This window comes from Arachis stenosperma, chromosome 6 (genome assembly GCF_014773155.1).
Source record: "Arachis stenosperma cultivar V10309 chromosome 6, arast.V10309.gnm1.PFL2, whole genome shotgun sequence".
In the NCBI taxonomy this organism is placed as follows: Eukaryota; Viridiplantae; Streptophyta; class Magnoliopsida; order Fabales; family Fabaceae; genus Arachis; species Arachis stenosperma.
This window is the reverse complement of record NC_080382.1, coordinates 12743003-12887042: the sequence shown is the minus strand read 5'-3', so window position 1 is coordinate 12887042 and position 144040 is coordinate 12743003. Positions and strand designations below refer to the sequence as shown.

The 144040-nt window shown below is 31.5% G+C and overlaps 14 protein-coding genes and 5 non-coding genes across 23 annotated transcripts; 5 read left to right on the top strand and 14 right to left on the bottom strand.

Moving 5' to 3' along the window:
• Positions 1-19274: 19274 nt before the first annotated feature.
• Positions 19275-24693, bottom strand: LOC130932565 (probable carboxylesterase 15). The gene is made up of 2 exons (XM_057861911.1): positions 23963-24693; positions 19275-19810 (listed from the first exon to the last, which is right to left on the bottom strand). Exons 1-2 carry the CDS (start codon positions 24631-24633, stop codon positions 19507-19509), a joined length of 975 nt encoding a protein of 324 aa, XP_057717894.1. The 5' UTR covers positions 24634-24693; the 3' UTR covers positions 19275-19506.
• A 10247-nt stretch (positions 24694-34940) lies between these two features.
• Positions 34941-41198, bottom strand: LOC130936833 (D-lactate dehydrogenase [cytochrome], mitochondrial). The gene is made up of 18 exons (XM_057866994.1): positions 40876-41198; positions 40392-40485; positions 39963-40063; positions 39568-39616; positions 39326-39418; positions 38706-38820; positions 38556-38616; positions 38221-38257; positions 38082-38143; positions 37456-37552; positions 37067-37141; positions 36886-36994; positions 36609-36718; positions 36328-36390; positions 35985-36064; positions 35752-35882; positions 35546-35589; positions 34941-35293 (listed from the first exon to the last, which is right to left on the bottom strand). Exons 1-18 carry the CDS (start codon positions 41121-41123, stop codon positions 35174-35176), a joined length of 1689 nt encoding a protein of 562 aa, XP_057722977.1. The 5' UTR covers positions 41124-41198; the 3' UTR covers positions 34941-35173.
• Positions 41199-41585: 387 nt separating this feature from the next.
• Positions 41586-45062, bottom strand: LOC130935457 (probable E3 ubiquitin-protein ligase BAH1-like). The gene is made up of 7 exons (XM_057865212.1): positions 44445-45062; positions 44137-44349; positions 43198-43442; positions 42819-43067; positions 42577-42714; positions 42081-42139; positions 41586-41998 (listed from the first exon to the last, which is right to left on the bottom strand). The coding sequence occupies exons 2-7, from the start codon at positions 44342-44344 to the stop codon at positions 41890-41892; spliced, it is 1008 nt and encodes a 335-aa protein (XP_057721195.1). The 5' UTR covers positions 44345-44349; positions 44445-45062; the 3' UTR covers positions 41586-41889.
• On the top strand, positions 45002-47486 carry LOC130935458 (uncharacterized). Its single transcript, XM_057865213.1, has 2 exons — positions 45002-45354; positions 46081-47486. Exon 2 carries the CDS (start codon positions 46092-46094, stop codon positions 46866-46868), a length of 777 nt encoding a protein of 258 aa, XP_057721196.1. The 5' UTR covers positions 45002-45354; positions 46081-46091; the 3' UTR covers positions 46869-47486.
• Positions 47487-57259: 9773 nt separating this feature from the next.
• Positions 57260-59959, top strand: LOC130936625 (amino acid transporter ANT1). The gene is made up of 3 exons (XM_057866720.1): positions 57260-57768; positions 58294-58941; positions 59481-59959. The coding sequence occupies exons 1-3, from the start codon at positions 57550-57552 to the stop codon at positions 59862-59864; spliced, it is 1251 nt and encodes a 416-aa protein (XP_057722703.1). The 5' UTR covers positions 57260-57549; the 3' UTR covers positions 59865-59959.
• Positions 59960-79229: 19270 nt separating this feature from the next.
• Positions 79230-82990, top strand: LOC130932894 (probable glutamate carboxypeptidase AMP1). The gene is made up of 10 exons (XM_057862349.1): positions 79230-80264; positions 80537-80779; positions 80971-81123; positions 81223-81291; positions 81431-81518; positions 81754-81837; positions 81949-82037; positions 82163-82276; positions 82388-82522; positions 82610-82990. The coding sequence occupies exons 1-10, from the start codon at positions 79329-79331 to the stop codon at positions 82796-82798; spliced, it is 2100 nt and encodes a 699-aa protein (XP_057718332.1). The 5' UTR covers positions 79230-79328; the 3' UTR covers positions 82799-82990.
• A 21483-nt stretch (positions 82991-104473) lies between these two features.
• On the bottom strand, positions 104474-104546 carry TRNAR-CCU (transfer RNA arginine (anticodon CCU)). The gene has a single exon. It is a non-coding gene; the product is annotated as a tRNA-Arg (tRNA).
• A 140-nt stretch (positions 104547-104686) lies between these two features.
• LOC130933692 (uncharacterized) lies at positions 104687-106974 on the top strand. Its single transcript, XM_057863312.1, has 9 exons — positions 104687-104809; positions 104906-105109; positions 105212-105302; positions 105600-105670; positions 105880-105931; positions 106017-106096; positions 106196-106308; positions 106477-106576; positions 106754-106974. Exons 1-9 carry the CDS (start codon positions 104695-104697, stop codon positions 106846-106848), a joined length of 921 nt encoding a protein of 306 aa, XP_057719295.1. The 5' UTR covers positions 104687-104694; the 3' UTR covers positions 106849-106974.
• Positions 106975-107074: 100 nt separating this feature from the next.
• Positions 107075-109543, bottom strand: LOC130933074 (MATH domain and coiled-coil domain-containing protein At3g58270-like). Of its 2 annotated transcripts, none has more exons than XM_057862583.1 (3): positions 109224-109543; positions 108946-109106; positions 107075-108189 (listed from the first exon to the last, which is right to left on the bottom strand). In XM_057862583.1, the coding sequence occupies exons 1-3, from the start codon at positions 109340-109342 to the stop codon at positions 107270-107272; spliced, it is 1200 nt and encodes a 399-aa protein (XP_057718566.1). In that variant the 5' UTR covers positions 109343-109543; the 3' UTR covers positions 107075-107269. The 2 variants fall into 2 exon arrangements, with proteins under 2 accessions (XP_057718566.1, XP_057718567.1); XM_057862584.1 differs by having other exon boundaries at positions 108946-109102; positions 109224-109368.
• Positions 109544-109870: 327 nt separating this feature from the next.
• On the bottom strand, positions 109871-112245 carry LOC130933075 (MATH domain and coiled-coil domain-containing protein At3g58410-like). The gene is made up of 3 exons (XM_057862585.1): positions 111982-112245; positions 111740-111894; positions 109871-110974 (listed from the first exon to the last, which is right to left on the bottom strand). Exons 1-3 carry the CDS (start codon positions 112083-112085, stop codon positions 110154-110156), a joined length of 1080 nt encoding a protein of 359 aa, XP_057718568.1. The 5' UTR covers positions 112086-112245; the 3' UTR covers positions 109871-110153.
• A 521-nt stretch (positions 112246-112766) lies between these two features.
• Positions 112767-117639, bottom strand: LOC130933073 (rhomboid-like protein 15). 4 transcript variants are annotated; one of them, XM_057862582.1, is made up of 13 exons: positions 117398-117639; positions 117115-117280; positions 116580-116883; positions 116139-116171; positions 115966-116057; positions 115813-115886; positions 115053-115147; positions 114891-114960; positions 114031-114209; positions 113686-113737; positions 113545-113601; positions 113088-113162; positions 112767-113003 (listed from the first exon to the last, which is right to left on the bottom strand). In XM_057862582.1, the coding sequence occupies exons 1-13, from the start codon at positions 117437-117439 to the stop codon at positions 112998-113000; spliced, it is 1245 nt and encodes a 414-aa protein (XP_057718565.1). In that variant the 5' UTR covers positions 117440-117639; the 3' UTR covers positions 112767-112997. The 4 variants fall into 4 exon arrangements, with proteins under 4 accessions (XP_057718565.1, XP_057718563.1, XP_057718564.1 ...); XM_057862580.1 differs by having other exon boundaries at positions 113545-113737; XM_057862581.1 differs by lacking the exon at positions 112767-113003 and having other exon boundaries at positions 113076-113162.
• A 1004-nt stretch (positions 117640-118643) lies between these two features.
• On the bottom strand, positions 118644-121331 carry LOC130932732 (40S ribosomal protein S5-like). Its single transcript, XM_057862140.1, has 5 exons — positions 121179-121331; positions 120989-121086; positions 120544-120815; positions 119073-119276; positions 118644-118954 (listed from the first exon to the last, which is right to left on the bottom strand). The coding sequence occupies exons 2-5, from the start codon at positions 121082-121084 to the stop codon at positions 118900-118902; spliced, it is 627 nt and encodes a 208-aa protein (XP_057718123.1). The 5' UTR covers positions 121085-121086; positions 121179-121331; the 3' UTR covers positions 118644-118899.
• Positions 119528-119609, bottom strand: LOC130938679 (small nucleolar RNA Z102/R77). Its single transcript, XR_009069836.1, has one exon. It is a non-coding gene; the product is annotated as a small nucleolar RNA Z102/R77 (small nucleolar RNA).
• On the bottom strand, positions 119751-119832 carry LOC130938681 (small nucleolar RNA Z102/R77). The gene has a single exon (XR_009069838.1). It is a non-coding gene; the product is annotated as a small nucleolar RNA Z102/R77 (small nucleolar RNA).
• LOC130938680 (small nucleolar RNA Z102/R77) lies at positions 120002-120085 on the bottom strand. Its single transcript, XR_009069837.1, has one exon. It is a non-coding gene; the product is annotated as a small nucleolar RNA Z102/R77 (small nucleolar RNA).
• LOC130938682 (small nucleolar RNA Z102/R77) lies at positions 120271-120353 on the bottom strand. Its single transcript, XR_009069839.1, has one exon. It is a non-coding gene; the product is annotated as a small nucleolar RNA Z102/R77 (small nucleolar RNA).
• Positions 121332-122774: 1443 nt separating the features above from the next.
• Positions 122775-123290, bottom strand: LOC130935597 (40S ribosomal protein S28-like). Its single transcript, XM_057865412.1, has one exon. The coding sequence runs from the start codon at positions 123187-123189 to the stop codon at positions 122992-122994; it is 198 nt and encodes a 65-aa protein (XP_057721395.1). The 5' UTR covers positions 123190-123290; the 3' UTR covers positions 122775-122991.
• A 1851-nt stretch (positions 123291-125141) lies between these two features.
• On the bottom strand, positions 125142-127411 carry LOC130933691 (IQ domain-containing protein IQM6). Its single transcript, XM_057863311.1, has 8 exons — positions 127212-127411; positions 127003-127111; positions 126843-126908; positions 126676-126764; positions 126489-126576; positions 126150-126380; positions 125953-126054; positions 125142-125834 (listed from the first exon to the last, which is right to left on the bottom strand). The coding sequence occupies exons 1-8, from the start codon at positions 127409-127411 to the stop codon at positions 125142-125144; spliced, it is 1578 nt and encodes a 525-aa protein (XP_057719294.1).
• A 1781-nt stretch (positions 127412-129192) lies between these two features.
• LOC130933381 (eukaryotic translation initiation factor 3 subunit C-like) lies at positions 129193-133065 on the top strand. Its single transcript, XM_057862980.1, has 4 exons — positions 129193-129290; positions 129491-129529; positions 129624-131420; positions 131936-133065. The coding sequence occupies exons 2-4, from the start codon at positions 129506-129508 to the stop codon at positions 132908-132910; spliced, it is 2796 nt and encodes a 931-aa protein (XP_057718963.1). The 5' UTR covers positions 129193-129290; positions 129491-129505; the 3' UTR covers positions 132911-133065.
• The last annotated feature ends 10975 nt before the right edge of the window (positions 133066-144040 follow it).

The window sequence follows — 144040 nt, the reverse complement described above, 5'->3', positions numbered from 1 at the left end:
ACTAAATTCTCCTTCGCTTCTTATTATTATTTCTTGGAATAATGTTGTACATTCAAATTTTTTAGTTAATTAAATTTAATTAAATTGGTCTAACATAATAAAAATAATTTATAACTAGTATTATTTTAAATTTTATTATTTAATTTAATTAGATTTAGTTTATAAAAAGACTTAAATATATAATATTATTTTTTTGGCATTACCACTTTTATAATTTATGTTTACGAATTTTATTTTGAAAAAAGTGTGAAAACATTAAATTTTATTTGTGAATTTTATTTTGTAAATAATAGAATTTTAATTAAGGACGTTTACTTTTAATTTTTTATATAATACAAACATACATATAAAATACAATTCTAAACTACTAGAGTTAACGAGATATAATAACGTAACTAAATTTTATAGATGAGAAATAGATAAAACTGAAAAACTAATAATAAAAATAATATGACTAAATAGTAAGCATTATAATTTTTCAAAATACAACGAAAAGTCTATAATAATTTTTTACATATTTTAAAAATTTATATAAAAGTATTACACATATAAAAAAATTTACTAATTTTCTCTTACATTTTTACTCACTAATTTTATGCAAAATTTGACCTATATTAAAAATTTTCTTAATCAATAATTACAATTTACTAGAAATAACTACTAGAAAAATAAATAAATCATCACTTGTTCAAACTGTCATGATATCAAATTAATAAATATCAACTTAATTTTATTTATTTTGTATAATTTTATAAGTTGTATAATAAATTAATAAATATCAATTTAATCTTATAATTATGTATAATTTGTTTGTTAAAATATGATTAGCTAGCAACTTTTTTTGTTTGACTAAATAAAAAATGTCAACTAATAAGCTAGTTTATCAATTTTTAACCAAGTCAAAACTTTATCCAAACTACTACCTTATTAGCTTGTTTCTTCTAAGCTTGTCAAGTTACATTGGTAATGTTATTTTCTTACATTTTTTTTGGGTAAAGTAATGGGCCTAAGTCCAACAAAAGAAAACTAACTAATTTGACTAGTGGGTCTGAAGATTTTTCAATCTTGCTCCATGAGAATTTATAAGTTTGGCTCAGGTTCATCTATAAAATTATATTCAAATAATTTGTTCAAACTATGCTTAGCCATCTAGTCGACACAGCTGCACAGGTGTTGCCTTCCCTGTGAATATATAGAACTCTAACTTCCTAAGTGTTACACTTATTACTTGTAATCACACTTTTGATTTCAAAATCAAAAGAAGAATTTTACATCTTTTTACAATAAACAAGTGGAAATCGATTAAAGACAGGAAAGGAAAAAAAAATGAAGATAAGATTCATTTTCTTCAGCATAGCTGTACTTTTAGTTTACTAAATAATTAAAATTTGGAGGTGTGCATATATATTAAAACAGCTTCGCTCAACTATATTAATCGCAGGTTGTTTCGTTTTTATCTCATGTTTGCAAAATTTGACTGCTCCAATTTTAGTATTTGGACCACTTTAGGAACTAATTTGAATTTTGAAGGCACTATAAAAATTTATTATCTATTTTTGTATCGGACTATAAATATTATAGACATAACTATAAATTTATTAGTCATTTTAATGTCTATCAAAAGACTCGTAGTAGTGCATTACGAAGAGAAAGTTACGAAAGTTGAATGATTTGATTAATAGTGTGGAGACAATTGATGAAAAGAATAGTGAATTATTGTACTGTTTTCCGAAAGAATTAAAATCATGATGAATCACAGCACCGCTAACGGCGTTAAGAAACGAGTGTTTATCAGGGGAGTGGATCCTCTCCTGTGAATAAAAAACTGTATGGTGTACAGTGCTTAATCTAACTATTCACTACACTCTCTCTTTTTTATTTTTGGTCCCACTATTAAAATTAAAGGTGAAAGATTATACTGTATTTTGTCAAGTGTTGAAAAAATTGGAAAGGATCCATTTCCGTTTACCAGTAAGGATACGCCATAAATATGCTTTGGATGGAGGAGGTTAATGCTTCTTTGTTGTTTGGATTAAAAACAAGAATTTGCCTAACGCCATAGTGAGAGAGAAAATGAAGACTCCAAAGTGGGTTCGGTGAGCTTTTCATCGTGATACTCGAGGAAAATACCTCAAGGTATCTATTCAAAATTGAATTTTTTATTAAAACCAATTAAGTACAAATATTTTATAATATAAATGAATAAAATTAATTAAGATAATTATAAATTAATTAAGTTGTTTACTTTTTAACTGCTTATTTTTTGGCTTCATATACTTTTTTTAAAATGACACTCTCCTACTCTTTATTTATAAAATGTACGATTTAATCTATTTGGTTAAAAATGTTAATAGAATATTTCATTTAAAAAAAATTAAATATTTTATTCAATAAAATTAATATTCTAATTTACTATACTATCCCTTTATATTTATTTACTAACTAAACTCAATTTCTGAATTAGGACTCCAATTCCCTCACAGTCGCTCAAATATCTATTAATCTATATTATCGTTCCTATGCTATTTCTCTTTCAATCTCTCAAATTTTCTTTGTTTGTCTTTGCCATTGCTATCTAGGTATTGTCATTGCTACATAGCTTTGTGTAATCATCACGTTATTATCAATTCAAGTAATAAGATTTGACATCTTTTTCTCAAACTCAATTAATTTACAAAAAAAATCATATCATTAGCAATTCTGGATATATCTCTAAACCCTTCATTTTTTTTTCATTTTAGCAAAATGTCTACCAATATTGAAGCTATATCTAGTGTCAATGAGTATGATAGAACTGAATCCCTTATTAAACAATTATTTACCGATAGTGATAAAGAATATGATGTTAATAAGGATCAATGCGTAGGGAGTTATTTAGATGATGAGGAGTGGAATGAGGATGACTACACTTCAGAGGAAGAAAGTGAAGTAGAAGTTAATATGGAGAATGAAGGTGAGATAATGAAAAGATTTGATGTTGAAGATAATAAAAAGATTAGTCTAGAAAAATTTATGATATTTGTTGACGCACATGATTTTAGGAGTGTATTGAGAGATTACATAATTTAAGAAAATTTTGATATAATAAGAGTGGAAAATGAGAAAGTAAGAGTGACTGTCATTTGTGCTTCTGAAGATTGTCCTTGGAGGATCCATGCTTTTCCTTCTCCAGATGGTGTTGCTTTTATGATCAAGAGTTATGAGCCAAGACATACTTGTATTAGAAAATCTAAAAAGAGAAATGCTAATTCTACATGAATAGCAAAAAAGTTAAAACAATCTTTAAATGTTGATCCAAATATAAGCTATGAATTCATTAGACATGAATTGATTACTAAGTTTGGAGTTGAAGTACATCCTAGACAATTATATAGGACCAGAAGAAAAGAAAAGAAAAAAATTGAAGGTTCTCATACTTTAAGTTATAAGAAAATAGTTAAGTTTGCTAATCTGTTACTAAAAAAAACAGGGGAAGCATAATAAGATTAGAGTACTATGATCAAATGACATTAGAAGAGGAAAATCGTATTTTCAAAAAGATTTTTGTGTGTCTAGCTCCTTGTATATCAGGATTTTTAAATGGTTGTAGACCATTTTTTGGTTTAGATAGTTGCCATTTGAAAGGTCCACATGGAGGGGTATTGTTATGTGTAGTTTCTTTTGATGCAAATAATGAATTATTTCCCATAGCATTTGTTATAGTGGAGGCAGAATGTAGAGACTCATGAAACAACTTTTTTTTTAAATTGCTTACATGATGCACTAGGAGATGATCGTTACACAATAATGAGTGACAGACAAAAGGTAATATATTTTAATTTTATATTATTTTAACATAATATTATTCATTATTAATAATTTATTTTAATTTGTTTCTATTTAATGTCAGAGACATGTGCAGATTCTGATTACTTTTCAAATTCATGGCATAGATATTGTAATAAGCAGTTGTTGAATAATTTCAAAGCAAAATATTCATTATTAATTTTTACAAGATCTTTTTTGGATGGCTGTCAAAACTCCAAATGAATTTCTTTTTAAAAAGACAATGAAAAAGATGAAAACATTTGATAATGATGCCTACCAATATTTGATGGATATTCCATTACACACTTGGTCTACACATGCATTTTACATAAATTATAAAAGTCCACATATTACTAATAATGTGTGTGAGTCGTTTAAAGCTTGGATAAACAACTTGAGAAGCATGACAGTGTTGAAATTAGTGGATGGACTAAGAGTCAAAATTATGATAAGATTCTACAAAATTTTCTTCTACTGCATCTTGGTCATATAATGTTGGACCAAGAATTGCAACTGAAATAAATAAAACTATTGAGGATGCAAGATATTGCAAAGTAAAACCTGATGGTGGACATCGATATGAAGTATATAATTTACAAGATTCCCTGTGAATTTAGTGTTGCATACATGTGAATGTAAAGCATGGCAAATAAGTGGGTTGCTATGCAAACATGGTGCGGTAGCCATTATTTACATACGGAAAAAAGTGGAGAATTATTGTGATGCATATTACAACAAAGATAAGTACATCATAATTTATTCTAGATTACACAGTCCCTTACCAGATCTGGATACTTTGGATGATACAGATGTGCTTCCACCACCACTATTGCGTAGACTTTCAGGGATAAGGAAAAAAGATGAAGATGTACTATCAAATGCAAGGAGAATTTCAACAGTTAAATGCTCTAATTATAAAAATTTAAGACACAATAGAAAAGGCTGTCAAAGAACTCCAGTAAAAGCCAAGAAAGTAAGACATGTATTCTACTATTCTATTCTTAAATAAATACAATTTGACATACTATATATATATATATATATAACCTTTTCAAATTATAGAAAATTTCAGTAAATGCATCACAAACTTCAGTGATAAAACAAACTCAACAACATACTTTAGCACAGGCCAAAGCAAAGTCACAACATATTCTATTATGCACAATATTCTTTATTTAGATTAAGAAACTTACTTTGTAGGGATGTGAAGGAATGAGATATTAATTTTTTAAATTTGAAATTTATTCATCTCAACTTATTTTTAAATTTTGATAAAGTTGTTAATAAATTTTAATAGTTTATGAAACAAATTATTTATCAATATCAATTGTTATACATATTAACAGTGATAAAAAAATTTTTATTTAATGTTAAAATAATATATATTGATATCGAAAATTAATAGTAAAATATAAAAATAACTGTTAACGAAAATTTTAGTAAAATCATAATTTATTAATTAAAAATTATTGAAGAGTATCTTAGAAAAAAATAATTTAATTATTAATTTTTTAAAAATATTTTAGTAAAAATATAATTTAATCAATAAAAAATTAATTTATTAAAGGGTATTTTAGTAAGCAAAATTTAATGATAAAAAAATAAAATTTTTGTTAAAAAGATATTTTTGTAAAAATAATTTTTTTTTTAAAAATGAATAAAGTTAACATTAGTTAACACAAAATTTAAAATGGATTAAAAGGAAGTTTTTTAAAAGTTATAAAGGAGGGGAATGTATATTTTATAAATAGAAAGGGGAGTGTCATTTTAGCATTTCTCAAGAGAGAGGAATGACATTTTCTCTTATATATTACTATGACGAATAATTTTTGCTTATATTTTTTAGATGATTGATGAATTCTTTATTCGTATAAATAAAAAAATCTCTATTTTCAAAAACAAATAATAATGACATCATATGTCTTTTTTTAAATCTTGATATTTTTTTTTTAATTATTAGTTAGGAGAAAATTGGACTGTCCAATCCATCCTATAAAAAAAAAGTTTGTGGATTTAAAATTTCAAATATAGTGTTTTTTTTTTGCATATGTAAATATAATGTCTAAAATATCAACAACTAATATTTATTGGGCTTGAAAATTGGACTATATATGTGGAAGGCTTTTAGAAGACATATTACGAATTACCAAAAAAAAAGAAGACATATTACTAAAAATGTTTGGGTCAAATATTGCCTCTTCCTCCCTTAATTATTTTTGTTGCATTTCCTTTACAGCCGAAAGTTTCTGAAAATTAAAACTAATTTAGTTAGTCGAGTGATCAGCTCAAAAAATAAAAAAAAATTGTAGATTTGAAATTCCAACTCTATGACAAATATAGTGTTCTTTTTTTTTTTTTTGCATATGTAAATATAGTGTCCAAAATACCAACAATTAATACTTATTGGGCTTGAAAATTGGACTATATATGTGAAAGGTTTTTAGAAAACATATTACGAATTAGCAAAAAAAAAAAAAAAGATATATTATTAAAAATATTTGGGTTAAAATATTGCCTCTTCCTCCCTTAATTATTTTTGTTGCATTTCCTTTACTGCTAAAAGGTTCTGAATATTAAAACTAATTTAGTTGGTCGAGTGGTCGAGTGATCAGCTCAAAAAAAAAAAAGTTTGTGGATTTGAAATTTCAACTATACTGTATGATCCGACAAATATAGTATTTTTTTTGGCATATGCAAATATAATGTCCAAAATACCAACAACTAATACTTATTGGGCTTGAAAATTGGACTATATATGTGGAAGGCTTTTAGAAGACATATTACGAATTACCAAAAAAGAAAAAGAAGACATATTACTAAAAATGTTTGGGTCAAAATATTGCCTCTTCCTCCCTTAATTATTTTTGTTGCATTTTCTTTACCACTGAAAGGTTTTGAAGATTAAAACCAATTTAGTTGGTCGAGTAATCAGCTCAAAAAAAAATTGTGGATTTGAAATTTCAACTATACTGTATGATCTGACAAATATAGTGTTCTTTTTTTTTTTGCATATGTAAATATAGTGTCCAAAATACCAACAACTAATACTTATTGGGCTTGAAAATTGGACTATATATGTAGAAGGTTTTTAGAAGACATATTACGAATTATCAAAAAAGAAAAAAAATACATATTAATAAGAATGTTTGGGTCAAAATATTACCTCTTCCTTCCTTAATTATTTTTGTTGCATTTTCTTTACCGCTGAAAAGTTCCGAAGATTAAAACCAATTTAGTTGGTCGAGTGATCAGCTCATTTGTCCGTTTAAACAAATGTTGAGGGTTTGGATTTCACTTTGTGCATACAGCAACTCATTGGCAAGCGATAGACCTTTAAACGAAGTTTAAATCCGTAACAAATTAATTTTTGACATATCAAATTAGGAGATACCGTGGATAACAAAAAAATATTCAAAAGAATATAATTGAATTAGGTATATGAGCAAGATTAGATGAGAGATGAAGTAATGTGAATCTTGTGTATTGATCTGATGTGGTTGCAATGCATAAAAGCAGGAAGGGAAACATTGCTTATATAGCAAACAAGCACTTGCTTCTCACACTAATAATGCTAGTTAGTTACAGCACTAGCAGAACAACAGCCAAGTAAGGAACCTTTCTATTTTTGTCAACCAACACATAACTACAACTAATAACTTCTCCACAACTGCCTTTTGCTAATTTTGTTACCAAGAAGTATAAGGAAATAATTGTTAATTAATTAACATTAGTCAATTTTTTTAATAGTAAAATTAGTGTTTTTAATTTTTACTTTTTAAAAAATTTAGGATTTCAAATTAGAATTTAGAATTAAAATAATTGATGGTTAATTATTGAAAAAAATTGATTTCCTAGTTAGAAGAGATCCTTTAATTAATTAGTGGCATGGGATATTTTATCTTTTGGTTCCTCCAATTTGTTTTACAGTAAAAAAAAATTATTTTACTATAAATTGGATTCTCTAATTTGGTGCATTGTGAAATTTGATCCTTAGATCTGAGTGTTTGATTTGTTATTTAAAATAAAAAAATAAAATATATATTAAAAAAACACACTAATTAATTATGATATTGAATTACACAAAAAAAATTATTTTTAAAAAAATAAGCCACGTATAAATAATCATCACTTTAGCTTTGTGATGACCTTTTCCTTGAAACAAGGGGGTATTATGGTAATTTTGATGCTGAACTATGTGAGGCATGATTGCTCTCAAGGATATTTTTTTGTTCATGTGGATCATTCTTGTTGACGTTGGAGAACACAAAATTGTACACTGATTTGATACATTGTGACTAGCCAGCAGAGTGATGAATGAGTTGACCAAAGTGCTCATTCCCTCCCACTATATTATGTATTTGTGTGTACTTGGATTTCCAATTGGAGAATAGGGATGCAATAACTACATATATTATTTGACTTACTATTGCACTGCATTGACTAGGAACAGGGTTTCTCGTGCGCCAACTACTCTGTACTCTCCTTACAAACTCTTATATGTTTCTTAACATGTCGTCTTTTTATTGCCGGAAAAAGGACACACAACCCATGTGATGCCTTTGCCTCCTCCACAATAACCTATGTCATCCAAACTATTCATCTGCAAATTAATCATTATAGTTTAATTTTAAAAAAGTCTAGAGAATCAAGTCCAGTGAAAAAAAGTAAATTACTATAATAAATCAAGTTTAATCTAAAATTATCTAGATCTCTCATAATATAATAGACTATTTGAATATTCCAAGTTGTATTTTTATATAAATCGTACTGATTAAATTTGATTTATGCAAACACGTACTAAATCGAATCCATTAGATTCGAATAGTATGCAAATAGAATTTGTTTATAAATCAAAGCAAATGATTTCAAATTAAATACACACACTAAATCGATTTTTATTTGCATGTAAATTGAACCAATTTATTTTGATTTAGACACGTGATCAGCAGCCCATGGTAAATCGAAGTCAATGGTTTTTATTTAATGATTTTTGTAAATCAAAACCCATAGATTTGATTTACAAGCAATATCTCCCTCAAGTAGTTCGAATCCAATGGTTTCGATTTATGCTTAATGTTGCTATATATACAAATCGAATTTCATTTATTCGAACTACAGAACATACAAATCCCACCCCAGATATGAAATTATCGGAAAGCCGCATAGGAAAAATCGAAGCTGGACGCATGGAGGACGACCTGAATCGTCTATATCGACTAGATGGAGTCGCACATATTGCTGGCACCATCTACCTCGAGGTTAATGAAGAAATTTTCCTTTTTAAAACATAGATTAATCATTCTAGTAATGTTAACATCAATCGTGTGGTAGTTAGTTAGTTAGAGTCTTTGATTAGAGATTAACGAATTTTTTTTTTAATATAAGTGTATGTTAGAAGTAGTAAGCTATTAAGTGGTTAGATTTTGATAAGTTGAAATGGTACTTAAGAAGGTTGTTTTGGATTGTAGGATATGTTAGATTTTTGAAGTTATTAGTCTTATATGCAACAAGACTTGTTTTATGAGTAGCGATAGCTATAAATTTCTTAAGTTCTTTAAAAAAAGTAATATAAATATTTTTTGTAATTGTGATTTTTTGAGTTAGATAGTTATGATTAGAAATGTTAGGATATGTTAGATTTTTACAGTTTTTTAATCATTTTTGTATTGTTTATGTAAACATCTGGGATTAAATGCTTTGGTATTTTTTTTTTTGGAATTTGGTCAAGAATTATTTAGGGTTTTGTATTTGGTTCGATTACTAAAGCTTGGGCGATATTGTAAACAAGTTTTTTAAGTTAGAGCATGCCATGTTTATCATTTTCATAATTTCATGCATTGAAAATTGTATTGTGTCGGCTGTGATAAGAAATTTTCTATCGTTGTGCAACCCTATTGCTGCATCACCAGCATGAGACGCCAACACGGTATGCCATTGGACGATAGGATCGTTTCGTACTTGCAGATGCTCGGTCTATACCATCTTACAAGACTGAACGAATTTGGAGACTATTTCATCGGGGTTCCTACGTGTGATGACAGTCTGGATGAGCATCAGATGTACATTAGCTCAGATTACGATATGATACAATAAATGACAATATGATACAATAAATGACCTCAACCCTACACATTACTGGCAGATGCAGAATCGATGGTCACTCCTCCCTAAGGACACCTCCTACGTGTGTGGCCGAACTGTCTGCAAAGCCCACATCTCTTGGGCCTGTTTAGGTCAATCTCGTCCATGGTAGTCCAGATCCTTGTGGTCCTAAGGCGCCCCTTAGACGCACGTCTCTTGGCCGGGTCAGGTATGACCATCATATCATACGGTGGCCAAAACCCCTCAAGAATTGGAGGTGTGAACCCCAGGCGATAAACATCAAACACAGAGTTAAGGCGATACACCTTGTGTACGTAGGTGGACCAGGTCAGGTGTGCATATGCATAGCAAGTCAAGGCTTGACGACATGGATAATAAAGTGCCTGGAAATAGCCGTAATCACATGTCTGGTCGGTGAAGGATACTCTGTATGTGCCCAGTGAAAAACTCCATGTCAGAGTGGTTTCTGCCATAGTAATCTCTGAGTTGTCTCTGTCATACACCTTGAGGCCTTCAGATTTTCCTCAATTGCCTTAATCAGATGCTGACTAAATTGTTGTCCTGTTCCTAACTGTGTCTTGGCCTCTCTGTCTTTCCAGGCGAATAGCTCCGTCAATCTCCCGTAAGTGGCCTTCACCAACGCACAGACTGGAAGGTTCCTCACATCCTTTAGTATCGAGTTTACACACTCAGATATATTCGTATTTATGTGCCCAAATCTCTGACCTTCATCTCGATGCTGAGTCAATGTGCATAGTCAATCCAATTAGCCCAGTCGCACATAGCAGGATCTTTGGCACGGAAAATGTCAAACCAGTAGTAGAACTCGACCTCGGTCTTGGCGTAAGCAGAATTTACTAACCACCTCCGTGCATCCTTGCCCTTGAAACTCAGCGCAAAATTCGCAGCCACATGTCGGATGCAAAAATCCCTATATGCAGTAGGTGGCAGCCAGTGTCAGGAGCTTCCAATGTAGCCTTCCTTTTTAACTTACCATCAAGTATTTTATTCCTCTGTCTCACATGCTTTATGTTTTCTGTACAACTTTGTATATGTCTATTTTTCTTTAGGATTTAGCTTCTTAATTGTTATTTAAATGAGAACTATATTACTTGTATTCGCACTAACAATGCATGCCTCCTTTAGTGTAACTGAAAGAGGTTAAAATAACCTTTAATAAGAAAGGGTTAAAGGACGAGTTAGTTACGTTAGAATGATACTAAGATGGGTAAATATCCGGTTGTGCCTATCTGATATGACAAGTATACCCGACTGAGGGGTCACATGCTATTGCAGGTGAGATAGAAAGAATGATCACGACTCTGCATTCTCCTCCTCCACAAGTGCAAATGCAATAGGAATGATGTTGGAGTTGTCGTTTTGTGCAATCGTGACCAATAGTGTACTACCGTATTTTCTAGAAAAGCTTATGGAAATAAGCTGCAGAGTCATCCACCTGCCTACCAAGCCGCACAAGACTCATCTTCAACACCGCAACACTACCTGGCATCGTGATCTGAACACCCAATACCCATCATGGCAAGTCATTGTATGACTCCTCCCAATCTCCATAAATCTGGGCCATGACTTTTTATTTAGTGTAACACACTCACTACCGGAATTTCACACTTCCGGCTACGCCACTCTGATAGCAAGAAGTATTACGACTACTTTATATACTTAATATTAGAATAGAAGCCTGTGACTCGACACCGTATCACTGATTTCTTAGAAAACAAAAAATAAATACTTTATCTTAAGAAAAAAAACAAGCAGCCATAGATTCATGTACAAGATTTCTTACATAATATCTTATAATATAATATACATATAAAACATACAACTCCTATCCCTCTTACAAAATTGTAATAACAAAGACGAGGGAAGAAAATAATCTAATTAATACAACAACATATAAACCAAACACAGTATAACTCTTCATAATGCTTCTTCATCCGGTTCCTAAAAAGATAAAGCTGTAAGGGGTGAGAACCTAACCACACGGTCTGACCACGGAGTTTCAGAATTTTCATAAGAAGATATTTGATAAGAAAACTATTTTCAAGCTCAGTGATTATCATTGCCTTATGAATCCTTTAAAAACCAATAGCTAATCGTTCAAAACCTTTTTAATGAAACAATGTTTAACCTTTCAGAAATCCAAAACCTTTCTATTCTTATAAGAAAAACTCAATCAAAAACCAACCACGCAATCAATCAACACAATCCTCAATTCAACACCAAAGTTCATTCTCAAATGTAGCACACCAGGACAAACACAGGCAAGACAGATAAAGAAAGCATAGGTTTAGGTAGCAGTTATAGCAAATAGTTCAGGTAGCAGTTAAGAAAAGTTTTTACAATTAGGCAAACCAAAACAGAATTCAAACCCAATCAAAGCATACAAATGCATATGATGCATGCCTGTCCTATGGCTGATGAGCTCATCTGTCGGTTATCCAGCCAACCCGACAAGTCCGAAAACCTTAGACTGTCCCCCGTCGCGCATCCCCATGAGTCTATGCATAGCTTTTTCTCATATTCAAATATCAATTGCTCAATGGGGGTACCATTCCCGGGAATTTATACGTGTCCGGTCACCCTTACAACGTTGGGTCAACAGAGTATCGAATCTCAACTTGGAGCAAGTGGTGGCAAGCCATTGCGTCTATCCAGGAAAATTCGTGTCTCAGATAATTCAAATTCATAAGCCATATAAATAATTCAAAGATCATATCTCAACATTCTCAATCCATATCTCAACATTCTCAACATCATCATAATTCATCAATCCATATCTCGTTTCCAAATTCATTCAAAAACCATAATTCAAAGAAAATCCTCATCATCCTTCTTTCCATTCCATTCATTAACAATTCCAATTCAAAACATAATTCTTTCTTTGATAAAGAAATCAATCTTAAAATATATAATGTTTAAAAACAAATCTCTTTAGATAATACTTTAAGCAAAACTTCCAATTTTATAAAATTTCGGCAGCATCTCCTCTAAACCCTTTTCGGGTCCCATTTAAACATTTCTCAAACCTTTTCTAAACCATTTCTAAATCTCAATTATTTTCCAAAATTCAACTATTTCCAATATCAAATTATTTTCAAATCAAACTAATTTCAATAATAAAACTCTTTTTAAAATCACACCAGCTCAAATATTATATCATTTATAAAATCAGACTAACTCAAAAATCAAACTGCTTCGAAAATCAATTTATCTTCATATCTCAAATTATTTCCAAAAAATCTACTCATTTACTTTACCAAATAAATTCCAAAACCAAGACAATTCACTTTTCATAATAATCAAGTAAATAACATTTCAAACCGATTTCTTATCAACAACCATACTCCACTCACGTAATCAAGCAACCAATAATTCAGTCTAACAAACCATCACATCCATAAGACAGATATAATCACAGAAACATATCTTTTTACATCAATATCTATTTATAACAACTTTGTAATATAAAATAGATTTTAAGAAAAAACCCTACCTCGAAAAGTTGAACCCATAAGCTAAATGCGTCACAAGAACCCTTTCTCTCGGCCCGAAATCAATTGCAGCTTCAACCACAGGTTTGCTCACTTCCGCAATAGCAGAAACGACTTTAATCACGATAGACAATCCAATAACTCAATCATAAAACATAAATATCGCGAAAACCTTAATAATATGTAACGGAAAACTAACAACGAGAGTTCAAAATAAAATATACTTACGGTAACAGCAGAACAAAGCAGCCGCAATCCTGAACTGACTCGGCAGCAGCTCCAATAGTGGCCAGAAGCCCCGGCGGATTAACAGCAACCTTAATTTTGACGTGCAAACACCGGAACTCAGCCCTACGGTACCAACATCTGAATATCTTTAATAAACTCCAATAGAGTACTATTTTTCTAAATTTAATTTTCGAGAGTTTCGGACAAGGAACACTTACCGCACTCAGGAAGAACGCTAGGACAGAGCAGCGGTATCTCCGACGGTAACTCCCAGCGGCAAGGAACTCAGTAACGGTCTCCGACAGTCTGAACGACAGCGGCGGCTCTGCGGACGACGATTGGGCACAGCAACGCGAGCAGCGTCGCCTTCTTCTCCCTCCGTCTTTCCCCTTCTGCGTGTCTGCTCCTCGAGTTGAAACAGTGAGAAAAAGTCATAAGATGTCTCAGAGTTTTTTTGTACATCTTTATGTTTTGTGTCATGATCCTGTAGGAATTTTTTTACAAGTTGGGTTAGCATTTTGCAGTTGAAAGTTAGGTTTTGAGTCCTAGTCAAATTCAGATTAGGTTTAGAATCTAGATTTGTCCCAGATAGGATTGGGTAGATCCTAGGGAAGCATTTATGTTTGTAATTTTGAAAAAGAGATAGTGAAATTCCATCATTGTTGTGATAGAGATTGGATGTAGGTTGTATTGCACATTGTAGCTGAATCAGGATATATTTGGGTGTTATTTCTTCTTCCCTTCTACTTTTCTGTTTCTATTACTCAGGAGACAAAAATGAAAATGTCTCTTAGTTGACCACAAGACAAAAGTGAAAATATCTCCTAAATTCCCTTGAAAAAGAAAAAAGTAATATTCAGCAGAAAGAGTAGCTAAGATTCAAACCCTCATTCTTTTAGCCACTGATAACCATCAGATTCCCTAGTAAAATCCTTAATTTAAACACTATACACATGTATGTACATATTTATCTCCTCCTATTTCTTGTGTTTTAGCTTTCAAATTATACATTTTTTTGGGCTACAACAATATATGTGTATATGGAAAGTTGTACAGACTGAGATGATTATCTATCAATCTAAAATCAAGTTTTAGACGTAAATTATCCTAGATTATGGTGTTTAATTTTATGTTTAAATCTAAAATTGGACATCCTGAAACGAGTTATATAAATAATAAAGAGTCAAACATTATTTTGGTCTCTAATATTTGAGTCGAATTTTAATTTGGTCTCTAACATTTTAAATGTTTTATTTTAGTTTTAAAAACTTTTAAACGTTCTATTTCAAATTTTCAATTCCAAAAAAATTTTAAGCGGGTTCAATATTATCTCATAATTAACTTTGATATAAACTAGGAGTGTGCACGACCTGACCCGACCCAAAAACTAGGCCCGGATCCGAAGAATTTTAGACCATGAAGACCCGGGTTGAAGTGACCCGGAGAGAAGAAATGAAATCTAAGAAGTGAGTGAAACTGGGACCGGGGCATAGCTCGGGTCACTCGGACCCGGCCCAGTCATCATACACAATTAATGAGTAATTTCACATGTTTTGTAGGTTTCACTAATACATCCACATTACAAGGAACAAGTTGACAACATTAATGGCTATTGATGGATGATGGCTATTTTTATGTGAAATTTAAGTATCGTAAATCTTAATATTTTGTGTTATTAGTCATTATAAGACTATAAGTTAATATTTTATGTTTAGAATGCATAAGATTTTAGACTAATGCATAATATTATGTTATTTGTATTGACTTAAATATTTGGTGCTATTAGACAATATTAGTATTAATTGTGGTTATGCTTTAATTTTGGAGAAGGGTTGGTTCTTTTATATTTTTCTAAGTGAATTTTACCATGTCAAATAATGGTTGGAGTCTTGAAAATTTGGATATTTTCACATGTTAGCTTACAAGAAGGTATCAAGGTAATATAATGTTAACGGTCCGATTTTCAGCCGGTATAAATGTGGCCCGAAAGTGTGTAGGTTTCATCAGATTTAGAGCCGGATTCGGGTCTAACAAATAGGCTCGGTATATATTTCGGGCCGGATTTGGGTCACATCAAATCCGATTTCATCCGACCCACGCACACTCTTAATACAAACAGTTTGCATATTGAAAAGTCAATAGCATTCGATTTCAGTATGCAAGTAAAATTGATTCACCAACAATTATTAATATAATTTTTTTATTTTGAAACATTGATAATTAATTGTTCGAATTTAGAGTTTTGTACAAAAAAAATTAAAGAGAAGTGTTATAAGAAGGTTTTGGTCATGCTTTTAACATATAAAAAAAGATATGATTTAACAAGTCAAGCAACATTATTAACATCAACGTCACTTATTTGGCTAACTATATATTAGTGTCAAATTTAACGATAGAATTATATTAAATCTGTTTAAAAAAATTTTATGACAGAAATATAACATTTAAAACGTTAAGAATTAGATTAAGATTTAGTCCAAACATAAAAGACTAAAATAATACTTTACTTAATAATAAAAGATGAGATTTGTGTCTCTAAATTTAATTTAGAAAAAACATGTAATTTTAAGATCTCTTTAATTTATTTATGTAAAAAAGATTATAACATATGTTTTAGATATGTTATATTGTTATTTATCTCAAATTTTTTTATCTTTTAGACCATTACATTTGAGCATTGGAGTCCTGTAAGTACGTCCTTACATATATAATATATTCTTGTAATTAAGATGTGAATCAGAAACAAAAAATCTATTGTAATCTCATATTTCAATGTTATAATTCAGTGTTCTAAGACTACGAGGTATTCCTAATTAATTTCTCTTTTGAAATAATATTAAATCCAATATAATGCGTATTGCCTAGAGATAAGTTTGATGCAAAAATGGCTTTGCCTTGTTCCCCTTTTATTTGGTCCGTTGACTGGCGTGGCCATGAAATGATTTCAGCATTGACCGTTTATTGTTATCTATTAATAATCAAATTTTGGATAACTATGTATAAGATGTGGTGAAAATTTGATAATCAAATTTGAGTCTTCTAACCAAAAACTTGTGCAGCCAAATCTGGTCTTTATAGTGGACATTAGGGGTTATCCCACTTAGATTAATTGTTGTGATGATTATTTTTGAAAAGTGTCCAAATAATATCATCAGTTAGTGCAATAATTAAAAACGTTCCAAACAATGAAATTAAACTATTAAGATAATTAAATATATCCTACCTCATCTCTTTTTGGATAAAGGCTAAAAGTTCTTGGAATAGCATTGAGGATAAAGTGATAAACTATATAATATATATTTATTTTTATATTATATGAGTTTGAAAGAATAATAACTATTACTATACTTTGATGATCTGATCAAATAACGTGTCCAAAAAAGATTCATTGAACTAACATATATTGATTTAAAGTTTGAACCCGGAAGCTTCGGGTGTTTCCACTTACCACCAAAATTTGATGTATCTTTTGGAGTTAGCATTATCTTTTTTATAGAGAGAGAATTAACAGTTAATGTTTACCAGAAGAACATGGACATTAAATTAACTCTAACTTAGTAAACATGCATGCATGGGACACAAAGTGCCACCAAATAAATAGTATGAGAATGGAAGGTAGCTAGATTCAAGTCATTTAGAGACTCATTGGACCCACCAAATCCTCGCAAATATTATTATTATTATTATTATTATTATTATTATTATTATTATTATTATTAAAAGTTAGATAACATTATGCAAATGGAAACGTCTGTAGACGCACGTGTAATACATGATGGTATATTGTTCAATTTAATTTATCACGAATATTTAGTATATGTAATTGTATTCATCTAAAGTTATTAAATCCGTGAGAATTATTATTAAATAATTTGATATATTTAATTAAATTATTATTTAATAATTTTTAACAACAACTTTACATGAAGAACATGAATTTTCACCTAATTTATTTGTATTATCAAAGAGTATACTCAAAAATAAACTGTTGTATAATTTGGTTGTTGATAAAAAGACAATAATAAAAACTTTGAGAGTTTTTAATGCATTATTAAAAATACTAATAAAACTTAGCTTGTCCTTTTAATAATTTATTTTTAATAAATATTTTTAGAGTACATACATCTATAATTATGATTTGTTATTCTTTTATTAACAGTTAAACTAATCACATAATTATATTCCAATGCAACCAAAGTGAGAAGGATAAACAAAAATAATATATAGACATATAGCAGTGTCCAGTAGTGGAACTTATTTAGATACAACATATTTTTTTTCCCCATCAATAAGTTTTGAATAGAATAAAGAAAATGATGTTATTGCTGTTATTCGTCAGCTTTGTGCACTATGTGATGCTGCATTGCTTCTAATTTTGTACAGACATGAATGACCTTAAGCTTCAAGATTCCCACTTACTTCCACAATCTGATCCCTATCTATATATGCTACTCATTCATCTCTTATTCTATCTTTAGAAATATCTTTATCAATGATGTTTGGTAAGTAGGAATGATGTACTCATCAAGAAGAGGATTTTTTTAATTAAAAATTTTATTTTTATTTTTTAGTATATTTGATAAATTTATTTATATAAAAGTAGAAGTATACAAAATAAAAAAATTATTTTTTAAGCTATAATTTTTATCTTATTAATTTTCTAAAATTTAGAAAAAAGATGTTTAAATATAACAAAGTAAATAAAAAATATTTTGTATTGTTGTATTTAAATATAATTAGTAAATTAAAAGGTACCTTTGCATAAATATTTAAATATTAAATTATTATTATTTTTAATTATTTTCAAATAATATTACTTAAAAATATTTTTAATATTAAGATTTAAAATTAAAAAATTTAACTAATATTAAAAAAACTGACTTTCTATTTCAATTATAATTATTATTATTAGTTGGAACAACGTTGTTACTCTTTTTGTTTATAAAAATTTAACTAATTTGTATCCTAACGACACATTTTAAAAATACAATAATAATTTTTTTTAAATATTTTTGATATATTTAATGCATCAAAAACGTAAAAAAATTAATTTTTATAATATTTTTTTATATAATATGATTAACTTATGTTATTAGGGCACAACTTAACAAAATCTTATATATAATAGGAGAACCAATTTAAACCACCGCCAGCTTTTGTTAAAGTATTTTTCTGTCCATCTATAAAAAATTGTCAATATAATAATATAACAATATTGTTATAGCAAATATTAAATATATAATTATTTATATATTTTTATTTATTTTAAAGTTTTAGAATAATTAGTTTTATAATATAATATCAAATGTTTTATAACTAAAATGATCTAAAATTCAAAAAGTTAAGTATAAGATAAATTAAAAATAAAAAACAAGAATAATAAATTATCACTGCATGTACAATATTTCATAGAGTAGTGCTAAATTAGCCTAATAAATTATAAGAACAATATAACATCACTAATAAACTTTGACTAATTTTAAATTTTAAATGTTAAATTTTAAATTATAAATTTTTATTTTAAATAGTATAAAAATAAAATTTTAATAAAAAGCATTAGCTTAACAAAAAATAATATTAATACTATAATATTTCTCTCATTATTATAATAACCATGCACCAATATTTAAGAAATTAAAGGTCAATATGGATACCAATAAAATTGACATAATTCATTCTCACAGACTACTTTAATAAGCTTGATCAACAACATATAAACTACGTACTTTATGTACTAAAAAACTAAAAATATTATGGCTTATCTATTAGGACGCCTTTATTTGATTATTAATTATTTATTTTGTTTCTTCTTTTGAGGCGTGTCTTCGATAAATTAATTTCTTGTTCTGACTAGAAATTAATTAAGTTGAAGCATGAATCTTGTGAGGATTTGGATGACTTGATTTGCCACTTGAGAGTATGAATGATGAGTGAAAAAACCATGTTGGCAGCCATCAAACTCAACATATTCAATGTTCTTCCCTAATTCTTTTAACTTGTTTGCGTAATCTTTTGCCCTATCCTTAAGCAATTCGTTGCCACCAACCATAACAAGCATAGGATCAAGCTTCAATTCTCTAAGATTATTTCCACAAACTCCAAATGGATTTGCAAATGGATGGTCTCTGCTCTCTCCAACAGGCAGCGAAAGCCTCCAAAATCTGTTTTTAATTATTGAGTAAAAAATTATCAACACGTTATCACTTTAATACATTTGATGACTCATCATAACACAATAATAAATAATAATAATAATAAGGTTTAATTATTCTATTGGTCTAATTTTACTAAATTTTAATTAGTTTTTTTAATTAAATTCTTATATTATTTTTAGTTTTGTAATTAGATATTTTTTAGTGTAAAAAATATGAATTTACAAATTAAAATTATCTATAATTAAGAATCTAATTAGATTTTTTATCACATATTTTTTTAAAAAAATATTCTATTAATTTTAATATTTTTTATATAAAAAATACCTAATTATAAAATTAAAAATTATATAAGAATCTAATTAAAAAAATATATAAAAATTTAATTAAAATTTTGATAAAATTATAGTGACTACATAATAATAATAATAATAATAATAATAATAATAATAATAATAATAATAATAATAATAATAAATGATTACTTTAAACACTCATTTAACTGAATTTTATATTTTAACCTCAAAAGTTATATGTTGAAGGAGACATTCTTCTAGTAAATATTCACATTTTATTTAATATTTAATAATATAGCTAAAATATGAGTAAGTATAATATCTAATAAAAATTAAAATTTTTATGTAGTACAAATAGATTTATATTATTATCTAATTCTTATATTTATTTTAAATAATTATTATTTAAGTAAAGGATTACGAAGATTTGTTTTTTTTGTATAAAGTTATTTTGTATAAAGTTACATAATTGAATAGAAGAAAAGTTAACCTGAAAGATATATATGTACCCTGCACTAGACATTTTATTTTCCTCTGATTTTTAATTATTTTACAGTTTTACTATTTTCAGTGTCAAATAATATAATTTGTTTGTTTTTTCTTCTAAGATTACCGGCTGCTAACTTTAGATTTCATTGTCACTTTCTATCTGGAATATATGTAACTTTATAATATTTGAATTTATTTGAAGCATATTGGATAAGGCTCGGAATAAAAAATTAAACTACATACAATTATATGCTATATATTGGATTAGGTATATCCTCTCTACAAAGTGGGAAAGCTTCTAATGGATTTTGTTATTTAAGAATGGAATCTAAAGTTTTTGCTGATGATGGCTTGTTGGATTATTTCGTTTGTAAGCAAATAATGATGTGCATTCCTTTAAAGTTTAATAAAGTATATAGAAAATATATAATCTCATTTTTTATACGTTTTAATTAAATAATCATTCTAACTAAAAAAACAAAATCAGTTCGAACAAATATAATTAAAGCCTCTATTGTATGAATAATAATAATAATGACTCATCACATATGGTAATAATATCCATATATATATTAATATATATAGTACTTTGTAAATAAGAATATTTCAAGCTATACCAGTTTTGCCAACACTAAAATTTGATTAGCAGTTTTTTAATAAATTAAAATAGTGTTAATAACATAACTTTTCTTTTAGTATTATATGATATAAATTAATAATGAAACATAAATGCTTCCAAAACATTTTAATTGAAGTCCTTTTTGTTGCTCACTTTAGTATTTCTAATAGATTTTTTCATACCTATTTTTTGTTTCTCATTTGGTGGATAATAAGAAGGGTTCAATTAAAAACTATTTTTTTTAAATTAATATTAATTAATTTTAAAAATATAAAAATTAAATTATAAATTTTAAACATTTATTAATTCTAAATAAATTTTATATTATAAATTTTAAATTCTCAAAAAAAATAAAAAATTTTATAATTAAAAAATTAATTAATATTAATTAATTAAAAGTTAATATTCTGTGCTTCATTTTCTGTCCTTCTTTTTACCACCTTTTCTTTGTATGACATTGTAATACCTAATTGGACTGTAACCACTAAAGTAATGGAAACCTCACTAATTAAAAATGAATAAAAAATAAAAGCCTAGAAATAAAAGAAAAAGGTTTCGAAAATGACGTTTCTCTTCTTCTCCACAATGTGATAGACAAGTTTCTTTTGATTTAGAATTATTCATGTGGCACAATGGCACCACTAGGCACTAGCCGTATAACATTTAAAAGGGTGCAATAGGCACTGCCCAAATGTTATCACTAATTACTTTAATTTCTATGATTCACATCCGTGAATTTTGGCCTTTCAAACAATCATTGCCATTTTGATTTACTCATCACATTCCAAGTACAATTATTACGCAGTTTCTTTCAGTTTCTTTATTGATCAAAATTCAGTAAAAATTTATATACGCTTGTTTTTATATAAAATTATTTGTTAAAAATAATTAAATAATTTAATATATTTAATTAATTATTATTTAATAATTTATAATTATTAATTTTATATAACAATAACTATATATGAATATTCACCATTTTATTAAGCATATAAAAATCGAAACAGTGAGATGATGAGTTGACCATATTAGAGTCAAGGTCAAGACAGGTAACAACGTTTTGAAATCATTATTTTACATGTAATTAGGTAACAAAAGTTACAAAACTTGCATTTTAATGTAATCATTAATTAAAATTTTTATCTAAATTTTTTATAAAAGTAAAGATTAATACGAAAATCTGAAACCTAATAAAATGAATATTGTCTCGTACAAGATTTTTATACATTGGGAATAGAATTTTTTAAAAGTAAAATGAATTGTTTAATAAAGTATAATTTTTTATTATTTAATATTTTTTATTTATTTTTTTGTCTTATTTAAAAAGTATATAATAAAAAATTATATTTTATAAAACAATTAAAAGAATTTATTTTCATAAATAATCTTATATATAAATCTAGCTGTGTAAATATTCGACATGAAAAACATTTGATAATTAATTAAGTGGAACACCAAATTTATTTAAGATCACATATCACTATATATACCCTACAAAGAGTCCAAAACCAAAACAAGTGTAATAATGAATTCAGTGGTTATATAATTATATTAGTTTCATTATTATTCATAACCATATTCACGAATCCTAAAAGTGAATTTCTCCGCAACGAGTGGAACCACTTAGCTTCCAAGTTATATATTCTTGAAGTGCCCATCTAACACCTAATTTGGAAAATCCACATTTAACCCTAACAATATAGACAAATAATTGCATGTCCATGAATAACTCTGCCATACTGAGTATTTACATTCAAAACAATAAAATGCTACCTATTACTTGTATGGATTTTGGCCGAGTGTTAGTTAAAGTTTACCATAAAAAATAGTAGTTATTACTAAAACGATATAATATATAATTTAACACCAAATTAAAATATAATATTGATATTATCAATAAATTATAAAATAATTCACTATCATCGCACTCAAGGTATAAAATATTCTATAATATCAATGGATTAAAAATTAAACTATGTACTTGTCTATAAACATATCTTCTTTCAAGTGATTTTTTTAAAAGATTTTTAAAAAATAAAAATAAATTTATGTTAAATATTTTATTAAAAAAATATCTTTTTATTTAATAATTATATGTTTGAGTACGATTATATAAAAATATTTTTTTATTTATAATATTAAAAGTTTTTTTCAAGTAAAAAAATATATTTAAAAAAATATAAATTATAACATCTAAGAAAATTTATTTTAAAATTTTTTTAGTATTTTTATCTTTATACTAAGATTTTGTCATACATATTAACAAATAAAAAAATATATTCATTAAAAAAAATTTTAACAACTTAATAACACCCAAACAAATTCTATATATATTCATCATAATGTAAAAGAGAAAAATTTTATTTGTAAAACTTTAAAATTAATAAATGATTAACTGAAATACTTTATTCATATAATCAGTATATAATTATAGATTAGCTACTCTAGATAAAAAATAAAAGATAAATTAAATGAGTAGCTATAATGAACAAAAATAGTCTAAAAAATTCAACATATATTAATATGAAAAGGGATTGTTAAAAAATTTATTTATAAATTATCTTTATATAAAATTAATAATTAAAAAATATTATATAATAATTTAGTTAAATTTATTAAATTATTTAATAAATTTTATATATTAATTTAAAAAATAATTATTATACGTGAGATTTTATCGTATTAAAATATATAAAAGAATTGTTTTTAATTTAATTTAAAATAATAAAAAATGATAAATTTGAGTGAGAGAGTGACCTGTCAAGTAAGTCAAGAGTGAGCATGTGCTCCGATGGACCCTCCTCGGACTTGGTCCGAACAACCCCGCCAAAAAATGGCGCCAACAGCACGTAACCTCGTACTCGAACTGGTTTTATCTCTCTCGAACCGGGTCCGAACCGAACCGCCAGGTGGTGCGCAATGTTTCCGCCACTCGAGTCACCCATTATAAAAACGCGGTCAAAGTCAACGTCACCGTTACTCAACCATGCATCGCCACAAACACTCAGCGCTTGCCTCTGCAGCCATCTCACCGCCTCCACGGCGTCTTCCACCGCCGCAGGTAGCCGGTGCTCCGGCGCCAGCCTGTAGTCCGGCGTGACCACCACCGCCTTCAGCCCCGATGCGAGGCGCATGCAGCAATTGTGCACGTGCGGCCACGTGCGTGAACCGAAACAGAAGCCTCCACCTCGGAAGAACATCACCACAGGGAGCTTCGAATTCCTAACAACGTTGTTGTTGGATTGAGGCTTGTAGAGGCGGAGAAAGAGGTTAAACTTTTTGTCATAAAGACAGTCCTTGAATGAAACGGTGTCGTCTTCGATTGGAGTTTCGTGAAATTTGATGTCGTTGGATCGAAAAATGGAACCGTCACTGTAGAGTTTGAGGAACCCCATGCAGTCCTCTACTATGTTTGGAAGAGAACCCATAATGTTGATTATTTTTATCAGATCAATTACCGATTCGAGTCTGATACCTATAACACTGGTCTTACCGCACCACCGAGGCAGGTATATTTATAGAGCTAGAATGGTGAATGGATCTGAGATAGGGCATTGTGTTGTTATTACTATGCCATGTTGAGGGCAATTTGATAATTTCAGTGTATGATTATTGAGTTTTGGTGGCACATGACTATTGGTTAATTTATTTTCTTTATTTTTATTCTTCCACGCTTTGAATATGGACCTTAGCTTGGATACTCGTTCGTCATATTATATATTTAATTACTTAATTTGTTGAATATTACTTGGAAGAGAATGATATGTATTAATGGATAATTTAGATATATATAAAAATATTATATAATTTTTTATTTTAATAATAAATATACATAAAAGTACTTTTTGAGTACTGTATTTATATTTAATTATAAAAGTATTATTAATATAATATTTTTATATATATTAAATTATCTATTACTTAAATAAAAATAGTTGGTGAAAACTTTTTGTCATATACGTTGGTAAACTTTTTAATATGATATGTGAGTATCACCATGCAATGTGGCTGTCAATTTTAGGGGGCTGTGTGTTTGTCTTAGATCCACGTTTCTATGTATTTGGTGATGATGCTGGTATTATTATATAGGAATAGTTATCTATTTTTACAGACATTTTAATTTCAGCTAATTAGGTGTGTTATATAGTGAGGAAAAAATAGATAACTTTTTTAAGATTTTATAATGATGAAACATCATATACATTAATTTTTTGTGTACTTTATTTTTTAGTTAATTTGTTGGAATTATACATGAACACTTGCTATTCATTCCGGGTTTAGATAATGGCTAATTTTTCTATCAATTGATGTCAAATTTTTATCAAATTTATTTTTTATCAATTACATTAAGTAATTAACTATGGTAAAAGTAAACTATATAGTCTAATTATTATTATTATCTAAAAACTCGCTTTCATTTTTTTCATAAAAAGTTTGCACCGTCTACTACAACTCGTCTGTTATATCATGCCGGAAGAAAAATGATCGATGCAATGCCTTTTGTCAAAGCGTCGTTGTCAAAGTATCTTCTTCTTTGTTTGAGGATTATCTTTTTGTTATGTTTTACGTGTTTATTTTTCTTTAAGCCTTGAACGTTTCTTTTATTAGGTTTTGAATTGTTCTATTTTAAAATAATTTTAGATGTTCTTTGTTATTAGTTTTAGAATTTTTTTTGTTAATTTTTGAATATTTCTTTTTGTTAGATTTTAGATATTCTTTTTCAATAATTTTAAATACTTTTTTAAGATTTTGGTTCTTTTTTCTTCGTCGAGTGTTATTGTTCATCGTCAAAATAACGTTGTTCTTCCTTAATGATTTTTATTTTTTTTTTTATTTTAAATGTTATTTTTTAATGATTTTAGTTTTTTTTGTTAAGTTTTAAATATTTTTTTGTTATAAAGTTAACTGGTTTGTTAAAAAATTGACCAAAAAAATTTTAGTTATTTAAATTTTTTATAACAAATTTTAAATATTTAAAATTTATTAATTTTTATACTTTTAAATTAGATACTAATTATTTTTTTACAATCAAGTACCAATTTTTTTAACAATATGTAACAAACACCTAAAGTAAATATCCAAGATCATAGTATAGAATTCATCGGAAAATTAAAGTGACTGCATGATCGATATACACACTTATTGTATACTTTACAGGTCAGATACTATCTAAATTTGCTCATGATTCATTCAAAATCTAATTAAGATTGGTTTGAAATCATAGAATAAGTATATAATTTAATTAAGGTAATAAATTGCCAAAAGAAAATGATAGTGCCTCATTATTAATTTGGATATATTTACATTTTGCACGCTAAGCCAGTTTAAATAAATATATATACCTTGACATTGACCACAACTTTTCTGATTTGATTTTTGCTTTTCGCATATAAAACAATAGTAGGAAAAAGGTGTGCAAATTAAACTAGTTCCAAGTTTTGTTATTGGAATTTTCTTATGACAAACAGTTGTTATTCTACTTTTGTTTAGTTATTATTTTTTTAACTTCCACATATTTTTTCTTTGGTAATTAATTCTTAATTTCTACATTAAATCTTAATACTACTACTATATTATTGTATATAGTCATGCTTTTATATTTTTAGAGATTTATTAAAACACACAGCATATTAATTCATGTACTCAATCCATAACATTATAGTTAATAAAAATACAAAAACATTCAAAACACAATAAAAATCAGTCTAAAATAACTTAAAATTATTTTATTTTATATTTTTTAATTACCATTTATCTTATTATATATTTTTTAATTATTGCTAGAATATATAAAATTATGAATGTTAAGTTAAATAAAATAATTTTAGTCACCAACAAAAATAATTTTAAATTATTATCTTCTTGGCATTATCAATAAAAATAGTTACAGAAATGATAATAAAATTAAATATCATGCATGATCTTATGAATATAATAATTACAATTGATATATACCTTACTTAGAGTATTTATAATAATTACATTGTTGAAAAAAGAAGTGTTGAATAATGAATACTACTACTTACAGATATATTGAAGAGATAACCATCTCAATTAAAATAAATACAGTCATGATTTGCTACTAAAATGGGAATGGAATAATTTATGTATCCATGAAATATTGTGAGGATGATGCAACCAAAATAGAGAATTAGAACTGCTAGATCAGATAGAAACACTAAAAAAGATAGTGATTGGTGCTTTGAAGCTTGGAGTTGGATCCATGTAGGTATGTTCCATTTTTTATGGTGATACTAACAATAATATTGCTAGTGTTAGTGGGTGCTGTAGCAGCCATGAAAATGGCTTATCCTCATGATCTCACTACTACCAACATACAATAATCAATTAATGAAATAAGCCATTTAATTAATTAGTATATCTTTAGGTGGCATTTATTATTGCCATGACTTATTACATAGGCACAATAATAAATCATCACTCTTAAGTTAAGGACATTTGCATCACTTTACATAAGATTCAAAAGTTAATCTAACCAATTACTTGCATAAAGACGGTTTTATTTATTATGAAGAATATTTTTTATGGTTATTAAAAAGTTATTTACAATTCTTTTCATACTTAACTTACCATTAATGATAAAAAATATGGTTTATTTAACAAAATAGTTTTGATCAATTTAATCTTTAAAAGATCAAATACTTTAAATTAATTCTTAAAAAAGTACTATAATAAATTAAATTAGTCATTCTACTAATTAAATGATGATATAAGATAAAATAATTATACTATATATTATTATCTAACTGATAAAATTACTAATTCATTCCATATTTATATTTTTTAGAATTAATTATAGATATTTGATTTTTTGAAATTTCATGCATACTTGATCTTTTTAAGATGATTTCTACTATTAATCCAAAAAATATTAATAAAAGTGTTGTTAAAGAATTCTTTTTTCTTCCTGATATATTAATATTGACGGTAAAAAATTAAATATTTTTTGGTATTTTTTATAATTATTAACATATTATTAATCATTAAAAATACTTTTAGTATAATTTATTTCTAATAAAAATATTCAATTAAAATAATTCTACATAACATGTAACTTGCTTGTAAGCATAACTACACGATATAGTTAGATTAAGCAAGTATCGATAAGAGTGGCAATGGATAGGATTGAGTTTGGATCTTATCTTAATCTTATTTGTTGTGGCTTGAAGTAATACCTCAAATAGGTTCTCAAGAAATTTATCATCCGACAGTTTTGTCCCACACAAAATTTAACTAAGATTTTGACCCTGAGGTTCTCAGATATCCCCCAAATACGTTCTCAAAACCGTTTGATCCGGTTAAAGTGGTGACGTGTCAGGTTAACTGTGACATATCACCTTTAGGACATTTTAGTCCCCATCCACGCTGGACAAAACGACGTCGTATTGGAACCAAGGGCAAAACGACGTCGTTTCGGGAAGGACAAATTCGTCTCCACTTAGACAGAGAATGCAAACGGCGTCGTTTTCATGTTGGGGATCTATTTGTCTTATAATAGTATCTTAGGGGACCTATTTGACCTATAATTTGTGATGTTAAAAGAAGTTATATTTACTTCAACGCAAACCCCTTAAAAACACATTGACATTGGTCTGTTCATTTATCAAAATAGTAATATAAACCTGAGAACTCAAACATGTTAACCACACAAATATTTGGCTTCAATAGCAACACAAACCAAATCAAGTTAAAAGAAGGTTTATTTTCTTCAACACAAACTAAATGAAACCATTTTAAATAACATAACGTCTTTTTCCTCCAACATAACAAAAGGTGGTAACATAACTAAGACAACAACTTTCACACTAATTCTTAGAAGCATTGTAAGGTCTCATATCGGTTGAGGAGGGGACGAAGCATGCCTTATAAGGGTGTGGATACCTCTCCCTAGCATGACGCGTTTTAATGAGTGAGTGTAGGGCCCTTCGGCTAGCATCCCTATCGTCAAAGGCAAAACCGTGAGGCCTTGTGTGCCAAAGCGGACAATATCGTGCTAGCGAGTGGTTTGGGCTGTTACAGATGGTATCAGAGCCAGAGCCCGAATCGATATGCCAGCGAAGGCGCTGGGCTCCCTTAGGGGGGTGGATTGTAAGGTCCCACATCGATTGGGGAGGGAAATGAAGCATGCATTATAAGGATGCGGATACCTCTCCCTAGCATGACGCATTTTGACGAGTGAGTGTGGGGGGTTTCGACTAGCATCCCTATCGTCAAAGGTAAAATCGTGAGGCCTTGTGTGCCAAAGCGGACAATATCGTGCTAGCGGGTGTTCTGGGCTGTTACAAGCATTATTTCTTGAAAGACTGGTTCAACCCTCGTGTGCAACAAGTGGCATAGTATCTAAGTTGTTCAAATTCATTCCAATACGAGGAAGAAGACGTTATGTTATTTAGAATGGTTTCGTTTAGTTTGTGTTAAAGAAAATAAACCTTCTTTGACTTGATTTGGTTTGTGTTGCTATTGAAGCCAAATATTTGTGTGGTTAACATGTTTGAGTTCTCAGGTTTATGTTACCATTTTGATAAATGAACAAACCAATGTCAATGTGTTTTTAAAGTTTGCATTGAAGTAAATATAGCTTCTTTTAACATCACAAATTATAGGTCAAATAGGTCCCCTAAGATACTATTATAAGACAAATAGGTCTCCAACATGAAAACGACGCCGTTTGCATTCTCTGTCTAAGTGGGGACGAATTTGTCCTCCCCGAAACGATGTCGTTTTGCCACTGGTTCCAATACGACGTCGTTTTGTCCAACGTGGATGGGGACCAAAATGTCCTAAAGGTGACATGTCACAATTAACCTGACACGTCACCACTTTAACCGGATCAAACGGTTTTGGGGACGTATTTGGGGGATATCTGAGAACCTCAGGGTCAAAATCTTAGTTAAATTTTGTGGGGGACAAAACTGTCGGATGGTAAATTTCCTGGGGACCTATTTGGGGTATTACTCTAAATCCAATTTTAATATACCTGCGAGTTGAGAATATCTCAACTTTAACCCTACTCGCTTTTAATCTGTGAGTATCCGATCTTACTGCGGGTTACAAAAAGATGCAACATTATTATATAAGTTGATGATAATTTAAAATAGAACTGATTTTTATGTTAAAAAAATTAAATTATCAATTAATGATTTTCTCTTAATAGCTCAGGATCTTTTGCATTTAATGAAAAAAATTTATTTTATTAACCAACGATAAACTCTTAAATAAAATTTCAATTTGTGATGAATTATTTTTTAATTTATCAGATTAAAAAATACCGTAGAAAATAAAAAAGACAAAGCATACTAAAAAAACCAGCTTGATATGCAATTTGCATGTTTAAATTTTATCTCAAACCTACTTTCTTCAACTTTTATTTTTGTCTCGTCTTGATTCAATGGTAGCCTTAGCCTGCGTTTGTTTTTAGTGATAGGATATAATAATAATAGTTAAACATATTTTTTCTGTACTTGTTTTTCTCTAGACTTGTAACCTATTTTAAAAATTAACTAAACATAACATGGGATGATAGGCATAAAGATTCAATGTGACTTATGGGTATGGACCAAGGAGAAGACAAGCACAATCCACATGTCAATGCATAAGGGTCAATGAGGCATCTAAGCCACAATAACAATAGTGTTATCTTTTTCTTCCAACATATTTTGGTGTACAAGTGAGTTCACTACACTTTAATTGCATGTCACAACATTTATTTATTTTTGAAAAAAGAAAAGGAGGATAGGGGTCGGCTGGATCCTGTTTTGTCCTGTCGATATTGTAGTCTAAGATCCTTTTTCTTTTTAATTTTAATTTTTTATCGTGGGGAATTTGTCTTAGAAAAGTGGAAGAATCATGTTACATGTATGTGTGGAATTGGACAGAAAAAAAAAAGGGATAAAATAGAAAAGATCCTGATTAGTCCAATATATGTTGCCCAACATGATCTGCCGCTAAAAGCTATGTCATTCAATAACTAATTAATTAATTTAAGGTCGTTACTGGATTGTGAATAAAAGATGGCATGTAAGTTGAACGGATAAGTATTGTTTTGGTTTTTAATGTTGAGGATCAGAATCGAAACTGTTCTTAACGTAATTTTTTATTTAGAATTATCTTTAATGTTTTTTTCGTATTTAAATCGTTCTTTTATTTTTTTTTGGATAAAAATATCCTCCACTACCATTAGCACCTCTACTTCTATCATCACCGCCACTTTTATCTCCACCACCAAGAAAAATAACATCAATGAAATCAACACAAATTCAACAAATCAAGAAATCATAGATTCAACAAATCAACACAAATTCAATAAATTTAACAACCAAATCAACACACAACAACAATAAAATCAGAAGTAGAGACAGTTACAGAAACAGAAGCAGAGGCAGTCACATAAACAGAAACAGAAGCTCAAGCAGAAGCAGATGCAGAAGAATAAGCAGATTCAAAAGAAGAAGCAGATGCAGAAGCCGAAGCAGAACCACCGACGCTTCCTCGACGGCCGCTCGTGGGCGAATCGGCGGTGACGACTCAGCAGTGTGGTCTCTCGATGATGACGCGACGACGGCGGCGAACCCTAGCAGCGCCGACGCATCTCCTTTCCCTCTTCTCTTCTCCCCCGTCGCAGCCCTTCTCTCCTTTCTTCTTTCTTTCGGCGACGGCTAGGACAGCTCCAAGCCTCGCCGGCGCCGTCCTTCCCCTTCCCCTTCCCCCTCTTCCTTTCCCCTTTTCCCTTTCCCGCCCCTCCCCCCTTTGCATTTTCTTTTCGCCCCCCGAAACGCGTTTCCTTTCCCCTTCCCTCCAAAACGCGTTCTTTTTTTTAATTTTATAATTTTTTATTAAAGTAGGAGTAGTTTAGGAATAAAATTAAAAATTTTATTAAAAAAGACAATTTTAATACGAAAAAAATGTTAAGGATGATTCTAAATAAAAAATTACGTTAAGAATAGTTTTAATTTTGACCGTCACGTTAGGGGCCAAAACAATACTTATTTTTAAATTTAACCAAATAACACTCCATTTTCTAATATATATATATTTCTAGAAATTGACAGATAAATTATTTTAATTTTTATCAATGTATTATTATACATTTTCATATATAAAATAATAATAATAATTTTAATAAATCGAAATTGTAGTTTGGACAAAAATAAAGTTTTAATAAACTAATTAATTTTACTTTAAAATTATGCAACTAGTTTACTAGTTTTATTTATATATTACTATAAGATCAGTAGAAGTAACGCAATATGATCATTAATTACATTTTAATTCGAGCGCAGCACTATAATATGCTTTCAAGTAATCAAGTTGGGTTGGTTTAGTGGTTAGTTTACTAGTCCATTTAAGTAAGTATCGGGGGTTTGAATATGTAAATTAAAAATTTTATATGATATGAAGACACACATATATATAAAATATGAAGTATTTTTTACATAAATCATAATGATATTTTGATATTTTATTGATATTAAAATATAAATTAAAATTTTTAATATCTTATTTTAATTATATTAAGTATTTAAAATATTTTTTGTTTCAATAAATAATAATATATTCTACATCTAAATTTATTTAAAAAATATATGTTAAGAATAAGACTAGACACGCTGACACGTGATGATATTTAGGTATGTCTAGACGTGTTTGGAGAAGAATTTTTTATCTTTCATTAAGACACGGTTGTACACAGCAGACACGCGTGTCGAACGAGTATCGGTGAGTGTCGTGTCTAAAATGTGTCGGACACACAGACACAACAACTCAGCAAAGTGTCCGTATTTCATGGGTGAAATAAAAGAATATTAACTTGGTCTTTTATAATAGTAAATGATGAATATGTATGTTCTTCTGTTAATAAATAGTACGAACGAAATTGTTTATGATTTTATTATTTACACAAGTGTATGTCTCGTTGTTGTCACATAAACATAGAAATAATGTAGTTTTGAACAGTAAACATTTATTATTTTTTAAGTTTTTATATAATCTTTATTAACGGTTTTTTATTTATCATGATTGTTATCCAAAAAAAATAAATTTTTGTTCCAAAAAGTATCTACGTATCGTTCTTTCATAAATAAATACATCATAGTAATTAATGGTATATATAAGTACAATAATTAAATTTTATGTAATAATTAATAAATTAATAAAAAAACATAATTAATCTATAATTTACTATCATAAAAGATCAAATTAATAATTTTTTTAAGAACTAATTAATTTAAAATCAAAATTTTCATATATATAATTATCACAGGCTAATTTAGCCTTTGAATTTTGGGCTAGTTAAATTAACCAACCATATATAGTAGTTGTATTAGAATTTAGATTACTGACCAATTTGAATGTGATGCAATGTTAATCGATCTGGACACAACTTGCATTGAGAATTGCAACACATGCATTTTATTATAAGACAGAGAGAGAGAGAGGGAGAGCATTAACGGATTATTCTAAGAATCAATTTGTAGTTCATGTTTGTCTCCTTAATTAATAAAATTGTGCAAACTGACTTAGATTCAAATGTTTATGAATGTATAAAACGCAAGTGGCTAATTCCTCGCTAACTTTATAGAATCGTCTTGTGTGTCATGATATGGCAACAGATTAATTTACATGCATATTAATTACTCATCATTCATTGTTGAAGAAAACAATAAAAATGAACGAGTTATTAATTAGTTGGTTTACCTACGCCATTGCTTATAATTTTAAGCTAACTTGTGTTAGTATCTTAATTCCTAATCTTATCCACACTGCATGGTCTCAAAGTAATTAGTCACGACAAATGTATAAACTCAGAAGTAAGTAGCCACAACTAAAGTATTATCTTTATTTATTGGTGTTAATTTATTCATAAGTTTTTTTAGTGAGTGGGATTAGGGAATTAGTATATTTTGTGACTTATAACTATCAATTAGTCATTATTAATATTTTTAATAGTGTGAGATTACATTTAATTATATATTTTTTTTTGTTGATTAAATACTAACTAGATTTTAATAAAAATACTGACGTTTAGACTTTTTTTTATAGTTTCACTTAATCTTTAATTAAATCGATATAATTTTAAAAAATATCTATAATCAGGTATTTAAATAGAATAAAAATTTCAAGAATTCAACTAAAGAATCAACTATTTTTCAACTAATTTCAACACTTTTTTAAAAATTACCCTTGATTCGTTAATAAAAATTATAACTCAACCCTAATTATCATTCATTTTTATTTTTTAACTTGTAACCGACAATTTTATTAATCTTCATTGTCAACCTAATGACCAAACAGTCATATATGAATCACATTCTTGACAAGCTATACGTTGAAAAAATATTACTAATACCGAACATTTTTTTAACTCTCAATTCTAAAATCTAAATTTGAAATTATAAACCTTAAATCTTAAATTCTAAATCCTAATCATATAAATCTTAAACTCTCCAAGGAGTGAAGGTTAAGAAAAAAATAATTTCAGAGTAAAAAAATTAACCAATGATGTCTAATTAAAAATTACTTCTTTATCTAATTAAGTCTTTATAGTATGTAGTGTATATTTGTTTTAATTTCTTTTCATTCTTTTCTAGATGTATTCACTAATCACTAACAAATAAAAAAAGTACACTACTTTGGCTATTTCTCAATTCTAATATCATATTAAAGCTCATTCAACCCAATTTAGTTGGGTGTAATTAACATTAAGGACCAAAAAAAATTCCCAAAATAAGAGAAGCTCTTAACTTCATATTTATTTTTCTCACTTGAAAAGTAGATATACAGAAATTCCTCAGACAAAGGAGAAACTCAAGACCACAAAATTAAATGGGCCATGAAGCATTTCTTATGAACAAAACAATAGGGTAAACTAAGCTCTTATATGGTACAAAAGCGAATTCTACAGATATGGAATTTGAGAAGACCATGCTTGGAGAGAATGATGATATATCATTACAAGCAAACATGGGGAGGGATGAGCTTTCCAGGATTCATGATATTGTTGGGATCTAACACTTGTTTTATCTTCTTCATTGTCCTTAATGCTTCCACTCCCAGTTCTTCTTCAAGGTACTGGCCAAAAAAGGGGAAAAAAAAGTGGGGAAGCATGAGATTTTGTTATTCTAGAGCTGAACTCATAAATTCAAAATAAGGCATAACATACTTGAAAACAAAGTACCATCTAATTAACAATAAAAGAAGTTTGTCCCTTGCCAATTTTCGCATGTAAATTATGACTAACATAACATATCCATAAGCTTTAACATTTGTTAATTTTAGCTTATGTGATGTTGGAAGTTTCATGAGTAACTAACATTCCAGTACCTTCATTTTCCCAGTTCCAACACCGTGTTCACCGGTACAAGTTCCTGGTTAGAAGCATCATAATCAAAATTTACAAAAAGTTACTGGTTTGCCAATGTCATGGTGAAGAAATTCGAGCAAACAATAAAATAGTGAATACCAAAAGAAACCTCATACATGATACTAATGATGCAATGTGTCAACAAGTTATTATGATTTATGAATACCTTCCAATGACAAAGCAGCATGAACCATAAAGCTGTTGAGTCTCTCTGCCTCCTTCCGGTGTTCTTCTCGGCTAGGGTCAAAGAGAATTACCGTGTGGAAATTACCGTCCCCAGCATGAGCAATTACCGTGCTGGCAAGAGACAACAGGTACACGCATTGAGCATCAATCTATTTGATCATCTATCATCATCAACTTCATCATCCAGAATCACATAATATTGATCAGACATACCAAACCAGTGGTGATGCATCCAACTCCTTTTTAGACCTTGAAATTAAATCAGCAAGGTGAGATAAGGGAACACATACATCCTGCAGAAATTAAAATAGAAACAATAAGATACACAAAATAAAAGTCTTGAAAAAAAAATAAGCACATTGCATTCTAGATCCACATTTGGTATCTTATCTTTATACTAAGTCAAATCAAAATATGTTTTTGTAAGTGCTTGATGAAGCTGCTTACTTGCTTCCTATAAATTGAAAAGGAATAACAACAAAATAGAAACCTTCCTATAACTTTAATTATAACCCAACTATATAGAAATCAAAGTAAATATTTCATAGTAACTCACCGAAATCATTGCCTCCATATTAGGTTCCATTGCAAAACAAGCCCAAAGTGCCTCCTTCCTTACCTGCACAAGAACAAGGAATTGACTTAAATGTACAATTAATTAGATCACTTTTAACACATCTCAAGGAACAAGATAGATTGAAAACTATGAATTGGGGAAGGGATCTCAGTAACTTCAAAAGATTGTAAGATGCCATCACAAGTAGATACGTCTTTGATGAAACATCATATACATTAATAAAATGAAAAATGTTCTCTATAAAAGAAATAAGTTACTACCTTCCAAAGTTCTTTTTTAGCTTCAGGTTCTTCCGCGAATACAAAGTCTGATCCATTGTGCTTAGAAACAATTCCCCGAACAATTTGTGTTTGCTCACGTGCATATGCCTCTGAAAGATATCATCAGTAGGTTAGGAATTATCAGTATTTGGGAAAATCTGGCACATCCATTAAAAAGGAAAGTAACGTGTAAAATGATTTTTTTTTTTGAGAAAATATGTGTGAAATAATTACTAACAAAGAAAATAAAACAACAATCAAATATATATAAAGTCACCTGTTCCTATAAATTCAAACATTAACGTTGGACATTCAGGGAAATTCTTCCCATTAGCAACATTGATGGCTTTCACCTGAACTTCATCCAATAACTCAACTCTTGACACCTAACCAGCATAAACAGAATTTTCACAATTGAACTGCAAGAAATATCAAAACATTTGAAGTCAGAATCCTACCTGTATACCAGACATCATAGTGGCAATAGCAACATCTGCTGCATCCTTAACAGAAGGGAAATTGCACATGGCAACCTGTACTTTGATGAGTTAGGTAATAGGTAATCCATGTAATTTCATACAACTTAGATGATAAACATGAAGCGGCAGCTCAGAATATTGACGCATCAACTTTGCAGGCTGCACTGATTATCATCTCAGCTAGTTATATATATTAAAAACTTTACATCACAGATACAGAAACCGTTGAACCAGCAAGTTTTAATAATCACTAAGAAAATAGAGTAACAATGAAATATAACATATAGATGTCATAAATTGATCAAAGTAACAAGGGTCAGTGGATCTGAAAAGGAGAGGTATAAAAATGAAAGAAAGGATCAACCTACCACTGAATGCTGGGGAATTTTCTGAAGTCTTAGTGTTACTTCTGTAACAACACCAAGTGTTCCTTCACTTCCAATCACCAAACGGGTCAGGTCATACCTACAATAATTTAAAGAAAATAACTCAAAAACATGCCATTTCTGTCTGCCTCAATAACAAGTTGTGTAGCACGCATTTAAATCATCAAGCACATCTATGATGAAGCAGGGACAATGTTCAGACACACTGGTATAAGTTTCTGATACAACATAGGTTTTAATCATGGTTCAAAATTGAAGCCCATCATTTTTTTCATTACTAAAGTTCAAGCTCAATAAGCAGATTCAATGTTAAGTGTGCATTATCTTTGCTGATGATATCTTATTTGAGAGTGGATAATGAGTGAAATTTCACAAAATTGAACTGATCAAAGATAAAAGATATTAATTTAACGTGCAGCCAGCAAAGAGGTGGGTGATAAGACAGTGTAGAATAGGCTCCTGTACTGTCTTGTATTCCAAATATACCAATTTTTTTTTGCCTTTAAGTTTGCTTATACCTTTTGTGTAAGCTCTCAAAATGATCATCAAGGGGAGAGAATTACAAGTGATATTGATTTAATATTTAAAGAGATACAAATATAACAAACCCTGCAGCACTCTTTCTAGCACGAGATGCAGTCTTCACAATATCTCCATTGGCAAGAACTACCTGAAAACACAATCAGCAGAATAAATATATCATCGGATCAAATACATTAGAGACCAAAAACTGATATCAAAACAAACCTTGAGACTGATCACATTATCACGCATAGTTCCATATCTGCAAATTAGTAAGAATAACATGTCACGCCTAATAGCATAGAAGAACTTTAATGTTTTTTTCTGAAAAAAAAAAATATTGCATATTAATTCCATACATTTTGGCCAATAAATTACATCAAAATCAAGTCTAATAATCATTAATGATTAATGAACCAATATGCCTCAAGCAAAAAAGCTTAGAGCCAAGTATTAGACCTTGTGAACTCCGACATTTTTGGCAACCAGACAGATGAAACATTTAAACCATGTGTTTACCAGTGATAAATGAAAACATGAATATAACAAAAGATGACCACCTCACAGCTAAAGACCCAGAGCAGCGTGTAGCACACATGCCTCCAATGCTTGCACCAGGACCTGTTGTTACAGGTAAGAACATTATTTAAAAAAGTATAAGATATCAAATTTCCTAAACAAAATGAATTACCAGGGCATATTCAACTAACCTGGATCAAGTGGAAAAAATAGACCATAAGGTTCCAAATACTCATTAAGTTCCATCCATCCAATTCCAGGCTCAACAACAACATCCATGTCATCAACATGTAATGCCTTCACTCTCTGCATATTGAACCAGTAGTCAGTGAATGACACCAAAAGGATATGTTCAATCTGTACCTATATGAACACATGGACCATAGTCTGCATGTTTAAATATGGTGCAGTAGATGATGAGTCTAAGTAGTGGTACTTGCATAGATGAACCGAATTATTAAAATGATACTGCAGTTGAAACTGCATTAACAATCATGAAATGCAGAAATGCATAAGAGAAGCAACTTAAGTGATGAACGCAAAGAGGAAGGATATGATATCCTCAGAGAATAGTTTGTGGAGAGAACTGAACTGGGAGGAAAGATAAGGAAAAATATATATTAAATATGCCATTCAATCCCATAAGGGCATCATAAACTTTCTGATGAATTCTGGAGCGTATGAAGTCAAGTATATTCATCAATTCATGAGTAGAGAGGGACCTATATATTTAATAATCATAATGTTCCCACTTGAAATTTGAAACAGTTATGAATGGATATTCAGGTACCATAACAGAACATGTACATACTTTCATTGATGACATGTCAATGCAAACCCCTCCGTGAGGTGATAAGGTGTGACCCTCAATTGATGTAGCTCCACCATAAGGTACAATAGGAACCTGAAAAAATAAGTAAACCATGATTAACAATTTCTCAGTACTATAATATTATTAACATTTATGCACCCAATATTTTTTTTTTCTTTCAAAAAGCAGATAGTATAAGAAATCAATGTTCCCCACTCAAAGTGTGTTGGAGGAACTCAAACCTTATAGTCATTACATGATTTTACAATCTTGGAAACTTCCTCTTCAGATCTGCATATAAGTGCACAATGCAAGAGAACAATTATATGTATGCCTTGAGTTTTGCCACACACATACACACGCACAACCACCCTATGCTCATTCACATCCTTTCTAGATACTGTGGAAATGTATTTTTTACGTATGTTTCAGTCAAAACAATAGATAAAATAGATGCATACTTTAAAATCAACAGTAACAAGAAGAGGGAAAAAAAATATTTAAGCCTTATGAAACTGCATACTTGAAAATAATCTCCAAAGCTAATACATTGAATTGTGGCAGCATTTCAAGAACTATGGGGATACAAATGATGAAGCAAACAAAATGTCAACTACAGATTCAGAGCTTGTCTCACCTTGGATAAACGATAACATCGGGGATATTGACAGCCTTATGAAAGCTGTTTTGTGGTTTTCCATGGTGGTATCTTTCATCATAATCAAGTGATAAGTTATCCTGCAGAAATAAGTATTGTGAAAAGCTGAAGCTGAATGCTTGATAGTCACACAGATGCAGCTCCAAATTGCAAACGATATGAGTTTATTATTATTGAACCCAAAAACAAATATTATTCTTAAACACAACCAGGTAACTAAGAAGGGTGGCCTGCTTTCCTAAAATTCTTTAACACGAGATTACAACCAATCAGCTCAGTAAGTTTTAGCAAGAACAAAAAGAAAATTTCATCTAGCTGCCATGCAAATCAGAACCAGCTCGAGTATTTCTTAGTGCTTCTTTCAGTGATCCAAATTTCTGAGATATCAGAGAATTTTACATTTCATACCTGACAGATGAGTTTCAACTCGTGGAGAAGCTCCTGCGGAAATTCTTTGTGTGATCCCTTAACGGCATACTGGGTGCTACCTTTGCCCCCAAAGCTAACAAATATAACATTCAGTACAAGAAATTGCATGTCATTGTCAACCAATTATTTGCTTAGTTCAGAGGCTAATCTATACACTGATGTGAAACATAATAAACTGTGCCATAAATGATGAATATAAAGTCAACTAATAATGTAACTTATCTCCTATAAAATGCTTGAATCAATTTATGCTCATCACGAATACAAAGGAGCCTATTCAAGCACTTCACTAATTTATGCCCATACTTGTTAATTACATTATCTAATGCAAATAATATGTGAAAACCTGAAAATTAAAATTTAGAAGATAAAAAAAAAAACGATTTTTGCACCCTAACTTGATCTGAATCTTCATCAAACACATAAAAAAGTAAGATTTTTACAGCAAAGTGAATCCACGCACCTGTTGTTAATGGCATCAGAGGGAACAGAGGCGTCACACAAGGAAGGATTGAAGTGTGGATGAAGCGCAAATGAAGCACCGCATACAGCCACCGCAAGAGGAAGCACAGAACCTGTCCACGTCATCCTTGGGCGGTGTGAGGTCAGCACATTGGTTGCATTCGAGTGAGTTGTTATATTATGGATAGTGCGATAGAAGTAGTTGGAAGAAGAGCGCAAGCGAGAGAACCACGACGAGAAATTTGACATGGTCGAGACTCAGAAAACAAAGAATATGAATCATTCATTACAGAGTGAGTGAGTTATGGTTTGCTGAAACTTGAAAGAGGTCAAAACACTCACGCACGCTTTTCCACTTATTTATTTATTTTATTTGTCATAGTGTAGTACAAAGAATCTAAACTTTTATTATTTATTATTAATTTCATAATTTTATATTTTTTTAACAAGTGTCTACTTTTTTATGATAGGATCTCAATAAGAATATGATAATAGGAGGTTGATACTTGATAGGATAAATAATCTCGACCAACGTTTTTCTCTTTTTAATAAAAATTACTAGCTACTTAGATTTTTTTTTTAAGAAAAATATTAGAAAAAGAACAGAATTTATTATTTTTAGTTTTTTTTAGAAGTATAAGCTAAAAATGTTATTAAATTATTAGACTAAAAAATTATATTAATAACTAAAAATAAAAAATTGGACTAATAAATTCAGAAAGTTTTTACATACTCATAGAGTGTGCTCTACTATGGATAGAATGACATTTCAAATGAAACAGATCATATCCTAAAATGTCATTCTATCATTAGATATACTCATATGAACACAATTCAAGTCGCATTTCATGGGACATCTAATAATTTCCACTCATCAACCAACTCTCCAAAACTCTCTTGTTTATTCTAAGGTCCTAAGTACTAATTCAATCCCAACTCACTAGCAGAAAGACCAACTCAGAATCATTTACTATTCCCTTAGAATTCTATCTAAGGAATCCAATTGCATGATATCCTAATGTAATCCAAGTGCATATGCAGACTGCATATTCCAGTATTCTTTGGATTGCTTCACCATGTTGTTTCGTTCGCTAAGTAGCCTCTCTTTCCAGTAATCATTGTACCTGGGAAATTTTCAAAGTTATTGTGATTGTGATGGCAATGTTCACATAAGATATAAAATGTGACCATGAAACTGATTGATACCTTCTTTTCATTAGTAGACCAAGTTCTAACATGCGTACACTCTTAGAATAAACTCCATCCTGCACAAACAATGCAAGTAATATAAACACAAAAGCAATGGAATATGGTTTAAAGCTCTATATTCTAACTAAGATAAGTGACATTAATCACAATATATCTGTAGTCATATTGTTCCCATGCTTTGTGTATAAAGGAAATAAAGGCAATGTTGGTTATATTATTGGCAGAATGCCTTATTCCACATTTTCAATATCGGCTACAATCTCTCATCATCTTATATACTGTGGAAACCAGGCTAACAAATTGCTGATAGAGACATAGATATATTGAATACATGGTCCTTAAAGAAATAGGCCTTGCCTTGCCTATGCCTATGCCTCTGCCTTCACCAATATTTATTTATTTTTCCTTTTTTCAATCATGATCTGTGGCGAAGGCAAAGAGTTGTTCATTTTTCTTCATTTGAAATACTGAAATTTAAGTGCAAAATGCTTACCTCCCTGCATATGGGACACTTAGACTCAGGACTTGCAGCTTTAAAGCCTTGGAACATCATCACAGAGGCAGCTGAACAGGCACATGACTTGCAGAAGATATGACCACAACCCAAAGCATAGGGGTTGAAAACCAAATCCTATCATATCACAATCCAAGCATATATGTAAGAGATAATGATACACAAAATAGCTTCTTCTTTTTTTTCAGCCTCCCTAATGTAGCACATAAATAGGATCTCACCAGACATATTGCGCAAGTTAGATTATACTCGAGCTTGATAGAATCTGGAAGAATCAACGTCATTACAGCGTCACTAACATTTAGATCACACTTAAAGTGACCATACACTCCATTGAGTTCACAACAATCTCGTCCACTAGAATTCAGATAAAAAGCACCCAATTCAATTAGCCAAGGTGTGTGTAAAAGTTCAATGTGCTCAGTGTGCATCTTAGATTTGAAATTCTTTCCATTCACAGAGCTGTGAACCTAGAACAGAATATCAATGACAGGAGTTAACTACATAACACTCAAGTAGAGAAGTACAAATGAAAAAAAAAGGTAAAGAGGGAAAGGGGGAAATGACAGTAATGTGGCAATGGACTAATGTGATGCATACTTTATCATATTTCTTAAGTATTTTCCTCATGGCAATAGCATTCATTGCAATGTACTCAATTAAAATTCTCCCTTCTTGTGCGAGGGCTTGCCTATCATTTTTAAAGCACTGTCGCAGGCGCAATACATATCTCTGCATTCCAGACGCAACATGAAGATCAAGAAGATGCTTAACCCTTGAACCGAAGAACCCTACTATGTCTGATGCTTCCTTCATCAGCTCCGAGAAGAACTTCTGATCACACACTACGCATATGGGAACCGAAAATAAATTACTAGAAAATAAAATAATATTCACTGGATCAGCAAGAAGATGCACAATAATGTTAAATAAGTATTATTTTGCTTAAAATACATTATAAACCCAATGGCATGTAGTGTAAGCTCTGATCAATCGCAAAGAATTAAGATGATCAAATACAAGGAAAACAACAAATTAGGAATCATAGAACACCCAAATTAGAGGATTGCTGAGTAAAATGTTCACTAAAAAAAAAATACAAATCTCAACTAGCAATTGACATAAGCAACAATCAAATTCAAACCTATTTCCAAGTAATTATTAGGATCACAAAAGAATCATCTACGTTTTGATGCAGGTAGCTTTAATCGGAAAATTTCTATATGCACAACACTAACCCTCTCTCCCAACTAGCACCCATTCCTGAATCTCATCATCACCACAAAATGTTAAAAGCCAAACAACAAAATACATCTGAAAGTTCTGCTTCCTATATTATTATTCATTAAATAAACAATAATACGGCCTTTTACCCCACAAGTACAATATTTAAGCGGTCAAAGAGCCTAGAAGCATGGTCAAACTCTATAAGAGCATCCAATTCTAAGTGTCAGAAACTACCTAAACTTTTATCACCAACAAAAATCAGTGTATGTAAAATGCTCCTGGAAAATTCTTTAAAAAACAAAAATTGCAGACCTGGGCAGGATTGACATTGGCACAATTGGTGGCTAGGAAGATCAGAAACAAGGGAAGGAGAAGAAGAAGAAGAAGAGTGCAATGGTTTGCAGGTCTGGCAGCTCTTGAGAACTTTCTTCAACCTCACATATTCAATGTGCGCGCATTTCTCATCCAACAACTCCCTCTCTTCCTGCAGATACTCCGTGAACAAGCACCCGAATTTCATCTCTCCTAATTAATTAAAACAACACGCAGTAGTAATCAACAGATTAATTAATTATGAGAAACAAAATTATTAAAATAACGTGTTTGTTTGTGAAGCGTACCTGAAAAAAAGAAGAGGAAATAGATAACGGTGAAAAGTGAAGGCGTTTAGGGTTACGTATCGCAAAGTGTGTGTCTCTGATGGTTGAAAAGAGAAGAAGCTAAGCATGATAGTTGGGTTTGGGTGTGAAAAACATAAGGAATCGAATGTGAATGTGAATGTGAATAATGGGAAGGAAAGAGGAGAGTAGAGAACGGAGCAAGTAAGAATGAATTGAATTCGAAGCCACAAAAGAATGAAAAGAAGCGCGCTTTATTCGGAAAATTCTGTTTTTTCGTTATTCACTTATTCTTGGTCCCAACGTAACAAAAACAAATGCAAAGTTTTGAATACTTGTCATTTGTCAATCAACCACGCTTCTGTCCTTTTTATTTTATTTTATCTTATCTTATTATTATTATTGTTATTCAATTAACTTTATATAAATTTAATTTTTCTACATACTAAAATGTTTTATATAAAATATCTAAATATAATTTTTTTTTCTTTTTAAAAAATTCACGTAAAAATTTTTTTCCTAAAAATTCATCAAGAGGAGCCCCTAAATGAATTTCTTTAACTCCGAGGTCCATTCCCCTCCAAAACTGGAATTGATATTTTCGAAAACCCTAATAATTTGAGAGCAACACCCTAATCCCAATTTCCAATTCGCCATTCCAAATTCCCAATTCCCACACCATCCCTTTCTTTTCTCTTCTTTCAGACTCTTTCACCGGCCGTTGCTCCTCCGATTCACCGCTGTGAAGCGCATCCTTCTTATATTGCAGATCACCCAACCACCAACGCCGCCGCCGTCGCAGCTCGCTGTCGTGGCAGCAGCGTCCAGACCGCCCGGACAGCATCCCACAGCGGCTCCTCCATGCTGTTCGTCGTCGCGGCAGCAACATCTTCCCGTCACGATCCGCCTGCTGGTTTGTATTTGTTGATTAAATTGATTATTTATATTTAACTGGAAGTTTTTCTATTGATTCACTTGTTTCGCTTGTTTTTATCTGGATTTCATGCCTTCCTGATGTTTTATGGATGTAATAGCTTGTGAATTTTGGTTGTAATTAGCATTGTTCTAATTGTTTTCTTTTTAGGGTTACGTTTTCTTCTGTTAGTTTTAAATCTGTGAGACTGTTATCTAATTGTTATTTTTTTTAGGCTTTTGAATTTGTGAAATTATTAGGGTTTGAACTGTTTCTACTCCTAGTAGTTTGCGTATCTGCTGCGACTTAGGATATGAGATTTGCAAGTTAAATGCATTAATATCCGAAAAACACAAATGCAAAAGGAAAAAAAAAAAAAAAAAACACTAATAGGCTTTTGTCATTTAGAAATCAGGAGGATGACTTAGGAGGATAGATGATTTCTCGTGAGTTTTGATATTCTCATTGAAAGAAAGAATCTTACTAGTACTCTACAACTATAAAGATTTTGCTGCATTACATTTGTATCTGCCCCTTATGCTAGATGATTATTCTCTTCTACTTGATTTCTGCATCCATCTTAATTTGAAATTTCGACTTGTTTTGCTTGTGTGTTTAATATGGCTTCAAATTATTTTGAATTATTCTAACTGATTACATCACTGTTTGATCAAATGAGATCTTGATTTTTGGCTTAATGCTTATATCCTTCTGTACAAAAATCAGGTATTTAGCTAATGGCAAAGACAAAGGCAAGTCGCACAGGAAAAGTTCCTGGTAAAAAAGGTGGTACTTCACATTCTCCAGACTCTGATAATCAGCATGTGGATGGTGATTGGATCATAGTGAAGAAGCAGATAGTCAATATTTTGGTGCCTGCCGCACCTTGTAGCAAAAGAACCTTAATGGCAAGCCCAGGACCAAAAGACATGCATCCTATGCCCCCTGAAACAGCAAGTAATCACATGCAACTACCCATGGAGACATCTACCGTGTATCCTTCAGGAAATGAACCTGAGAATACAAGTTTATTGACCGCCCCAAAGGAGATTTTGGATGTGAGAAGTGGTCCTCCTTCCATACCTAAAGCAACTTCAGTCAAGCAGCCAAGGGTTGTTAACAGAATCAATTCGCAAAATCCACATCAAGTGAGCCTGATGAAGTCACCTAAATTACTGGGATTATCTAATACATCGAAAGCTATTAAGCAGCCTAGAACATTCCTTGCACCAAGAAGATCTTGCAATTTGGTAATTTCTTTAAATCAAGGGCTGAGAGCATCGAACCTTGAGAGAAAGCTTGAACGAGCTGGTGGGCTGACTCAGTGGCTGACATCACTTGGACTAGGCCAGTTTGTTAGAATTTTTCAGGGGAAGAGTCTCAACAAGTATCAGCTGGTAAATTTAACCATGAAGAAGCTCAAGGATATGGGTGCGAATGCGGTGGGCCCTCGCCGGAAGCTCATACATGCCATCGACTGTGTTTGTCAACCATACTGTTTTGAGGCGTTATAGAAGTTAGTAGGGATATTTTTAATTTTGGTAAAACATGGTCGCTGTAAGCCCCTGCTAATGCCCTGTACCTTAGCCTCAAAGAGGATGCTTGGGCCAGCCTTGTTATCTGCCGAGATTTGGACTCTTGTAAATAAATGTAAGCATAGCCGTCTAAACCTGAATGTTACACTACTATTTCACTGCATCCTGCTTGGGTTTCAGTGTTTCACTCAGAATCTCAATCACAAGACTTAGGATCTATCTGTATCTCAATTGTTCCTTGATGGTCATATATCTAAAAGCTCGAGGAAAACATTGGTGGAAAATGGAAAAAGTGGCTGTGTTGGTGATAAGATAAGATGTGGTAGGACGAATGAAAATGGCTAAAGGAGTAAAGGATAAGGTCATAAGGACAACCCAAGGAAATACATATCCTGAACAAATGACAGTGCCAAGATTCTGGTGATGAGTATTAGTATTATTATTGGATTGAACGTGTGATAATAATAATTATGAAATTTGTAAAATAAAAAAGAGTAATGTTACGTGTACACCAAAATCAGTCACTAAAGTTAGTTATCAGTATAAAATATATGCTAGAATATAAATATACATTGAAAATAAATTAAACTACACATATATTTATATACAAATACATTGGTGGATGATTTTAGTGTATAACATTTTTGTAAAAAAAAAAATGTTCTCTTGCTAGTTGCTAAATAGTTTTGGTTTGTCGAAAGCACCTTTACCTTTAGCAAAAGGTATAGTTTTTATAAGTGAGTAACCTGGCAAAGTATCTGTTTCTAATTTTAATTACAAATTAATTTTATATATTTTATTTAATCATAAAAATTATTTTTTATTTTATAAATTATTATTTTATCATTCATTTATTATGTTTATTAATAATAAAAAATAAAAACAATAACGAATTAGATTTTTTATTGGTTGTAATAACTGTTTGGTAATCTCAATCGATTAAAAATTTATTTTTGATTTATTACATCCGTCGAGGAGATTAACAAAACAATCGATTGAATTGCAGATTTCTCATAATTCAATCGATTGGACTTCAGGTTACCACAAAACAATCGATTGAAAGTTGCAAGGCAGTATGGTTTTTGCAAAAATCAATCGATTGGTCATATTACCCAACCGATTGAACGATGACTAGAATGTAGGCTTTTTATAATTCAATCGATTGTTTATATTACCCAATCGATTGAAGGTCGCTATTAAAATGGTATATGAAGGTTTAATCGATTGGTATGATAATACAATTGATTGAATTTTGTACGTGACTAATGGTATATTCCAATTCAATTGATTGGTATGATCATTTAATCGATTGAAATGTGACGTAAATAAATTTTTTTCTGCATTCAATCGATTGGTAGGATAATCCAATCGATTGAATTTTGAATCGCGCCGTTCTCAATTTTCATACCGTTTTTATAAATTTTGAATCGCGCCATGACTAATGGTTTATAAATTTTTATAATATCCAATTGATTGAGTTGTGAGAAACCTTAAATTCAATCGATTGTTTTGTTAATCTAATCGATTGATTTTCTAAGAAACACGATTTCAAAATTTTCGATGGATGTAATGGATCAAAGATAAACTTTTAATTGATTGGAATTGCCAAAAAGTTATTACGATCAATGGAATGGAAGATCTAATTCGTTATTGTTTTTGTTTTTTATTATTAATAAACATAATAGATGAATGATAAAATAATAATTTATAAAATAAAAAATAATTTTTATAATTAAATAAAATATATGGGATTAATTTGTAACTAAAATTAGAAACGGACTATTTAATAGTTATTGAAAAACTTAAAAAACATGTTTTGTTATTGGACTATTTAGGGTGTGTTTGGCAAACACGTTGATGAAGAAAGAAGTGCGTTTGAGCTTCTTGAAAGTTTCACTTTTATGTTTGGCAATTTTTTTCTTTCTAAACGCAGAAACGATTCTGCCTCTAAACCCACGTTGAGAAGAAGCTAAAATTTGTAGCTTCTGCGTTTCACGTTCATGGTTGCCGATTCCCTTTAGAAAATTAGGTGAAATTTTTTTTTCTTTTTTACCAACCTTACCCTTTATTTTCTTCTATAAGAAGGATATATACCAATAACTATAAGCTTCACTGTGTAGTTCTTTCTACTTTTTCATAGTTTTTTCTTCCATTTTTTTCATCTAAATCGTTCGTATTTATTTCAATCACTAGTAAATTGAATATTTTAATTTTTTTATTATTTTTAGTACTCATTTTTTCATATTTTAATTTTTAGTGTTATGATTTATGATGTTATGTTTTTATCTGAGTTTTTTTTATCATTTTCTATACTATTTTTTATATGTATATTTTTTATGAAATTTTTTTTATTTTTGTTTGACTTTGTTTATATGATTTTTTATTTATTTTATTGTATTTTTTTATTCATATGACAAATATTGTTGATTTTTTTTATTTTTTATAGTGCTATAATTTTTTTTTCAGGTATTTTATTAATTTTTATGATTTTTTTATTATTTTTTGTTCATATGAATTCTTTTTTTTTTTTCTATCTTTTACTACATTGTATTTATATTGTGTATGAAATTTTTTTATTTATTTTATTCATATGTATTTTATTTAGTTTTTATTGTATTTTTTGTTCATATGATATATGTGGTTGATTTTATAAAATTTTTATTATTTTTTTTTATTTTTTGATGTACTCTATCTTTATTTTATATTAATTTTTTTATTTTTTATTTTGACTTTGTAAAATTTGTAATTGTAATTAATATATACTACGTTTATTATCCAAATTTTGTATAACATAAACTATGATTCTATAAAAAAGGACAAAATAAATAAAAAATTAATTATAAGTAACAATAGAGCCATAAATAATGAAAATTTATAGTTCAAAATAATACTAAATTAAAGAGTATGGATAATATTAGAAAAAGTATAGAATATTTTTTTGTTTAACATTATAAAATTTATAGTACTCTCTTTCATAATTTTTTTTATTATATTTATTTATTTATATAATAAATATTTTTTATATTATTTTTGTTAGGTTCTGTTTTTGCATGTATATAAAAAAAATAAATTGATGTCAATTTTTCATCTAAAAGTGATTTTGAATAGTATAATCCAAACAACATTTATTTTGCTATAATCAATTTTGATACAAATATTGCCAAACATAAATCACGTTAACCCAAACTTACTTTTCATCAAAATCAATTTTGTAAAATCAATTTTATGCAAACTCACTTTTGCAAACTGAAATTCAAACACACACTTAATGGTACAAACGTTCTGGGACCATTAAATCCGGTGCCCAGTAACTTATTACCTATGTGGCAAAGTTAATATTCTATTATAGAATAATAAACTTGAAAAAAAAATGAGGCTTAATTTTTGCCTTAATTTGTCTTGTCCACTTTTCTTTTAATTTGGGAGATTATTTGATATGATTTATATGTAAATTACTCTTTAAAATACAAATTTTAAATTTGGATTTTTTAAAGTGAAAAAGTTAAGTAAAGTGGTAAAGAGAAGAGATAATAACGATAAATTTTGTAACTTCTATGAAATATGTGCCTAATTATTTTAATTTAAGAGTGATTAATTTTTTACTTTATTATTTTATCAACTTTTTCACTTTAGAAGATTTTGATTCTTAAAATATATATCTATTAATAAATTTTGCTACTCAATAATATGCCAAGTTAAAACTAAAAAGGGTTGATTCAATGTATATAAAAAATAAAAAATGGTTAGATTTTAAGGTTAGAGTTTAATTAATATATGGGTAGTTATCAATTAATTTTATATAAAAATATATATAAAATTTAAGTTTTTAATGTATGTATATTAAAATAAAAAACTGCAACATTTTTATATATAAATTTTAGAATATTTACTCATTTTAGTTTTCAAAAAATTTTAGACTACACTAAAATTAATTAGTTTGCTAGTTCTCAACATTTAACTCTGCAAATTCATTAGTCAAAGACTCGCTTCGCTTTGTCAACTCCTAATAGAATTGTCTTACGTATTATGTAAAGTTGTCGCACTAGACGTTAATTGTCACATGTATGAAAGAAACAAGTTGATTCCTAGACATATTACAATCAATCTAATCCTTTAAAATATTTATTATCGGTTACATTAATATCTAAAATTATTTATTATAAGATATCAGTTTCCAAATATATTTATTATCAAGAAAAATAGGCTATTACAAACATTAAAAAAAATAAAAAAATTCAAGCTATAATATCTACCTTTTACTTATAGAGATAAAGTTTCACCTTTCAATAGCACATTTATCTAAATCATCTTGCAATAGCTCCAAAAATCACTTCTAATTCTCATCAGTCTTACTATCTACTATAGCATAGGCCATCGCATAGAAGTGATTAAGACAAAATTCAAGACTATAAGAGAGAAAATGAGACTAATACTCAAGAGGTTGGACAAAATAATGCTAATGGAGTTCCACCAAAAAATAATGAAGGAATACAAAAAGTGAAAGACCTCAATTTCAAGCTTCTGTAACAACTAATAATGTACAAGATTCACAGAATGAATGTCCATGACTCATTTACTGTGCTTGAAATAGTGCAAGAGGCTGCTTTCAAATCAAAACTTATAATTCAAATCACACTTATACAAGAAAATTTGAATCTAATCTGGCTCATCCAAATTTGGTAATAATCAAGTTGGAGAAGAAGCTCCTTATTCAGGTTCATTTGACACACGAGAGGCATTTGATTACATAACAATTGATAATAAATATTTTGAAAATTAAATTAGTTGTAATTTGTCTAAAAATTAACTTATCTTCTTCGTATACTGACATTTAATGCCTAACGTGGTTACGTGATAACTTAACGCGATATGTAGGATAATTTTATTAGGGGTTGACAGAACAAAGACCAATGCAACTTATAAAATTAAATATTAAGAATTAACGATCTAAATAATTTTAACTAAAGGCTAAAATATCTTATTCAAAATTTTTTGAGGATTAAAATAAATAAATATTCTAAATTTTAATGTATTTTTAGGCATGTTTTTACTCGAACTTTTTGTTTTTGATATTGGAGTAGAAATAGTGTTTTTTTAAAATATGGGTTGATGGGGTGTTATTCTCAATTGTGGAACCGTTTAATTAGATAAACAAAAATCAGACCGTTCGATTTGTGAGAAGTACAGAAATTAGATCGTCCGATTTGTGAGGATACAGAAATCGGATCGAGAGATTTGTGAAATAGGACGAGGGATTTGTGAAAATACAGAAATCAGACCGGAGAATTTCTATTAAAAAAATAAAAAAATTTGAAGTATAGAAATCGAACCTTTCGATTTGTGTATCTTCCACACTTTTGAAAAACACCAAAAATTACAATGTTAAGATATATCACTACTTTTACTTCCATATACAAAAAAAAAAAAAGAGAATATGTCCAAAATGAGCTCAACACTTATATACTTATTGAATGTGCCACATTTATATAGACTATTAAATTTTAGTAGATTAAAATCAAAGACTAATATATAAAAGAAGAGTATTGATGGACTTTAATAAGAGTCTTTCTATAATAAGCTAAACTCTTTTGAGCTTTTCTAATGTACACAAATAATAATTTATAAATATGCCTGTATGGGGGGTTTAATAGTAATTATCATTTTTTTACATTTACCACATATTCCTTTCATTTTTGCTTCTCTTCGTACACACTCCATTCAACCTTAAGTCCACAATTTTTTCCATTCTCTGCCACCGTGATTGTGTCTTTCTTCACCGCCGTCACCGCCTAAAGCTCTATTCTATTCAACTGGAGCTATAATTCAGGTTTCCTCTCTCAACATTATGCTTCATTTCTAACTTGATTTTTTGATGTTATGAAAAGAAAAATCATATTTTTACTTGTCAATGTAGAGTTATAGTGTGATTTGTGTTTGGAAGTTGATTTAGGGTTTGATCAATGAGTTCCTGAATTTGTCAATTGCATAGAATTTTTCAATTCAGAACTTAAAGCAATTAAAAAAATGGTGGAAAGAAGCTGTGATATTTTTCTGTATCTCCTCAGCCTAGTACCTCATTGTCTCATTCATTATTCTCAATATCTCTCTTCTCTCTTCGCGTAATTCGTTTTCAGCCTCAGAGTGGTGGCGTGGGTCTCAGCGAGTCAGCATCGTCAGCGCTGTGGTGCTCTACTTCTAGAATTTCAATGGAGCCTCAGACTTAGGTATATATGAATTTGCTTCATTGATTGATTTCATTTTTTTTTTGTTCCTTTTATGTTCTTGCTGTATGAATCTGTTTCGTTGAATTCATTTAATTATTTTTTTGTTATACTTATTTTTTTGTTAAGGTTTTTTGTATGAGTTTATTTCATTCATTTCATTCAATTATTTGTTTTGTTTTGATTATTTGGTTATTTGAATTTTTTTGGGTTCTGTTTATGAGGGTTAAAAAATTTTGGTATTTGTTTTTATGATTTTGATTTCAATTTCTGTGTTTATGTTTCTGTTCATGATGTTCTAGTTCAATTTCTGTGTTTATGTCTCTTAAATCTCAGGGGCAAATGATGATGATGAGGCGGAGCAGAACCATCAACCATCCATTGCATCAATCAAAGAAGAGTTTAAATTCCTTTGTTTATGTTTCTTTAAAATTATGCCTGGTCCGTTTGTGATGTAACAGAATAATTTTGAACTGGCCTGACTCAATCTTGTGTTTGATTTATATAATAAACATATTCTTAATAATTTTTTGTAGTTCAAAATTTGTTAGCAAAGTTAGCAGTGTACCAAAATGTGTAATTTGGAACTAGATTATTCTTATGGATTTCTTTCCATAATAGTCGGATTTCTGACAGGGCAGAATATTTATAAGATAGGATAGAAACTCTGGCATTTGAGGTTGTGTTCTCTGTCTAAGTGTCTAAGTTATCCAAATTTATTGAATTCAGCTATACACATAATATCATAAACAACCAATTCAATATAATAAAAAATAAAAAATGGAACAAAAAGAATCATCTAGGTTCACTAATAACAAAACTGAACTCTTTAGCTTAAATAAAATGAAATTATTCAATAAAATAACAATTGAGACATTCTTTCATCCATTTTCTTAGTACATCAGAAGATAGTGATAACTGATAACTACATTTCTTTTCAAGAATGACACAAGAATTATGTTCCCATTCACATATCGTCATGTATGGCGGGTACATCATTCTCTCGATTGGATCTTCCTTGATCAGATCCAAAAGTAGTTCGCCTGCTCATGTTGGCTCGCTGCAGCAACCGTACTAAGGCTTGAAGCACTTCTGATATTGGTGGTTGAAATTCAGGCTCCAACTGTGCCAAAAGTTTATTAGTAGAATGAAACAAAAATATGCTAAAAGGTTTTATGACCATCTGCTCCCAATCTCCATTGGTGAATGAAATTTCACTCTTGATTCTGATGCCTCTATTGTCATGGACTTAACTTAGACTCACAAAATTAAAAGTTTAATAGACCTAAACCACACAAAAATAAAAACAAGCCAATAAGTCAAAATGAGAGAATACGGAACTAAGCTTAATGCTCATGCATTTAGTTATTTTTCCTAATTCTCTGTATAGTAAGAAGCATTTGGGACATAATGGTCAGAGGGGATATATTTCAAGAATAGTGGACTTTCAAATTTTCATGGCAAGGCTCAAAAGGGTTGACTAGAATAGTTTTGTTGTCATATTTGACTGTTCAGATTTAACTATTGAAACAAGGCAGGAAAGTAACCATAAAAATTTACAATTTATTCTAACACAAAGGAGGAAAATCACAATAAAGTAATTAACGTCTTCTACAAACATAGAATCATAATAAAAAAATCAACAAAATTGCAACCCATGAAATCCCCTTTGATATCCACATAATCAGAAATAGAATGCAAGTACTATGTAAATTCTTATTTCAAACCTTTTTTCAGTAATATAGCATAAAATTTTGAGAATTAAATCTTTGCACACAAAAAATTGTTACCGTACAATCTGTAATTGTGATTTTGTTGAATTTGCTTTTCATATTATAGTAATTACAATCTTAAATGTAGTTCTACTGAGATCTAACAAGTGATTTCTCAGAAATTGGCATTGAAAAAATTCTTACGAGATTTGAGAAGGAGTTCGAAACCACCAACGGAGCGTCAATAACCACGGTAACACATGGTTATATCCCCATCCGTGTCTTCTTGTCACCTAAACCATGTAATCTTACTCTTCCCCTTCACTGTTGTCCTCGACAACATCGGTGTCATGACCTTCTTGGCACTAACATTGGTAACGCCGGCATTCGGGATGATGTCGTCGGCATTCGTCCAAGGAAGCGTTTCCCAGATTAGCACACAGAGACAGAGTAGGATTTTGTTTTAGTCTGCCTTACCCAAATTAACAGACAGGCGGGGAGAATTTCGTTTTACTCTAAGGAAGAGGAGGGGTCTTTTTAGAATTTTAAAACATATTATATCCTTTGATTTAAATTTTAAAAAAGCTTAAATTAATATCATCTCAACCGTTGGATGTTTTTTAACATAATCCAATGATCTTAATTACATGGTGCATCAGATGTGTCCAAAATGCTTGGACTGATTTTAGACTGATCCCTTTAGAATAAATATAAAATATCATAATACATAAATAAATGTTTTAAATGACAATACTTTAATATATAATAGTTTAAATAGTAACAGAATTTTTTTTTCTTAAATAATTAAATATAAAATATATAAATACAAAGTATTTAAATTTTTTTATTTATTAAAGTTAATTATTATATAAAATTTTTTTATAATATTAAAAAATTATATTAAAATAATATTTTAAATTATAACATAAAAATACAAAATAATTAAAATTTTATTTTATATTACTTAATAGATAATTAGATTATTATATTCAAAATTTATTAACTAACTATTTTTATTAAAGATATTATTATATAATATGAATTTTCATAAAAATATTTTTAAAATATAATTTATTTAAAATATTATATATAATACATGATATATATACGTAGATGATATAATCCTATATATATACGTAAATTATATTTTAAAAATATTTTTATAAAAAATTATATTATAATCTTTAATAAAAATAGTTAATTAATAAATTTTGAATATAATAATTTAATTATTTATCAAATAATATAAAATAAAATTTTAATTATTTTATATTTTTATATTACAGTTTAAAATATCATTTTAATATAATTTTTTTATATTATAAAAATTTTGTATAATAATTAATTTTAATAAATAAAAAATATTCAGATATTTTATATTTATGTATTTTATATTTAATTATTTAAAAATAAAAAATTTTGTTGCCATTTAAAGTATTGTGTATTAAAGTATTGTCATTTAAAACATTTATTTATGTACTATGATATTTTGTATTTGTTAGAGTTTATCAATACTCTTCTTTGTAAAAGCTTTTTTATAAAAGCTTTTTTGTTTTTTTTTTTTTTTGCGACTAGAAAAGCTTTTTTGGTTGATATTTTTAGCGGAAAAATGTCCCGGTAAATTTTAGAAGGTTAAATTTAACTATGTTTGGAGATTTTTCTAAAGTATTTGAGAATGCTCTAGATGGTTCTGAAACGTTCTAGAATGTCCTAGAAGGTCCCGGAATACCTTAAAAGGTTCTAGAAGACTCTAGAAGATCATAGAGTATTGTAGAAGAGTGTGAATGTATATAAAACTATGAAGAGTAGTATGAAATAATCTAGAAGTATTTAGAAAGTTGTGGTATGTGGTATGATGGATATTTGTAAAGAAAGTTTTGGATGATTAATCTGGACTATTGATTAGATTTACTCAAGTATTTGTTACAAATGACCCACAAACTCTAACTCTCACCCCTATTTATAGTCATCCACCTCCTCAATAGATGGTTAGGATTAAATATAATCAATGGTCTAGATTAATCATCTATAACCTTTTTTACAAATATCCATCATACCACAACTTTTTAAATACTTTTAGATTATTCCATACTACTCTTCATAATTATATATACATTCATACTCTTTTAGAATATTCTATGATCTTTTAGAGTCTTTTAGAATCTTCTAGAACCTTCTAAGGTATTCTGAGACTTTCTAGGACATTCTAGAACGTTCTAAAATCATTTAGAGCATTCTTAAATACTTTAAAAAATTTTACAAAATAATTAAATTTAACCTTCTAAAATTTACAGTGACAATGTGTTATAGTCAAATTCAAATGAAAAAAAAAAAAAAGTAGGGAGGAGGAACAATTCATGAATGTGGTAGCTAAGAGCATTCCTATAATATTATTGACTACTTGTCCAGATCTACTAAATTAGTTGTTTCACCGCGTTTGTTCACACTTCTGTTCCAACGCTCCCATTTTGCAAGTAACCATGTTTGTTACTTCTTTCCTTTCCATTTTCATTCTCCACTGCATCCAATCGTTTCCAAGTAACTTTCAATTACCCTCTATACCCAATATAAAATTCTATAAAATCCAAAAAGAAAAGAACAAGAACCAACGAATCACGTAATCATTTGGGGTCACTAATTCATTGATCCACACATCCAACTCCACTGTTCCGTTTGTCGTATAAACACCGGAACCCTAATTTTTTAGGGGAATCGTGGTTCGAGAAGATGGTGAATCTTGACACCGGAACCGTGTCACAACAACTTTTGGAGCCTCATCATTCAACCAAAGCTTCAAAGCTTCAAACTTTGGGGAACATCATAGTCTCTGTTGTTGGAACTGGAGTTCTAGGTCTCCCCTTTGCTTTTCGGATCGCTGGATGGGTTGCTGGGTCGCTTGGTGTTGCAATCGTCGGCGTAGCCACCTACTATTGCATGCTCCTTCTTGTCAGTGATCTTTCTTCTCCACTCTTTATGAGGAAAAAAAAAATGCAAAATGAATGCTACCTGTTTCTGTAAATGCTTTGACCTATCTTATGCTTTATTAGATATTTTTTAAGCTAGATCCAGTTAATCTAAATTACAACTTGAATCTTTAGGAGAGATGGATCTAATTGAGTGATTGGTGATACTTCAAGGAATGTATATAATCATATTTATGTTGAAATTGTTGTTAGCTAAGAAAACTGTGAACTTTTGTACATCATGATGGTTTGGGCTTTCTTCGATTTGGTTTACTAATGAATGCTTTCTTTGCCTACTTTCATAATTTTTTCTGGTGGGGTCCTATGTCAATAACTTTGTCTAGCTTTGATGATATGATGATATCATTACAAAAAGAAAAAGAGACCACAATGCAAGCGGATGAATCAAAGTTTCATGATACATTGATATGTCTTTTATTTTTGCTGCTGCTTTTGTTGTGCACATGCCTTGTTATTTGACAGTTTTGCTTTATGCTTTGTGGTGTAGGTTACGTGCAGACGGAAGTTGTCTTCAGAAGAACTACTAGTGGAAGCAATAACTTATGGAGACCTGGGTTATAGGAGCTTTGGAACCTCGGGTCGCTATATGACAGAGATTTTGATTTTGCTGGCACAAAGTGGAGGATCGGTTGCATATTTGGTATTTATTGGACAAAATCTCCAATCTGTATTCCAAAGCTATGGATTTGCGATGAGCAGCTTTATATTTATGTTAGTGCCAGTTGAAATTGGATTGTCGTGGATAGGCAGCTTATCTGCTCTAGCACCTTTTAGCATTTTTGCTGATGTTTGCAATGTCCTAGCCATTGGAATTGTGGTGAAGGAAGACATACAACAGATCCTACAGGGTGAATTTTCGTTTGGACAAAGGACGACAATCACATCCAACATTGGGGGATTGCCATTTGCAGCAGGCATGGCGGTTTTTTGTTTTGAGGGTTTTGGAATGACACTAGCCCTAGAGAATTCTATGCGGGATAAATCCAAATTCCCAAGATTGCTGGCTCAAACTTTTAGTGGGATTTCATTTGTATACATTCTTTTTGGGTTTTGTGGTTACATGGCTTTTGGGGAAGAAACCAGAGACATTGTGACTCTCAACCTCCCTAGAGATTGGTCATCTCTTGCAGTACAGGTAAACAGCTCTCATACTCATATTTGACTTGAAATGCTTATTCTTAAACAGTGCACCTAGAGTTATATATATATACAAAGTTAAAACGAAACAAACATTTTTTGTTTTCCTTTCCTCCAGTAATTTATATTTGAAGTGGATAATACCTGATCCATTTGCGGATATATCCTTGCACATTTCCTTGGTGTCTAGTAATTATAACTATTGATATCACTTTCATTTCGTATTTGTGCTTGTTGTCATATGACTCATATCAAGGAATCTGTTCTTACCTCAGCACAATCGCTGAATTGTGTCTGTATTAAGTTTATTATATCTTCTTGTGTACGTTTTACCGGCTGTGTACACATTGAGGATTCATCCCTAATACATGCTTGTCAAGTACTAAGCATTGCAAAGAGTGCATAAAAAGGCCAATTTACATTTCTGTTTTCAGGAAATTCTTATCTTTTTTATTCTGTCTTCAAATTTTGCCTTTGATTGCATTGCTTATTTGCTCATAAGAAGAGTCTGACATCTAACCTTTTATCTGATAACAGGTAGGATTATGTATGGGGCTTGTATTCACATTCCCAATCATGTTACATCCAATTAATGAGATTATTGAAGGTAAATACAAAATCGGCCGGAGGGAAAATGATGAATCGGCAAGAGTAGGAAAGATTGCGATATACATCAGCCGTGCAGTGGTGGTGGTTGTGCTTGCAGTCTTGGCTTCTTTCGTGCCAGAATTCGGCGTGTTTGCATCATTTGTGGGGAGTACTATATGTTCAATGATGTCATTTGTATTGCCAGCCACATTTCACCTAAAACTGTTTGGCCCTTCTCTAAGCACTTGGCAGAAAGCCTTGGATTTTATTGTGTTACTCTGTGGATTATTCTTTGCTATTTATGGCACTTACAACACAGTGGTTGGAGTTTGATGCTTCTAGAGGTTGAAGATGTTTTAAAGTTTGTAATTTGTATGTAGCATAAATGTTATAGTTATTCGAGCCAGCTTACTTTTGTGGTTCGCAAAGCGAATTGTGCTTCTAGTTTTGCTTTATTTGAGTTTCCCTAAATCCTAACCTAAAGATATCTAAAGAGGATTGTAAATCTAGAAGGAAAAAAGGGCATTGTTAGTCTTCCAATTATTTGTTGGGTTTAAATTAATTTTCACTCTAAATCCTCAAATTGGGATGAACTAATGCGGCTATGGATGGGGAGGAAAAAAAAGAAATTTGTTCTACCATGCATAACTACTGGATTATAAAATTATCAATCCCAAAGAGAAAAGGCTATTATATTTACTTAAATTACATTCAACTCCTTCTCAAGCCACCAATTTGTTTCCTTAAAAACTAAAATAATTAATTTAACTTCGAGAGTTGATATTTCAAAAATAATTTATATTTGTGCCATATTTTTCTATTGTAAACATGATCAAAGAATACCCATGGGTACTCAACAAATACAAGTAGCAGACATAATTAGATGAATAGTTACAATAAACTTTTTTTCATTTATTCCTTATGATATCTCTCAATTCGATAGGTTAAAGACTAACTAGTGACAAATTTGAGTTTCATTTAAAAGTTTGTCATTAGCTAATAAATTATTGTATATATAAGATATGATTCAGATTTTCGACGCTTGTTTAATGAATGAGTTAAGTGTCGTTAGCTAATAAATTGTTGTATATATAAAGTAGAATTCAAATTTCTGACGATTATTTAAATGAACGAGTAAAGTGACCATCTGATGCATGTTAGTAACAGAGTTTATAGTTCCATATATTCTGACTAATGGATAGGAGTGCATGTTTTGCTTTATAATAAACTTTTTAGTGACTTTTTGTTATCTAAATTTGTGAATGAAATATTAAATTAGAAAATTAGTAACCAAGAAAAACTAAAAACAAACATAGAAATTGTTCCAGGTTACCTGAAACGGTGATTTGAGTTTGAACGTGAGGTCCAAACTTCTTTTAAGGCAGCGTCCGACTTGTGCTAGTGCTGACTCGTAAGGAGGTAGGAGGTGGTACTTACAAGAGACTACGATGCTTAAGTTAGCAAAGGCTTTAAGCAGGTTTTAATAGATCGGGTTCTGAATATACATGAGGGCTATAGTGTATTTATAATAGAATTGATAACCAACCTTTAAAGTAATTTCGTCTTTGATAGTGGATTTATCGTTTCTTTTTTTTTTTTAAGTTGTTGAAATTTATCTTTTAAAAAGATAGAAAATATCTTAAGTATTAGTTGTTCATTTGAATAAGTAAAGTTGAGTTGTTGTGATAGTGCCCAACTTTTTTGGGTCAAATAGAGATGTATGAGGCTACTTTTTTTTTTGGTAAAAGAATGAGGCCATTTTTATTGAGTAGATTTTCGTTTCTTTTAGGCCTGACTATAATCTCATGGGCTAGGATATGAACAGAAATCAAACATTGAGTTACATTGAGGGAAAAAAAGTGTTTAAAAGCACGGGTTAAGTTAAATTCTTGTTTCTTGATTGGAGCACTATAATTGCAAACTACTATTAACGAAGCACACCTGTCGTGGGGTGTTTATTTGGGGCATTAATTAGACATTGATGAGAGTTTTTGTTGTTTTGTTTTTGTTTTTATTTCGTTTTATTGTTCTTTAAAATCAAGCCGTCATGAGTTAATGTTAGCATACGTTACCTTTCTCTTTTGTGACAGTTAAATATGACAGCATGTGAAAATAATCAAAATATGAATGAATGATTCCCTAGAGCTAAGTCTCAGAGTGGTCCCTGAAGTTACACTCGTGCTTCAAAGTAGTCCCTAAAATTATTAATTACCCAAATTGGTACCTGAAGTTAGACGCCGGGACTCAGTGTTGTCCTTCCGGCACATTTCCTCCAGGTGGCGTCATCGGAAAGCTGATGTGGCTAATTTGGTGACACGCGGGCAATCATAACGGCTAGCTGAGGTGGAAGAACGAATTTTATTGACCCAATTTGGTCCCTAATTCGAAGTTTAAAATCCCTAATTCCCAAATCTGAAGATCAACCTCCAGTGCCCTTCTCTTCTCTTCTGGTCTCTTCCGTTGGTTTCTCTGCAGCATCTTGATACCCAGACGACAATGGGTAGCGCGAGCAATGCTGCTGGAAGCTCGAACAACCCACGATCGTTTGGAAGCATCATGAGAAGAATGAACAGGAACAGGGATTCGCATTTGCCAGAATGGTGCAGATGCGGTTTGAGACCAGTGCTGCGATGGTCAATGACGGATTCTAATCCAGGGAGACCCTTCGTGGGTTGCCCAAACTACAATGTAAGTGGTTGTTGTTGTTGTTGTTTGCTGTAATTTTGGATATAAATTTGGTTGATTCTTTTACCTTGGTGCAGACTGTAGGCAAGAAGTGGTGTGGTTTGTTTATATGGATTGATAAAATTCTTGAAGAAGATGTGATCACATGTGATGGTAGAGCAAGCCCTTCAATTGACAATGAAGAGTGGAAGATGAAGTTTGCTTGGAAACTTGGAAGATTAGAGTCTGAAGTTAGGGTTCTAAAAGTGGGTGGAGTTTTGGTGTTTGTATTTATGCTGCTGGTTACAGTAGCCATTCTTGTCTTAAAGTTAGATAGGCAGTTTGGCCAATTGTATCTGGGAAGAAACACATGAATTATGCATGTTGTTGCTGTAGTTGTACCTGTCAGTTTGTTTGAAAGAAATGAAAATTAAAGTGATTGAGACTAGTGTGCTTGCATATGTTGGAGCAGAATAATAGGAGTTTATAGTGTTTGGAAAGCATCTTAATTGCATATGAGAGTGCAAAATAAAACCAAAAATTTGTCACAGATCTCTTCAAGAAAGTCATAATTCATATTTCATATGGTAGTGATTACATCCAAAATAAGGCATTATAAAGCCAGAACAATAGTCACCAACTATAATGGAGTTTTCAAAACATAAGTGTCATAAGTTTTCAATCTCCAACACTGGAATTGTAAGCAAGAAAGCATACACAGTACATTACTTCAGCAAAACAGAAAAATAAAGGCACCATACTGTCCCTAAATATAAAAAACTAAGTCACTAATTCTTGGTTCTGGGTGGCTTGAATCCCGGATTAGGCACAAATCGCATTGCTGGTAGATTCGTTGCTGTTTCAGTGCTTGCAGGCTGACTGCTTGTTAGGAGAGTGCTTGCAGATGGAGTAGTTGCAGATGGAGTACTTGCAGATGGAAGAGATGGAGTGCTTGCAGATGGGGTGCTGGATGGTTGGGTGGTAGCACTGGGTGTGGATAACTTTCTCTTAGGAGGCAGTTTCGATGGCCGAACAGGAGGTTGTTGCACCTATGTATGAAACACCAAAAATTTAATGTGACTAAGAAAAATTAATGTATGACCATAATACATGTATATATATGAGTAAATAATATTACCCACCTGTTGCGAGTCATCAGTTTCTGACATAATAGGCTGACTAAGATCAAGCTGAATCTCAACCTGATCCTGTGACACAGTTGGGGCATCACCACCATTTACAGCAGCAGTTGGAGCAGAATTGTTGACCTCACCTCCATTAGCATCAGAATTAGCAGCAGCAGCAGCCGCCGCCACAGCAGCTGATTCTTCATCAACGGCCCTCTTATGACAGTTCCTCTTTGTGTGACCAGATTCACCACAATAGCGACAATGTCCTTTTTTATGAACTTTTTTCATTGAGGTCTTCTGCTTCTTGCCTTTACTTGGCTTCTCATCAGCATCCTTTCTTCTTTTCTTCTTGATTGGCCCTGGCTTCTTCTTGAACTTTGGTGCTTGAGGTCTATTATAAGGTAATTTCTCCCACAGTGCCTGGCCAGGAATTGGATTTATATGGAAGCCATAGGTGTTGTTGTATGCTTCCATGGTCAACCAGCTATGACAGAATTCATCTGGCCTTCTACCAGCCCGGGCCAAAGCGGCACATGCATGCACACATGGCATCCCTACATAGAACATCACAGTCATACATAAACATAATTTGAACTGCAAATCGAAAATAAAAAATTTAAAAAATATGCATAAAAAATTCATACCACTTAGTTGCCAAAAACCACAGGTGCATGATCTCTTGCCTAAGTCCACAGCCATATTTGTAGGCCACCCATGAACTTCAAATATTTCGTAATCTGCATCACCAGACCACATGGGAACCCATTTTTTTGATTCCTTTCTTATCTTTTCCAACCTACTTCTCTGTATTGGAGGTAAAATCCCGTCATTGTTCCTCAACTTCACCTTGTTCCTGGCTATAGATCTCATGATGTACATCCTGACCTCCTCCAACAGTGTGATAATAGGCTTGACTCTAGGGTCCTTGATCTGTGAGTTGAAAACCTCACATGCATTATTGCAGATATTGTCCATTTTTGGTGCAATGCTGAAGAATGCCCTGCTCCATGAATTCTTTGGCCATTTGCATAGATAACTCCAAGCATCCTTATTTAGCCTTTCCAATTTTTTCATCCCTTCCACAAATCCCTCTTGAGTCGTAGACCGTGCACACTCCCAAAGCAAACCTCTAAGCTGATTATCCTTCCACTGTTTGTTGAAGTTCCTCCATAAATGTCATACACAGAATCTGTGATGGACATTTGGGAACACATCCTGAACTGCATGAATTAGACCCTGCAAAGTCAACAAGCCAGTCACAAAGTTTCAAATCGAGCCTCAAAAAGGTCCCTAATGTTATTTTAATGAACTCAGAGTGGTCCCTAAAGTTGTGTAAGTGACATCAACGTGGTCCTTGGGTGAGCTGATTACACAGATACTACCCCCTATAATGCAACCATCAACTATGCAGCATACAACAATTACTCAATCTAAGTAAAGAGATTTGTGTTCATAAACCAGCAGATATTCAATTCAACAATTATTTAATTTACACAACTTGGACCTTAGCTTAGCTGAGTACACAGATAGTACCCCCTATAATGCAACAATCAACTATGCAGCATACAACAATTACTCAATCTAAGTAAAGAGATTTGTGTTTATAAACCAGCAGATATTCAATTCAACAATTATTTAATTTACACAAATTAGACCTTAGCTTAGTTGAGTACACAGATACTACCTCCTATAATGCAACCATCAACTATGCAGCATACAACAATTACTCAATCTAAGTCAACAGATTTGTGTTTATAAACCAGCAGATAAACCAGCAGATATTCAATTCAACAATTATTTAATTTACACAACTTGGACCTTAGCTTAGTTGAGTACACAGATACTATCTCCTATAATGCAACCATCAACTATACAGCATACAACAATTACTCAATCTAAGTAAACAGATTTGTGTTTATACAACATGGTTGAGCTACAATTTATACTACTATTATTCACTACTCAGCAGCAGGTATATCTAAGAATCACAACTGTTACTTAGGATAACTAGCAATAGATATGCATACCTTTTGCATGTCTGAAATAAAACACCAACCATGTTGCTTGTAGTCACCCAAGTCTTGGTGCAGCAATTCCAGAAACCATCGCCAATTCTCCGTGTTTTCAATGGACACTATTGCATAAGCAATCACATAAATGTGATTGTTTGCGTCTTGACCAATTGCAGAGAGGATTTGACCACCATGTTTTGTTTTTAGAAATGCTCCATCCAACCCTATAAGTGGTCTGCAGCCAGCCTTGAACCCTCTTTTACACCCATCAAGGCAAATGTACATCCTATCAAAGGTTGGATCTTCATCAGGATTGGGATGAGGTGTAACACCAATACTCACAGTGGAGCCAGGATTAGTTTTCAGTAATGTCAACCCGTAATCCCTAACCATACCATACTGGGCAGCAGCATCTCCATAAACTATGGCCCTAGCATCCCCTAGAGCCCTTGTCAGTGAAGGCTTGTTGAGGTCCAAGTCACACTTGCTCTTAAAGTACTGGGCAGCTTCACAATGTCTAAGGTTGGGATATTTCCTTAATTTCCTAACCAGTTTGCAACCCAGCCACTTCCTATTAGCTAGCCTGTTCTTAGTCTCTCTAGGACAAGTGTGATCGTCCATAAATGTCTTGATCTGCCAACAGTTGTTACCCTCACTGTCCATGGAAGCATATACTACCCAGCCACACTCCTCTCCCTTACAAACAGCCCTCATCCTTAAATTGTCATTCTTCTTCCACCAGATCCGCCTTCCCTCCTGGATACAGTACTCACAAACAGCTTCCTTGAATTCCATCTTAGAATTAAATTTCATCCCAACCTTTAGTTTAAGCTCACCAAACCTTCCTCCTTCCCTAAATACCGGAAACACCTCATCTGACTCAACCTCGTCTAACTCATCCTCAGAGTTCGGTGGAGTCTTCATTTCCTCAGAGTGCCAAGACTCTCCACCATCAGATTCATCATAAGCTCCATCTTGAGCATCATAATATGCTCCCATTTCACCAACCTTCGGAATCGGCCCAAAGAAGAATTCATCATCTTCAGACCCTGACTCTGCACACACAATCCCATCATCCTCAAGCATAACTGAACTCTTTTCATTAACTTCTTTATTATCTGTTGTAGTCCTCTTTTTAGCATCACTCTTCTTTCCAGTTGATCTCTTCCCAACCACGTCTTGTTCCACACTAGAGACATCATCAGCAGCAGGCCTATACGGTTCATCCTCTACACTGTCATAACTGTCATGGGAGTCTGAAGATTCTTCCTCACTAGACAAGCTAACAAACACAGTCTCAGGATCCTTTCCCTTAACAGATGCTCTTCCAAAAGTTCCAGTTGCAGCTGATCTTGTTAAAGACCTCCTAGCATGTAATGCTGCATTCTTTACTTTCTGAGGGCCTTTCTTTGGTATATCAGACCTCCTCTCTTTTTGTGATGTTGATCTTGTTACAGGTTTTGAAGTGGGCTGGGCCGTTGACTTTGGAGCAGTAGTGGACTGGCCCATTCTTTTTGGTCGTGGGTTGGGCTTAGAAGTAGTGGCAACTGTGGGTTTGGCCATTGTTTTTAGTGGTGGGGTGGGCTTAACACTGGGAGCAGCAGCTGTGGGTGCTGCCATTTCTTTGGGTGGTGATTTGGAATAACTAACAGAAATTGCAGTAGTGTGACTCTTATGCTTTGGTCCTGAAATACCTTTACCAGTAGGCATAGTTGGGGGGATTGTTGTTGGAGTAGGAATTGTGGTGTTCATTGGTTCTGAGGTTGGAATCGGTGGTGATGTGGTGGAAATTGTATTGGCTGTCACATTGATGCTGGGGTATGTATGCGGAATAGGGTCTGGTAGCACTATCAACTCCTTGCCTTTGGATGATGCTAGTCCTGTTTTCTCATCAAACACAGGTTCAGAGACCCCATGTTCATAATACACATGGACAACTCCCTTGTTGGTCTGAGCAGCATAACACATCTCCATGAGCTCTTTGTCATGTGTCAAAGCTCTAAGCCCTCTTTGCAATGGCCTATTAGGCACCAGCCACCAACAGTGAGTCATATTGTCATACCCAAGTGTCTTATAGTAGTCTCGGATAAAAAATACATCCACAGTGTCTATGTCAACTCTCGGCAACTCAAAAATCTGTCCACCACTGTAATTCACAGTTCCATCACGCTCTGTGACGAATAAGCCTCCATGGTGAAATATGATGGTAATCCAAGGATCTCCCATCTGCAATTTAGAAATAAAATTTCATGATTAACCTCATCATCTTCAACCATATTAACAAGTTGGAAACCACATTAACTGTAAATGCAGCAAAGCATAATAGATAAGAAATAGCATTTTCCCATGACAAACAGCCCTCATACAGTCAACACTTTCATTAGCCTAACCACTCTGAAAACTAGTTGCGATCAAACCCTAGCTAAATATTGCGAAACACAAACATGCATACCCACAGATAACACTCCAAAAAATCGTTTCTAACTACTGAAGAGATTAAACTAACAACCTTAACAAAAAACAGAGCATTCCTTATATCACATTATATTTTTCCTTTTTTCCTTACCTTTTTCAGAGAGACTGGCCTTCGATACAGTCTTCGTTTGAGGCAGATGATGATATCTGATCCTATATAGCAGTCGTGCTCCACAGAAATCGCAACAGTTACCACAATCCAACCACCGCCATTGACGAGTACAGGGGAGCAGGGGTTTGTGTTGTATTTTGAGGGAGGGAAGACAATGCGTTACGTTAACGTTTGATGGGGGAGTCTTCAAAACCAACTTTTGGAGTGAAACGACGTCGTATTCGGCCATTTACGCGCCACCAACAAAACTACGTCGTTTTAGCCTTGCCCGCGTGTCACCAAATTAGCCACATCAGCTTTCCGATGACGCCACCTGGAGGAAATGTGCCGGAAGGACAACACTGAGTCCCGGCGTCTAACTTCAGGTACCAATTTGGGTAATTAATAATTTTAGGGACTACTTTGAAGCACGAGTGTAACTTCAGGGACCACTCTGAGGCTTAGCAATTAGGATTTGATTTGATTCCCTATCAGTTAAAGATTTGCTTTGTAGAGTTCTCCACTGAATCTATGTGGTCCAATTGCAACAACATATCTGTGAATTCAACTGCAATATCTTTTAACTTTAATTGTGATCATAAATTCATAATATTATTTGATTTATTATTTTTTTAGCATTTTTGTATGATATAAAAAATATACATAAAATAATAAATATGACATTTTTGTTAATTGTAACTATTGTAACTGCTGTAAATGCAATAGTTAGATTTTTTTATTTAATTTTTAAATTTTTTTATATTATAATTTTAAATGAGCCAATCAATTTTAAATAATTTTTACTAAATCATGTTATGATTTTGTTTTAAGTACTTAATTTACTCTTTTGATTATACATAATATCAATTTTCAATAATTTAGTTGTAAATATATTACTTTCTAATAATTCTTGTATCAAAAGACAATTATAATTAAATTAATTTAGTAATTAATGCATTAGTCTACTTAAGTAAATGTTAAAAATTTAAATTTTGTTTTATATACGTAATAAGTCATTACTCAATAATAAATCTTTAAATAAAATTTTAATCCGTAATAGATTAATTTTTACCTTAGCAATTATAAACGAAATCACAAATTCAATTTATTAAACCATGGTAGGATCCACTATCCACTTTATGTTCACCTATACATGAAAGTGAAAGTGACAAAACAATTACTAACCATAAAAACAAAAGCAATAACACTTGAGCTGACAAGTGAAACAGTAAACACCAAGAACAAAATTTGGTTGCATTCATCATTACTATTGCAGCCGCAACTTTGTTTTTTGTCTTGACTAGGGTTTATAGCTTTACTCAGCACTTTGCTGGGACACATTGATAGGCATTAGGGTTGTTGTTTTATGTTGTGGTAATCTTATCCACATAATAAAACCATTTCCATGGCATCAAGTCATTTTCGTTTCCATAACTGTGCATGGTCACTTCATCATTCTTCTTTCGTCATCTTATGGACTTTACTCAACAAGGCTTAATAGATCACACACCATTATTATGCAACCCACTACTCTTCCTCTAACCACTCTTTCTATTCCAATCCCTTTAGTGGATAAGATATCTCATATCCCCTAACCAAATTGCCCCTAGCAAATCACAATTCACTTTAATAGCTTAAAGATCTACAACAATAATGACACTTTGTGATACATTTATTTGGTGAAGATATGTTTTATGTGTGAAAATGATACCTGATAATCATTAAATTGATTAACATAATAGGTGTTTACATTTTAATTAATATTTTTATTAAAAAAACATATTTATATGAGTAATTTCTTATTTGCTATTCATCAATGTTACGAACTCGGGTTATAGCTTCAACGGTTTAAAAATGACTCAATTCTTAAACTCAAATCGTCCTCTTACCGTTCAAGAATTCGGAACAAACTAGATAACCAAAAATTATTAACCGATATTTAAAATTGAATTTCCTCTATCTTAACCAACCAAAAAGATAAGATAACAAAACAAACTATGTAAAGAAAAGTTTAGAATTTGCCAATGCGTTATATACATACTTAAAATCTTATCTCTTAGTCTTAAATCTATTTTAATTTGAACGTGAAATATTTTTATAGGTTATCTCCTACCATTCAATCTAGGGGTGGCAATGGGTAGGGTAGGGTAGGGTTTGAACCCAACCCTAACCCTATCCGCGGGTTGAGTTTTTGACTAACACTCAACCCTATCCTACCCGCGGGTTGAGAAATACCCAACCCTAACTCTACCTGCGCTCAACCCGCGGGTATCCGACCCTACCCGCGGGTTGACAAAAAAAATATTATAATGACACAAATATCTCATAAATAACACAAGTATCCTTGGTTTAGTGGCTAAGAATCTTTTGCACATGCTTAAGGTCCTTAGTTCAACTCCCATATGTAACATTTTTAAACATATATAACACATATTATGGGGGGTGCAGGTAGGGCGGGTAGGGTGAAAATTATAAAATTCGCTGATCCAGCCAAATTATCTCATCATTTAATGAAACTCATGAACAATTTGCAATAGTTTTATTTTATAGTGAGATACTTATTATAATTTCATTAGATTTTGCTATGGAATGTTTAGGATATTTATTAACAAAATTTTATTTATTTATAGGGCTTAGTTAATAATGTATTTAAATTTTGAAACGTTTGTTAAAACTAATACTAGGATTTTGGACTCCGTAGACACTGAGACAGGGATACTGAGACACAAAATCGTGTTTAGCAGAGGAGACATGAACAGAGACAATGTATCCTGAATTAGTGTATTTTGTGTCTATCTTGACAGGAAGGACACGGATACACTAACAAGGGACACAACTTATTTTTTATTTTTTCTTTCATTATTCTTGTTAATTTTTTATAATTATATTTTTATTGTTATATTTTTCATCTCAAATTTTTTAAATGAAAAAAAATGAGAATAAATTGAATTTTCATAATTTGTTCTAGTTTATCACCAAATAAAATACAAGAACACAAAATTTTGTATCTCTATCTATCAGTATCTTGTCCTATCTTATTCTCAGTATTTTGTCTGGTCCTGTTTTTAGAAATAAATGTAGCCTTGGTGAACAATATATTTGTCAAGTCTCATTTCTATTAATTATTTTTATATAATATAAATAAGAGTAAATAGCCAAATTGGTCCCCGAAAGATAGCCCGATCTCCAAATCAGTCCCCGTAAGAAAAAGATAATAAAAATTGTCCCCGAGAAATTTAAAATTAGTAACGTTAGTCCTTCCGTCAACGTTCGGTAAATTCCGTCATTGACGCTGTGAACTCTTGCTTATGTGGCTGTTAGTGTGGCATATCAGCATGCCAGCTTGGCGCATAGTGGCTGGTGACAAGATATGTTTCCATATGTATGTCAAATTAGTCCTTGGTCTATAAACCCTAATCCCTTCTTCGTTTTAAATGCCATTGTTGCTGCAGCTTGAGATTGATTCTGCAAAAGCCGAAAATTCTTGACCAATTGCACGATGGGTAGCGTAGGTGGGGGTCGCAGTTGACAAGCGTCGCTATCACACGGAAGCCATGCTTCGAGCTCTTCGCTGCGGTGGCGGAGGAAGAACTCCGACCAAGTTTGCTTTTGTGGGTTGAAGACAGTGATCAAAAAGTCTGGGACAAGAAAAAATCCTGATAGATTGTTTCATGCTTGTCCAAGATACCGGGGTGAGCTATGAATGTAGTCTTCTTGAAACTTCCAATTATTTGAGTTGGATTTTGACATTTTGGTACCCTGATGTTGTGCAGAAGGGCAGCCACTGCAATTACTTTAGGTGGGCTGAGGACGACGAGTATGAAGCATTAGAGCACTTAGGAGAAGTTAAAACTGATGCAGAAATGGAGAGTGATGCTGCTTTCTTGAACCATAACATATCATGGAGAATGATGACCTTAGAAGCTGAAGTAAAAGCACTTAGGATGCAACTGTATTTTGGATTAATAGTTGTGATTGTGTTTTTTATGATTATGTGTATGTTCTTTAGTGGGAAATGAAGCAGTTAGTGTGAAAAAGATGATGTTGTGAACCTTGATAGTTTTCTGTTATTGTGAAAACCTTGTATGTTCATGTTTCTTTACTAGTAAAACCTTTTGATGCAACATTGTTGTTGATCATAACATAATGTAAGCAAATCAGAATAAGAAGAAATAACATTAAGTGAAGTAGGAATATCATAACATCACCAATGGTGTACTAGTTTCCATTGTCTCAGATTCAAATACCAACATTATTTTAACATAATAATAACACAAAAGCTAGTAGCTGATAGTTGAAAGTAGTAAACCATAAAGGGCTATACAAAAAAGCAGGGCTATTGAAGATACCACAACTACCACATTGTCTATAAATGGTAAAATTTGGCCCTGACAAAATAACAGATACTAATTGCCCTATATTTTATGTCTTCAAGTCTTGAAGTCATTCCATGTCTTTTTTTTTTCGAAGGTTTGAAATCCGGAGTTGGAACAAATGTCATGAAGCTGGCAAGTTTCTTGGCTGTTGTGGAGCTGCTACCCTTGATGGTTTCAGCAGATACAGCAACTGCTCCTGGAGAGGCATTTTCCTTTGCCCTAGCCCTGGTGACATGGAGTTTTGGAGGCCTTCCTCTACCTCTAGTCTGCATCAAACAGTTATTATCATTATCTGAATTAAAAAACAGCTACAAGTAACTAATGCTCAATTTAAAACTCTTTAAAAGATAACCTGAGTGACATTGGTTGATGTCTGGGATTTTTGTGTCAGTGGAAGCTGAGCATGCTGAGTAACAGGAATTTCAGTCTGTTCATCTGGAGCAGTTGCTGCTACTACTGGTAGTATCGGCTGAGTGTGATCTTCCTTTTCTGCTTCTGGACCAGGAACAGGTTGTGGTGGTTGAACAGCTGCAAGCTGCAACTGCATAATCCTTGCTTTCTCCTGAGCATCGTCTTGCTTTTTCTTGCTGCAAGTTCTCTTGTTGTGGCCCACCTCTCCACAGTACATGCACCGAATTGGAGCATACTTCCTTTTCATTTTTGTCTTCGTGCCACTGGGTCCTTCATCCTTGTCCTTCCTTCTATTTGTTGTTGGTCTGCCTGGTTTAGGTTTGATAGGAGGTGGAACAGGTGCAGGAGAACCTGTTTTCTCCCATAGATCTTGTCCCTTGACAGGGTTAACATTGAATTGGTATGTTCTTCTGTACGCCTCCATGGTCAACCATTCATGGCAATACTCCTCGGGCCTCTTATCATTTTTTTTCTTGAATGACTGATATTGCGTGCATACAAGGCATCCATATGTATTCCACACAAAAAAAATTCCATTTAGTTAAGTATGTATCAAGGTATGCATATGAAAGAAGAAGTTAGATATGAATTCAACCTGTCAACTGCCAAAACCTGCAGGAGCAAGTATGGTTCCCCAAATCTACCACCATATTAGTAGGCCATCCTTGAACTTCGTAGACTTCCTCTTTCGCATCACCCGACCAGTAGGGAGCCCAGTTTCTGGATAACTTAATAAGAGATTCTAGCATACTTTGCTGAACTGGAGCAAGTATTCCTTGATAACTCAGAAGCTTTAGTCTATTGTCAGACATGCTTTTCATAACCATTTTTCGTACCTCCTCTGCCAAAATCAGAATAGGCTTACCTCTGTCATGCTTTGTCTTTGCATTAAAGGATTCACAAGCGTTGTTGCAAATATTGTCGACCTTTGGCCCTTCACTGAAATGAGCTTTCGTCCAAGCTTCCTTCGGCCACTTGGCTAAGTATTCCCAAACTTTTTCATTAATCCTTTTGACTCTAGTCATATTCCTTTCGAACTCAACCGGGGTCCTCGATCTTGCACACTCCCATACCAAGTCCTTAAGCTCGACACTGCCCCATTGTTTAGAGAAGTTCCTTCACAAATGCTAGACACAAAATCTGTGTGGAACTGCTGGGACGAGATCTTTGACAGCTGGTATTAACCCCTGCACAAACAGTTAAACCCGACAAGATTTATAGTCATTACAATCCTCAAAGAAACATCATTAAATCAAAAAAGTCCTTAAAAATCAAATCGTGAGTCAAATTGGTCCTCACCTTTTGCATGTCTGATATGAAACACAGATTCTTTGCCTCATATTCTCCCAGATCTGATAGGAGCAGCTCCAAGAACCATTTCCAGTTCTCTTTGTTCTCAACATCAACAATTGCATATGCAATCACAAAAATGTGATTGTTTGCATCCTGTCCGTATGCAGTGAGAAGCTGACCTCCATGTAATATTTTCAAGAATGTCCCATCTAGACCTATCAATGGCCTACAGCCTGCCTTGACACCCTTCTTACAAACATCTATACAGACATAAAACCTCTCGAACTGAGGCGGATTATCAGTAATGGGAATCACACCCACCTGAACGGTGGAACCTGGGTTGGCAGTTAGCAACTCATGTGCATAATCCCATATCAACCCGTATTGTGCAATTTCATCCCCTTCAACTATCTTCCTAGATGCCTTAAGAGCTCTAGTAATGCATGAACTATTCAGTTTCACATTGCACTTCCTAACAAACCACTCATACACCTCCATATGCTTCATCTTAGGGTGCTTCCTGAGTTTTGGGTATAGCTTATTCACAGTCCATTCCAATGTAGCAGCTCTGTTTTTTCACTTTCTTGCACAAGTGTGATTGTCAACCAGTGTTTTTATCTGACAGGAACCATCACCGGGGTTGTGTCTACAATATACTACCTATGGACAATCTTCACACTTACAAACAGCCCTGACCCTAACCTTGTCATTCTTACAGAACCTAATATTCCTACCCCACTGTATAGTATAATCTCTAGTGGCAGCCATGAAATGTTGCTTGGATTTAAAAACCATACTTACCTCAAACTTGAGCTCACCAAATTTGGCCTTGTCATTGTAATGTGGATACACAGCTGGCCCTTCATCTTCAGAGTCTAACTTATGGGCAGAATCTTCTGACTTCCATTCATCTCCATCTGATGATTCTTCCCACAAAAATTCGTCATCTGAGTCTAAAATTACATGAAAATAACACAAAATTATAATAAAAAAAATTAACTCACACACAAACACTAAACTAGCAAATTCAATTACTCATACACAATTAATTATGGAATACCTTTATCAGAGCATTCATCAGATTCTATATCTTCATAGCTGGAGTCATCAGTTTCAATAGCTTTGTCTCTTGTTCTGTCAGCGGCAAGCCTATGCTTCTCTCTGTGATCTACTTTCTTGGCCCTAGAAGACTCTACTCTATCAACTCCACTGTCACTGTCACTACTGTTTAAAGGATCTCCTGCAACTCTTGGTGGCTTGTACAAACTGTCTTCAGCACTCTCATATGACTCATGAGAGTCACTATCATGTTCAACTACAGTTGCCTTCACTTGCCTTCCAGATCTTGTACTGGTTGTAGCTTTCACCTTCTTCTTGATCTTATCAGCTGGTGTAATCTTGCCAGAAACTTTAGCAGCCTCGGGTTTAGTCCAAGGTTTGGGCTGCTCCATGGGCTTGGTTATGGGTTTTGGAGTGGGCTTATCTGTGGGAGTACGTGTGGGTTTAGGGGTGGGCTGAGGAGTGGGGTTAGGTGTGGGATGAGTAGTGGGTTGAGGAGTTGGCTCAGGTGTGGGCTTAGGAGTGGACTGAGGAATGGGCTTAGGAGTGGGCTGAGGAGTGGCTTTAGGTGTGGGCTGAGTTTTAGCTCTTTTTGGCTGAGGTGATTTCTTTGTTGTTTTACAATAATCTTGGGACATTGCATCATTCTGGTCGTTGTTCAGCTTCTCTGCTTCTTCAGGGATGGTTGGCAAACATAGTACATCATCATCATCATCCTCGCTCATGCAGTCAACCACGTGTGGCTTAGACACTACATGCTCAAAATAGATGTTTATAAGGTGATGATTCCTCCTGCAATCCTTAACCATTGCCAACAGATCAGCGTCAGTTTCTAGCCTCCTCAAGCCATTATCCAGCAGCGTTCCAGGCACTTTCCACAAGCAATTGTTCATCTCAGTATACCCCAGCTCCTTATAGTATCCCTTCACAAAGAAAACGTCTAGAGTGTCTGAATCTACACCCATTAATACTTCAGTATTATCTGGTTCATAACACAGATAGCCTGATTCATCTATTTGGAACTTCCCACCATGGTGAAATACAAAGGTCATAGGAGGACTATCCATCTGAAACCAAAGCAGCAACACACACAACTGATGGAAATTTTTTTCATCAACAGGCATAGCATATTCAACATCAACAACCAAAATGAATCTAACACACACACATGCAGTTACACAGAGCACAAACATCATTCTCATCAATCCAAAAACAGGGTCATTCATTCATGGATCATCACCAAAGCCCTATGCCTGAACACAGTCTCCTAAACCCTAACATTGCAAACAGTAACACTGGATTTTCAACGACAATAGAAACACATTGATCAGGAGATAAAACCACAATCACTCTCACAAAATAACAAAACAAAGCTAACCTACCTCTCACGCAAGGCGATGGAGTGGCCTTTTCTGTTGACCAACGTCGTTGCAAACCAAAACCTGCAACTCCAGCACAATGTCGTCTACGGTCAAGCCTGGTGGTCACCGTTCAAAGCTTCATCTACCTGGACGAAACAAGTAGGAGGAAGGGATTAGAGAGGTTTTTTCTTCTCAGAAGAAGGATGTAACTGGAGACGTGTGCAAGGAAACAGGGATGAAAACCCAAGCGTTGTAATGAGGAGCAAAGAAAACGACGCCGTATAAGGTGTTGCTGAAAGCGTTATAATGGGGAGCTGCAAAACGACGCTGTTTAGGTTCTTGCTGAGGTGTCACACTAACAGCCAGGTCAGCAAATGTTCACGCCGTTACTCAAACATTTGACGGAAGGACTAACGTTACCAATTTTAAATTTTTCGGGGATAATTTTTATTATCTTTTTTTTACGGGGACTGATTTGGAGATCGGACTATCTTTCGGGGACCAATTTGACTATTTACTCAATATAATAAACATAAAAAAAATCATTTAACTTAAAGAGAGCAAGTTTGAATAAAGTAGGTATTTTAAATATTCTAATCTTACGAGAAATATAGCGAATTAGCGACAAATGTTGGTTAGACGATTTGTTAAGATGTATGATTTGGACTGATCTAATTTATTACATAACAAAAATGTTTAATAACAAAAAAAATTAAAAATAATTAAAATTTATCTTATTTAATTTTTATTAATTATTATAATAATTAATAAATTAAATTAAATAAAATAAATTTTAACTTTTATTTTTCATCATAGGCTCTTGTGTAAATTATTTTAAGAGTTTAAATTTGTTCATAAGTAACCTGTCAAAAGCTAAGTGAGGATTCACCAAACCTATTTTCATGTTTAGAGAAATACCATAGTTAGTCAAAATATCTCATTTCTCATTATAATTGATACATAGATAAATAAATCTTTTATTGATTTTTTTTTGTAAAACAGAGTTTTGAATATATTTTTATCAATAAAATTTATATTATTATTAAATAATGCAAAAAATAAAAAAAGATAATGATTGAAATTAAATGAAAAAGATAAATTAAATTTGAAATAGAAAACAAAAGAGATAGACTAAATTGAATACAAAGAAAATTACTCTACTTTTTATCTAATTTTTGTATATAACAAAAAAATGATTTTCTCAACTTAACTTATCCACATAATAGATTAGGAACTGAATATAAAAATATCACTCAATTTTCTATCCAATTTTTCTATGCAATAAGAGAAAGACTCACTCAATTTTACTTATCCACACCATAGTATTTTATCATAAAACCAAAAAGTACTTTAATATTTTTTAATCTCTTTATGATGATTACAAAAATTTATGAGGTATTTATAATCTCATATTATGTTAAAATTAAAAAAAACTCCTAAATTCATTAACATAAAGTCTAATTTACTAATTAATTAAATAAAATTAAAATACATTAAATTAAATATGTTAATACTTAAAAATATAAACAAATAATTACTAAATAATATTTGAACTTTTAATGTCACTAATATTTAAAGCATGTATCATTAATATTTATCTTAATCAAAGTGATAAATATTAATAAAAGAATAATCAAATAAAGTCGAAACTAGATCCAAACTTTTATACGATTATGGTTTAACTTTGGGCAAGGTGAATTATATTTGAACCCACACTCCACAAATTTGCAATTTTGGGCAAGGTGGTTTGTATTTGGACTCAAACTTCTATACATTGTGCCAATTTTGGGGAAGTTGATTTGTAAAATTGTATTTGAACCTAATATAAAACACATTGTGATGAGCTACTAAGTATTTTGGTAATGAAAACGAAAACAAAAACAAAATATATCGCACGTGGAAGGTTTGTGCTTAAACTTGGAGTTGGAGAATCAAAAAGGAACAACTAGGGTGTGGCCAAAGTAAGTATATATTTAGAATAAAAATATTACGTGCACATAAAAAATTAATAACCAAATCAATCATTCTATATTTGTATATATATAAAAGCATAGTTTATTTCATTTATAATATATATTTTATATGATCGACTAATTAATATTCATCTAGCATGATTCATGTTAAATGGTGGCATGAGAGATGATATGATTTTTGGAGGGAGAGAAATAATGGATGGTCAGTTTGGTTAATGCTCTCCCCACTCAGCCCAGGCGTGGACATCCACTCCTACTTTTGGCATGCTTCAGTGTCACTAACACTAACTCAGACATAGATTCTCATTCTTTTTCATACCAGAGAGCAGACCAGACATATAGTATAAGAAAATTAAATTAAATTATCTCATTTATTTATGGCCACCACGATTTGGGGTTATTTATTCTTAGCATCTATAAAAAAAGAGATATGTCCTTTCACAAAAACAAAGATTTTCATGTGAGTAGTGACAGAGGCTTCTTGTCCTAGATCAGTTTTTGGATTTTTCTGCCTACAATATTTTTCACAATGTGACTCAAATCTCCACCGTGCATGGACATAGCACATAGAATGAATTATAGAAAGAAGACACCCTTCACTGTCATCCACCTCTTCACATTCCCATCTTTATATAAATAATAATAAACTACCATTTTAACTATCAAAAATAAAATAATTTAATTTTGTTAAAAGCTAAATCTTTTATAACCATTTTTTTAGACTCCTCTAAAGCCTATCATCATCATTCATTCATTCATTTCCCCAAACCCTTTCACCATAAAGGCAAAAAAATGCACGACCATTATCCTCGAATCTACTATTAAATTAAAATAAAAACTAGTTATTAGTCTCTTTCTCTTTCTCTTTCTCTTTCTCCATAATAAAAATAAAAAGAAAAACAAAACAGAGCATCCTCTGTTTCTCTGTGTACTCTGTTTTTTCCACCAAAAAATGGTGCGGATTATTCCCTTGCCCACCAACGCTATCACCGGAAAGCCTTCACCTTTGGAAACTTTTGTGGCCATACTCGTTCTCTGCATTCTGGGTTTCTACACCCTCTATTACCCTTACCCTGTTTCAACTTCAACCGCCATTGATCTCTTTCTCTCTTCTGCTTCCAACTCCACCATCTCCTCCTACCTTCGCAGCCTCACCCTCCACCCTCACCTCGCCGGAACAAAGCTCGCCGCCGATACCACACGCCTCGTCATAAACCACTTCAGGTCCCTTAACCTTCCAACGCACACAACAACCTACACCACACTCCTCTCTTACCCTCTTCACTCCTCTGTTTCATTGCATTTCCCAAACGGTTCAGTTCTCAACCTTCCACTCACCGAACCCGTTCATTTCAGCGACCAGACCGGACAACCAGTGGTGCAACCTTATCACGCTTACTCGCCGTCCGGTTCGGCTTATGCGAGGGCGGTTTTCGTGAACTACGGCAGGGAGAGGGACTACCGTGCGCTTCGGGCGCAGGGGGTGCACGTTAGCGGCTGCGTCGTTGTGGTTCGTAAAGGCGGCGGGTTAGGGAGGGGAGCGGTGGTTGAGAAAGCTGAAGAGAATGGCGCGGTGGCAGTGCTGGTTTACGGGGACGGTGACACGTGGCGTGATGGGTTCGAGAGAGGTCACGTGATGAGGGGTGTGGGGGACCCTTTGAGTCCTGGTTGGGCTGGTGTTGATGGCGGTGAAACCTTGGGTTTGGATGATAGCGAGGTTTCGAAGAGGTTCCCCAAAATTCCATCTTTACCCTTGTCTGCTGAGGTTGCTGAGACTGTTTTGGGGTCCTTGGGTGGTGCTCCGGTGCCCCTTGAATGGAGGGGTACCCTAGGATCTAAGGTCAGGCACGTTGGTCCTGGTCCCACCATGCTCAATTTCTCTTACCAGGTTGGTGTTCTGTTTTGTTTGTACCTTTGTTTCATAACTGTAATTGGAATTTGACTTTTTTTCACTTTTGAGTCTTCCTTCAGAAGTGTCATTTTTTGAGTATTGACTTTTTTTCATTCCCAACAAATCAGGAAATTTGACATGTTTTTCTTACCTTAATTTCTATGCATTGTCAAAGTAGTTTTAGACATGTGTTGGATTTATGGAGTTCTCTTAGTAGGAGTTCTTTAAAGGGAAGCCTTATGATGAAGTTTGGTGTGTGTATTTTGCAGGGAGAGAAGAAAGTGGCAACTATTCAGAATGTGTTTGCTGTGATAAAGGGTTGTGAGGAACCTGATAGGTATGTGTTGCTTGGGAACCATAGAGATGCATGGACTTTTGGTGCTGTTGATCCCAGCAGTGGGACAGCTGCCCTGCTCGACATTGCCCGGAGATTTTCGATTCTGTTAGGTTCCGGTTGGACTCCGAGGAGATCTATCATTCTCTGCAGCTGGGATGCTGAGGAATTCGGAATGGTAGGTAGTTGTAATTCCTTATTCACTCATTTTAACTATGATTCCCTTTAAGCAAGCAACCTCTTGAGTTTGTGGATGTTTCCAGCTCGAAGAATGAACCGAAACATGGTCAAGTTCTTTGCTTTTAATAATTTTGCTTCCTGTAATAATATGATTTGGAATCATGAATGAGGTTAATGTGTTTTATGTAGATAGGATCCACTGAGTGGGTTGAACAAAACCTTATCAATCTGAGTCCCAAAGCTGTGGCATACCTTAATGTGGACTGTGCTGTTCAAGGGCCTGGCCTCTTTGTTGGCTCAACTCCTCAGCTAGACAATCTTATTGTGGAGGTCACAAAGAAGGTATCTTTAGATCACTGTAATTTATAAATGCATTTGCATACATAATAAACTTATATATCATAATACCTGAACATCACTTAGCATTTGCATTGATTTCAGGTCAAGGATCCTGATTCTGAGGGTGCATCAATATATGAGAACTGGGCTGTCACTGGTGAAGACTACAATGTAAAGCTTTTGTTACTACTGCCAAGTATTTGTTTGCATTTGCTAACTCAAATGATGAAAAATTTTATATATTGTATCATATTAATGTGGATTTTGCCAAGGTTTGTTTTAAAAAGTGTGGTTTTTCGGTGGATTGCAGATTCAAAGGCTCAGTGCAGTTGATTCTGATTTTGCTCCATTTGTGCAACATGCAGGGGTTCCATCTATTGATGTTTATTATGGAAGAGGTACTTCTTTTTAAACTTATGGAGCCATTTACTATGGTTATACCATCTGTTATTATATCTCTTTGGACATTGATAACCAGAGGCTAATTTAAATCAACCAGGTTCCAAATATATAAGACCACTCCCTAGATTCTTTAATTTTTGTAATACAAAATTAATTGTTTCTGACACAATATGCCTAAATGTGTCATGTTCTATAAAGTATATTGTAATAATCCTACACCACTTCCCCCAGATTTTCCTGTCTATCACACGGCTTACGACTCGTATAACTGGATGACAGAGTATGGAGATCCATTTTTTCAGCGACATGTTGCCGGTTAGATTTCTTATCTAATTCCTGGTGATTTTGAGTGATTTTCTTTTGGTAAAATATTGTTAATTTCATTTGGTAATCTCAAGATGTATTTTCTGTTCTTTGTTGTATTAGTTACTGGAATTTGGGGACTCCTAGCCCTTCACCTGGCCGACGATTCCGTTCTTCCCTTCAGTTATGTTTCCTATGCGAATCAATTATTGGTATGCATTCATAATCACCTAGTAGTTTATTAAAATTCTTGATAGCTGCTATCTCTTTAACAAATCAATTGTTTCTATTTAATATGGAAGAAAAAGAAGACTAACACTGATGTTACTTTTTTCAGTTTTACAAGAACAAGTTGAGCAACTTGTTAGATCAGCAAGTTTCTCTACATCCATTAACCATGTCAATTCAAGAATTTGCTTCTGCTGCCAAGCAAGTTGATGATGAATCAAAGGTAAACCAAACAATGCTTGCAAATGATGTATCTTTTAGTGCTAGAATCCCTTTTTTTTCTTCTTATTCCATTTCAATTCCAATTTATACTCATCTTTGTTCTGAATTGCAGCAACTGAGATTGCAAGAAACTGCAGGTGATATAGTAGATATGAAGAAGCGAGCGTTGAACGACAGACTAATCCTTGCCGAAAAAGGCTTCCTTGATGCAGATGGTCTTCATGGAAGGCAGTGGTTCAAGCATCTTGTGAGTGTGCTTGTGTTAGTTGACTTGGTTAATCACTTTCATGTTACTAAACTTGACTTAATCACAATCCATAAATGCATCTTATAGGTGTTTGGGCCTCCAAGGGACCAAGAAAGCAAGCTAGATTTCTTCCCTGGGATTGCTGATTCAATAACACAGGGATCATCAAAGGCAACAAGTGAAAGAGAAAGGGTAGCAGCAATTCAACATGAAATCTGGAGGGTTGCAAGAGCCATTCAAACAGCTGCTTCTGCACTAAAAGGAGAATTCACCTAACCCATGCAAATCCATTTCTATGTTTTGAGTTACTCGTAAATATTCCACTCCAATAGTTTTGACACTTATAAATGTACATTAGCTTTCAAAAAGGGAGATGTTAATGTATTATGTCTTATATACTCTTATGTATGTATATAAGCAGTTTTTGTAATGGTTGGACACTTATTAATTATTATTCATACCTGCCAAGTGAAGTGACAACACAGCATGAGAAATTCTTAGGCGTTTCTAATAGCAAGTCAGTGCTTTTGCTCTGGTGAATTAACTAGAGTGAGACCCGCCAGTTAGTCTAATAAGTATTATATTGTTTGAAAATTGATTAAAATATATGTAAATTAATATTAAATTTGATATATTTTTATTTAAATTATTTTATAATACAAAATTTTTTCATATTAAAGTTGTGTAAGGTTATATCTTTATTTGTTGATTTTATTTTCACATTTGTTTTAATAAATTATAGTTAAAATTTAATAAATAAAATTGTTAATGTTTAACTTTTAGTTATTGCAAAACCAACCACCATAGCATATTGAAATAAGTATAATTATAAGGATCTTAAAATATAATTATATGTAAAGTATTAATAATAAAAAAAATAAATAGTAAAAGTAATAAAAGTATTTTTCTTCTTGTAAATTTGTTTTAAATATGCAATAAGTAGTTTTTGTTTTGTACTTTATTATCTAATATAATTATTTTTAAATAGATAGATTATTCTTATTTTTTGTTGTACATATTTTTTATAGATGAATTATGTAAATTTTGATAAATCAATTATCTGTTTGTTTGGCTAGGGGTGGCAAGTGGGAAAGTCCTCCCCGCCCCGCCCGTCTAGTGAGGCGGTCCCAGAATCCCACCCCGCCCTGCCTAACGGCGAGCTGACGGGCCGGCAGACTAAGTCTGCCAAATATCCTTTTTTTTTTTACTTTTAACTAAATAATATATATAAAGGTATAAAAAAATCTCTTCTGTTTTTTACTTTTAACTATTATAATTTCTAAAGGTATAAACAAATTATAATTTTTATATTCACAAATATTAAAGTCTTTGTAATTATAAATATTGTTTTCAAAACAAAATAAATATAATTCAAAACATAATTATAAATATTGTCTCTAAAACAAAATAAACATAATCCAAAACACTTAATTTTCATCTTCATTCTCTTGTAAGTTGGATTGGAAGAAGTTGGGTTTTGGCAAAAAAATTATAAAAATACCCCTTTCCAAAAAAAGACTAAGCCCGGCGGAAAAGTCCGCCCCTCCCCGCCAAAGCCCGCGGTTTAAGCGGTGCGGGTTAGGCAGACTTTTACTATTCGGCGACCCCAATTTTTTAACCCAACCCGCATTTTTTAGCGGGTTACGCGGGCTAACCCGGCGGGTTTAGGCCCGTTTGCTACCATAATGTCTAAAGGATGGTGTTTCATTGTGTAATTTTGAGATGTTCTATAGTTTAAAAATAATTAAAAAAATTAGAATTAGAGAAAATTGATTAAGAATAAAGTAACAATAAATTAGTAATAAGAGTCATGTAAATATATCAAATAATATAAAATTTGAATATTTGTAACTTAAGATTTGTTATTATTGATATTATTATTATGATATGTGTTCCGGGGCTTACCTAGAACCGGACGGTGGTTGGACTTGTTTGAGGCCCAAGCGCTGGAGGAGTGTGGTCTCCGACTTGGTTTACGTCTGGGAGCCGCCTCCGAGTTGTGTGTTCCAAGAGATGGGGGGTGGTACCTGCAAAGACACTCTGATGCCTAAGTCAGCATGGGGTTAAGAAGGTTTAGAGAGTATTGGACTTAGAGATACCTGAGGGGTGTCAGTGTATTTATAGTGGTGAACCAATAACCACCGTTGGAGTAGTGCCATATTTTTAGGGTGTTAACCGTCCCATTATCTTAGGGAGGTTAAGATATGGCTCGTAGAAGTGGTTAGAGAGATTCTAGGGGCAGTTATTCATTTGAATGAGTGTTTATCCGCCAGCTAAACTCGTGCCCGACTTCTTTAGAACAGGTCGTGGTGAGTACCGACTTCATAGGATGAGGATTGGTACTGGTGAGGTCCAACCCTTTGGATTAGGTCTTTTGCTTGATCCTGGGCCTTTATTATTGGGCCAGGGTATGAACAGTGCCCCTACTCGAGCCCAATTTTTCCAAGATTTGGGTTCGAGTATTCTACTCGGGGTCGTAGCCGACTTGTTGGAGGACCGACGTGATTTTCTGAAACCGACGTGACTTTCCGTGTCCTTTTGGTTCTGACAGTTACGTCTAATCAAGCGTCGTGTCCGTTAGGGATGTGCGTAGGTCTTGATAACGGTGCATTCTCATTAATGATTGCCCCGCTTTTACCATTATGCCCCTTAGCATGTTTATAAATACTTTCCCTCTCTTTCATTTTTTCGTTTCTGCAATTTTTCAAATTTCTTCTTTCTTCGTTCGTGCTGCATTCTTGCGTTTGGAGACTTCTGCTTCTTCCAACCTTCACTTTTGGATAAAGGTTAGCTTTTCTTCTTTCATGACATGCTTTGTGTTTGCATGCCTTTATTTTGTAGGTAGATAGGTTGGTCTGTAGATTTTTGGCTCCGTATCTCCTCCCTTTAGAGACCGTGTTTTTTATTTTCCTTTTCTTTTTCTTTTGTAGGTTTTTGTCACCCTTTATAAGAAAAAGAAATGGCTTCCGTAGATGTTCTTTCTCAATGGGTTGATGTCACGGTCCTAGGGGAGGAACCCTTGGTCGATGCTGAGTTTATTACTCATCTTCGTACTCACCACAGGATTTGTACTTCTGAGGAGGACGAGCCAAAGTATAAGTTGGTAGTCCCGGGTCCAGAAGACTGGGTTTGTTTTGGGAGGGCCAATGAGGCGGCCCCTCATTTTTTCTTTATGTATGAATGTATGATCACCCGTTTGGGTGTTTTTCTTCTTTTTTCGCATTTTGAGATGTCTGTTTTGCACCACTGTCGAGTTGCCCCTACCCAACTTCACCCCAATTTTTGGGGTTTTCTGAAAATTTACCAATTTATTAGTCACGCTTTGGACTTTCCGACCTCTTTGAGGATTTTCTTCTATCATTTCCACATGACTAAGCCCTTTAGTGGGCTAAATAACAAGCAGCAATGGGTGTCTTTCCGAGCCATACAAGGTCGGAGAATTTTCACCCTTTTTGACAAATCCTTCCACGACTTCAAAAATTATTTTTTCAAAGTGCAAGCTGTAGAGGGTCACCACCCCTTTTTCTTAGATGAGAATTCTTCCCCTCGTTTTCCCTATATTGGTTGGAGGCCTCCCCTTGTGAGAAGTACGTTCTGGACGACCTGGATGAGGTGGAGGCGGCCATTGTGGGGTTTTTCCGAGAAGTGTGGGGGAGGGCCATTATACTTATTTTTTAGGGTTTTCTAGGGTTTTCTAGGGTTTTCTAGGGTTTTTAGGGTTTTTTAGGATTTTTAGGGGTTTTAGCATTTTCTAGGGTTTTCTAGGATTTTCTAGGGCTTTTCTAGTGTCTTTAAGGTTTTCTAGGGTTTTCTAGGGTTTTTGAGTTTTTTAGAGTTTTCTTGTGTTTTCTAGGATTTTTTTGGATTTTCTAGAGTTTTCTAGGCTTTTTAAGGGTTTTCTAGAGTTTTCTAGGGTTTTCTAGGGTTTTTAGGATTTTTAGGATTTTCTATGGTTTTCTAGGATTTTTTAGGTTTTTCTAGGTTTTTTAGGGTTTTCTAGGGTTTTTAGGATTTTCTAGGGTTTGTAGGATTTTTTAGGATTTTCTAGGATTATCTAGGGTTTTCTACGGTTTTTTAGGGTTTTCTAGAGTTTTTAGGGTTTTCTAGGATTTTCTAGGTTTTTTAGGATTTTCTAGGGTTTTTTTGGGTTTTTTAGAATTTTTAGGATTTTTAGGGTTTTTAGGATTTTTTAGGGTTTTCAGGATTTTTTAGGGTTTTCTAGGGTTTTTTTAGTATTTTTCTAGGTTTTTTAGGGTTTTCTAGGGTTTTTTAGGGTTTTTTAGGGTTTTTTAGGGTTTTCTAGGGTTTTCTAGGGTTATCTAGGGTTTTCTAGGGTTTTCTAGTGTTTTTAGGGTTTTCTAGGGTTATCTAGGGTTTTCTAGGGTTTTTTAGGGTTTTAGTGTTTTTTGGGTTTTTTTAGGATTTCCTAGGGTTTTCTAGGGTTTTCTAGGATTTTTAGGGTTTTCTAGGATTTTTAGGATTTTAGGGTTTTCTAGGATTTTTAGAGTTTTCTAGGGTTTTCTAGGATTTCCTAGGGTTTTCTAGGGTTTTCTAGGATTTTTAGGGTTTTCTAGGGTTTTTAGGGTTTTTAGGGTTTTCTAGGGTTTTCTAGGGTTTTTCTAAGGTTTTCTAGGTTTTTAGGGTTTTTAGGGTTTTCTAGGTTTTTTAGGATTATTTTTTTGGGTTTTTTAGGATTTTCTAGGGTTTTTAGGATTTTTTAGGGTTTTCTAGGATTATCTAGGGTTTTCTAGGATTTTTTAAGATTTTTCTAGGTTTTTTAGGGTTTTCTAGAGTTTTTTAGGGTTTTTTGGATTTTCTAGCGTTTTCTAGGGTTTTTAGGATTTTCTAGGGATTTTAGAATTTTTTAGGGTTTTCAAGGATTATCTAGGGTTTTCTAGGATTTTTTAGGGTTTTCAAGTATTATATAGGGTTTTCTAGGATTTTTCCTAGTTATTGCAAAACCAACCATGATAGCATATTGAAATAAGTATAATTATAAGGATCTTAAAATATAATTATATGTAAAGTATTAATAATAAAAAATATTAATAGTAAAAGTAATAAAAATATTTTTCTTCTTGTAAATTTGTTTTAAAAATGCAATAAGTAGTTTTTGTTTTGTATCTTATTATCTAATATAATTATTTTTAAGTAGATAGATTATTCTTCATTTTTTGTTGTACATATTTTTTATAAATGAATTATATAAATTTTGATAAACCAATTACCTGTTTGTTTGGCTAGGGGTGGCAAGCGGAGAAGTCCTCCCCGCCCCGCCCCGCCTAATGAGACGGTCCCAGAATCTTACTCCGCTCCGCCTAACGGCGGGCTGGCAGGTCGGCAGGCTAAGTCCGTCAAATATCCTTTTTTTTTACTTTTAACTAAATAATATATATAAAGGCATAAAAAAATCTCTTCTGTTTTTCACTTTTAACTAGTGTATGTTCCCGTATCCTGTACGAAATAATACATAAAATTATATAAAAAATATTATTAAAAAATTAAATAATATATATAGTAATTATTATTATAAATATTTTATAAAGTTATAATTAAAATCAAACTCTCAGAATTTTTAATATTAAAATATTAAAAATAATTAGTATTTATCTTAATTAATTTGAGTTTGTTAAGTGATAATCTCACTCGTCCGCTTAAACAACTATTAGGAATTAGAATATCGCCTTGTGTATATAGCAATCCATTGGCTAGCGATAAACTCTTAATAAATAGAGTATCAATACATGGTTAGACTTGACATAAGTTCCCGAAGACGCGGGTACCCGACCCGTCCATACTCGGATGGAAAGAGTAATAACTTGACCCCATTCGAGACAGATTTTGCTCAGGACAGGGCATGGTCGGGTTTAGAGTGTACCCGCCCCGGATATATACATATAAACACTTTTTAGGAATTAAGATTTGCCTCACATCACAGATTCAGTGATTCATAGTTTCAGTATATACTCTATAGCCATGCAAGATAAACTCAGTCATTCTCACTCAGAACCTTCTTCTTCTCGGCTTCTACACAAAAAACCGCATATCTCCCGTCATCGTTGTTGTTGAGTCTATCGCCGCCTACCTCTTCACAACTCCCATCTTCCTTCACAGTCAGGGACGGACCCACATTTAATATACAAAATTTTTAAAAAAAATTAATACTTATATACATATATACCACTTATTATATTATATTTGTCTCAAAATAAAATATAAATAATTTTTTTTTGTATTTTATGTTAAAAATATTTTGTTAAACTTAACACATAATAATAATTAAATATTACTGAACAAAGTAAATGTCACAATAATTATATTACTAATTGAAAAAAAATCAATTTAATCAGAGAAATTTTTTATTGAAAATAGATAATTAAAAATCATCAATGAATAAAAATAAAGATATAATACATTAAAGAATAATTTTGGTAGTATAAATAATAAAATTAAATTATTATATACAATTTTTACTTTTTACCTTATTATGATTGAAGTTAACATTAATGATAAAAAACTAATTTTAAATAGTCTCAATTTGAATTTTATAACATAATTAAAGCACAATTCATAATTTTTTATTTTGTGATTCATAAATATTTTTTAAATTTTTTGGTTAAGTCTTCTGTATTTTATAATTGATAAATTTTTTCTACAAAACACAAAGTATATAATTAATTAAAAAATCAAGAAAAAATTATAAAAAATCAAATAAAAGATAAAAAATAGAGTAAACATTTATTTTGAAACTAAAAATGATTTGTTAATTGTGCTAGAAATTCTAAAAATTTGTATCTTATTATATAATCAATTTTGTTACTCACTTTAACTTTATTATTCATTTATTTGTATCTAAAAAAAGTATATAATGTCACACTTATTTTAAAAAAGATAAAACTCTTCAAATACACGGTATAATATATAATTTAAGAATAATAAAATAAAAATATCTAGAATTTTATAATAGTATTTGAAATTTTCAATGGCGATAATACAAAGTGTTTAAATCGACCAAATAAATTCAATAGTTATCCTTTGCACATCTTATTTAAATTTGAATTTTAAAATTTAATTTGTATCTTTATTTTCTAATATAAATTATTTTTGACAAAAAAATAGAGAAAAAAATTTATTAGACAAAAAAATATCCTATTAAAAAATTATTATAAAGAGATTTATAATTAGAGAAGAAAAGAATAAAAGTATTAATAATAATTAAGAAAAAGAAATGAAACTTGTATTAAAGAATGTTAGAAAAGAAATAATAAAGTTCATATTAATAATAATAATACTGATGAACGATGTTGCTGCTTTAGACTTCTAACCTTTGTCTTTGGCAATCTTTTTTTCTTTTCTATGCTTTTTTTTTTAAATTATCAAGTCATAAAAAAATAAAGAACAATTCAAAAAAACGAAAACAGTAAGATCGAAAACAGTAAAATTAATAGTAACTATACAAACTAAAATACATAGGAGAAAAACAAACTATTATATAATAGAATTAGCATGAGTATATTTCTTCAGCGTTAAATAAATAAAGTTAACGCACAACAAAATTACATATAAAGAGGAAAAAAAGAGTTAAAATATCCAAAGTGATAAAAAGATTATTTTATAGAAGACTATAAAATAATGAACTTCTAACTAAATTAAATTGTATTTATTATTATTAGAAAGGGTAAGAGAGAACAGTAGAAAAAAGGTTTGTGTGTATTCAAGTTATGTAGAATGATACAATATAGAATGGTATTTATAGGTGCTAAGAAAATCGAAATAATAAAGACCTAATATCCTATAATAAATATTCAGATATGTTAAATAATGCTAATTGATCTAATTGATCCTAATTATACTCTAACAATTATATTCAATTAATTGATATACATAATATTAAATTGTGCGATACTTAAATATCTAATTAAATCAATTAATTGATATAATTAATCCACCGTAATAAATTGTATTTAATGAGTTAAAAAGAAATAAATAAGAAAACATTCTAAGAAGCATGACACGTCAAATTTATCATTATTAAGTGCAAAAATTCGATTTTTATATAATAGAATAGATAGATAGATATCTCATTATTTGTTATTTTAATTTATTTATTATATATATTTTTTATATTTACCACTCAATATATTAAAATACAATTTATATTTAGATAGGAATTACATAGATATTTAATTAAAAGAGTATTTTATTTTTTAAAATATAATAACAGTTTTAATTTCTTTTATTTTTCTTTTTACATTTTTTTGTGTTTTTTAAATAAAAGACAAACCTATAGCAAAAATAGGAAGAGATGGTAGTATTTATTGAAAAGGAAAAAAATAAATATAATTAAAATTCGTATATTCAAAATGTGTTTAAACTTTGAAAAATGAGATGAGACATGAGAATACACAAACACTTGACTTCAATGAATCTGTTTACACCATTCAACTCAGTGTTCTTTAGCTTTCTGTTTTCTTCTCTTTTATTTCATTTGAATTTATGAGTGCCAAACATGTATCATATAGAGTGTTTTTTAACTCCATCCTAATACATATATTATCTTTGCTAAACAAAATATAAAAGAAAAAAAAGACAACAAATAAATTAAAATTATTATTATTTAAAGAGAAAATGATAGATTAGTATTTTTGTATTTTAAATGAATTAAAATCTAAATGAAAGATAACCTTAATTTAAAAAAGTTAAATTAAAATTAACTCAAATATTGATATTTAAATTATAAAAAAATTGATTTTCATATTTTATAAAATATTATACTCACGGTAATTGTAAATATGACGCTACTTAAAATTAAATAAAGTAACACAGATAAAACAAATAAAAAAAATAAAAAATAACTTAATCTTGTATAAAATTCACCTATAAAATTTTGTACCCAAAAATGAATTTAATTTTAGTATATTAATAATATAAAATATTTTATATAATCATTCAATTCAATTAGATTTATCTATTTAGATCATTATTCAAAAATAAATTTAACATACCGACATACAATTATTTTAAATTAAGCAACAATTATCAATACTATATAAGAGACACACTATTTCACTATTACCATAAGGAATAATTTTTCAATTTTTTATACTAATATTGGAAAGTTTATATAATACTATATAATAATATTATCATTATCAATACTATAAAAAAATCACCGTGCTAATATAATATTATCAATATTATATAAATCATCTTTGTATTTATTTTTCTATGCGTATATAATATTTAATTAACACGTTAAGATATATATAATATTTCGTTAATACATATATAATATAAAATGATTTACAAATTATTTTATTGAATGTTATAAATTAGAGCGATTTATAAATTATTATTAATTCGTATATAATGTATAATTAAATTTAGTGAATTCAATTAAAATAAACAACAAATTATTTATTTTATTTCAGACTTTATAAATGAATAAATTAATTAACTAATATAACAAATTACAATTAATGTAGTAAAATTAATTAAGTAATATATATTATAATAATTATATTAATATTTAAATATCTAATCAAATCAATTAGCTGATATAATTAAGTCATGGTAATAAATTGTATTGAATGAGTTAAAATAATTAAATATGGAAACACTCTCTGGAGTATGCCACGTCAGTTTTATCATTAAGTGTAGAAATCCGATTTTTATATAATAGAACAAGTTTAATCACCCGTGCCATGCACGTGATAAGATTGAAATTATAATTTTAAGTTATTATGTTAAATTTTATTTTAATTATAATAATTTAATTAATAAAAAATAACTTATATGCGTTGTTTTTCTTTTCTTAATATAGTGTTAATTGTATTAACTATAAAATAGTTATTTAATCTATTTTTTTATAAATCAGACATATATACTCAATATGACCATAAATAATCTAGTAATACTTAAATCTACCAACAAAGTTTTATATGTTAGTATATTGTGAAGTAAGAAAATATCAAAATCAGTTCAAAATGAAGAACAAATTAATAGAGAATCCTAATACAGAAAATTTTGTAATAAACAATAAATAATTTAAACTTACTGAATAACAATTCAATGCTATCCTTTGATACCTGCAAAATATATACATGAAACAACACTGTATCAATATCTGTATATAAAATTATATGATTAACGTAATTATAAAATTGTTTGTCAAGAGAATAAAATTATACGAATTTTTATGATAATTTTAATATTCTCAAACTATTAATGTACAATAAGAATTCATCTATTAGTTCCTAGAATTTCTAAATTTTTTTAAGTGATAGTAATAAATTTTAATAAATAAATAGATTTAGTAAGACATTTTGTTATTACCTTTTTATTATAGGCTCTCAAAAATTTCTCTATATACCACATTCATCGTGTAGTAATTTCCAAGTGTATTAACCCGTGTCATACACATGATAAGATTAAAATTATAATTTTAAATTATTTTGTTAAGATTAATTTAAATTATAATAATTTGATTAATAAAAATATAACATGTTATGTATTATTTATTTTTTCTTAAGCTATTGTTAAATATATTAACTCTAAATAGTTATTAATTGGTTTTAATAATCTACTTTCTTCTATAAATCAAACATATATACTCAATGTGACCATAAATAACTTAATAATATTTAGACCCACCAACAAATTTTTATATGTTGTTTTACTGTCAAATAAGAACATATCAAAATTAGCTCAAAATAAATAATAAATTATTAGAGAATTCTAATACACAAAATTCTCTAATAAACAATGAATAATTTAAATCTACTAAAAAACAACTCAACACTTTTCTTTGATGCCTGCAAATCATATACCTAAAATAATATTATATCAATATTAGTATATAGTTTTACAATCATCGACCGTATTTACTACACATGAATCCTTCTTAAAAGTTATTCTATACACGTGTGCAGTCGGAAGATAAATTACTGGACTTTATTTTATTTTTTTTAAATTATTATAATTATGCATTATTCATTAAATGCTAATTGTAATATTGTAATATAATCATAATAAAGATATTTTTCTAAAATAAATTTAGAAGAGAAAATAGTACTTTCATTTTGGAGGAAAAATGAATTCATGAGGAATTGACACCTCACTTTTATTAGTTGATAATGTATTAAATATTGATTTTATATAATTATAATAAAAATATTTCTCTAAATTAGTATAATCATGCATTATTCGTTAAATATTAATTGTAATATAATTATAATAAATATATTTTTTTAAAATAAATTTAGAAAAGGAAATAGTGGTTTCATTTTAGAGAAAAAATGAATTCATGAGAAATTAACACCTCACTTTTATTAGTTGGAGAAAAAATCCAATTTTAGTATATTTTGTCATTATTATACATTTTTCTCTAATCATATATACACTGTTTTCTTTTCTTTGTTTCAGCATTTTGAACCTGGGTTTAACTTCTCGTAGTTCCCACTTCTCAGTCATTCTATTAGATGTAGTTGATAACTATTGAAATTCTTTGATTAATATAGGAGAAAAATATATTATTATATGATAGAATTAATATGAGTATATTTTATTATTAAATAAACAAAGTTAATATAAAATAAAATTATACATAAAAAACAAAGAAAATAAAATTAAAATAGCAAAAGTGATAAAAAGATTATTTTTATAATTTTATTTTGTCATTTTTATGTATAGAAGATTAGAAAATAGTAAATTTTTAACTAAATTAATTTATATTTATTGTATTCAATTTAAATAAGTAATAAATTATCTTATTTTAATTTATTCCTTAAATTTATATATCATAAAAATTAAATCAAATAATTAATATACATAATTTTAAATTGTGTGATACTTAAATAACTATTCAAATTAATTAGTTGATATAATTAATTCATCATAATAAATTGACTTTAATGAGTTAAATAAAATAATACAGAAGCATGCTACGTTCATTCTATCATTAAAGGTAAAAATTCGATTTCTATATGACGATAGGATAGATAATATAATAGACAGCGAAAAAGAGAAAGATAAACATTTTAGATCTTAAGTTGTTTCATTTGAATGTTGCAATGTGGATATCATATTATATTACTTATTCTACCCTATGGACCCTTTTGTAACTTTATTTTAGTATCAATAGAATTTTACAACCTTTGAGTACTAAATTAAAATTCAAAATGAAACTAAAAAAAAGTAAAGAGTATAAAATTATTGATTGAAAAACACTCTAAATAATAAAAAGCCAAATTAACTTTAATATTAAATTCATTAATACGATTTTAATTTTATATAATAGTTAGAAAATATATTAGTAAAAGCAAATGGAAGAATAGCTTTAATTAGTATTTGATAAAATATTCATTTAGAATAATTAAAAAATATAAAATTATGATATTATTAAAAATAATACATTTTTATGTTAAAAAAATTATGTTTAAATAAAATATTTATAAAATATAAAATTTAGAGTAACATAGCTTTATAAACATTAATCATTAATCAATTATGAACTAACATAAAATTATAATATAATTTATTTATGAAAAAGTAATCAATAATTAATATTAATAAATATAAAAATCATTCAAACACTTTAATTAAAAGTATGAATGGTTAATTATTATTCATTATTAATAATATTTTGTTCATAAAAAAACTGAAAATATAATTATTTAAATTTAGATTTTAGAAAAATAAACGTATAAGTAACAAATGATCTATTTTATCATGTATATTATAAATTAATGAATTAAACTAACTGATATAATGTATTATAATTAATTAATTGGTATAAATTATAATAAATTATATGATATTTAAAAAGAAAATAAAATGAATAAAAGAATAGAAAATAGAAGAATAGAAGACTACAATAAAATAAATTGAATGTAAATTTCTTTTTTTACAAATTTTATATCACATCTGCTTCAATAATAATAAATAAAAATACATCAACTTAATATCTAAGAAAAAAGGATGAGATAAAATCATAACACAATTCTAAAATAAAAGCTTAAATTAAACCATAATATCATTGCACAACACAAATTAAAAATAATTTTACACTACAATATACCACACAAATAGATAAATGACTTAAGATTAATTATGGATTTTTTATTTATTTATGCAAACATGATAACACCATGGTCTATAAATGCTTAATGGATAACGTATCATATATTGCTCTAAATGATGAGTACGGGAGTTGAAGAGTGTGTGCTGATTTGTGTTCATGATAGTTGCCTTCTTGTGACGGCGCCTCATAGGAAGAAAAAGAATTGTTGTAAAAGCTACCCAATGAAAGAGTAATTGGTAAATGAATGATATTTTCTTCTAGTATATATGGTCTTTTATAGTGGTAAAATAAAAATAGAATGAATAAAATTTTGTATTTTTATATTAGAAATAGAATTTGATATTTATCTTAATAAAATTAAATAATTAATTAGTTATATTTAAATAAATAAAATAAATTAAATAAAAATATTTTTAAGAATTAATCAAATCAATTAGTCAATACAAATAATTAGTATAATTAATTTTATTTGATTTATTGAATTCAAAAAATAAATTAGAAAATAATTGATTGAATTAATTAGTTGATATAATTAATTTATTATAATTGATTGGATTTAATGAATTAAAAAAATAAATAGAAAAACATAGGAGACAGTGATTTTTTTAACTAAATTAATATGTATTTATTATATTTAATCAGTATAAGTAACAAATCATCTATGTTATTATATATCTTATTTAATCTTGCATGGCACGAGTTATATTTTGATTTTTAATTATTTACGTACATAAATGATTAAAATATATAACATAAATATCGTAATTATTATAATTCTATGATATAATTATAATTAACATATTTTATCATAATTAAATATTGATTTGATATAATTATAATGAAAATACTTTCCCAAAATAATATAATCTACTATTATTCATCCACTAATTATTTGGCAATAAACCTTAATATGATTTTTTACATCTCCGCTATGAAAAATAACTACTTAGATATACCAAATAATATGTATCATATTACTACCTGTATAAGTTAAGGCACAAATACAGAATTTAATTAAGGTGATTGAAACTTTCACCAAATAGAATATGACCTCAATCGAATAAAAAAGGGTACTCGATTTTGCATTAATTATCTAGTCGAAGAAATAATATACTCGTTCATTATTCATGTTTCATTATATTTTTTAAATAATATATAGAAAATATATATCTTGTGTTGTGACTATTAGTAATTTTATTAATAAGCTTTTTTTAAACTATTACTAATTTCAATTTTAATAGAAAATCTGAGGAAAAATAATTTCGCTTGCCATAAATAATATACTAAAATTGTTAGTATATTATCTTCTATATGGTTAATTGAATTTATCAATGATTTTCCCGTGTAAATCGTTATTACCCAGTTTTTAATAACTACTTAATATACAAAATTTGAAATTGGAAATTGTTATTACTAATTCAATTAACTGGTTAATTGAGTAATAAATGTCAAATTATTAAGGTGCATAATCATTAATTTACTCAATAGATTTCCATATATTATTTATATTTCAAGTAATAATTTGAAATTATATTATTTACCCAATTAATAATACTATTATTAATAATTATTTTTTGCATTGATTTTTAAATCAATTATTAAATAATTATTTTTTTAAGATAATTGTTTATAAATTATTTCAAATTATATTTTGTTAAGATATAATTATTTAGATTATTACTCATGACACGGGTATAATTTCATTTTATACCAATTAATCAATTATAATTATATGACACAGGTGTAATTTTAATTTTATCCACCGATTATTGGCAAATAAATTTTATTCTAATTATAAATAAAATCTGTTTTTATTGGCAAATAAATTGTCTTTAGGTCAACGATTTAATATATGTGTAGGTTCATTTTTTGTCAAATATAATGAAAATACAAATAAAGAAATAAAGGATAAAAATAAACTTAATAATATCTGACACTACTTCATTTTATTAAATTATTTAAAAATAGCAAATCCACAAAAAATCATCGTAATATATAAATTGAGGCAATAATTTAAAATTCTATAATTATAATTTAATCAAATACTAATAGTAAAACCAAATTACCTAAACAATATTGAACCTATTATAGTCCTTAGTCATGTATAGAATAGAATCATTCTTGTAACGACAACCAACTGAAATAACATCGTAAGTTTTAATATTTAGAATTCGTGTAAAATCAAACCATCCTCTTGTTAGATAAGCTTCATCATCCGCTATCCATGCAATGCGGCAAGATATAGAATTGTCACACCGAGAAACCAAACTAACTCTTATTCCCCTCAATGGCATTGCATGCATGCAAAAGAAAGCTGGTAATTTCTGAAAAAAATCAAAATATGTTAAAAAAATTATTCTAATAATGAACAACTTAAACTAAAAAAATTTAAATATATTACCAATCGTTGAAATTGCATATCTGAATTTGTCACGAATTTAGCAAAACTGAACTGAAACTGAGGGAATTCAATTTCATTATGTGCTCCACTCCGAAGATTTTCGGACAGACGTAAAAAGCATGGAGGGGATGGAACTTGAACTTGCCCTATAAAATTCCGTGGATGCAATTCCTCAATCCAAAATCAAGCTCCTCCTAAGAAATCTAACTTTAACCACATTCCATTGGGTTGGTCATAATAGGTGAGTAGATCCAACCATCCTTCGATAAAGTAGAGACTATTGCCTCTTCTTTGAACGCTTACATCCATGTAGTTGGAACCCGAATCAATGAAGACAATTTGATGAGGTATTTCATGGATGTGATGCATTGTAAATGATTGTGGCAAAAGACAATCGAACTGGAACATTAGACGATAAGAATAACTTAGAGTAAAAACAAATAAAAAATTATCAAAAGAATAATATAATAGAATGAGTATATAAAAAATATTATAAAAAATTATAAATTGTACCTTAAAAGGATCAACTTCAATAAAAAACGAAGAATACATTCTTATTCTATGAAGTAGTAAAAAAACCACTAAATATAAAATTATGAATTGACTCTCAAATTTAGATTCATGTACCACAGGAAAACACTATATATAGACTTTAGTAAAACAAAAATAAATATGTAAATTACTTATTATTAAGATAATTTTTTAATAATGCATTAAATTTTGATTTGATACAATTATAATGAAGATATGTTTCTAAATTAGTATAATTATATATTATTCATTAAATATTAATTACAATATAATTATATTAAAGATATTTTTTATAAAATAATTTAAAAAAATTATTTGATATACGTGAATCGGGTAACAAAGATTTATTATTATTATTATTACTACTATTATTGATATTATTATTATCATTAAAATTATTAAAAGTATTTTTAATTGATAATTGATAAGTAATTTAATAGTGCATTAAATATTGATTTGATATAATTATAATGAAGATATGTTGCTAAATTAGTATAATTATATATTATTCATTTAGTATTAATTATAATATAATTACAATAAAATAATTCAGAATAGAAAAAAAATTTTATTCGTTTTGGAGGGAAAACGGAGGCATGAGAGATCGACACGTCACCTTTAGTAGCTGGGGGAAAACCCAGTTTTAGTATATTAAGTAGATAGACTATTATAATTTTTAAAGGTATAAACAAATTATAATTTTTATATTCACAAATATTAAAGTCTTTGTAATTATAAATATTGTTTTCAAAACAAAATAAACATAATTCAAAACATAATTATAAATATTGTCTCTAAAACAAAATAAACATAATCCAAAACACTCAATTTTTATCTTCATTCTCTTGTAAGTTGGGTTGGGGGAAGTTGGATTTTGGCAAAAAAAATAATAAAAATACCCCTTTCCAAAAAAGATTAAGCCCGGCGGGTAAGTCTGCCCCGCCCTGCCAAAACCTGCGATTTAAGCGGTACGGGTTAGACAGGCTTTTGCTATTTGGCGGTCCCAATTTTTTAACCTGATCTGCCTTTTTTAGCGGGTTATGTGGGCTAACTCGACAGATTTAGGCCCGTTTGTCACCATACTATTTAAAGGATGGTGTTTCATTGTGTAATTTTGAGATGTTCTATAGTTCAGAAATAATTAAAAAAATTAGAATTAGAAAAAATTGATTAAGAATAAAGTAATAATAAATTAATAATAAGAGTCATATGTATAATATGTAAATAGATTAAATAGTATAAAATTTGAATATTTGTAACTTAAAATTTGTTATTATTGATATTATTATTATGATATGTTTATTGGATGTTTATATTTAATTAATAATGGGGAGTTATAGTCTTAATTGGTTGTGACGGTTGTAGTGCATAGTGCATATCCATTAAAAAAAAGAAATAGAAAAACTTATGCTAATAAAACAGTCACTATTAAATACAAATAAATAATAATAAATTAAAAATGATATTCAAGAACAACACAAGAATATTAAAAAATAAATTCAAATCTTATAAAACAACTTATTATTTTTATTTTTAAAATTTTTTTACTAAAAATTAATTAGTTAATTTTTAAAGTTTGTCAAATAATCAAAATTATTGGAATAACAACATTAAAAGAGAAAATAAAACTTAATATAAAAGAAGTTGTTATCCATTTTTAGGTTTTTTTATTGAAATAAATAAACAAAAAACATTATTTCCTTAAATACGCACCCCTCAAAATTGTTATCAAAATGTGTAGAACTAACTCTCGGTCAGACAGTCACCACCCATGAAATGGGTTTAGCAACCATTTCATAGATGCCCCCTATGAAATGGATCCAAAGCTGACAGGAGAAGTGTTGACCACCATTTCAATCCTGCCACCCGCGAAATGGAGGACTGCACATCATTGGAGGCAGCAGCGAAATGGCGACATCAAGGGCTACGCATGCGAAATGGAGCATCTCGCTTTTGGCATCCACGAGTTGGGCCACATCTGTTGCGGCACCCACGAAATAACCAAGCCTATGGCGGCAGCAACGAAATGGTGCAGGTTTATGGTGAAGGCTGCAAGTTTCAGGTTGTTGCAGTCCAGTACAAACATGCATTGGGTACATATTGTGGCATGGTAGGGGCAAGTGACTTGGTGTGTATATAAAGGGGAGGAGGGGAGGGACCAAGTGTAGCATGAAATGAAAATCGGTGGAAGAGAGGGATGAAAATCATAAATTGTGGAGGAGAGGGGAAAAAAAGTGTGTTTTGGTTAATAATTTTATATTGTGGTTTGATTAGAAAAGCATAACATGGGCGACGGTGGTGGTAGTAACGTCGAGGAAAATTTAAATCGGCTAGACGAGGTTTATATTGCCGCACATTTGATTCACAAGGTTAGTTTCAATGATTCTTTGTTGTCAATTTTGTTTCTACTTTTTTCAGTATAAATAATTTTGGTGTTATTTAATATCGGTCAGTGTAATTTTAAGGGTGCTCTTCATGTATCATGTAGTTCATTTTTAGTTTCATGTACTTTGTATTATCTTCCATGTACCTTGTATTTAGTTTCATGTACTTCGTATTAAGGTTTATGTACTTTGTTGTTTCTTATTTCCAAATTTATGTATTGAATGTTGCTTAGGGTTCACTTGAACTTAGTAAGATTAAAACAAGAGTTAACACAAGCAACACATTCGGCGCTTTAAGAAATTAACAACCAACAAGACACATGTTTCGTTACAATGTAAAATTCAAATCAACTTATAGGAAATACAACCCTGGAGAACATGCAAAGTCTAAGTGGAAGATATATGCGGACAGTTCCGTCTTGTATGACCCGGTTGCCTGCAAAGTCCGCATTGCTTTCCAGGTCCTGGCTCTACCTCGTCCATCTCATTCCTGATCCTTGTCGACACTGGACATCCTTCCATTGTTCTTCGGAGATGGGGATTGGGGACAAGCCGTTCATCTTCGTATGGAGGCCACAACTCCTCGTCCGGCATTAGAGGAAATTTCATCTGGTAAACCTAAAACACGCTCTCAACACGATAGACTGGCACGACATAAGGCTGCCAATCAAGCCTTGTGTGTGCGCATGCATGCTGCCAACGCATGAGCACATGGATAGTGCAATGCCTTGAATTATCCACAGTCACATCTGCCATGTTCTAGGTAAACCCTGAAACGCAACTGGACCCCGACGGCCGCTATCTCATCGACTGTGAAGATAGACGTGGCTCTGTCATACGAAATCACAAGCATATGGGAAATACCTTCTCTGTTTGTCAGTATAGCTTTCTGCAGGAATTGCGAAAAAACTTGACCGCATGCGATCTGTGCTTGTGCCTCGCAACCCTTCTTGACAAATAATGCATTAAGACGATGGTAAGTAGACTTCACAATAGCACAAACTAGAAGGTTACGGGTTCCCTTGAGAATAGAGTTGATACATTCCGACAGGTTGGTTGTCATGTGACCATATCGTTGGGTCTCATCACGATGCTGCAACTACTTCGGCGGCTCTAACCTTCGGGTCCTCGTTGCTAATTAACTCAAGGTAGTATTGTACCTGATTTTGTGGCTTAGAATACGCCATGTTGACTAGGTGCCTTTTTGTTTCCTTGCTCTTGAAACTGGTTGCAAAGTTAGAGGCAATATGTCTCACACAGTACACATTGTGTTCCCATCCACACCCAGCCCGCTCTAAAGTAGCCTTTATTGCTGCATGCCGATTAGAGATAAGCAGTATCCCTGGTTGAATCGCTACATGTCTCCTGAGATTCAAAAGAAAAAAGAACCACGACTCCGTGTTCTCCCTTTCGACAATCGCAAAAGCAACGGGCAGGATGTTGTTATTCCCGTCCTGCATGATGCCCATCAACAGGGTCCCTGTGTACTTACCATACAAGTGTGCTCCGTCTACGGAGACTAGTGGCTTACAGTACTTGAAGGCTTCAACACAGGACGGAAACGACAAAAAAACCTGATGAAACATGACACTGTGACGGTCCAATGTATTGCCGACATAGTTCGGTCGTGTTTGGAGGTTAACAATTGTGCCTGACACGACTACACTTAATTAGAACCACACCATAAGGACTCCAACTTATAAATTACCGTAACTTTCAACTGGCAAAAGTACCTGGAACAAAAGCTTGCAGTGCATTGAGATATCTCCGAAGCTGGTCGTATGACTCCTCTCAATCACCATAAATTTTGGCAATTGTCTTCTGTTTTGCGTGCTAAACCTTCTTGTAAAACACCTTGTACCCGTAGGCTGCCTCGACTGATCCTTGCAACCCCTTAATGCAAATAGTAGCATCTGCATGAACCATGGGGAATATATGCTGGCAGATGACGTTGCTATCAAGCTGAGCATGATCTTGAGACATGGAGCTTGCCAAACAACTGTGGAACCCTTCGTATTTTCGAATTACCCAAAATCTGGAGGCCATTGTCTTTGTAACCCATACCATTCAACGACATTAGTCCCCAAACTGCTTGCATTTGCAGACATACCTAGCTTGATCTGACTCTACCACCTTGTATTCCGCACTTCTTCGAATGTTGTAGTTCTTTATAGCAAGCATCGCAGTTTCTATATTTAGAAATTTCAAATCAACCTCCAACTCCATCTCACCGGACAAAGCATAGTTACTCGGTGTGTCTTCAGCGGTGGTCGACATCATGGCACCGAGATTTAAAGACAGATAGTGGCCTGGGGTACCGCTAGATGATCCACCACCCCTCGCACACCAACCGATTCGACACGATTTGAAACATCCCTCTCGCGGTAAACCGATTGGGTTTCGGGAACCACCTCTGCTTTTTCACCACTATCATCTTCGATCTCATCTTCATCAGAAGTTTTTGCCAACCTGTCAACAATACTTTATGGGGATAGAACACGGTTAGAAGGGGAGGGACGTGAACGACGATTTGCTACAGTCTGACCAGGCGTCACAAAGGCGTTGAAGGTTGGACTACGAGCTCTTACAATCTCCTGACCTGGCAGCAAATCTGCCGCACCGAATTTTCGAGCTTGCTCCACATTATTGGAACTAGAGGAGCTTCCTCCAACATCTTGAAGATTCACACATAGTTCCAACGAGTAGATACTTCCAATGCTCCGATGGTAAGAAAACATCATCGAAACTTGTTGGTCAGATTTAATCTGCATTTTTTGATACGCAAACGAGTTGGCGATTGCAACTGGCATTTTGTAAGTCAACTTCATGATTTTCTTCTTTCCGACCATACCAGTATTCATAAGGATCAAATTTTTCAGCTCTTGCAATGATTTTTGGGGCGGGGTCATTATCCACAGTGGATCGTCACAAACAAATGTAATACCTTTAGATGTATGAGAAATTTCTCCATTAGGATATACAATAATGTAGATATTTTCAAAAGTCATAGGCACAACAACGTACCAACTAGAGTATTTTATAAAGAAGGTGAAGAGATGGAGATGGGAGAGAGTTGTTGAAGATAGAAGAGAGTGGTTGGAGATGGATTACTCGAAGACACAACAATAATTTCCAACTGTGGTTTCAAACTGGCGGCCCCAGCCCTATATATAACGAAATCCATGCTCTATTTCGCGAGAGGTGCACCTGAGTTGCTCCAATTCGTGTGGGGTACAATTGAGTTGCCATTTCGTTTGTATCTCCTAGGATTTGGTCTAATTCATGGGTGCCCTGCCTTAAATGCCCATTTCTTGAGCGCCTTTCACATAATGGCACCTCAACCCAATTCGTGGACGCCTGGCTTAAGGTGGAGGCTAAACCCATTTTGTGGATGGTGGATCCACTTTTATGTAATAATAATCGGTAAATTGTCTTTCACATTAGCATAAACATAAAACATTGTGAAATATAGATCCACTAATAAGAGTAGTGTGTGCAACTGTGCATAAACATAAAACATTGTGAAAAATATAAAAAGAAATATAAAGCTAAATCGCGCCAGGTAGGGGTCGAACCTACGACTTTCTGCTTAGGAAACAGACGCTCTATCCACTGAGCTACAGGCGCTTCACGAGCTGACATACTCAATTTTCTTTACTACTTTCTTTTTGAGAAATTTGAAATTCCCGCCGAACTCCTCTTCTTCGAGAAGGAGCTGCAAAGGGGTATTCATTATTCACAGTTGTTGCAGAGAGAGAGAGAGAGAAAGAAGACGATGTCGGAGGATGCAATATGGAAATTCTGCAACGCGCTGGCATCATTCTGCAACCAACTTCAGTCCAATTCCGATGCTCTCAAATTATCTATAGATCGCCGCCCCATTCCTCTCGGTAAATCTTTCCACAAAATTCAAATTCAAATTCAAATCAATCTTCAACCATCTCAGCACTCGAAATTTGTAATTTTAATTGCACTGTTCATCGCAGATTCTGCATCTTCCACCTTCGTTCAATCCCTTAACCGCCGCGTATCCACCTCCGCCGCCGACCTCGAGCTCCTGGACTCGATGTCGTTCGGCACCGTCTCCTTCGAAGAGCTGTTAGGTCACTGCAACGAACTCTATAAGAAAAACCACTCCGATCTACTTGAACTCGAAGATCGTCTCAAGAGCAGCTACGGCTACGTTCCAGGTGCTTCTTACTTCCTCTTCTCGCTCCTCTTTCCATTTTTATTTTGCATTTTTTCCCTTCCTTTGTTTTGTTGGATTGAGAATTTTCCATTTCGGGAATTAGCTCCAGATTTTGAGGATGAAGAGGATGATGAAGAAGAAGAAGGAGAGATTCTAGCTCCTGTGCCGGATTCTAGCTTCAACGAAGATGATTTGTATCCTTCTCCGATTTTTGGCTCCTGAATAATTTTTAACATAGAACTGAAAAAAATGAAAACAAAAAATTCTGAAGATGAAATAGTGAAATTATGTTGATCTGCCACCCTGAATGATACCAAAATCAATTCACATATGATTGTGTTTTACATTTTGATCCATTTGATTTATTTCTGTACTATGTTTTCAGAAATTCTGTATTGAAGCTATGAAAACTGAAAAGATTAGATGACGATATGATATTTTCATTCCGTTTGATTTTATTGGTGTCTGTCCCTTAATCTAATTCTCTTCAGATTTGATGAATCTATGAGTTTGAAACAACTTGGACTCTCAGATGCTTGTCTGGCCACGTTAGCATCTGGAGGTTAGTGATACTGATATGCCACTTGCCTCCATTGGCTTTCTTGTTGGTTGTGAGAATTTCATGCATATGTTTTGGTTCCAATATTCTTCATTTTCTGGTTAAAAGGGATGTCACTTGATCTGGTCTTGTGGTCATGTTGATGTTGATTTCATGAAAACAAAACTTTTGCTTTAATTATTTGTTTGTTACTAACTCTATTTGTACCACTATCTTATTTTCTTGCACCGGTGCTGCTGATTTATTTCCACAAGAACCTGAGAAGTAAGTTAAAAGTTGTGAATATTATTTCCACATTTCTGTAGATGATTGCTGCAAGTTTCTCATTTTCTGAGCAATGGTTGAACAGGGATCAAGAGTTTAAGCTGCAGCAGCAACCTGTTGTAGACAAAATAGTGGCATCTGAGGGGAGGAATTTCTTATCTGATGGTAATAGTTTTCTTTCTTGCTTCAATACTTCAAATCCCACCATAAGCCACGAAGAGATTTTTTTTTTTTTTTAATGTATTATTTTTAAACTAAATTTAGAGGCAAACAAGGAGAATTTAGAGTCAGCTGAACCTTCCAGCTCTCTTATAAAGATATCGGAAAGAGAATTTGAATGTCTTCCTGGCTACATGAAGGGTCTAGTGACATGGGAGGTGAGGTTCTTTGTGTCTAACTAGATGTTTCTTTACAATTTACATGGATTATTGTTCTTTAGTGTTCTTTAAACTCTAGTAATTTGTCTGTCTTCACAGTCGTGTGTGCATTTACTTGATCTATTTAACACTTTTTTTGGGGGTTCTTTGTTCAACTTGATCTCCTAGGATTTACTTGTAGCTGTTGATAAAATCAATTCAAGCCTCAGGAAGAAAACCAATGGAGGCAACTACTTCCGGCAAGATGAAATCCCTTCATTTGATTTAGGTAGTCAAACTGTTCCATCTCTGCCCTTATCTGTTTTTTCTTTTTCTTATTCAACCACCACAAAATAACACTGCGAGATTACCCATTAAAATGCATTAGCCTTTCCATAAAATCCATTATCATAAATTTATATGAACATTTCCACCAACATTGTATTTTATTTTTTTCGCTTTTCAGGTCCTAAAGCAAGATCATATTTGCTGGTTTTGGTGCGCATGAACCGGTTGGTTGTTGAACCAATTGATGGAATACTATCGTACAGAGTATTGTAGATGTGAAAACCAGTGAAGAACTGTGTTTCATGAAGAGGACAGGAAGAAAGCACATAGCTAGTTATAAAAGTCTCAGTAATTTCAATGAACTGTCTTTGAGGTTTTAAATTCTGTGATCCATTCCCATTTGAAGCTTGAGTGTAAAATCTGCATATACCTTCTCTTTGTAACGATAAAGGTATTTGTAGCTATTTGTTATTGAACAATGTTAATAACAGAAGTCGATAGGATTAGAAAGCATTTATATGAGAAAGCTCATCACCTTTTAGTTTTTGTGCCTATTAATACACTAGTAAATTAATTGTGCTGTGTCATTTTTCCTGTTTTTAATACCAAATGCAATATTTATCTTATAAATATAATAGATTGGTACATAAGCAGAACGAAATTATTGTGTATGGTGGGTGCAATATGGAAATAATTAAGATATGACATAGCCATAACCATAACCATATCCCAGTTCCTTATCCATGTCCTTTTCTTCAAATCCCATTTGTACCTCTGCCATTTCCAAGTCTCTCTTTGCCAACTCAAGATCGATTTCTGCCACAGCCATTTTGGCTCTGAGCATCTTCATCTCAATCTCCAAACCAATAACATTCTCCTTTAGGGTCTTCACTCTTTCCAAGTAACCTTTCATGTCCAATGCAGATTCAACATGCGGCTCCAACCAACTCAGCTCGAATCCGAACAACTGAAGCTCCTCCCAAAGACATTGGAGTTTGTTGAATGCATTCTCGTCCATGTCCTTTGCCTTTGTTGTCTTGAGGAAATGTAGAACTTGACCTAATGCTATGAATGCCCATTGAATGAATTTCGGACTCTTTCTCATTTGGCTTTGGATCAGCGAAGGGTGCCATGAACATACCTCTTCCAACAAGGGAACATAAGCTTTTTCTTCTTCTCCTAAACTTTTCACATCTAGAATCTCACTAAGAGTAGTAGTGTTTAAGGGCACTACTAAAGGTTCATCATCACATATAATAGTAGGATATAATAGAGGTGGTGCTGTAGGCACATAGTGTACTACATCATCTGAATTAGGTTGTGATGTTGTTATTCCATTAACATCATCTTCTTGGGTTGTGGTGGAAGTTGAACGGCTCAGTGTCTCATTTGAAGTTTGATTATTAGAGTGATGAGTAGATGATGAGACATTATTATTAGTATTACTAATATTAAAAATGTTGGTGTCAAATGCAACATCGGAGACAGAGATTCGGACTTCAATGATGCAAACATTGTTGAGGAGATATCCTTGTTTAGGATCATAGAAGTCATTCAGAGCCACAAAGCTTGAACCCCAGCTACGGTATCCAGCATTGAACTTCTGTTGTGTCTCTGCACAATATTATATATTATTGCAAACATTAGAAATTAAATACATTTTAATATGAATTTAATTTTGACGCACTATCAGTATAAAGTAATTTTATACGTGCATCTAATTGTATAACGATACATCAATAAAAAAAAATACTTTTTACATTAACTGCGTGAATGATCATCTAAAAGAATTACACGATTGTTGTAAAATGTTTTACGTTGTCAGAATATTAAAATTGAACTCTTCTAATATTTCATATAAAGATGATCATTAAAACTATAAGAAAATTTTATATATTTAATTAAATTATTTAATATAATATGTATTTTATTTTACATAATATTTTTATACTAAGATATTTTCAGGTAAAAAGTCAACTCATAATTATGTTACATACACTACACATTGTTTGGATTGAGGGAATTTGAAGGGAAAGAAAATGGGAAAAAAGAAAATGGATGGAAAAGTAAGTTTTTGTTGTTTGGATGAGAAGAGAAAATAGGAAGGAAAGAAAAAAAATTGTGTGGGCCCACTAAATTATTTTCTTCCCACAAATGAGATGAAAATGAAAAGAAATGTAACACATATGAATAAAATTACACATTTATCCCTTATCATTAATAAATTATAATTTACATATAATATAGATAAGGGTGTTAATGTAATTTTATACTATTATGAATTTTGATTCAAGGTTAATAATCATAACAACAGTGACATATAAAGAAAGAAAATTAAAAGTAACCATTCATTAATGTAACATGCATTACCTCTTACAACTGACTTTTGGGGATCCATATGATTAATTAGAGCTAAACTGAAATATGCATATTTGCTCCATCCAAATGATGGTACAGAACCTCCAACCTTCAAATACAATGATAAATACTCCATACCTTTTGCTTTTTCTATTCGATGCACATGTATCTGCCTAAGATTAACAAAAATATCAACATTTCTCTAAATTGAGTTACCTATATAATATCTCCAATTAAATAAAAACTATATATATATGAACCATATGTAACAATTAACAAGTATCTATTACCATTTACAACCACCAACTTGGAAGGACTTGGATCGTAGCTTCTTGGTGTTCTTCTTTGAGAAATTTTCAATTACCCATGTGAACTTCTCAATCTCCTTTCCTTGCTGATAATTCTCCATAATCCCAATAGCTATGAAGCTAAATCTGCACCCTCAACAAATCAATAAAAGTCAACTAAATTGGGCCTATGAAATAATTGATGAACCTCAAACGAATTTAAAGGGTTCATAATCCGAAGCATTACTTCAATGAAATTTCTGAGAAAAGTGCTTCCAATATTATGGAAGTTGCCTATATATACTAACAGAACAAGGTACCAGAATTTCTAGCATTAGTTTAATTGTTTTGACTTCAGAGAAAATATATCTTAATCAACTAGAATTATATGTGCATAAATTAAAATGAAAAGTAGGTGCTGAGTTAATTGTTTTGCACCACAAAAGTCATACTAGTACCATTTAAATATATTTGAATTTGAATGCTACTACCTCAGTAGAACCTTAATTATAACAAGTCTACTTATCGGTTGGACACGGATATGAGATGAGTAATTCTATTTATGCACAAAAGATAACTTAACTTAGGATTCACATTTTAGAATAATAACATGACATGATTATCAGTTAATGAATATCATGATTTTTATTGAGAGTTCCTCATAGCCAACCAAGAATGTTTGTGAGAGAACATAAGATGAGAAAATACCACATCCAACTCAAAAACCTTAAAGTAGTAAATTAATAGGTTTCTCATCTTATAAACTCCTCACTCTTCTTTACTTTCTTCAATGTGAGACTAATTTCATACACTACTCCTCACAATTGCAACATTAACATAGAAGGCAGCTAAATTTTCTATCCTCCACCATGATTTGGGACTAAAAGTGGATGAATAAGGAATGAAGAGGGTCTAAATAACACTATTGTTTTCCTAAAACATGGAATAGCCTAACACATCATTCATATCTATCTCTTTGTAACCTTTTCTTGCCTCAGCCAAAGCTTTCCTTGCTTCCACAAACTCAGCTTCTGCAGCAGCAAGTTCTCCCCTCAGATTCTTCATCTTGATCTCAATGGCAACCAAATTGTCACTTAAATCATCCATACCCGCTGCTCTTTCCAAATGAGACTTCATTCCCAGTGCAGATTGAACATAAGGCTCCAACCAAGTTAAGTTGAATCCTGAGGACCTAACAAGCTCCTCCCATAAACCTTTCAGATAATTACAGCCATCTTCATCCATGTCCTTCACCTTGCTTGTCTTGAGGAAATGCAGAACTTGGCCTAAAGACGTGAATGCCCATATTTTGAATCGTTCGCTTCGGTTCCTCTGGCTCTGTATTAGATCAGGATGCCACATGCAGGCATCTTCCACCAATGGAACAAAAGATGCTTCTTCTTTACCAAAACTGTCCAAATTTATGATGTCCTTTAGTGTTAAATCTGAACATTCATCTTCATCTTCAGTTCGACTAGACCTGCAGGTCGCGGAAGTAAGTGTCTCGCTCCCATCTGTTGATTCTGTTTCTTGATCATCAAGCAAGATAGAGATAGAGTCACTTGCTGGACTAATGCTACTACTGGTTTTTCTTAATTTGATAGCATGAGGCGGAACATCAGAAACACAAACATGAGCTTCAATGATACATGTGTTATTGACTAGATACCCTTGGTTAGGATCATAGAAGTCACTGAGGGTAAGGAATGTTGAGCCCCAACTGCGATATCCTCCATTGAACTTCTGCTGAGTCTCTGGGGAAATTTTACAAACAGCTGGTGTTAAAATTCCATGATCCAATAAAAATAACATCATGAGTGATAGATACATTTTCTGTTGTTGAGTGTAGACAAACGAATGAGTCTCACATGTAAGATGACAAATGGCGAATTCCCAATTTGAAAATTTGCTTCAACAAAGTTTGGAAATCTAAATGTGAGAGATATATTTTCAAAATATGTGAAAAACTATATTTAAAAGGTTACATCTCTTCATGAAGTTGTGACTTATTCAAAAGTTGCAACTTATTAAAAGATGGTAATTCATTGAATATTTATATCTTCTAAAATAAATGTTTTTATTTATAAGTGAGTTGTTGCATGTTGCATATACTTATTTGTGGTAACTCTATCTCAATTCTCAACACTTTTTTTTGTGCGTAGAAGAAAGAATAGAAAATATCATTATGTAAACTATCATTTGGTGTAAGGCTTGACTGAGTGCAGAAAAGTGTTCTTCATTGTATCTTGCAAGAAATTCGCCAGAAACCTATTTTGCACACCATATTAAATTGGTGGGGGCGAATTAATCCTAAAAGAGTGTGTAATACGCGCCTTGAAAAGTTGCATTATTATATTTTCTAATCTTTCTTGTTGCCGTTTTAGTTCTATTGTTCTCATCTCCCAAATCTCAAGTATTCCAACTAAAGGATTCACACTCTTAAGTATGTATATAGTGACAACCACATAAGATGGATTTAAAAAGTTGGAGAAGAAAATAAAACAAAGGGATGTGTGTACCCTTTACAATTGACTTGTTGGCATCAACCTGATTTGTAAGAACCAACTTGAAATATGTGTTTCTGCTCCAACCATAAGCCGGTAGAGAATCCGCAACCATCAAATACAACGAGAAATGGTTAACGTCCCTCCTTAATGGATACAAACGGATCCTCCTGTTAAGATAATTAAGAAGCACACCATAATTAACGAAATTAAAAGAGTTGTAGTAATTAACATTAAACAAGTGTATGTACTACTACCATTTATGATGTCCTATACGGAAAGCCTTGGATTGTAGATTCTTGGTGTTCTGTTTAGAGAAGTTTTGGATTTTCCACGTGAATGTCTCAAAACTAATACTCATATTGTGAGTAAGTAAAGTAAAGGATATGAAAACTGTAAAGGCAGATATGAAAAGAAAGTGGAATGAGAAGAAGGTGAATGGAGAATGGGAATGTAAGTCAAGTCAACCGTGTTGTAACTTGTAACATCATCGTGTAATGTAAGGAATGACGTTTTTGTAGTAAAATTACATTGAAACTTGAGATTCATGAATGTCCACAATTAAATGGGACCATTGCTACATCACAAATAGGGTCCAGAAAATGAGATTATTTTTTTTTTTGAATAATAAAAAGAAAAAGGAAATTTCAATGAAGGAACTTGCAGGCTGCAGCATGCTTTAGAAATTACACCTCATTTTTATATTTGGAGATTAATTTTGTCAAGATATTACTTTTGTAGTTTCCCATATAGAACTTTAAGCATTATATTATGAGACCAACATCTTTTAAGAGCTCTCTATGGTTTGTTATTTATTTATTTATTTTACAGTTAAGAGCTCTCTGTTGAGATGGTCAAACTCAAATACGATTGTAGGCTCAATGAATATTAATTAACTAATATAATAAAACTTAAAATGTTCAACAATGGTAAATAACTTATTTACTAATAGGTTAGTTTCTGCTTCTATTAATTTAATTTAGATAAGTAAAACTATTCACTGAAATGGAAATCATAATTGTACAAAAAGACTGGCTCATAATTTGGCTATAAACAATCTTCTCTTGAAGGAAAATATCATATCCAACATTTGTATACTGTCTACATATGTTCAACTCCGCTAATTGGTGTTAGCATGATTTTCAGTGAAGTGTTAGTGGTGGTAGAGTCATGATTACACAGAGTGTTTGAAATGAAAAGAGATAAGTAAGATAATCAATTAACAGTGTTAGCCAAGTCTCTCTCAGAATCCAACATAAACAGCCTTGCAATTTTAACCCTGAAATTTGAAAATGAAGGAGTCCATAAAATAATCAAGAAGTTCAATAAAACAGGAAATTAAATTAGTGAATTAGATTAGGACCTGCTGGCTCATTAGTATTTCCACTGCCACATTAAGATCACCTTCAGCAGCTGCCAGTGCTACCTCCACCTGTGTCTGAAAGCAGCCAAACACAAATGCATGAATAAAAAGAACTTATTTGTAGGGTTTAATCTACATTTGGTGCACATAATCCGAATCACACCTCACCAAATTTGAGAATATAATATGATGGTGAGTTATTTAATTACATATATCACCTGACAACACTCAACAGCACCACATATTGTTCAACCAGATTCTTTCTTTAGGTCAAAAAGTAGATTGAACTTATTTTTGAGACCAGCAATAAATATGAGAGGCAGACCAAGGTTGAACAACAGTATAACTTTAAACAATTGATCTCATAACCCTATTCTCAGACGTGTGAATATAATTATGCCACAGAGTTTCAGGTTATTTTCTTGATCTTGGAAAAGAATTAGAAATAGTTTTTTACCCTGTCAAAGCCCATTGATACCAGTTTCTTAATCTCCTCTTCTGAAGCAGTTGCACCCTGCAGATGAACCACATAATGAATATCAAATACCCAAATGAAGCACAAGAAAATAGGATTAGTAACAATGGAATGTAAAGGGACCTGATGCTGTGGAACATTAGCAGCCACTGTTGCTACATTACCAGCTGAATTCCTGAATTGAATCGGAAAAATACAGTGAACATTCAAACAGGTCAACACTCAACAACACAAACTTCCCAATATAGAATAGTAACCACTAATTGGCCCAAGCGAGAAATATTGTAATTTGATTTTGGCATAGTTCCCATTATATTTGAGAGTAAAGGGCACTATTAAAATTATCAAACACTTAACACCATAAGCATCTTAGTATTGACACAAAATGATTGCACTCAGCATATTGAAATTTTGCTTATAAAGCAACCACCATAAGTTATCAAGTATGCTCAACACTATCTCTCATACCTTCCTCCTGATAACTGTTGAGCAGTGCTGTGAGCAGATGAGTCTAAAGGTTGATCAGGGCTGCTATTATCCAAGAGTCTAGCTTGAAGACTTGAATCTGAATTTAGAGCAGAAGCTGCTTGACCTTGACCAGAACCAAGGGTCCTTCCCCTCCCAGGGAACCTACTGTCCTCAGTTGGCTTCAAGGTATCAACCGAATACAATTAAATTTTATTGAGAATAACATGGCCATGAATGCATAGAGAAACTAGCAATGGACAACAAATTGTATTGAGGGTAGAGAAAGTGGTCAGGTATACTACAGTTTAAGCTTTCAACATCACAATCCAATTTGACATAGCCCCAACAAAATAACTTCTTTCTTATGAGAGAAGAAACCCAATTTAGTTATTCATAATTAGAATTGTTCATTCAAGCAAGTATGTAACATTTCACACATTCCTATTAATGAAGTAAACTTCTGAAGATAAGAAAAGTACATAATCATCTTATATATATATAATCAGAAGTCAACTATAAGATAAAAATAGTATTTGAAAACAAAAGAATCCATCTGAGTGTTGCCAGCTGCTTTAAATCCTGGGGAAATTCTCTTCTCAAGAACTAGTTACACAACAAAAGAGAAGGAAAAATTGAGTGAAAGAGTTGCGGGAAGTAAATAAAGGCAGACTAGTTTTGACAGAGACTGTTAAGCCTATAATAAACATGTATTTACGAAACAATGATTATTCACTGCATTGTTTTTACATAATGCACACATGAACTCTGCACAACTTCATACTTATATTCAGATAGCAACCAAGCTCATGCCAACAAGCAAGTAGTCCACTGGCACACCTAAGACAACATAACTTGCATACCTGAGCAGACACTTCTCTTTGCGGCATCAATGATGATAGGTTTCTCCAAACATTTCCAGAAAGTATTCCACTGCCAAGAAAGCATAGATTTAATTTAAGGCTTAGTATACACCAGTGCCACTGGCATGGTGCAATGTGAAAACTGGAAACCGTAGTACTTACCCAGAAGTTGAATTTCGGCTTGTATGTGTAGGGATATAACCCGAAGTATTTCCCCCAGTGCAAACAATAAATTTAGGACGTCTCACACAGGATGACTGAAAGTCAATAGGACATAGACACAAATAAAGGTTAACATATATCGCATATACGCATATATTTTCATGAGGTGAATGTCTATTTGATGCTTTTTCTATTTCTGTTAATTTAAAAACAAAAAAATATAGAAGAAACCAAGATTTAATGCAGATGTTTTATAGTGCAATTCAATCACAACTTTTTCAGTGAATCAATCCATGTCATCAATTCAATCAAGTAGTTAATTGAGGCAATATAAAGTTCAGAATTACATTAGTAATTACTTGAGTACTTTTTGTTGCTACAATAGAGTCAATCAATATTTGCTGAAACATTGTGTTTATATGAATTAATTTAGCATATCAAAGATCTTCAACATGAGTTCACCAATCAAGCAAAGCAGTGCCAGACAAATTCGTCAAACACATTCATGTTCGATAATAGAAGGAAATATAGGAAGCAAGTCACATACCAAGAGAATAAAAATAAGTTTGCTAAGTCCAATCATTTAACAGAATAATGCAAGCTAATACATACATGCACACCTGGTATAACAAAACTATTACCAACTCCTCTTGAACATAAAAATTACAACTTGTTGTAACATGGACAGATAGCAGAAACACATAGACAGCAAATTGGCAATAAATGGAAACAAAAAGCTCAGACATATAAAGATACGTACAAGCAAGGATGAAGCTTCAATGGAAGAATAAAAAGATGTCCCAGGTATTAGGATATTGAACAAGCCATATGTATCTGAAAATTTAAACACGGCAATATAAAAACCTGAGGTGAACCACTCATTATGCTAAAAAAAGAAATAGTGAAATCTGACATGCAAACCCAGATATAATGCCACAAAGGTGTCCAAGAAGTGAGACATTCTCCATGAGAAGCTGGAACACCACTAGCAAAAGGAATGGATACCTAAAGCAGAAATGCCCAATTTTTCATAAAAGTGAATCAACAAGATGAAGCAATCATCCCAAAAATAAAAATCATACTCACCATTTTGCCGGGACGTTAAACAAGCCAAAAACACTGCAGAATTCAAATAGAATGTTAATAAATTCACTAGCAAATGCTAATAGTTCAGATGTTAAGATATCAGATATATGATATATCAAGTTTATACTGTCTTTATGGTGAAAAACAAGTGAGGAAAAACATCTCCATCTAAATTGGTTGTGACTATTTATAAAACAATATAGATTTCATAGTTACACTTGGTATCTAAATCTCTCACTTTGGAGATAACATTCTAAAACTACTCATTTGCATCATTTCTACTCCATGATAATATTCCTATCTGATTTTAAGTAGCATGAATATATCCCTATATGTGGTTTCAACCAAATTATCTTACAGGAAAAGGTGATTACTAACATATTAAACTGACTTTTTCAATAGTGGTAAATGCCCTGTACCAGCAATATTTATATAACCAACCTCCGAGATTGAGCTCCACTCAGGCTTGTCTCAATAACAATCATGGAAAACAGAACTCCCGAGAAGCCTATAGCACACTCATTCATGAAGTATTCCGACGATTGAATAGGATTGTGTGCCACCAGCAGTGCTACGAGAATGTGGAATATAGCATTGCTCGTGGCCAGCAAAATCGTGACATATAGCAGGCGAACTGAACCCATGACCCTCTCCATCTCAGATCCCATGGGAACTAAGGCCATCATGTTGAAGAGAACATGAAGCAGCGAACCATGAAAAAGAATGGAGGTATAAATCCTGTAAACTGCATGCAAAACAGAAACAAAGCACAGCCATCCGAAAATCATAACATGAAAGCAACCACAAATGAGAAACAATATTACAGCAAAAGAATTAAAGCCAAGCCTATACTACCTTCTAGAATTGAATTTAACATGTTCAAGCTGAGAATTCAAAAAGCCACTAAATCAATTAACTGACTATAAGCTTTATCAAATCAATAAAATACAAAACGATTCGAAGCAAAATGATTTACCTTGAAAACGTGATACAACAGCAGACGGCAAAAAGCATACCTCAGCAAATGAATCATATCCAACCAATAAACAAACCAAGTAAATAATTCCACAAAGAACCACAATAGCAGAAGTGAGGAACGGAATGCTTTCCCAATATTGATTCAACCTAGTAGAAACCCCAGCCTGCGTCCACAAAGTATATCAATTTTACAAATTCTACCACATTGGCTAATAATTTTTGAAATCAAAACCTAATTCATTTGAAATTGAGAGGAAGAAATGGAAGAGAGAAGAGGTAACCTCAGAAACGATATTGGGACGCATGTTTCTGGGTCGTGGCATGCACCAAAGTAAACAAGTTTGAGTTGTTTGTAGAGTTCAGTTGCTGATTTCGTGATTCAGCTTCTCAAATCTGTGAAATTCAATTCCTTGCTTCGTGGTTGCGTACGGAGGATCTGATCCAACTGCAAACAATTCCAGAAGCCTCGTACGCTTACCAACTTTCTAATATGTTTCAAATGGGGCAAATTAAATTAAATTAATTAATCGTAGTTTACCTCGTCTTAAGAAAATAAACCTTGTTAAACTCGTCGAAACTTTTTATTCAAGTCAAGGAATTTTAATTTTTACAATTTTAAGTTTTTAACAATAGTTTTGCTAAGCATTGCTCATAAGACAATATTTAAGAAACAGGTTTCTATTACTTTGTTCCTTTACTTTATTGAATACATAGGTACTTAAAAAGAGTATTTGAAACAGAAGAATTCTGAGGTTTGCCAACTGCTAAATCTTGGGGAAAATTTTCTTCTCAAAGTTAGTTACATTGCAAAAGAGAGGGAAAATTAAGCGACCAAACTAAACGAGTTGAAAGAGGTAAATAAAAGCAAGGCTAATTATGAAAAGAAAAAAGCATTTATTACACTTAGACTTTTAATCTATAGCATCTGGAATAAGGTGAATTATATGGTAAAGATGTAATTTTACAGCCCTGGAATAATGTTTTATTTATGATTCAAATTACTGTCAAACTATTTTGAATTATTGATAAATTATAAAAATTGAAAATATGACAACTTTTATTTATACATGGGTTTCAATCAAATGACATCAATGTCAATTTAACTGAAATTACGCAACTCATCTTTTTTTAAAAACTTCTTATACCACTCGATAAGCCTGTATTGAAAACGTTGTTACAAAACAATCTGTTCAGTTGAAAGTCCATTTTTTAATTTTCTACTTTGATTAACAGATTAGATACTTCAAGTCCAAAAAAAAAGATTAGATACTTAAATTTATTATGTGCTCTTTGGCAGCAATTCGTTACACGTGGTAAGATTAAAGACTAAGTTAATTGAAAAGTCATTAGGCATTTGCTTTGAGATTATTCGTTTCCTGCTATTATAACTTCAACTTTGTAGTTCTGATTCTAACGACATGATTATGAATCAATGGGCACACCTTTTGTCACAATAGAATGATGAACTTTTTTCCCCATGAACAACTATGATTATAAATTAGGTCAAGGTTTGAAATCCATGAGGGATAAACTAAACAATTTCGTAATAATTAAAGAAAGCAGGGGCAAGAAACTCTAGTTGACTACTGACATTGGAAACAAAAATCTCGAAGCAACAAAATTGTTCATGACATGTAAATCCAGCAAAATAATAGCAAGTAAAGGCCATACGCAAAAGTATATCCACCTTGTTTTGTTTGGGAATAACACCTTTTTTTAATAAATGATGCTGAAAAAACAAAACAAAATAATTCTCATCACTAAGGCTACTTCCAAAAGCTGCTTAACGATTAGCCTTGGCGACTCTCTCTATCTCATCCTTTTTCTTGATAGCATAGCTGAAATGGAAATATTAATTTCAGCAATCATTAGTATGATGAAGAGTAAATGTAATAACGTAACTTTCTTGTCACTACACAGACAAAGAATTGCACTTAAATTTAAATTATAGATTACCTATTCGATGAACCTTTTGCTGCGTTAATAAGTTCATCAGCCAAGCATTCGGCAATTGTCTTAATGTTCCTGAAAGCAGCTTCTCGTGCACCTGTTGTTAGAAGATAGATGGCCTGATTGACACGGCGAAGAGGCGAGATATCAACAGCCTGCCTCCTAACAACTCCAGCAGACCCAATACGAGTTGCATCTTCACGAGGACCACTGAATAAAATGATAGAATTCATATAAGTCAGCTTTAATAGTGTCAAAGAATTTCTCTTTGATGAAAATGCTGAAACATGAATTTAGTGAAATGTCAGCACTTTAATAAATTCAAGCAACAACCCGAATTTAAAAGTTAAAAAAAATGTATTCCACAGAAGAATTTTACATAATCAATCATGACAAAGCAAAAAATTTTCCCAGAGAAGGGGAGAAAAACTACAATCCCATGAACTAGTTATAATTTAGGAGAATGATCAGATAGAGCTAATACAAAATGCCATCATCCAGGCAATCAAACCAATAGGGAAACAATTAATCATCATTTCATTCTCCTGTACTAAAGGTTTCATCAAGTTGAAATTCATTTCAAAATTACACAGTACAGAAATAACAGCAGAATGCACTAGTGCAAAAGCAATAGTCAATCACCCAAGTAATAACAACAAAATCCAAAACCAAATTATATGTGGAGAATAATCAGATAGAGCTAATACAAGAAGCCATCATCCAGGCAATCAAACCAATAGGGAAACAATTAATCATCATTTGATTCTCCAGCAGTACAGATTATATCGGGTTGGACTTTTTTGTTTAAAAATTACACATTTTAAACAATGGCCAGTAGCATAAAAAGTTAAAATAAAAACGCATCAAATTTCCAAACTAGATATATTTTCAACTGCAACTAAGTAATTATGCAATAATAACAAATGATGTGAGGAGAATGATCAGATAGAGCTAATACATAGTTGCCATCATTGAGGCAATCAAACCAATAGGGAAAACAACTAAACATCATTTCATTCTCCCAATTCTATCAGACTAAAACATGAATATAACAAAGAAAGGTTAAAATAACAGTCCATATAAAAACATATCAAGATAAAAACATTACATAAAAAACTAATGCTCTTTTATTCTTCAGTCAATTAACAAGATAATATCGTATATCATTAAAGTTTCAAATCAAACAATGCATAAAGGACAAGGAGAATGGTCAGATAGAGCTAATACAAAATAGCCATCATTCAAGCAATCAAACCAATAGGGAAACAAATAATCCTCATTCCATTCTCCGAATCCAAAACACAATACCAAGCAGAATTTTAAGGCAAAACAGCAAAAATAAAGAACAATTATCTTCAGTTCCCGCAATTTCATCGCATACAACACTACACATTCGCCTAGCATAAAGCCATTAACAAATTTATCCAGTAAACCATAGCAATAAAAATCCATAGATCTACAGACAAATAATCACTACCTGTTGATAACGGCATCAACGATGACTTGGATAGGGTTCTGGTCAGTAAGCAAGTGAATGATTTCCATGGCGTGTTTGATGATCCTAACAGCCATAAGCTTCTTCCCGTTGTTTCTTCCATGCATCATGAGGGAGTTAGTGAGCCTCTCAACGATCGGGCACTGTGCCTTCCTGAAACGCTTCACCGAGTACCTACCGGCGGTGTGGGGAACGTACGTCGCATGCTTCGACGGCACCACTCCAATGTAATCAGCCAGGGAGATATCAGTCACCTGAATACAAAAACAGAATTCCAAAACAAATCTAACATTTCAGATATTGTTTAATGCCTATAAATACAAAATAACAGAACAAAATTCAACTCAAAAAAGCCATTACAGAACCTACATTATTCTAATAGATCGAAAACGGAAAACAAGAACGGAAGGGAATGAGAATGGAGGACCTGGACATCGTCGAAGCTCCATCTGTTGAAGAGCTTAACGTCGAGCTGTGTGGAATCAACTTCGGTAGGAGGAGGAGGAGCAGCAGCAGCAGCCATGGCTGAAGAGAAAATTGTTCAACAGATAGGGTGAGTTAGGGTTAGATAAATCGAAGAAGTTGAAGGAATCAGAGAAGGAAGAAGTGGAACGAACTTGAGGAGAAGGAGGCGGCACTAAGCTTCGAAGCTCTCTCGCTCTTGTTGCAGCTCCGCTGTAGTGTGATAAACCCTAGTTTTAAGCTATTTATAAAATTGTTTTCTGAATCCCAAGAACTCTATAGAATTTAAGGAATAACATTTTTGGGCTAGGCCCATTAAAGTTTTAAAAACTTCAAACAATTGTTTTTGTGGATAAATCATAGGGTCGGCCCATATAAGATGGCTTTTCCCAAGACAAAGACCATCCTTATACCCTAAAAATTTCTTACCGGGTTTTGGTGGTCTTCTTGTATGAATAGATTATTGTATAGTTCATTATAGTTTTATCACATTCTTAATTAAATTTTTATGGTTTAAAAATTTGTAATTAAATTTTTATATTAGAATTTTTAATTAGAACATTTTAACTATTTTTTGCTAAAAGAATGTATACTTTTTAAATATTCATTTTTGTGTTTAGATGAATTATAGGATATTTTAAAAGTAAATATTCTATGACTATTGTATTTTTATGAAAAATAACAACCAGTAAAGATCTATTATAAATTTTTATATTGTATAAAAATATAATTACAAACTTTAACTATAAAAAATTAATTTAAAATGTGGTGAGATCATGGAAATTAACGGGGTAGATCATCACTCTTTCATTGGTTGAGGAATACTTCAGTGGTAAGCCAATTGAACACAATAACAGGAGTATTTGTAAAAGATATTTTGCCGCTTAACTCAAATAAAAAAAACGTGAATATAGTGATATATCTCAAAATTAGAACATATCTTTCTTCTCGAGCTTACAATATATTTTTATAACCTCTTTTGGAGGAAACCTTTATAAACCGAGCTAATATTGGGATCAACCATATAGACATATATAACTTGGCATTATTTAGATTTAAATCTTTTTCCGATTACTTTTTCGAATTTTAAAATATAACCATTTTCCTAACTATATCTCAAGTTAGAACGGAATTGTAACTAAGCGGATATGATGACAATACAATTTTCAACCACTTATATTTTTAAGGAATAAACAAGAAACGCTTATATTTTTTATCCCAATTCTACAATCTTGACCCTTAACACATTAGGCCTTCGAACAAATTCCAGCTAGGCAACATTATTATCAATTTATCATGCTAACACTTGGAATGGAGGAAAATAAAAGTATAAAATACTAGCATACTAACAATGTATTGATATGTAGATCATAACATGGAAGAAATTGACATCTCATACAAATATTAAGCTACTCTAATCAAGTTTGATTATTCATCAAATTAAATTATTTTACTCTCACTTATTATGGTAATGATTATAGTTAAAAGAATCGTTTAAATCAATATTTGTAAAGACCTTTTGTCAAATTAATGTTATATCCACTCAAGTGACAAATCCATTTTAAAAAACTTGAATCCCACAAAAGGAATAGTAAGGAGTTAAGACTAAGATTGAGATAATAGAATAAATTGAAGTACTAAACTGAAACCCATACAAACTGGTTGAAGATATTGAACTGTTTCAGGGGGGTAACAAAATCATTACATTATATGGCTGAGTTGCAGATATTTAAGACTTTAGGCCACATGTATGATCGAGAATTAAATATAAAAACACACTATATAGAAATCAAAACACATTAATCCATACTCTCATATCAATCTAATACACATTAAGCCAAAATTCAAATGGAAAAATAGGTCCAATAAAAACATAAAAAGAAAGCAATATAATTGGGAATTCACTGACTAACAAAACTCAAAGCAACATTACTTTGACTGCATTTGTAGGCAACAAAAGAAAACACTTCAACGCAACCTCCTTGCTTCTCTTTCAGATTCAAGCAGGGTGAGAACATCACCTTCTCTAACTGGTCCCTTCACATTCCTCATAATGTGACGGTTCTGATCATCCAAGAACTTCACTCTAACCTGAGTCACCTGACCTCTGGATCCAGTACGGCCAATAACTTTCACAACAACAGCATGCTTAATCCCAGAATCCATCTTGTGGCACAGACGTGGTGGCGGAGGAAGAGGAGAAGGAGGCGGCCTAAGCTTCAAAGCTCTCTCGCTCTTGTTGCAGCTCCACCGTTGTGAGATAAACCCTAGTTTCAGCTATTTATATAATCGTTGTTTTTTGGACTTATTATAGAATCGCTTTTTGGATCCCATTTAACAAACGCTAGTTTTGGGGCAGGCCCATTTAACTTTGTGGACCAAAAATATGGCCATGATTAGTAATCTAATATTTACTAAAACAAAAAATTGGGTGTTTAAAGTTTTTTTACAAAAAGAAAAATAGCAAATAATCATGTCTATATTGAGAATACGACATAATAGATAAAGAAACTAAAAGTAGTGTTTTATATTTTGCTTAGTGATAAATAAATATAAAATGAAAGAAATTATAAAAAAATTTAATTCATTTTCATTTTATTCCTCATACAAAATTTATAAAAAATATAATTATTAAAATTTAATAGAGACAATAATAAAATAAAAATATAAATGGTGCCTTTTATTAATATTTTTTATCTTTTTTCTATCAAAAATAACACAAAATATATTAAATTAATGTTTCTAACACAATGCTATGTTTATATCTCACTTATTAAATATGATTTTGTATTTTTTCGCATCCTTGTTTTATTGTTTTATGCTTATAAATAAACGCAACGGTTTGGTAGCATTTTTCTTGATGGGAGTTGTATGATAGATTGTTAGTTCACAAGGATGCACGACAATTTGCATATGGAAAAATGTTTTCTACTCAAACTTCAATATAACTGTTCCTAGGTCGATTCAACCACAAATCGTTTGATCTATAATGATTCCTAAAATGCAATTATTTTAGTGGTAATATGGAAATGAGTTTAATTAAATTCGACTTCGATCTAAATATTTTTTTAATTAAAATTTCATTTTATATTAATCTTAAATAAATCAGGTTAATTATATATAATTTTATAATTTTTATATAATAAATTAATAAAATCTTATTTTTAAAGATTGTATTTAAAGTAAAAAATAATACTATATTACACTATTTTAAACTATATATAATAGTGAATACTGATAGAGTTTACTTTAAAGTAAAAATAATTTAATTGAAGTAAAAATATTGAATTTTTTATATTATATAGTATTATTTTAAATTATATATAATACAAATGTTAAAGTAAAAATAATACAATATAATATAAAGAATATTAATTGATATATAAAAATATAATATTTTATTATTAATATCAATATAATATATATATTTTAGTGATTAAACATAATTTCAGGTTAGATTAAAAATAATACTGAATACAAATAAAAAATTCAAACCCAAAAAAATATGAATAATATTACACATCTAATTCTTTTTGTTAATCAAGTTCAATCAAGTTAATTTAATATAACAAAAATTAGTTATAACTAGCATTATTTCAAGTTTTATTATTTAACTAGTTGGACTTGATTTATAAAAAAACTTGAATATGTAGCATTACTCAAAAAATATACTTGGAGTTCGGGACGGTATTGAAAAACTCTATATTTCAGTTAATAATTATTAGAGTATAATTAGGATGAATTAGCATTATTTAGCACATCTAAATATTTATTATAGGATATTACATCATTATTATTTCAATTATTTTAATACTTATAAATACCCTTTTATATTGTATCATTTTATAAAACTCAAGAATAAACAATCTTTTCTCCAATTTAGCCTCTTGTTTCTACCAATAATGATATTGGGAGTATATTAATCTCTTCTAAATGAGAATTATAATATGCAAGCTCTTCTCATTCACACATGACCTACAGAAACTATATAAAGTTATAAACTAATAAACATTACAATAGCCTCATTCAAAAAGAACAGAGGCCTCAAATTGCCAAAGAATTCCTATTCTAGTTTCTCTAACCAGAAGATGGTTCCTAATAAAAGCAACCTTATTAATTCATAGGCTAGCAATTGGCCTGAATGTGTTGGAATTAGGACTCTCAACATCAGCTGCAGAAATTGCATGGACAAAATCTAGATGTGCAAGGCTTAAATGAAATGCTTGTAAGACACTATGAGATGGAGTAGTTCTTCCTCTCCTTGGAGACAAATGTTGATGCTCTGGAATCCTAAAACTAAGCTTTGCAGGGTAGTCTCTCAAGCAACCAATTCTTGAACCAGAACCTGTTCTCCATTCGGTGGATAAGTGATTGCCCAACTGACATGACTTCATTCCTTTGTGTGAATCTATTATCTTCATTATGTTTTCTTTTGGGATATGTCTTTCATTCTCTTCCTCTTCTTGTTCTTCAAACAAGTGGGATTTTGGAACCATGAATTCCTCCTCATCAGTAAAGGACTCTTCTGCTGTCCCATAGCCACTTTCTTCTAGAGAAGGATCATCGCCATTCGGCGTGTATACTTGCTCTTCAAAATTGTCAGACACATTGTCCATTTCTGATCCTAGTTTTGATGTCAATCTTGACAAGGGTGCATGAAAATCTAACTCAGCATTACAATCTTCATTTTCCATGTCAGGTAGAACTAGTTCTTGGGCTGAAGTTAAGTCTGCCTCTAAAGGATTGTCTCCCAAGCAAATTCCGTTGTTCATTTTGGCTTTATCTTCTTCTTCATGGTCTATTCCGTGTTTCTGGATACAATGAAAATAGAATATTAGCATGACAGGTGAAGAATTATTTGTTGTATGCAACATGTTAATTGAACCTTTTTGCATTTCTTTTACAGATGCTGTGTTTTGATTCTTTTACCTTTACATCTGTGAGTTTCACATTATGCTCCTCAAGGAATGACATGAATTCCTGGAAATTTTCCTCTGTTGGGAGATAATGTCCACTGTGAGCCCAAACTTCCTTTGGAGTTGTAAAAACAACAACACTATCAGCTTCCAAATCATGTCCAAAAAAGTCATATTATGAAAATCAAGAGTTTAGTTTCCTTTTCATACCTTAACAACACCATCATCCACCACTAATCTACCAGCAGATAGTGTAGCACCACCTGCTAAGAAACTTGAATGTTGAAATGTACCCTTGTTCTTCTGCCCAATATATAATGTCTTTGATGTGCTAAGCACAAAAATCCACTTTAAATCTCTTGTTGTATTAATAGATTCCCCACTTTGCTTATAAAATAGTCTTCCATCCTCAATAGCCACTTCATAAATCTTTCTTTCCTCCTGCAAAAAGCAACAACATTTAGAATTGCAAACTTTTATGTAATAGAAAATTTTATATATTTACACATAATTGCATTCAGATATATTAAGAGGCCTAATAGAACTCACTGGACCCAAATACTTGATGCATTGCTGCTGAAGCTTTGATCTTGAACATCTCTCATCACTCACTTCCTTGCCTTCCCCAACATCAAGCCTACAAATAAATACCAACATTGATAAATACTCATCAGTTGAAAAAAGAGAATCAACTATGTGAGAAAAATATAATCCATTATTGATATTTTCTTCCTACCAATAGAAGAAAGGTTGATAACTGTCACATTGGAGCCATTTAACATAATAGAATTGAAGATTGTGGCCATAGCGATGCCTCGGGTCAATCTGTTAAATTTAACAACTAGTTAGCTTATCTTCCAGCTTTGTTTAAACAACATCACTTTAATTAGCTATGAGACTTACAGCTTCAAGCCAGTGCTGCAAAGCAAGTTTTCGAGCCCTCTCATCCTTCGATAGACCCTTTCCAAGCTGCCAAAAACAATCCTTGAACTTTAAACCACAAGAATAACACAATCATAGATACAGTGATTTATAGATATACCAAAAAGTGAGAGTAAGCTACCTTAGCAGCTCTGGTTCTTGCTCTAGACCAACGCGAAACAGCAGTCTCCTGCTTCTCAAAAAATGAGATAGAACTATGTTTTAGCTCAGCAAAATCTAAAACTTTCCACCTGTATTGAGTTTTATATGAATTCAATTTCAGTATCATACACAAGCACAAGAGACACATCTTTATCATTTAATGTTATCACTCAAAAGTTCAAAACTAACCATCTCTGTTCAGCAAGGACTGCACAATCTGCTAGTTGCCTCCTTGTTCGGAAACTCTTGTAAACTTTCTGCAACTTAAGCGCAGCTTCATCCATTTCGCTCCGCGACACTGGCGATGGTGTTTGGAATTTCTTCTTGGACAAGGAACTGCATGTTTCTAACTGATTCCCATTGAAGCTAAGTGATTCATTGAATACCATCTTCCCTGCACACTATAATAAGAAACGATGCTCAATATCTTCAATGGCAGAAGGTGGACATTGCATATATACACATCAATCATAAGACCAATAATTTTGGCATTTCTAAACCTAGAACAAATTAAATGTCCCTATTTTAATAGTAATAATTGCTTGTTTGGGCGTCATTATTGTGATTAAAAAAAACCTTTTTAATGAAAAAATATTTTTTTTTATTTTTTAATATGTTTAACAAATTTCTGGCCGTAAAAATAAAAGCACTCGAAAAATAAAAAAAAAACATCTTTTTTAGAAGATGTAATTTACATCTTTTTTTAAAAGATCTTTTTTCTTTTAAAAAAAGATGTTTTTATGTAATAAATAAACAAAAAAGTATTTTTATATTGTTATACCCAAACATAATTGATAGATAAAAAAATCTTTTTATATGAGATATCCATACATAAAATTATTTTTACTTTTCTATAAAATCTTTTAAAAAAAATAACTTAAAAAAAACCTTTTTTTAAAAACTTACCCAAACAAGTCATAAGTCAATAATGTACCTTGATATGTGCCGGTGGAGCAGCAAAGAAAATGTGCTCTACTAGAGCCAGAGCCAAGAAAAAAAAATGTGAGAGAATCAATGGAAGGAGCAAAGAATGAATGAGAACAACAAGGAAGAAAGTTGCACAAATATAGAGAAAGGTTTTGCAAATGTTAATAATGATACGTTTTTGCTATTTTTGCAATGTTCTAGGAGTCAATAGGATAACAGAATAACAAAAAAGTACCAATAAAAATAATAAGCACCAACTATATGGCTATCAGTTTAACATTTTCAAGTTTATTGTAACAAATATTAACCTAAATTAAAAATTAATTTCAATGCATGAGTAATAATTAAAGATTTAATCAATCACTTAAATATTTAATTTTAGAGTAATGCTACATATTCAAATATTTTTATGAATCAAGTTCAATTAAGATAAACAATAAGACTTAGAATAATATTAGTCATAACTAATTTTTGTTATGTTAGACCAATTTGATTAATAAAAAACTTAGATGTGTAACATTATTCTTAATGTTATTAAGACTTGTTTAGAAAAAATTTTTAAAAAAAGATTTTTTAAGTTATTATTTTTTTAAAAAAATTTATATAGAAAAGTAAAAATAATTTTATATATGTTTGGATATTTCATAAAAATTTTTTTTTATTTATCAATTATATTTGAATATAATTATATAAAGTTACCTTTTTGTTTATTTATTATATGAAAAATATCTTTTTTTTAAATATTTAAAAAAAATAAAAATTATAACTTCTCAAAAAATATTTTTTATTTTTCTAATACTTTTACTTTTATTATTAGAAATTTATGAAATACGCTAAAAAAATATATTTTTTTTATCAATTTAATAGCACTCAAATAAATACTTAGTACACAATTTTTTTCTCACGATATTCTCTAATTCGGTAGGTCAACAAATAGGTAACCCATGCGCAGGTCAAAATTCGAATTCTGGATATTTATTTAAATGAACTACTGTACCAATTTAAATTGACTTTTTTTTTTGGACTTAATCTAAATTGACTCTTTAATACACAATTTATCTCTTTTAGACAGAATAAATGTCTACAAACCCGATATTTTTGGGTCGGAGAGAAGCCCTTTTACGTTTTGTTCGTGGGCTCCGGCCCTGTTACAATATAAAAAAAGCAATAATAAATTTTTGGGCAAGATAAAGCCCAAGAGCCCATCCATATATAAAGGAAATTGTGCCCTAACCACTCCTCCCAACTTCTGAATTTCCCGCAACCCACTATCGACTGTGTCGAGCTTCAGCGGCAGAAATCCATCAACAGCAAAACCCTAATCTCCCCCGGATTTCTCAGGTGTGTGTATCCTTTCACTCTTATCTTTTCAATCTATCTTTTTTTATCCTGCCAATCTGTTTTCGCAGTTATAAATATCCGAGTATTGTATAAATTCCGTAAGCGATTGTTTCTGTTCATCTGAGTGTGCACACACTTAGGGAAGCCTGCATGCATATATCGCTTTTCTTCATTGTTTTCTAATAGATTCGTTTTTCCAGAGCTTTTGACAAACGATGGCGTCAAGATTTTGGACCCAGGTTTGTTTCGAATTTCAGTGCCTCGTTGGTTTAATTTGTAATTTCATGGGATTGAAGAACACTCCGTTTCTTACGTTATTTTTTATAATACTAGGGTGCGAGCGATTCTGAGGAAGAAAGCAGTGACTTTGATGAGGTTGAAGAGACGACGGCTGGTGAGGTCGATCCCGCTACCACGAGCAAGTATTTGACAACTGAGGTGAGTGACAGTGATGACTCCGATAGCCAACGGCGAGTTGTCCGGTCGGCAAAGGATAAGCGATTCGAGGAGATGGCTTCTACTGTTGATCAGATGAAGAATGCCATGAAGATCAATGATTGGGTGAGCTTGCAGGAGAGCTTTGATAAGATCAACAAGCAGCTTGAGAAGGTCATGCGTGTTACCGAATCTGAGAAGGTCCCCAGTCTCTACATCAAGGCCCTAGTGATGTTGGAAGACTTTTTGGCTCAGGCTTTGGCCAATAAGGATGCCAAAAAGAAGATGAGTAGTAGCAATGCTAAGGCTTTGAACTCGATGAAGCAGAAGTTGAAGAAGAACAATAAGCAATATGAGGAACTGATTAACAAATGCAGGGAGAGCCCTGAGAGTGAGGAGGAGAAAGAAGAGGAGGAATCCGAGGAAGAGTATGAGAGTGATGGTGAGATTATTGAGCCGGATCAGCTTAAGGGAAGAGATGACCTGAAATCAGATTCTGAAGTCTCTCACTATGAAGATGAAAAGGTGGATGCTGGTGATGGACCCTGGGACCAAAAACTTAGCAAGAGAGACAGACTTATGGATAGGCAATTCATGAAAGACCCAAGCGAGATCACTTGGGACACAGTCAACAAGAAATTCAAGGAGGTTGTGGCAGCAAGGGGCAGGAAGGGAACTGGAAGGTTTGAGCAGGTTGAGCAGCTTACTTTCCTTACAAAAGTTGCTAAAACACCTGCACAGAAGTTGGAGATCCTTTTTAGTGTGGTATCTGCCCAGTTTGACGTTAACCCTGGCCTAAGTGGGCACATGCCCATTAATGTTTGGAAAAAATGTGTGCATAACATGCTGGTCATTCTTGACATTTTAGTGCAATACACTAACATAGTTGTTGATGATGCCGTGGAGCCAGATGAGAATGAAACACAAAAGGGCCCTGACCATAATGGACCAATTCGCATTTGGGGAAACTTGGTCGCTTTCTTGGAAAGAATAGATTCCGAGTTTTTCAAGAGTTTGCAGTGCATAGATCCACATACTCGTGAGTATGTTGAGAGACTCAGGGATGAGCCAATGTTTCTTGTTCTTGCTCAGAATGTCCAGGAATACCTTGAAAGGGTTGGAGATTTCAAAGCTGCTTCTAAGGTGGCCTTGAGGAGGGTTGAACTCGTTTACTACAAACCACAGGAGGTTTATGATGCAATGAGAAAATTGGCCGAGTTGGCTGAAGATGGGGATAATGAAGGGGCTGGCGAGGAGAAGGGGTTTGAGGATACAAGAATTCCCACTCCATTTATTGCTACTCCTGAGCTTGTGCCCCGCAAACCTACCTTCCCTGAGAACAGCAGGACTCTAATGGACATATTGGTGACCCTGATATACAAGTATGGTGATGAGCGCACTAAAGCACGGGCAATGCTTTGTGACATATACCACCATGCTCTTCTTGACGAGTTCTCAATATCCCGTGATCTGCTGCTGATGAGCCACTTGCAAGACAGCGTCCAGCATATGGACATATCAACACAGATACTGTTTAACAGGGCTATGGCACAGTTGGGTCTATGTGCTTTTCGGGTTGGGTTGATTTCCGAAGCACATGGCTGTTTATCTGAACTTTATTCTGGTGGAAGGGTGAAGGAGTTGCTTGCACAAGGTGTGTCACAGAGTCGTTATCATGAAAAGACCCCAGAACAGGTCCCAATCTACTCCTATTTATTTTCTGCATATATGGCTTATTTAGTTTTTTTGTTGTTAAAAATAGAGCTCTGTAGTTCCTTATTCAGAAGCAGAACTGATTATTTTCAGCTGCAAAATTCTATGTTCCATTTTTTTATTGAACTATTATATGCACTGCATGATGTGTTTGCATAAGTCTGCCAAAACTTCACAAGGGCAACAAATATTTGTTCAAGCCCACTCCCCAAAATAAATGTGCAAGTTGTTTTGTGAGAAATAGTTCTTAGTTATTTATTTAAAAGTAGAACTGCTTAATTTTTAAACTTCCTTTAATGAGTGCTTTTCATTTGTGCTTGACACATCGGCATTGTTGTCTCTGCATGATTCGCTTGCATTATATCTTTCAAAAGCTCATATTTGCAAATTGTTATAGTTTTTTTTTTTTTCTAATTTCCCAAGGCGTCATTTATTTATTTAATTGTAGAACTTTCATTGTTATACTTGACATCATACCCTCTTTTCCCCTCTTCCAGGAAAGGTTGGAAAGAAGGCGTCAGATGCCATATCATATGCACATAAATCTTGAGCTCCTGGAGGCAGTGCATCTTACAACCGCCATGCTTCTTGAAGTTCCCAATATGGCAGCCAATGTTCATGATGCAAAGCGTAAAGTCATTAGTAAGAATTTCCGCCGCTTACTTGAGGTGAGTGACAAGCAAACATTTACTGGTCCACCTGAAAATGTTAGAGACCATGTTATGGCTGCCACAAGGGCTCTTGCCAAAGGAGACTTCAACAAGGCTTATGACATCATTGTGTCTCTTGACGTTTGGAAGTTTGTCAGAAACAGAGATACTGTACTTGCAATGCTGAAAGATAAGATCAAGGAGGAGGCATTGAGGACATATCTCTTTACGTTCTCATCATCTTATGATTCTTTGAGCCTTGATCAACTCACAAAAATTTTTGATCTTTCTGTTGCTCATACTCATAGCATTGTTAGTAGGATGATGATCAATGAAGAGCTTCATGCAAGCTGGGACCAGCCAACTGGCTGCATTATTTTCCAGGATGTGGAGTACTCTAGGTTGCAGGCATTGGCATTCCAGTTAACAGAGAAGTTATCCATCCTTGCCGAGAGTAATGAAAGAGCAATGGAGGCAACGATAGGTGGTGGTGGATTGGATCTTCCTATGAGGCGTAGGGATGGCCAGGATTATGCTGCTGCTGCTGCCGGTGGAACCAACACTGGGGGTGGCAGGTGGCAGGACTTGGGTTCTCAGACAAGACAAGGTGGTGGGCGATATGGTAGTGGAGGTGGAAGGCCATTGGCTTTAGGCCAAGCAGGGGGGGTTGGGTATTCAAGGGACCGGGCAGGACGTGGATCTGGTCGGTATCAAGATTCTGCATATGGAGGTTCAGGCAGGACTCAAGGTGGTTCCTCATTGAGGGGACCTCATGGAGATGTATCATCGCGCATGGTTAGCCTCAAGGGTGTGCGAGCTTAAATCTATCATCTATTATTACATATTGCTAGGCTTCGGAGAGTATTTATTTTATAGTATTGTTGACAACGTTGTTTATCTTTGAAGATTGACATTTTCTGCTATGCTCAGTTTTGATAATTCGGCTAATGCGGTATTATAACATTCAGTCTCTGTCATTTTTTTGCCTCGTATTTTACATAAAGCTGCAACCTGCAACGAGGAATCCATTTCTTTATTTGATAGTTGCTCTTAACTTTTGGATTTGTACTGTGAGGTCGCTATGTTGGCAATTTGTTGTGTGTGATATTAGTGAACTTAAGATCTTGCATGCTTTAACGAATGGTCAATTATCTCGAGTTGATTGACAAATCATCGTCTTTTTCAAATAATAATAAGGATAATGGTTATGATGGAGTGAAGATTTTCTTTTGGTAAAAAATGTTCGTCCAAAAAATTTATTATGTTAAATACACAAGTTTTTTTTTATCAATTTAGTAAAATATTTTTATTTTTTATTTAATTATACTCTCCACTAAATAAATTTTTTAATTATAAACTCCATAAAATCAGGTATAGGAGATGCGGAGACGCGAGCGAAGCACGTACTTATTTTGATATACTCGTATTTTATTTAGCTTGATTCTATATTTTGGTACGCCTATTTCAGTCGTGTCAGTGTTAACTTCTAAGATGACATGATCTGAGGGGTGAGTTTTAGCATTAGCCTCACTTGAACCAGGTTAATAGTTAGCATGTGCTTTTTTATACAGGTTACTGCCTATATAACAGGTCTTTTGTCTAAGTCAATTTTGACCATCCAGCGATATGAAACATGAGCATGTTAAAAACTTGATATTTACAATATAATCCCATTTTTAGACACATGGGCCGCGAGATAATGGATTTTCATGTAATTGCCCCAATACAGATTAATGCCAAAGTTTCCTATAATGGGTTTTCTAGAGAAGAAAAAACATGCAATTAATTACAAATAAAACAATAGATAGGTTCATGTTTATGAAACCAACGAGGTGTATGAAATCTCATCAGTGGATCTGGAAAATAGATAGATAGATATTATCATGAAGATTTTATCATTATCTTCATGTGAAGATGTATTTTCTTATTATTAGATGATGAATTGTAGAATTTGATTTTATATGTTATATAAAAGTTTTTTTTTTAAAGTATGGTCAAACAAACAAAACACACTTTTAAAACAAAGTTCTTTATAAAAAGATATTTTTAACATTTTCATTTGAGTAGGTGCCTAAATTCAAATGTGATGTGTTTCTTTAATCTTGTACTTCTAGTTGTGAGATCTGACCAACATGCAAAATGTGTCAAAATTAAATCCTACAATTTCTATCTACTTATCAAAAGAAATCGTCTTCATACAAAGATAATTATATTATTTTCATCAAAATATCCACTAATTTATTAATATAAGAAACCTTAACAATTGCCTTTAAACAAAATATTTTAAAAGAAATCAGCATATGCTCTTTTATTAAATACTTGTTATTCAAGGATGTGGTATATAAAGCTATGGATTTGTTATTATAATACATAAGGGGACACAGAAGGCATAACAATGATTGTAGCAAATCAAGTCAAATGATGTTTGGCAAAGCAACGTCCATTGAAGCTGGGGTAAACACAAATGCATCTTACGTTATCCGCGCAAGTGCCTCTTGCACGTCCCAAGTTATTTGAATAATCATGATCACACAATTTCTCACAATCCTTTTGAGTGCAATTAAGCACAGCTACTTTCGATCGACATTGAGTTATTATTGCCTCTACTAATAATCCACCATCTGCAACAATAAAACTATTATTTATTATTAATTAATTATTTCTAAAACACATGACAAGAATGAATCACAAAACAGATGATAAGCAATGTTACTTAGTAATACATACTAGAGGCAAAAGAGAGAACAACAAACAAAACTATAAGAGAAGTGGACATAATCTGATTCTTCATTGTTTCCTTGTATCACGAGAATTATATTATTGTGTATGAGGATGAGAATAAGATTAACTAATCGCTACCAAATATGACTGTAAAGATAGAATTATCAAGGCACCTATTTATTTAATTTATAGAGAGGAGGATAAGGGAAAAAATGATTTAACTTTAAATCGATACTAATTAGTCAACTAAAATGTATGATTTTATTTACTCGTAATCAACTATATTTAGGATAGTAATTTGTATTAGGTATTATATATTAATAATTAATAATTAATTGATTGCATATAATATCCATTTAATATGCATTTAATATCCGATATCTATCTATCTATTCTATCTATATTCCGATCTATAAAAATTTAGCTTTTGTACTTAACGATAAAACTGACGTGGCATGCTTCTAAAAGTATTTTTTGATTTATTTTTTTTAATTTATTAAATATAATTTATTATGATAAATTAATTATATCAACTAATAGGTTTGATTAGATATTTAAGTATCATACAATTTAATACTATGTATATCAATTAATTGAATATAATAAATATAAATTAATTTAGTTAAAAATTCATTGTTATATATATATATATATATATATATAGACATGATGGAATAAAATTGTAAAAATCTTTTTATCATTTAGACAAGTAATAGTGGATATAAAATTATTTAAGATAGATAGAACTAAATACATTTTTTTATTAAAAATACGAATTTAAAAATATTATATTCAATTCTCAATAGCCAACTTCTAATTGAACTATTATATGTTCAAATTTTTTTTGAATAAATGAAATAATTTTAGGTATATAATTTTCTTTAAATTTAATTAATTCAAAATATTTATTATCGCTGATTAAAAAAGAAAATTGAAATGACAATTTAATATTTTTATACTCTTAAAATATTATTTATCTACTTTTTTTATCATTTTTTATCGTCTAATAATTACATTAATATAATTTAATTTAATAAAATTATTTATCACCATTTGATTGAATAAAAATTCTACTTTATTTGAAAATTTTAGAATTTCTCAATCTTAAGATTATCCATGTTAAATCACTAAGAAATATAACTGAAAGCACAGAAGCGTTCTTTCATTCGAGAGCATGATTGAGATCAGATAACTTGGCTCTTATGATTCTTTAATCTTCGTCATTCAAAACTTTTTGTATCTCAGATAGGACTAAATTGCCGCAGTTTTACAGTAGAAAAAGAGCTACGGAGCAGATTTAATGGGTTGGAGACTAAAATTCTGAAGTCATTATTTATATTTTAATGTGATACTCTTTAAAATTTAAAACCTAAATAAAACAAAACAGTATCTCTAATTTTAATCTTATTTCTAAATAAAAAAATAATAACGTATTTAATTTAATACTTTTGACAATAAATAAAATCATTATTATATAAAGAAACCTTCATACAAAGATAATTATAACATTTTCATTGAAATATCCTCCACTTCTTGTTAATATAAGTAACCTTAACAATTACCTTTAACTCTCACCATCTCCATCTGCATATGCTCTTTTACTAAATGCTTTTTATTCAAGGATGTGGTATTTAAAGCTATGGGTTTGTTATTATAATATATAAGGGGCTAGGGAAGACATAATAATAATGATTGGAGCAAATCAAATCAAAAGCAACGTCCGTTGAAGCTGGGGTAGATACAAATGCATCTTGTTCTATCCAAGCATATGCCTTTTGCACGTCCCAAGTTACTTGAATATTGATCACACACTTTCTCACATTCCGTCTGAATGCACTGAATCATTGGTATTTCCGATCGACATACAGTTACTTTTGCTTCTACTAATAATCCACCATCTGCAACAATAAAATTATTATTTATTATTAATTAATTATTTTTACAACACATGACAAGGATGAATCATGAACAGATAATAAGTAATGTTACTTAGTAATACATACTAGAGAAAAAGGAGAGAACAACAAACAAAATTATAAGAGAAGAGAACATAATTTGACTCTTCATTGTTTTCTGTATCACAAAATTTATTTTGTGTATGAGGATGAGAATAAGATTAACTAATCGCTACTGTATAGGTAGAATCATCAAGGCACCTATTTATTTAATTTATAGAAGAGAATAAGGAAAAAAATGATTCAGCTTTAATCGATACTAATTCGTCAACTAAAATTTATGATTTTATTTATTCGTAATATATTTAATCAATATAAATATTATTTTTATTTAATTAATGATTGATTTGTATTTAATATCTATTTATTATATATTAATTAATTGATTGCATATAATATTCATTTAATATGCATTTAATATCCAATATCTATTTTATCTATTCTATTCTATTATATAAAAATCGAATTTTTATAATTAATGATAAGGTTGATGTAGCATGCATCTGAAATTGTTTTCTGATTTATTTTCCTGATTTATTTTTTAATTTATTAAATATAATTTAATGCATATCAATTAATTGATTTGATCAACTATTTAAGTATCACACAATATTATGTATATCAATTAATTGAATATAATAAATACAAATTAATTTAGTTAAAAATTTATTGTTTTATATATATATATAACATGATGGAATAAAATCGTATGAATAATTTTTTTATTATTTTAGATATTTTAACTTTTTTCTCTTTGTTAGAAGTTTATTGTAATTTAAACTTCTATTGTAGTCTAATTGTAATTATTTATAAATCATTAATGACTTAATCTCATCCGTTAATGCTAATGTTTGATGAACGCATTAGATTTAAAGATTATAACACATAAAAAAATGGTCCTCACTCTGCCTCAAGACACACAACGTTTTACAGTTTCCACTCAAATACTGTGACTGCCATCCTGATGAACGTCTGAAGTAAAGGAAAGGGAGAGAAACCAGTGTTGGAGATCAACTCTACTTCAACTAAAATTCTGCAAAATCAGTCTTAAAGTTCAACTCTACCGTAATCAGGACTTGTTATGGCAACCAATCCAGGTATGAAAATCACAACTTTTAAGATCCTAATTAATGCTTCCGCTAAAATAAGTTTACATGTGGTATCAGAGCATGTGTTTTGAAAGTATGTGATTTTCTCTGATCTAATTATGATATCCAACGGTGTTTCATGTTTCTGATAAATTATTTATAATTGGATTTTAATTAAGTGGGTTTCAAATTTCATGCCATCAAAACTGCATATTTGTAGTTGTATATGTTCTATATGTTTTCTTTTGAATATTTTAATTTGATCATAAATTATACTCATATATGAATTTAATCTTGAGTTTAAGTTTAGTATTGATGACAATTATGAAATTATTTTGAGTACGTAATGTACTCTAATTTTATGAAAAAGTCTATAAATATTTTATTTATAGTATTAAATTTATTTAGATTATTTACTGCTTGTGTACACCAAAGTGACCAAGTTATAACGTAAAATGCCAGTATATTTAATAATGTGTTAATTAACTTTAGAATTAGATTTACCCAAAGGAAATTTCTTCTATTGTTAATAGACTTGAACGAGAAAAAATTATTATTCTTGGGTCAGATATATGTATTGTCCAAAGATGATATATGTATTTGGCAGAGAATTTTAATCTTCAAATATGATAAATATGACATTTATTTGTATGTTAATATGTTAGTATATTATAGAATTTTACCCAAAGGTGAACTATAATATGCTTGTTATGTTCTGTAATCTGAATAGATGATAAAATTAAAATTAATATGAGTATTGTATGATTAAATGACAGGTATTTTAATTCATTCGCAAGCTTCATCTGTTACCATGTTTAATGGCTTAAACTTTTCTGAATGGAGTGAACAAGTGAAGTTCCATTAAGGTCTTTTGGATCTTGACTTATCACTTTTAGAACCCATTGTCACTGATGACAATGATGAGGATGAAAAGTATGCACTTTAAGACATAGGAACGTTCTAACAGATTAAGCCTTATGTTTATGCGAATGACTACTGCAAGCAATATTAAGACTACCCTTCCGCAATATTAAGACTACCCTTTCACAAACAGAAAGTGCTAAAGAATATCTTGCGTTTGTGGAAGACCGCTTCCGTTCTGCTGATAAGTCACTCGCTAGTACATTGATGTCATAGCTCACGGCCATGAAGTTTGATGGGTCTAAGAGCATGCAAGAGATTACTATTGAGATGACCAATATTGCTGCAAAATTAAAGTCACTGGGTATGACAGTTGATGACTCTTTTATGATGCAATTCATTCTGAACTCATTACCTTCTGAGTATGGAGCTTTTCAAATTAATTATAATGTCATGAAGGAAAAATGGGACGTTAATGAATTAATTGGAAAGCTCATACAGGAAAAAAATAGACTTAAGAATTGTGGTGGTCATTCTGTCAACTTGGTTCAAGGAGCTGGCAAATCAGAAAAGAAATTAAAGACAAAGCCCAAGAATTTTAAGAGAAAAGGACATGCCAATACAAAACAGTGTCATTTCTGTAAGAAGGAAGGACATTTCCAAAAGGATTGTCCTAAACATAAGGCATGGTTCGAAAAGAAAGGTATATTTGAAACATATGTATGTACTTATGAATCAAATTTAATTGATATTCCTCATAATTCTTGGTGGCTTGATTCTGGTGCTACAACTCATGTATCTAATGTAATGCAGGGATTCCTTACGATCCAAACCACAAGCCAAAGTAAGATGTTCCTCTACATGGGAAACCGTGTGAAAGCGCCAATTGAAGGAATAGGAACTTATCGTTTGGTGTTGGATACAAGCTTTCATTTAGATTTACCTAAGACTTTTTATGTACCTTCAATGTCTAGGAATTTAATTTCTGTTTCAAAGTTGGACAATTGTGGTTTTTCTTTTAATGGTAGACATGGTTGTTTTAATTTATTTAAAAATTCTAATATTGTTGGTTATGGTATTTTAATTGATGGCTTGTATAGATTAAAACTTCTTGATCAATTTTCTGAATCCTTGCTTATTGAGTACCAGAATGATGTAGTTAGGCCAAATACGCTTAAAGAAAGTTCTGCATTCTTGTGGCATAAATGCTTGGGTCACATATCCAAGGAAAGAATAGAAAGATTAGTAAAGAATGAGATTTTACAAAATCTAAATTTTACTGATCTTGGTTTATGTGTAGATTGTATTAAGGGAAAACAAACCAAACAAAATAAGAAAGGTGCCACAAGAAGTAGTCAGCTTCTTGAAATTATACACACTGATGTATGCGGACCTTTTGATGCTCCATCTATTGGTGGAGAAAAATATTTCATCACTTTTATTGATGACTTTTCACGTTATGGATATGTCTATTTGCTTAAAGAAAAGTCTCAAGCAGTTGATGCTATTGAGATTTATATTAAAGAAGTTGAAAGGCAATTAGACAAAAAGGTAAAAGTTGTTAGGTCAGATAGAGGTGGTGAATATTATGGAAAACATAATAAAACAGGACAATGTCCAGGTCCATTTGCAAAACTTCTAGAAAGACATGGCATATGTGCACAATATACAATGCCATACACACCACAACAAAATGGTGTGGCAGAAAGGCGTAATCGAACATTAATGGATATGGTTAGAAGTATGATGAGCAATTCTTCTTTACCCAAATTCTTGTGAGTGTATGCATTAAAGACTGCCATGTATTTGCTAAATAGAATTCCTAGTAAAGTTGTTCCAAAGACTCCTTTTGAGTTATGGACTAATAGGAAACCCAGTTTACGGCATTTACATGTTTGGGTTTGCCCAGCAGAAGCAAGAATATTTAATCCACAAGAAAAGAAATTAGATTCTCGAACAGTGAGTGGCTATTTTATTAGCTATCCAGAGAAGTCTAAAGGGTATATTTTTTATTGTCCAAACCATAGTCCAAGAATTGTAAAAACTGGTAATGCAAAATTCTTTGAAAATGGTGAAGTTAGTGGGAGTGAAAATCATCAAAATGTAGAAATAAAGGAAATTGAAGTTAATGTTCCTGTACATGTTAGTGTTCCTTTATCCACACCTACTCAAAGAGTTGTTCCAACTATTGTTGAACACATTAATAGTGATGAACAAGATTTGAATGATAATGCTCCCAATGAAGAAACTAACTCACAAATATCAGAAAGAAATGAGTCTCAAGAAATACCATTGAGGAGATCTCAAAGGGAAAGAAAGTCAGCTATTCCAAGCTATTATGAGACTTATTTACAAGAAGAAGATATTGGAATATTTAAAGATCCAGTTTCATTTACACAAGCCATAAATAGTGATGATTCAGAAAAATGGATTGATGCCATAAAAGAAGAGTTAAAATCCATGGAAGATAACAAAGTTTGGGATATTGTTGCATTGCCAGAAGGTACTAAATGTATTGGTTGTAAATGGGTCTTCAAAGTTAAGCGAGACTCAAAAGGCAATGTTGAACGATATAAAGCTAGACTTGTTGCTAAGGGATTTACTCAAAAGAATGGTGTTGATTATAAAGAAACATTTTCACCTGTTTCTAAGAAAGATTCATTGCGTATCATTATGGCACTTGTGGCTCATTATGATTTAGAGTTACATCAAATGGATGTTAAAACTGCCTTTCTGAATGGTAATCTTGATGAAGAAGTTTATATGGATCAACCTGAAGGTTTTCCAACTGAAGAAAAAGGTCGTATGGTGTGTAAACTTAAGAAATCAATATATGGACTAAAACAAGCCTCACGACAATGGTATATTAAGTTTAATAATACCATTCTTTCTTTCAGTTTTGAAGAAAACGTTGTTGATGTATGCATATACCGAAAGGTCAGTGGGAGTAAGTTTATCTTTCTAGTCTTATATGTTGATGATATTTTGTTTGCAACAAATAATTTGGGAATGTTGCGTGAGACTAAAGAATACCTTTCTAGAAACTTTGAAATGAAAGATATGGGAGAGGCATCCTATGTAATAGGAATTGAAATTTTTCGTGATAAATCACAAGGATTGTTAGGATTGTCTCAGAAGGCCTATATAAATAAAGTTCTAGAGAGGTTCAACATGGAAAAGTGTTCCGCAGGAATTGCACCAATTCAAAAAGAGGACAAATTTAGTCTTATGCAATGCCCAAAAAATGACATAGAACGGAAGCAAATGGAAGGAATTCCATATAGTTCTGTAGCGGAAAGTCTTATGTATGTGCAAACTTGCACAAGACCGGACATTAGCTTTGCAGTAGGAATGCTTGGAAGGTATCAAAGTAATCCTGGAATGGATCATTGGAAAGTTGCAAAGAAGGTTTTAAGATATCTTCAAGGTACAAAGAATTATATGCTCATGTACAAAAGGTCTAGCCGATTAGAAGTAATTGGTTATTCAGATTCAGATTTTGGTGGATGTGCTGACACAAGAAAGTCTACATTTGGCTACTTATTCTTATTTGGAGAAGCTGCCATATCATGGAAAAGCTCCAAACAAAGTGTTGTGACAACATCTACTATGGAGGCAGAATTTGCAGCATGTTTTGAAGCTACAAATCAAGCTTTATGGCTGCAAAATTTTATTTCAGGACTTGGCATTGTTGACTCAATTGCTAGGCCATTGAAAATTTATTGTGATAATTCTGCAGCAGCATTTTTCTCCAAGAATGATAGATACTCTAAGGGTGCCAAGCATATGGAAATAAAGTATTTTGGCTTTAAGGAGAAAGTTCGGAAACAAAGAGTGTCCATAGAACATGTTAGAACAGAACTTATGATTGCTGATCCATTGACTAAAGGATTGCAACCAAAGACATTTAAGGAACATGTACATAGAATGGGTCTTGGTTCTTCTGAATGATGCTAACACTCTGAGCTCACTATGTTTATTTATATGTTTTCTGAACATTGATAGTTTGTTGTTTCTAGTTAAAGTAATATTATTGTATGAGTTATAACATAATGATCTAGAAACTTTATGGGACCGATATAAAATTGTGTTATTTATGTAGCTTGTGTAGTAAGATGCTAGTGGTTGTAGTATATGAAAAGAAATGTGTTTCATATTAAATGCATGACTGCCATAACTCACACAAAGTATTTTACCATATTAAAGCAATTATGTAACGTGTGAAAAATATGATTACACTTAGGCCAAGTGGGAGAATGTTAGAAGTTTATTGTAATTTAAACTTCTATTGTGGCCTAATTGTAATTATTTATAAATCATTAATGACTTAATCTCATCCGTTAATGCTAATGTTTGATGGACGCATTAGATTTAAAGATTATAACACATATAAAAAAAATGGTCCTCTCTCTACCTCAAGACACACGACGTTTTACAGTTTCCACTCACTGAAAATACTGTGAAACTGCCATCCTGATGAACGTCTGAAGGAAATAAAAGGGAGAGAAACCAGTGTTGGAGATCAACTCTACTTCAACTAAAATTCTGCAAAATCAGTCTTAAAGTTCAACTCTACCGTAATCAGGACTTGTTATGGCAACCAATCTAGGTATAAAAATCACAACTTTTAAGATCCTAATTAATGCTTCCGCTAAAATAAGTTTACACTTTTTACGTGTAATTTTATTTTACGTTAACTTTTATTTATTTAATGATGAAATATACTCATGTTAGTTCTATCTATAATAGTTTATTTTTTTTTCTATATATTTTGATTTGTATAGTTACTATTGATCTTATTGTTTTCGTTTTCTTGAATTGTTCTTTATATTTTTATGACTTGATATGAAAAAAAAAAGGCAAAGAAAGAAAAAAAAATATAATGGCCAAAGGAGGAAGTTAGAAGCCTAAAGTAGCAATATCATTTTTTTAGCATTATATTATTAATATGAATTTTTTTTCTAACTTTCTTTAATATGAGCTTCATTTTTTATTCTTTATTATTATTAATACTTTTTATTTTTTTAATTATAAATCTCTTTATAATAATTTTTTGATAGAATATTTTTTTGGTCTAATAGATTTTTTTTTCTATTTTTTGTCAAAAATAATATATATTAGGAGAAAAAAGAAGATACAAATTAAATTTTAAAATTTAAATTTAAATAAGATGTGCAAAGGACAACTATTTAATTGAGATCTAGAATTTATTTGATAGATTTAAACTCTTAGATTTATCGTCATTGAAAATTTAAATACTATTATAAAATTCTAGATATTTTTTATCTTATTATTCTTAAATTATACATTATACCGTATATTTGAAG

Excerpts from the sequence above, each read along its gene's own strand:
- LOC130932732 (XM_057862140.1), bottom strand. The coding sequence starts at position 121,084 with ATGGCTGCTGCTGCTGCTCCTCCTCCTCCTACCGAAGTTGATTCCACA. Across the intron at positions 120,816-120,988 it reads GGAGCTTCGACGATGTCCAG|GTGACTGATATCTCCCTGGC; the intron begins GTCCTCCATTCT and ends TTTTGTATTCAG. Across the intron at positions 119,277-120,543 it reads GTTGATGCCGTTATCAACAG|TGGTCCTCGTGAAGATGCAA; the intron begins GTAGTGATTATT and ends CATTTTATTCAG.
- LOC130935458 (XM_057865213.1), top strand. The coding sequence starts at position 46,092 with ATGGCAAAGACAAAGGCAAGTCGCACAGGAAAAGTTCCTGGTAAAAAA.
- LOC130936625 (XM_057866720.1), top strand. The coding sequence starts at position 57,550 with ATGGTGAATCTTGACACCGGAACCGTGTCACAACAACTTTTGGAGCCT. Across the intron at positions 57,769-58,293 it reads ACTATTGCATGCTCCTTCTT|GTTACGTGCAGACGGAAGTT; the intron begins GTCAGTGATCTT and ends TTTGTGGTGTAG. Across the intron at positions 58,942-59,480 it reads GGTCATCTCTTGCAGTACAG|GTAGGATTATGTATGGGGCT; the intron begins GTAAACAGCTCT and ends ATCTGATAACAG.
- LOC130936833 (XM_057866994.1), bottom strand. The coding sequence starts at position 41,123 with ATGTCAAATTTCTCGTCGTGGTTCTCTCGCTTGCGCTCTTCTTCCAAC. Across the intron at positions 38,258-38,555 it reads TCTGGGTCTTTAGCTGTGAG|ATATGGAACTATGCGTGATA; the intron begins GTGGTCATCTTT and ends ACTAATTTGCAG. Across the intron at positions 37,142-37,455 it reads AAATTCCCCAGCATTCAGTG|GTTGCCATGTGCAATTTCCC; the intron begins GTAGGTTGATCC and ends ATCAAAGTACAG.
- LOC130932565 (XM_057861911.1), bottom strand. The coding sequence starts at position 24,633 with ATGGGTTCTCTTCCAAACATAGTAGAGGACTGCATGGGGTTCCTCAAA. Across the intron at positions 19,811-23,962 it reads ACTCTTGACTTACTTGACAG|ATTTTGGAGGCTTTCGCTGC; the intron begins GTCACTCTCTCA and ends AATTAAAAACAG.
- LOC130933691 (XM_057863311.1), bottom strand. The coding sequence starts at position 127,411 with ATGGTATTCAATGAATCACTTAGCTTCAATGGGAATCAGTTAGAAACA. Across the intron at positions 126,765-126,842 it reads TGCAGCACTGGCTTGAAGCT|ATTGACCCGAGGCATCGCTA; the intron begins GTAAGTCTCATA and ends TAAATTTAACAG. Across the intron at positions 125,835-125,952 it reads TGAAACTCACAGATGTAAAG|AAACACGGAATAGACCATGA; the intron begins GTAAAAGAATCA and ends CATTGTATCCAG.
- LOC130933381 (XM_057862980.1), top strand. The coding sequence starts at position 129,506 with ATGGCGTCAAGATTTTGGACCCAG. Across the intron at positions 129,530-129,623 it reads CGTCAAGATTTTGGACCCAG|GGTGCGAGCGATTCTGAGGA; the intron begins GTTTGTTTCGAA and ends TTATAATACTAG. Across the intron at positions 131,421-131,935 it reads ATGAAAAGACCCCAGAACAG|GAAAGGTTGGAAAGAAGGCG; the intron begins GTCCCAATCTAC and ends CCCCTCTTCCAG.
- LOC130933074 (XM_057862583.1), bottom strand. The coding sequence starts at position 109,342 with ATGGAGAATTATCAGCAAGGAAAGGAGATTGAGAAGTTCACATGGGTA. Across the intron at positions 109,107-109,223 it reads CAAGTTGGTGGTTGTAAATG|GCAGATACATGTGCATCGAA; the intron begins GTAATAGATACT and ends TGTTAATCTTAG. Across the intron at positions 108,190-108,945 it reads CCAAAAGTCAGTTGTAAGAG|AGACACAACAGAAGTTCAAT; the intron begins GTAATGCATGTT and ends AATATTGTGCAG.
- LOC130935597 (XM_057865412.1), bottom strand. The coding sequence starts at position 123,189 with ATGGATTCTGGGATTAAGCATGCTGTTGTTGTGAAAGTTATTGGCCGT.
- LOC130933073 (XM_057862579.1), bottom strand. The coding sequence starts at position 117,439 with ATGCCACGACCCAGAAACATGCGTCCCAATATCGTTTCTGAG. Across the intron at positions 114,961-115,052 it reads AGCCGAAATTCAACTTCTGG|TGGAATACTTTCTGGAAATG; the intron begins GTAAGTACTACG and ends CTTTCTTGGCAG. Across the intron at positions 113,738-114,030 it reads CAACAGTTATCAGGAGGAAG|GAATTCAGCTGGTAATGTAG; the intron begins GTATGAGAGATA and ends GATTCAATTCAG.
- LOC130935457 (XM_057865212.1), bottom strand. The coding sequence starts at position 44,344 with ATGAAATTCGGGTGCTTGTTCACGGAGTATCTGCAGGAAGAGAGGGAG. Across the intron at positions 43,068-43,197 it reads TACTTAAGAAATATGATAAA|GTTCACAGCTCTGTGAATGG; the intron begins GTATGCATCACA and ends ATTCTGTTCTAG. Across the intron at positions 42,715-42,818 it reads TAACTTGCGCAATATGTCTG|GATTTGGTTTTCAACCCCTA; the intron begins GTGAGATCCTAT and ends GTGATATGATAG.
- LOC130933075 (XM_057862585.1), bottom strand. The coding sequence starts at position 112,085 with ATGAGTATTAGTTTTGAGACATTCACGTGGAAAATCCAAAACTTCTCT. Across the intron at positions 111,895-111,981 it reads CGTATAGGACATCATAAATG|GAGGATCCGTTTGTATCCAT; the intron begins GTAGTAGTACAT and ends TTATCTTAACAG. Across the intron at positions 110,975-111,739 it reads CAACAAGTCAATTGTAAAGG|AGACTCAGCAGAAGTTCAAT; the intron begins GTACACACATCC and ends AAATTTCCCCAG.
- LOC130932894 (XM_057862349.1), top strand. The coding sequence starts at position 79,329 with ATGGTGCGGATTATTCCCTTGCCCACCAACGCTATCACCGGAAAGCCT. Across the intron at positions 81,292-81,430 it reads TCACTGGTGAAGACTACAAT|ATTCAAAGGCTCAGTGCAGT; the intron begins GTAAAGCTTTTG and ends GGTGGATTGCAG. Across the intron at positions 81,519-81,753 it reads TGATGTTTATTATGGAAGAG|ATTTTCCTGTCTATCACACG; the intron begins GTACTTCTTTTT and ends CACTTCCCCCAG.
- LOC130933692 (XM_057863312.1), top strand. The coding sequence starts at position 104,695 with ATGTCGGAGGATGCAATATGGAAATTCTGCAACGCGCTGGCATCATTC. Across the intron at positions 105,671-105,879 it reads GGCCACGTTAGCATCTGGAG|TCTTATTTTCTTGCACCGGT; the intron begins GTTAGTGATACT and ends TTTGTACCACTA. Across the intron at positions 106,309-106,476 it reads AGGGTCTAGTGACATGGGAG|GATTTACTTGTAGCTGTTGA; the intron begins GTGAGGTTCTTT and ends TTGATCTCCTAG.